We start from the raw sequence: 144,179 nt of genomic DNA on the forward strand, positions 1-144,179 counted from the left end.
ATGCAAACCATCAACAACATTTCCAGGTTCTATTGTCCCAGATGTTATTTCATTGGTACATTATGTTGGTATTTACAAAGCCTTTCAAATTCAACAACACAAAACAAAACAGCTTAATTTTTTAAAAACTACAATGCTTTAAAAAAAATGTAAACAGTTCATTTTTACATTATTGTAAAAAAGAAGACTCACTCCTTAATGTGGCTTATTTTTAAGTGAGCAAAGCCTGGTGCTCATGGATAAAGAAAAGAATTCTTTACATAGAAACATTGTGCTCCAGTGTGGCAAAGGAAAAAAATTATATATATATATATATATATATATATATACACACACACACACATACAAAGTAAAGAATAGGTCGACAATTTAGATCACAAAAAAAATCTTGTCCCCCAAATTGAGAAATTTATAAAAAACCATTTATATATGGTTATTGACCTATTGAAAACCTATATAACATTTTCAAAACAATAATTCAGTCAAAAGATACCACATTTCTTAAAAATGAAATTTTGTGCAAAAAAATTTTAGAGCTAGAAACAAGACTATCACTCAGTAGGAGGCCAAAAGAGCCACCAAAATAATTTAACTTCATTAGATTTAGTGCATGTAACCAAAAGGCACGCACCTGTGATTAATATATTAATATCTTTTCATGCAGAAATCTGTGCATGTTTATAATTATATAACAAAACATAAACATAACAAAACATAAACTCTATGCTTGGCAATGTTAATCTAGCCACATTCTTTTCTAGTCTATCAGTCTAGAGGTTCCTAGATCACTAACACTGCCTCTCAAAAAATATATATTATATTTGAACAACTTTCAATAAAAGTTAAAAAAGGATGTTAGCCTGAAATACTATAATACTTTTCTCATTTCAGATACATATAGAAATTTATCGATATGTTTATTTTAAATATAATCTCAAATTAAGATACAGTTTTCCTTTTGTTAATAAACACTTTGATTGCTCCAGTGAAGTCAGCAGAGAGAAGAACTTCTGTGTTATCTGTCTTCACTATGCCTGAAAAGAACAGGAAAAAGCATATTATTAGTTGATTTTGAAGGACTAGGAAGCCTGTTGCCATAATTACTATGTGCTCATGACCTGTTTCTACATTTGTGGCGAAGATCTTCTCCCAACTGTCTGGTTTTGTTTTTTTGGTTTTTGTTTGTTTCTCTAAAATTCTTCCTCCTCCTCCTTTTTTTTCTGGTTTTGTTTTTTGTTTCTCTAAAATTCTTCCTCTTCTTCCTTCTTCCTCCTCCTTCTCCTCTTCCTCTTCCTTCTTCTTTTTTCCTTTTTGGTTTTTTGAGATAGGGTTTCTCTTGTAGTCCTAGCTGCCCTGGACTCCCTGTGTAGACCAGGCTGGCCTGGAACTCACAGTGATCCACCTACCTCTGCCTCTGGAGTGCTGGGATTAAAGGCATGTGCCACCAAGTCCAGCTTCTTTAGAATTCTTACATCTTATGGTACCTTTCTTCCTGCCTACGGAACACTTCCACTTAACTTCCTCTTAGAAGCTCTTTTCCTGTCTTGGGGATGTTACAGTTCCTTGGACCCTGAATGTTTAAGTTACTCTAGGTAGTTTAGGCCTCTACGTTATACTTCTCAATCTCAGGATTAAAATGTTGGTAGAATATTACCAGTTGGGAGAGTCTGTTGCTAAGGTGACTGATAAGGCTGGCTTTACACAGACACACTGAAACTGCCTTGAAATGAGTACATAGATCTGCTCTGTGAATGTTGATAGTACTCTGTCTTTATGGTCCATATTAAAGATCTATGTAGCTACATCGAATGGCCAAACACATTTTCATTTTCCAGCTTTGTAGAAGCATTTGACAAATTATGGAATTGAATGAACTTGATTACATATAGACTAAAAACAGTAGATAGAAGAAGCACTGACTACTTAGGGATAGCGGAATTTAAATTTCCATTGAAAAGTTGGGTACAAGATGAGTAGGATACAATGTTTTCTCTCTAGGTTTGTTAATAGCATCTTGTGAGCCTTTGAACATTCCTTATAATCCTTTTGGCATATCTTAAAGGCAAGCAGTGCACAAGTAGTAAGGATTTAGAGACACGAGAAAAGCAGAAGAAGATGGAAATTCTTTATGAAGACTCAATCCTGGTGCCTGACACGGTGGCTGAATCTCAGCACCAAGCAGGTGGGGCAAGAGTTTGAGGGGGGCAGCCTACCACATGGTGAGCTCCAGAATGAGACTACTACATTGCATTGCCTTTAATTATGATTACATGGTATAAGCCAGATCACTTCAACCTGGGACAGGAGTAATACAGGAAAGTCCAAACTGCCAATGTCAGGCATAAAGAAAGGGCCATTGTTTTCATTTTATGGTCCCACACCCTGGGTTACCAGTTTAATCTTAGATATACCTAATTACAATTTTGATACAAAATTTGGAAACAAACTGTGCTTCTCTAAAAAGGATCCAGAGAGTTTATGGGACCTTGTTCATGTGGTAGAGTTTTGAGAAAGCTTTTTTAAAATATACAATACATTGTCTCCAAGTAGGTGTTTAGTAAAAGCTTAACAATTATGATTTGGGTTGAAATAAGTGCTAGGCTAGAATTTATCCTTGTTTCTAAGAGTATTCTTCAGACATAATAGCACATTAAGTGGAATGGATAATATAAATGACATTACTGGGACAGTTAATTGAAAGTGCTTAAGAACTTTTCAGCAATTCAAGTACTTTAAGAAGCAACTACAAGAGCTGGGGGTGGGGGGTGGGTATGATAGAGAGAAGGGGCATACAAAAGGCTTCCTTTCCTATCCAATGTTCTTGGCCCAGTAAACTAGAGTAGCAGGTACATATGGGGGCTGATAGCAGCAGCTACTGTCTCTCTGTCGGGCCAAGGAGTGCCAGTTGTGAGCTGGTCTTTGGCCCAGGGGAGGAGAAACTGTGCTAAACTACCTGACTAAGTATGGAGTGCTGGAGGGAGCAGTGTACTCGGGAGGGGCCAGATCTGGTGTACTTCCCATCTTCTGGGGCACTTTACTCTAGGGTTGTTATCTATTCCAATAGGCTCTAGCCAATTGCAATTGGAAATTCCAGAATGGCCAAGTGACTTCTCTGGGTCATTCAGAGAAGAGTGAGTAGGGGTTGACTTCAGGTCTCCTGTCCAGAAAAAGAGAAAGAAATAAAAAAGCCAGATGCAGTGGGTAGAGCATGCCTATAATCCCAGCACTTAGGGAGGCAGAGGCAGAGGCAGAGGCAGAGGCAGAGGCAAGAGGCAGAGGCAAGAGGCAGAGGTGGGCAGATCTTTGTGAGTTTGAGGCCAACATGGTCTACAAAGCAAGTCCAGGACAGTGAAGGCTACAGAGAAACCTTGTCTTGAAAATTAACTAAATAAATAAAAATTGAAGGAAAAAAAAAAGTAGTACCCCCTGAAGCAAAGCATGGTGGTGTGCACTTTCAATCCCAACACTTAGGCAAGCAAGTCTCTGATGTGTGAGGCCAGCCAAGTCCAAGACAGTCAGAGCTAAATACAAAATTCTTTTCTCAAAAAACAAAACAAAACAACAGAGCCATCTTTACATCCTATTTATTGCTGTGATTTCATGGCTCTCTAAAAAGTCTGCACTAGGTACAGAAATATTTAAGAAAGTATTTATGAGTGAAATTCCTAACACAAGCTCATTTTCCCTAACAACTGGTCCACTAGTGCATGTTCTGAACCACAATCTTAAGGACTAGTACAGAACATTTTTTATATAATTGCATGGTACATTCACTCTTACTTTTGACAGTTTCTTTTCACTTTGGGTTCTGGCATTTCAAATACCTGAAATTAATTTCAGCATAGGCACAAGGAAGCACAGGCAGGCAGATCTCTGTGACTCAAGACCAGCCTCGTTTACAAAGCAAGTTCTAGGCTAGCCAGGGCTACCCACTAAGACCCTGTCTCAAAACAAACAAGCAAGCAAATAACTGAAATTAGTATTCATTCTCAAAGCACATACTACAGATCACACAAAACTGCAGGTATGTAACAGCTACCTGATTCAAGAAGAAAAGCATTTGTAGAAAGCAAAAGCACCTTGCTTTCATTTGGCAATCAGTTCAGCCAGCAAATGATTATTGAGTGCTGCCTCAGAGCAGTCAAGCCCTGCACTAGGCACTGACACTACATTGAATAAGCTAAGGTCTTTGCTACTTCTGTCTGGAAGAAGTTGAATTAAGTTGGTTTTGCAGAATCTTATTTTCATTTAAATTTTTATTATGTCACTTATCCATGGGGCACATGTGATGGCATGGGGTGCATGTGATGGCATGTGTGCATTAGGACAGAGCAGTCTTTCCTTCTACCATGTGGATCCTGGGGATCGAACACAGTGTCAGGCTTGGCAGCAGGGGCCTTTACTGGCTAAGAAATCTTGCTGGCCCCCATTTTGATTTCTCTTCAGAGAATGCTGCCTGCAAAACTGATCCAATTTCCCGACATTCCTAGATGAATTTAAAGATGTAAAACTTGCAAGAAACATGTTACTAGAATGTTCAGAAATGATTATCTAACAATTGCTATGTTATACATATGAAATGTTCTTTACATGCATGAAAATGTTCCCATAGGTGGGTAGAAAAAAAACCAGACCAAATAAAACATAGGCACCTACCAGTAGATGTGCTATCCAGAACTTCAGCATCTTCACTTTTATCAGTCCCCTCTAATTTTTCAGATTGCATATCCAAGGATAGCATCAAACTTGGGTTTGGAGCAAAGATGGCTGATGTAACAACTGCATTATGTGCTGGGAAAAGATTTATTTTAGGATAACTGAGAAATTATATACTAAGCATCAAGGCAAAAATGAGAACATGAAAAAGATCCTTTAGAGCATGTAAGACTAATTTAAAGCCCAGAAATATTTTCTAAAAATTGTCTCATATAGGTTCTACGCTTCCATAACTTTTCAAATTTTAGGCCAGGAGCAGTTCTTCCTTGGTATAGAGAAATGAAATAGTCAGCTATGAAACACAACTCATTATAAGTGCTAACATTCCAGTATATATCTGAGGATCAAGCTCTGCCTTGCTCTAAGTTTCTACATGCCTTGCTCTGGGTGGCTCCATATACCTAGCAGCATTTGGCTCCATTTTGAATAGAAGTGCAGAGGCAGGATGACTTTACATCTTATTTTTACACATAGACACTATCACCATACAGCATGAATTACAAGTGCAGACTAAGACCTGATTATTAAAACTACAAAAGCAGCACCTATAAACCTATCAAAGTAGACTGGAAGCATATGACTACAAGGGCTTATTAAAACTCTATCAGAAAGACAGGGCCTCAGAATTTTGTGAACACAGAAAAAGGTAGATACTTTCATCTGAACCCTAAAAAAGATAGACCCTATCATTTTAATGACAATGATTACCCAGTAAACTGCTATATGAGCACCTGGTCTATGTAAAAAAACAGAGAACACACAATTGCCCCCTAAGCTTCAGCTCATCTTAGTGCACTCTGCTTGAAGTGTTCCACTTGAATTGTCTGCCTGCCACCTGTACTTTCATGGTTTGGCTGTGGGTTTGCTCTGCTGAGCCTCCAGAAGGTCTTCCATTGTGTTCCTTAATGCCTTATGTAACTGTCTCAGTCACTCTCTTTGCATCTATCTGCCTCTGCCCTATTAAGGCCTCTTTAACTATTTTGTAGCCACTCTATAAGCTACTAATTACTCTGTCATGTGCAATGTGTGATTTGAAACATACTATTAGGAGTTAAGTTTGGAACAAAAGGGCCAGTGAGATAGCCCAGTTGATAAAGGTTCTTGTTACAGAAGCCTAGCAACCTGAATTTGATCCTTGTAACCCATATGTAAAGGTGGAAGGAGAGCTCCAACTCTACAAAGTTGTCCTCTCTGGCCTCCACACTTGTACAGTATCATGTGTGGAACTGTACCTCCCACACTACCCCCACACAAGGAATACTTTAAAAAATTAGGATAAAAGAACCTTTGTTAGCCAATGGCCATTTATCAAAGGACACTGGGACTTCTTGGGAAATTGCAGCCAACAAATCTGTTGTAACTTATGAGTTTATTGTTACTGTATAAATTCTGACATAGTGGAAAAACATAAAATATGTCCATCTATGTTTCTGGCATAGTGAGGTCATAACAAATCTCTACTCCTTTATAATAAGGCACATATATATGTAAGCTGCATTTGCTTACCTTTAATACCTTCCCAGAAGTCATTACGATCTCTCCTGACTGAAGTAAACTTGCTTAGGTCATGGTAAGTACTCCAGATATAAACATATTTATCTTCTGAACCGCTAACGAGGTAAGTAAAGTCATGGCTATATTTGAGCAGGACAGGTCAAAAAATAAACAGAAAAAAATCAAGGTTTCCTTCTATCAGTGCTTCCTAATTGAAGATATCTATAACAACCGTTGAGCGAGACTGTTGAGAACTAGAGCCATCTTCTTACTCTGAAGAGCCTGAATGTGGTTTGATGCAGAGCCAAGCTTTTTCGATGCTCTTTGCTCATTGCTACTCATTGGTTCCAGCACTGTGGTAATGACTAGACTATTTCTGGGGAGAACCAGGCTAATCTTTTCTGACATGGGGGGAGTGTCAGCTACTGCTCACATTTTTGAACATTAATTATTAGTGTTGGGGACCCAACCCAGGGCCTGTCATCAGGCTAACGAATAGTCTACTAGCATTAGTATTTCCATCAAAGCCCTGGTAACTGGGATGTTTGTCAATCCGTTCCAGGAGAACTAGTCACTTAAAGGGTAATGAAGTAGACTACTTCACCAGTTGAATGGCTGGGGAATTATGGGTAATTCAAGAAGAAAAGAACGAATTTTTGAGAAGAGTTGAAAGGAGGATCAGAAAGAAGAAAAGCTAGGCAACCAATCCTATTTCAGGAGAGCTTACAGATCCCACATTGAGCGTTCAAATAATACAAGTGAAGGTATAATGACAAGGTACTTTGCATTAAGGGTGATAAAATGCTTTCTTAGCTCCTTCATCAAAAGGGATCAAGGCAGTATGTGTGTAGTGGTGGTAGGGGGGTGGGATGTCTCTTAAAAGCTTACATAAAAGTTCAAAAGCAAACACTCTGGAGCTAAGAAACTTCTCTTACAATTATAATTTTAGGTCAATTATTTATGCTCTGGATTTCCATTTCTTTAGTTGCAAAATAGGGATAATTTTCTTATCTACCATCCAGGCAGACAAAGTAAGCAATGTATGATGATGATACTGTGTGATATCAGTTTATAAAAATGTACAGATTTAAAAACCTCAAACAATGGAAAATGAGGAGTGAAGGAATGCCATACTTTTAGGAGTTTCTCAATGCCAATTTACCTGAAACTTGCTTTGATCTGGCTGCTGCTATTGACATAACCCTTATACTTCATGGACAGTGATAGGTCTCTGAGATCATATAGTCTGATTCTGGAGTCATTTGAGGTTACCAGTATCTAAAAGTAAACCAAAAGAAAGGTTAAAATGTCATCTTTTAAAAATATATCATCTTTTAATCTAAATGAGACCATAACACCAAAAGGGTGTTACATACAAAGCAAGTAAACAGCAAAACTACCAACAGCAATATTTCCCTATGTTCTTGCTGAGGTATTAAAACCAACTTTCAAGAATCCATACATAGCTTGGAGAGAGATGGTTTTCAATACTATATAGTACCTTATTTTCTCCAGGTAAAGGTTCAATGCCAGTAATTTTTCTTCCAACCTTGTTGCGCCCTCTAGTAGATCGTACATGTATTTGTGTATGGTATTTCAAATGCTAAAACAAAATAATACATTAAAAATAACAGAATTAGAAGATGCCTCAAAGATCATTTGTTCTAAGTCTCAGATACTACCATTTTCCCACTATTTTACAGATAAAGCAGTTGAAGGCCAGAAGATCTAAATGACTTGTCTAAAACCACAAGGGTCTTACCTCTGTATCATAGAAAATACATCTACCATCATATGTCCCAATTACTGCATATTTGCCATTCTGACAAAAATTGGCAGCTGTGATCAACTTTGTCTGACCATCTACTTCATTCCATAAAGCCACTTTTTTGTCAGGTATGTTCCATAGGCGGAGCTTTCCATCCAATGATCCACTGAGAAAATACCTGTCATCCTAAAAGGGTGGCAAAAGAGAATGTTTTTATTTTCACATTAGGGAAAGCTCAGCTAATTAACACATTAAGTGATTAGAAATAATGTTCCAAAAATCTTATTCAAAAGGTATCTGTTGCTGTTATTTTCTTTTTATTGTGATGGCTGGGCACTAGGCCTCAAGTCAGGGCCTCATGAATGAAAGCAAGTGTTCTAACAGTGAGCTACATTTATACATAGCCACAAAGTATTAGTCTTCAAGATAGCAATGTTTTGTGTATTCAAAATGACAATTAAACATGTCAGCTTTCATGTTGGAAAAATAAAATTTGAATCACTTCATCATATCTTCTAACTGCTATTCCAAGGTATGGATGTTAATATAAATGTTTGAGTAATCATCACATGAAATAATGTCTATATTCAATTAAGTTTAAGAATTTCTGGAGTGGCCAGGCAGGCTGGTACATGCCTTTAACCCTAGCACTCAGGGAAGCAGAGGCAGGTTGTATCTCTGTGAGGTTGATGTCAGCATGGTCTACGAAGCAAGTATAGGACAGCCAAAGCTATATAGAAAAAAGAAGAAAGAAAGAAATAAAGAGAGAGGGAAGGAGGGAAGGAAGGAGGGAAGGAAGGAGGGAGAGAAGGAAGGAAGGAAGGAAGGAAGGAAAGTAACTCTGGAGTAATAAACTTAAACAGGATTCTCAGTTAACCAATATTTTGAATCTCCGAAAGGGAGATAAAGTGAGTAGCAGCTTTTTAATTCACTTCACCCTAGCCTTTTCTCTGGGCATGCTTTTATTTCTGGGTCATGTGTAGCACTGGGACACAAGGCGAATACCAGTTACAACTTATGGAACCTGCTTTTTAGGAACCTGATACTGAGTTGTAGACCAAGAGTTCTATATCTAGAAAAACTGGCCCCATTCTAGGTATACCGCAATGTCAGTGGACATTTTGGATTGGCATAGTCTGGTGTTGGGAGAGATGTTACCATGTAAATAGAGGTCAGAAGTGCTACTAATCACCCTACAATATACAGACTATAACAAAGAATGTCAATAGAGTCAAGGATTAATGTTGCAGGATATTTGATCTCATTGTGAACCCCGAGATTGTGAACTATAAAAAGCCATTTCTAATTGTGGTATGGCTCAGTCTTCAATCCTAGAGCTTTCTGTTTACTGTAAACAAGAACTTGTGGTGTGGTTTAGCCCTAGCACACATCTTTAATCCAAGAGCTTTCTCTAAACAGGATTAAACAAAGTCATCCATAGGTCAAGAGGTAGAGCAAACAACCAGATTGACAGGAAGTACACACAGGTAAAAACCATAGAGAGTGAGAGGAAGTCCAGAGGTTGGATAGAGAGATGGATAGGAAGTAGAAAGGAGGGACTTTAAGTTTTAAGGGTATTTAAGATAGCTTGGAGACAGAAGAAGGGTTTTTTGCTTTTTTCTTCTTCTGGGACCTGAGCTGAGCAGGAAGGTAGCTGGGTGCATTCTCTGCCTTGCTGAGCTAGCAAGTTTTCACCCCAGTGTTTGGCTCCTAAGTCTTTATTGGTAAAATCGAATGACTTGGATTTAGTATTTTAAAAACAACAGTTGAGGAGCTGGGGAGATGGCTCAGCAGTTAAGGGTGCTGGCTGCTCTTCCAGAGGTCCTGAGTTCAGTTCCCAGCAACCACATGGTGGCTCATAACCATCTATAATGTGATCTGGTGCCTTCTTCTAGTGTGCAGGCGTACATGTAATCAGAGTACTGTATACACAGTAAATAAATAAATGTGTAAAAAAAAATCCCAACAGTTGAAAAATCCTGTCAACTAAATTAGTTCTACCACTGAGCTGAGCTACATTTTGATAATGTAATGATTATACTGGTGAAGTGTGAAGACCTGACTTTGGATCTCTAGCACCCACATATATGGTACGGGCACACATTTGTAACTTCAGTGCTGGAGGTCAGAGACAGGCAGATCCCTAGAGCTTCTTGGCCAACCAGTCTAGCTGGTTGGTGAGCTTCAGGTTCAGTGTGAATCTGTCTCAAAAAAATAAGGTGAGAGGGTACACATACACATTATAGCCACCATTCCCCATAAACACAAGAATTATATATTAATAATCAGGACATTTTATTCATATAAGACATGTATTATTAGTTACTGCTGAAGCCTGCCATAAATGATCTGTACATGGTGGATATTCTTTTTTCAAAAAAGATTTATTTTATTTATTGCATATGAGTGCTTTATCTGCAGAAGAGGGTATCAGATTACATTATAGATGGTTGTGAGCCACATGGTGGATATTCTTGAGGCTATGGTTTAGTAAACTGTACTTAGCATCTGCCAGAGAAGTTGAATGACTGAAAAATATTTTATGTTAGACTTCAATTTTTAAATTTTGTTTAAATATTGGCTTGTGTCTTGAATTTTCTATTTTGTTTATAACCTTGTTACTTTCTTTCCAGTTAACATTATAGTAGAATCACATTATCTAAGAAAATGCTGACATGGCTCTATTCTTCCCCAGCCCGTCCAAACCTCTTCATATCAGTAGAGGGTTTTGAACTATAGTTTCTGGGTTTTCAAAGAAAATTATAAAAAATAATTGACTGAACAGAGACCTCAATAATAAATAGTACATAGAAAACTATTCCATCCTAGTATTTCCTTTCTGTGCTGCTATCTTTATAGGTGGAGAGACTTTGCTCAGTTACTGCTAGGTATACATTTCTTTCATTTATTTATTTATTTATTTATGTTTTGTTTTTTGAGACAGGGTTTCTCTGTGTATCCTTGGCTGTCCTGGACTCACTTTATAGACCAGGCTGGCCTCGAGCTCACAGTGATCCGCCTGCCTCTGCCTCCTGAGTGCTGGGATTAAAGGTGTGTGCCACCACCACTCAGCTTTCATCCTTTATTTTTAAGGGAAGAACATTATTTATAAAGCATTCTACTAGCTTGATGGTCAAAACTAATTTCAAGAGTTCTTAAATCTTTTAAGGGCTTAGAATTATTACTGCCTATGCTATAGGCTTGCCTAGGGAGAGCAATTACATTGGGAAAAAGTTAGTCATCTCTCTTAATTTGAAGGAAAAGATGAAGAAATGGTAAAATGACTAAATGTTGCATTAAAAAGTTAATGGGTATTAAATAAGAGTTGAACAACCTGATTGGGAGGGAAAGTCAATTTAGACCCAGTTCAAGTCCTTCACTTTTAAAAATCTGGCAGTAATGGTGGCATCAATGATCAATTTTCCTTGTGCTTACATTTGCAGAAAAACAAAACTAATTCAGATTTAAACATTTATGGCTCTATACCATAAAGGCATATGGCATTTATAATTCCATATCAGTTTTTCCCCTTTGGTTGAAATAAAATTAAATACTGTTTGCTTGTTTTCTTTTTTTCAAGACCGAGTTTCGTTATGTAGCCCACATTACCCTGAAACTTCCAATGTAGCTCAGGCAGGCCTCATGATCATAATAATCCTGCCTCAACCTCTTGATTACTGGAATTCCAGGCAAGTACCATCACATCTGGTGAAGTACTTGGATTCTAGTTGGGGTGGGGATTTTAAAGGAGCTACATTCCCAGCCCCTTTCCCCCCTTTTTTTGAGACAGGGTCTCTTTAGGTAACCCTGGCTGTACTAAAACTAAGTAAATAGATTAGGCTGGCTTCAAACTCAGAGATCCACATGTCTTAGCCTCCAGAGTGCAGGAATTAAATTCTTGTGCAACCACGCTGTTTTCCACTTTTATAGCAAAATAGAACATTAATTTAAGTTGTTCTTAATTATGTGGCTAGTAATGTTTGTTTTTATCCTGTAGTCTCAACTGTTTTCCACAGAAATCAAGTTCCTTCATCTCCCTTTTAACATGATAAAAAATGTATAAATAGTTACTTACTCTTGGATGAAAGGCGATGGCAGTGACAAAGTCTATATGTTGAAAACAGCAAAGGCATTCTCTTCTAGAAATGTGCCATAACCTGACTGTTTTATCCATAGAAGAAGAGAGCAGGAAGTAGTTCTACGGAAAAAAATGGTATCAGTTACTTTATTACTGTATATATGAAAACACTATTTACCCAACAAAATCAAACTAGGATTATAGTTTTATTTCCCAGTTTTTAGTTTTATATACTATGTTATTGCTATACACAGCGTCATAAAGAACACAACCAATTCAATTCACTTGAAAAATTTATTATTGTCTCAAATTATCTAGTGTAGTTCACTGATTTTAAGATGTTTTTAGAATTACTTGTTACATTACTACAAATCTTACAATGTATGAGAGGAAGTATGTCAGGTGCTAGCAGAGGATTAAGGAGTGCCTTAGCTGTTATGACCTGCACATATTTAAACTTAACTATGAATACATGATATCTATTAATTAGATTATTTCAGTTTAGTTATTTTTCACACCAAGAACACTGGTGAATTCTAACTTACATGGATCCTAATTGTCATTTAAAATGTCTTCAAAAAGATTACTCTGTAATGCAGCATAGAAATAAAAAGTTATTGTGCTCCTGTCATACTCTAGGCAAGAAAATGTCAAATTTCTCAGAATACATCACAGAACGTTCTGAGCTGGAAGAGGTAGAGTAACTGATGTTAGGCATTGTATTTGCCCAATTTCCCTGAAACCAAACATGTACCCATCAAAAGCTTCTGGTTGGTCAAGTCCCAATAGCTTCTAAAACTCATCTATTTAAAGGGGAGAACTACGTATTACACTGAATGTTGAAACTCAAAAGGACTCTAGTATTTTTTGACATGTCTAAAGATGACAAACAAGTCAAGGATGTAATAACATTTATGGAGTACATATAATTTACTAAAAGCTTTGTTCTTAGCACTATACAGCAACTCTGTGAAGGAGGCATATTATCATCTTTTTTGACAAATGAAAATAGTGAGGCACAGAAAATTTAAATAACTTGCCTAAGATTACACAGTCTGCCAGTGGTCGAGTTCAAGAGTAAGTGGTCTAACTCCAGGTAGGCTCTAACCATGTTTTGTAGAGTGCAGAAAATATCAAGATGCTTTGTCATTTGCCCAAAGTAATAAGAACCCTTAATCGTTATCCTGTGGTAGCTCATAGCTATAATCTTTGGGATATGGAGGCAGGAGAATCAGAGGAGTTCAAAGTCATCCTTAGCTACATAGTAAGCTCGAAGCCATCCTGGCTACAAGAGACCCTGTTTTCAAAAACAATAAAAAATAACCAAAAAGACTAATTGAAAAAATATTGATTTGGCTATATAAGTGTAGTGAGCTACTCTACAAAACACATTTAAAGTATCTATTTTAAAATAGACATTACACTTTATTATTAAAATACAGAGTTTAGATCCACATGTGGTGTTTCATGATTTTAATTTCATCATTTGTGGATGCCAAGGCTTGCTCCACAGTTGGTGGAACTGTTTGGGAAGGACTAGGAGGTATGGTCTTGTTGGAGAAGGTGTGTTTTGAGGAGTGGGTTTCAGGTTTCAAAAGCCCAAGCCATTCTTGCCTGCTGCCATGCTCATCATGGACTCATTCTCTGAAACTGTAAGTTAGCCACCAATTATTTTATATCTATTATATATTTTATTTATATAATAAATGAAATCATTTATTATATTCCTTGGTTATAGTGTCTCTCCATATCACTAGGAAAGCAATTAAGACAGTGACAGGTCTTTCCCAGAAAAAAGCACCCCAATTTGTTATTCAATATCAAAATGGTCAGCCCTGAAAACATAACGTACAAGTAACATTGTATTAAGCTGATTGTATTTGTATATTTAGGAATACACACATGCACGTACACACACATTAATGTAGATAACTTCCACAAATGTTTTGAAAGTGTTGTATTCTCTTGTTTTCTGTATTTATCTTTTTATGACTAGTATCCATACTATCAAGAATCAGGAAGTCAAAGCTTACAAACTACCACCATTCTTTTTTTTTTAATCAATTTATTCTTGTTACATCTCAATGGTTATCCCATCCCTTGTGTCCTCCCATTCTTCCCTCTCTCCCCTTTTCCCCTTATTCCCCTCCCCTATGACTGTTCTTGAGGGGGATTACCTCCCCCTGTATATGCTCATAGGGTATCAAGTCTCTTCTCAGTAACCTGCTGTCCTTCCTCTGAGTGCCACCAGGCCTCCCCCTCCAGGGGACATGGTCAAATGTGAGGCACCAGAGTACATGTGAAAGTCATACCGCACTCTCCACTCAACTGTGGAGAATGTCCTGTCCATTGGCTAGATCTGGGTAGGGGTTTAAAGTTTACCGCCTGTATTGTCCTTGGCTGGACTACCACCATTCTTAAGGCAAATATGTAGACTGATACTAAATACATTTTTGTGACCTACAAAAGAATTTGTGAAGAATTCAGGAAAGGAGGAATTTATGAATTCTTAAATCTTTGCAATGTACCAATCATTTTTGTGTTTTGTATGCTAGCTTCTGTAGGGTGATGAGGTATTCTGACATCAGGATTGGCTAGAGAGTAATGCTCCGAAGACATGGAGTGTGAATTATACTCTCCACTGCATAGCTACACACTTCTCAGTATGTTCCTTAACTCATATGAATCTTTTTCAAATCCTTGATAAACATCAATAACTTCACCTGTTTTGATTGAATACAAATAGAGAATACTTCAATTTGGTGTCCTCAGTGCCTAAAATCCTCTACTTGGCACATTAATAGATCATTTTTTATTTCTTTATTTTTAATTGTGTGTGTGTCTGTATATGCACACACGTGTACAGGTGCACTTGAACATTAACTGTAGTAGTCTGCAGAGGACAGAAGTATCCTTTTAGTGCTGGAGTTATGGACAGTTTTAAACTTCCCCATGCAGATGTTGGGAACCAATCCCATTCATAGATGTTAACTGAACATTTACTATGTGCCAAGTAGTTTCATTAAAAAAGATTTTATGTGTATGAGTATTTTGCTGGTATGAATGTATGAGTACTGCATGCCTAACTGGTGTTCATGGAGGCAAGAAGAGACTGTTAGATCTCCTGGCACAGGAGAAGCAGATGGTTGTGAGCCATCATGTGGGTGCTGGGAATGAAACCCAGGTCCTGTGCAAAATCAGCAAGTGCTCTTAGCTGCTGAGCTATTTCTCTAGCTCTATGTAAGTGCTTTGTATTTATTCAGTTAATTGTTCCCTATAATTCTACAAAGATGCTACTTTTATTATGCCTATTTTGCAAGTGAGGCATGGTAAAGTTAAAAAAAAGCTGTCAAAAAGTCCACAACTATAAGGGGCAAAGCAGCTAGAATATGAGTCCTAGAGCCTGACTCCAGAGTTATGCTCTTAACTAGGTGGTTAAGTGAACAACAGGTATTTTTTTAAAGATTTGTTTATTATGTGTACAGTGTTCTGCCTGCATGTATACATGTATACTTGCAGGTCAGAAGAGGACATCAGATCACATTATAGATGGTTGTGAGCCACCATGTGGTTGCTGGGAATTGAACTCAGGATCTCTGGAAGAGCATTCAATGCTCTTAACCTCTGAGCCATCTCTCCAGCCCCCAACAGATATGTTTTGAGTGAACATGAAATACAATATACCAAGCAAACAAATGTTTATATGTTCTCAGTTTATCATTTGATTTTAATTAAAATATAATTACATCAATTTCCCCTTTTCCTTTTTTCTCTCTAAACCTTCCCATGTTCTTTTCCTTCAACACTCTCATGCTCTGTCTTACTCCCTCTTGAACTGATGTCTCTTTTTCTTTGACTATTTTCTTACACACACACACACACACACACACACACACACACACACACACCTGCTGAGTCTGTTTAGTTTTGCACCAAAATGCAATTAGGTAAGAGGAGTATGTTCTAGTATTCCATAGTACAGGATACCGTCTGTAAGCTACAAGTATTTATTATAGATTTTCTAAAGAACTAGAAAAGAGGAGTCTATAGGCATCAAATACAAAATGATATATCTTTAAGGAAGTAGATGCCAATTTTCTGATTTTTATCATTATTTATACTTCATTAATATAATTATAATGTGTCAACTAAAATATAAAAAAGTCAGACATAAAACTATTTATACGTAAAAAGGATCTGGGACGTTGAGACAACTCACAGGGCAAAGGTGCTTGCTATTAAGCCTTGATGACCTGAGGACAATCACTGGGACACACATGGTAGGAGAGAACTGAATCTCACTTGTTCTCTGGCCCCCATATGCATACCTTGGCACATGTGTACACACATATACACACAGAAATAAGTGAATAGATGTAATTAAAAAATTTTAAGACTAAAAATTTAGTTTTCCCCCCAAAACACTGGCTCTGTTCCTGTTTGTGTTCGTGTGTGCACATGTACATGTATGCACATGCATGTGGAGGTCAGTGGGTTACCTTAGGTGTTGTTCCTGAGGTAGTACTTATTGTATGAGACTGAGTCTTTTACTAGCTTAGAACTTTCCAGGCAGGCTAGGCTGGCTTGTCAGAGAGTCCATGGGTCTACCTGTCTCTTCTCTTGCTAGCAAGTAAGCAGATCTCAAGTGCCGTTTGATTTAACTTACAATTGATATCTCTGTGCTACATAAGGTTTTTTATGACATAATTAAAATATATGGGTACCGCTTGTATCCCAGATATTATTTTCTCAAGTTGTTTAAAGATTTTCTTTCTGTGTGTGTGTGTGTGTTTTTTTTCCCCAAGACAGGTTTCTCTGTGTAGCCTTGGCTGTTGATCTTAATTTTTAAAAATACTGTTGAGGTATTCAGTGGCAAAATTATCCCTTTACTTCTAATATAATATTGCTTTTTGGGAAAAACTTCACAAAATGAATTGTTAAGGAAAAATGAGAAATTGCATGAAGGTAGCAACTTAGCCTTAAAGCAGGTTTAAAGATTGACCAGACTTGATCTTTGTAGCTGAAGTCAAATTCATTTTTGTTAAGGATCATTTCTCTCCGAAAATCTCTGCATATAAAAAGCAAATGGCAAATAATACGCAGATAGATCTAAATTGTTAAGCAGTATTAACATTTACTTGAACCTCCTCTTTTTTAGAACTTAGATTAGCTTGTAAATAACTTTTACAACGTAGATAGCCGACACTTGCTACTGTGATAATAATCATACAAGTAAGACATTTTACAATATTAAGGTCAAAGTCATACACATTAATATGTAATTCAAATAATAATTTCTTACCTTAGACCAGGAAAGATCAAGGAGATCAGCAGTATGCCCTTTATATTTGCAAAATGGCCGCTGCCGAAACGGTGCATTTTTGTCATCTGGGTCTTCGTCAGTTCCACTACATACCTAGTTAGACATAAAATAAACTTTAAAACTGAGATGTAATGCTATTAAAACAAGAACATCAGACTTTTCACACCCACTTGTTCTCTCATCAATTTGTATGATGCTCAACTGAAATCTCAAGCCACCCAAAACAGACTCCCCTGTTGATGCTGATTTATTACTTACCACCTTTCTTTCTCTCCAGGAATTAATAAATTAGAATCATTCCTGGGGCAATAGACCCTACTATCATATTCTTCCCTCTCTTTAAGCAGCCCCTTCATTTGACTTTTTCTTATCATCTGTTTCTTCAGGAGAAGTGGAACCAGCTCAAGGGGGTGAGTCATGACTGGGCTAAACTAATTTAAGATTAACTCCCTCCATTTCCCAAGGATGGCTAGTTTAGCCACAGGGTGTATTCAACAGAGCCCACTTACGAGACTTTCCCCTTTTCTTGTCTTTGAACATCTCAATGTGACACTGTATCTGCCTTCTTAGGACCAGAAGGTAGGGAAAGGCCCAAGACAAAAGAGTAAAAAGCAGAAAGCTGATGGAACTCTGGTGAAATTGCTGTGCTAATTAGTTCTGAGGAGCCTTACCTCTTGATTCACTTCCTCATTATTTAAGCCATTTATAATTAGGTTTCTTATGGTTTGCAGAGGTGTGTAGAAAATAATGCCATACATGCATGCCAAAATTAGTTATTGCATGCTTTGTATATTTATCATCTGAATGAATCCTAGCAACTCTTTGAAATAGGTATTAACACCATGAATATGAAGACATTAAGAAAAAAATCCCTACAGGCCCAAGAGGTTAAAGTACCATATTAGAAAGTCACACAGCCACCTGTAAACAAGAGATTCAAGACAGAATATGTTATCTAACTAGAAACTCCAGATTTATTTCTCATCTGCTTTAAAGCATGTAGCATGAGAAAAAATATGGAGTTCCTGCTAAGCCTGTATGCTTAGGGAAGAGTGGCTGGATGAGGATAAAGACAAAAATTCATGGAATTATAAAAAAGATATGAGTGTGGAAAAGTACTTTTGAGACTACCTCATGACGGATCTCAAAATTGAGCTCAAAATTCTAGGTGGTAGAAGGCCATGGAGAACCAATATAGAATTCTGAAAAGGAAAGGTAACAAGATCGGACTGGAGCTTTAGAAAGACAACTGTGAAGAATGTCAAATCCTGTTTCCTGCAGGTGGAAGTGGGGAAAAAATGAGTTTAAGAATGCAGGTTTGACTTCAGGTACAGGTCTTGGAAGATCCAAGCGAGGTTTGACTTGAAGGCCTCCTCCTTGAGGACTAACTTTAAAGTTTAGGGAAGTGCTATCAGGGAGACAAGCAATCAGCAGTTGTACCCAGCCTGTGAACTGTGAACTGTGAACTGTGAAGCCTGCGAAGCCTGTGAACCATAACAATAAGCAGCATGTGATATCACTAAGACTGTAGCAGTAGCATTCAAATCTTGGCAGTAACCAGCAAGTGTAATTGGATTTAAGGCCTACTCAACAGGAGGGGATTCACAGCTGGTATTAGAAACTTGGCAAGTGTCTGGGGCTAGTGAGAGTATGCATCTTAAAAGAAAACCTACTACTGCCAACAAGAGAACCTACTACTATTAACCCAGCATAATTTCTAACTGCACTGTAAATACTTATTTTATATTGATGGATAACTATAGCTACCAGCCCTCACCAAAGAATCTTCTATTTGCAACAAGTAGAGGCCGTTACAGAAAAATCACAACTGGTCAAAATGCAGAGAAACACTGGTCATAGGGTGCCTATCCCCAACGGCTATAGCTAATACAACTCCTACACCTGAGACTTAGGGACCTTCTATTTTTTGGTTATGAGCCTAGCCTTGAACAACTGAGCCATCAGCCTGACGTGGTGGTGCATGCCTTTAATCCCAGCACTCAGGGAGGCAGAGGCAGGCAGATCTCCATCAGTTCACGCCAGCCTAGTCTACAAAGTGAGTCCAGGACAGCCAAAGATACACAGAGAAACTCTGTCTCCAAACAACAACAACAACCACAACAACAAACCAAAAAAATAAAATAAAAATCCCCAAACAAACAAAAAACCCCCAAAAAACAAAATACTGAGCCATCTATCCTGAAATGAATGTTAGTTGTCCAAACAAACAAAAATAATCCTTGGGAATTAATGCTTAAAAATAATTTAAGAACCACATTATCATTTAACAAAACTTAGGGAAATGAGCAGAAAGATTTTTAAGAGCCAGAGGACCAGGGTATCTGCTGTGAGATTGTATCTCCTAGAAATGGTAAGAGATGCTTCATCCATGATACTTCTCTCTACTATACGGCTGTCAAAATAAGACCTAAACAAAGACAACACCAAAAGACATGCAATGAGGAAGGAGGAAAATGTCATGGCACCCCACTTAAGGACAAACTAGTATAGTCTTCCCCACAGGGATGAGCCTCTCTAATTGTTTATATGATACCAAGTGCTCAACCCTGAATTCACGTGCACATAAACAACACTACTCATACTAAACAGGTTATATTATTTATGTGTGTTTGTGTGAGAGAGCGGGGAGAGGGAGAGAGATAATAACAATTAAAGAAAAAGAGGGCCAGGAATTTAAGAGGAAAAAAAGTGTGTATGTGTGGGGGGCAGATAGAATAAGGAAAGGGAATGAGGGAAAGGATGTAATTATATTTTAATAATAAAATCATCAAATATTAAAATATAGGAAAAAATGAGGCCTTGAATTAGAAAAGTAACTATGGGACAGAGAAATAAGCTATGACTATTATTTGTTTATAATGGAGGATGATTTTTAGTGCTGAGGATGGACTCCAGGGCCTCATGCATGCTAGACAATGACTCTCAATACCGTACTATACCTCCAGCCCTATATAGAACTTTAAACATTTATAGAAACATCTTCACAGGAACCATGCAGGCAGACCAGAACACAGAGATTTGGACTGTTTACCAATCACTTCTAGAGATCAACTTTTCCCCAAAGTTTACTTCCAGACTAGTTAACCCTGATAAAAGGCATAATGTTAATATTCTTGCCTCATTACATAAAAGCCAACTTAATAATTATTTATTTTTCATTACTGCTTAAGCACATTTCACTTAACAGCACTTCTAGGCCTCTTTAATTTAAAACAATTATTTGTCTTATTTTATGTGTATGAGTACTTTGCCTACATGTATGTATGCATGTATACGTGTTTGTGTGTGTGTGTGTGTGTGTGTGTGTGTGTGTGTGTGTGTGTGTGTGTGTGTGTACTAAGTGTATGCCTGATGTCTTTAAGGTTAGTAGAGGGTGCTGGGTCACATGGCACTGCAGTTAGGGATGCTTGTGAGCCACCATGTCAGAGCCAAAAACTGAATATAGATGCTCTGCAGAGCAACAAGTATTCTGAACCATCAGTCTAGCCCCTGCCCTCTACACACCACCAGGTCTCTTCTCTTTAGACATTCATTTTCTTTTCCGTGCATTTTTGGTATTGGAGATCTAATCCAGAGCCACAGCACTCTACCGCCAGCCCTCCAGTCACTCAATATTTTTAATAATAATTTTTTTTGTTATTTTTAGATAGGGTTTCTCTGTGTAGCGCTGGCTGTCTTAGAAATAACTCAGTAGACCAGGCTGACCTCAAACTCACTCAGATATCTGCCTGCCTTTGGCTCCCAAGTGCAGGACTTAAAGGTGTGAGCCACTACACCAGCTATAGCATTAATTATCTTGTGCATGAGAAAAGTTTTCATGATGATGAACTTTCTATTTGTAGTATTTCAGATTTGGGATGTTTAATTGGTTTCTTGGTTATTTAAAAATGTCTCCTTGCGCTGGAGAGAAGTCTCAGAGGTTAAGAGGCCATTTTTCAAGAAGACCCAGGTCTGATTCCCAGCATCCATATATTCTTGCAGTACCCTATACTCATCTTTGTTACTTAATTCTCCTGCTTGCCCAGTGGCTACCTAGAGTTAGATGCTATTTCTTGAACACAGTAGACCTACCTTGTAGCTATACTCCCTCCTATATATAAAGAGGATCATTTCCTTACTACTTTTACATTTTTGCACAAATGATAAGCTTTGGGTGAAGCTGTCTATTAAGCAAGTTTAATAGTTCTTAATTGTAATGTCTTGTACTCAATTAACATTTTAATTATACCCATCCAGAGGTGGGCACCTGGCAGAAGTAGGTACAAATTTGTAAGCTGCTATACAGTATAGGTTGTTTTTAAAAGTAATAAATACCTAGAAGCTTTTTAGTAAATTAAACTTATAAATAGAACCTTTTCCCCAGAGCAAAGCAGTTACAACTATCACCCTTTATTAGCAAGTGAAGGCTTTAGAGAAAAAGTGGACCATGAAAAATGGGCATAGCGTGAATGGAAAGAAGTGAGACTGGAAGCATCGAGGTAAAGGAAAAACAGAATAAAAGCACAGAGGCAGGAACTCAGTGCTGACTGCACACCTACTACAGCCAGCATGGAGTAAGATGGTCACGGTTAGTCCAAAGCCTAAAGAGGCAAACAAGCTGAAAAGGAAGATATGGTAAACAATATAAATATAAAAGGACATATTATCAAAACACATGCATAATAATTTCAACTGCTAGATTTAGGGAAAGTAATAAGAGAACATAAGATATTTGAGCTGGACCTAGAGGGGGCCTTCTGGACAAAGCAAAAACATGGGGAAAGAATCATTGTGAAGGAATAGTTAGGATGCAGAGCAGCACAGAAAGCAGAAGTCCTGGACAGCAGAGTATTGAAACTGAGTTAGAAAAGCAATGCGAGGCCATACTAAGAAGTGTCTTTTTCCCGGACATACTCAATAGCCACCAGAAGAACTTAACTATGATTAATTAAACTATAAAATGGCACAATTATTATTATTTTAGAAATATTAAACCTGAAATGATGAAAGTGATTATATTTTATTTAGGTATGCATCTGTAGGTTGGTACCTTGAATAATATTATTCACTATTTGGCAGTCTTGAAACTTGAGAATTTCTCACTTGGGAATACTAATAGTCAAAACACTTTTAAAATTACATGTTAATTTTAATTAAATGCCTTGACAGAATGTTTTTATAATTGAAAATTATTTAAGGGCATCAAACAAATCATAGCATTTCACAATAGTAACCATAAAATGTGAACATACCCCTGTGTCTGTGTCAGATTTTGATGAGCTTAGACTTTCCTGAGATGGTGATGGTGACACACGTCCTAAAAACAGCACAATAATTGTGAAAAATATATGTATATATATTTATCTACCAACAAAAATATTGTAAAAAATAATGATAGTCACAGAATATAACAGCCTGGAAAAACCCATTTTCTAAATGTGAACTATAACTACATAAGCACCCACACACTCATCTTTATCATTTAAAATAATTTAAATAAAATGGCTTAGCCAGTTCTCTAAACAAAATATCATTTAATCCTCGTTGTTCATAGTAAATACATCATTACCCACTACAAGAAATAGCAAGGGAAAACAACAAAAGACCAACAAAGGGTCTGAGCTGAGGTTAGTTCTCAAAGGCAATTGAAATTGTCTTTTTGCTTCAGGTAGAACAAGAAAAAAAAAATGACCAGGTAGACCAGGAAGAGCTCCCTCCCTCCCTCTACAACTTTGCCTTGACAAACATATCACCATCTTTGATTATGTGCTACAGCATATGTTACGGAAACTCACAGAGTCCCCAGATACTCATGAGACTGAGGCAAGAAGAGCTTAAGTTTAAGGCCTGCCTGGCAACATAGTGAGACAGGATCACATGATAATTTTTTTTAATGGAAGGCAGATTGAGAATATAACTTAATCACAGAACTTAATGATAAGACACCTGGTATACTTGAGGACCTAGGTTCAATTTCTAGTACCAAGAAATCTCTAGGTGGCTGAATGAATCTCTAGAAACTTCTGTTGCTTAAATTGGTGCTTTGATTGTACTCTATAGTCTCATCAACAGTTGACTCCATTCTCCTTGTTCCCATTTCTTAACTTTATACATTATTGGGAAGGGATAGTTTGTGGATAAAGTGTGTTACAATAAAGTTTATAAGTAATCCCTTAAAATTAGAGTCTCTACTTACTTAAATTCTTCATACTTTCCTAAATCATCACATAAGAATATTTTGTTTAGATATACCATAAATTAATGCTATTATGAGGTTTTTCATTATCAGCTAACAGATTTTTTTTTTATATATCCATTGATATATTGACAAACTTTATTTACTTTTCATGGCTATTTTCTTAATCTTTCTTTACTTAGTGATTATATATAGTATTCTTACTCTTTTTCCAATTTAATTTGATTTTTCATTTTAATGTTGAATAGAACTGATGGTTACTAGAGGAATCAAGTAATTTCTAAATGTAATTGATAACATTATATACTACTCTTAAAAAGGTATGAATCAAAAGCTTTGTGGTATTCTTTTCATTAGGGTTAGAATATTTTTTTCTATTGCTGCTTGCTTTGTTTTTATTTTTTGAAATAGTCTTGATATATAAGCCTGGTCAGCCTTGAAATCTTGACCTTCTTGCCTTAGCCCTGCAGAGGGTCAATATTATAGGCACGCAATGTCATGGCATGCAAATGCTAGCTATTATGATAAGTAGTGGCTACTCCAAATGAGGAACTGGCCAGTTTAGCAGAACAGTACTCCTTATTAGATTTTGGAATTTGTTTGATTTTTAATAATTGCATGGTCTTTTTAAGTTCATCATCTCTAATCTAAAAAAAAAAGAAAAAAAGAAACCTGAAATGCCTCTAAAATTAAAATACTTTGAGCATTTCCCCACTGTTTAATGAGTTTCAGATCACAAAGCATTTAGAATTCAGGAGCTGAGGATGCTCAACCTATAATGCACCTAAAACACAAAAATTCCAGATTTACTTAGGTATTTAAAGAAATGAAAAATACCTTCAGTATTGTATTTCATTCTCATATTGTTGAAATAGTCAAAAGCATTTTTTAAAGCCCATATCCTCACTATATTGTCTTGTCCAGCTGAAGCAAGTAATCGGCCACAGTGAGAAAATTTCATGGTCCAAACAGCTCCCTATGAAAACAGAAAGTTCAAAATGACTTTACAAGCTCAAAAGACATTACTTTAACTCAACCTTTGAAGTTATGACACATTATACAGAATAACATAAAACTTCCCTAACACAACTCATGGCTACAAGTGCAATAATACTACAGTACCACAAAGGGAAGCTTTCAAGAGAAAGGTCTATTAGGATCAATACCATTTCCCATAGTTTAACCTAACAAATTTAAAAATCTTGAACTATATTCATATATTAATAAAAGTGAGGGGTATTTTTGGTTGCATGTATACATGCATATGTATGAACATGTGTATAGCGGTCAGAGGGCAACCTCAGGTGCCATTTGTGAGCATTCACAAGAGGCCAGAAATGTTGTTTAGAAAAGCACAAACCGCTGGGCATGGTGGCACATGCCTTTAATCCCAGCACTTGGGAGGCAGAGGCTAATGGATCTCAGTGAGTTCAAGGCCAGCATGGTCTACAAAGCGAGTCCAGGACAGCCAAGGCTACAGATAAACCCTGTCTTGAAAAAACAAAACAACAACAACAACAAAAAAGCACAAACCACAGCTTGGAAATCTCAGTCCCTTAAGCGAGCATGAAGGGCTAAGAGAAAGCCCTCGCATGTCACTAAGAACTCCTACCAAGACTGAAATGAATAAAGCCCACCCTAGCTGTGGCAGCCATGGCATGAAGCACTTCGAGGTACCTAAGTAATATGATCTTATTCACTTTTCTCTCTATAGTACATGGCTAGACTCTCTGTGGAAACTGACAACAGTGGAGAACTATGTGTTCAGAAAAGTGTTAAAGAATAGGGGTCTTTAGTATGGAAAGGTCAAATCCTATCCCAACAAATACAACTATAACTCACATTTAGGTATAGTAGTAAGATGAACTGTCTATAGATTCTTAAGGAACAAAGATTATCCAAATTAGAAGCAACAGTTAATTTACTTAAATAGCATTCACTTCCATAAAAGTCAAATACAGTAAAAAAATAAAATCGTCATTTTGATCCCAATATATTTTACTTAAGTAGAAAATAAAGGTGGGTTCAATATAGTATAAGAAAATTCAGTAAATTCCAAAATGAAAACATTGTAAATAATTAAAACATTTGATGCATAGTTTATAAGCACAACAACTTAAATTTCAATGTGGCCACTAGCTGATGTTCATAGTTGCTTTGTAGTTAGGGCAACACTTAGGCTTTATTTGATTCCCTGATCAAAGGCTCAGCAGAGTTTACGTAGGTTTGAGTTTGACTGCTATCTTGTGTTCCTAGGTTTGCAGAAGCTAACTGCAATACAATCTGAGTATTTTCATCTACATTGGCAGCCTTGATTTCTTTTCTTTGAAGTGTTAAGGATCAAACGAGAGCCTCATATCTATGAAGAAAGCACTCTAACACCAAGACGCATGCCCAGTCTGGTACTTGTGAGATCTGAAAGAATGTAAACCTTTACCTATCTTTGTGTCTTGGCTGAACATTTTACTGAGAAAACACTCTGGAATTCTGATTTTTTTTTTCATAAAAGTCATAGAGACTGAAAGTAGAGCTTTATGTATGCTCTGCATATTCCTAGCCCTGAAATAGTTCTTTAAATTATGGTTGGGAATATTTATTTGTAAAAACGACAGAATACTCTCTAATTTAAGTGCTTTAAAGTTTGGTCCCTCTGTATAGTTTTCACAGTAATACAGCCTATAATTCATTTATTTTAAACTTTATTTTTATTTTGAGTTTGGGCTGCCCTATGCAGCATAGGCTCACCTTGACCTCGTCATCTTCCTTCCTCAGCCTTCTGAGTGCTGGGATTATAGGACAGAGAGACTTCACTCAGCCTGAAATGTTACTTTTTAAAACAATAATTCAGAGACAACCTCTTCATTTAAATGTAGTGATATAAATGTACTGTTCTTGAGTTTGATAGAAGCCTCAAGAAATACCCTACCAGCCATGAAAATTGAAATGGTTGCTTACCATATGCTCACCACTAAGGTCCTGCACCACTTTGATTTGATCAAAATCATAAGGTCCTTTGAAACCATGTGCTGCCTTGAACTTAACTGGTCTTGTATATGGCATTCCTTCATCATCACTTGATGAAGGGTCATCTTGATCAGTATGAAACACTGAAGACAAAAGCAACAAAAATCATCAATGGTTAATTCATAGCTAGGTAAAATCATATTTTCAAATATATTGATCATCATATTGATTATTTTAGTGAATAAAGAAGCAAAATTTGTCTATTACTATATGACATATTGGTTGAGAAAATGGAGTCTAATGCTAGATTGGTTAGATCTGAATCTAGCTGTTCTTTATAATCTGCATGACTATAGAAAAGTTACTCAACTATCTATATCCAGTTTTCTCACCTATAAAATGAGGATAATGATGATACTCACTTCATTGAGTTCTAATGAGATTAAATTATTTGACTTTTGTTAATTTTTAGAAGAGTGGCTGGCATTCAAAATCAAATGAGTACAATAATGACAAAGGTACAGTGGGCTACAATCTCTGCAAATTAAGAAAATCAATTTTTACATTATTTATTGTGCAAACGTGCATGCCATGAGGTATATATGGAGTCTATTCTGTCCTATAATACAGATTATATACAGATTACAGAAATTCAACTCTGATTGCTGGGCTTAGCAGCAAGCTCCTTTACCCACTGAGCCATCTTGCTATCCCCTAGCTTTGTTTTGTTTTGTGTCATCTCTGTGTGCGTGTGTGTATGAGAGAGGAGAGAGAGAGGCGAGATGAGAAGAGGGAGGAGAGGAGAGAGAGAGGAGAGAGGGAGAGAGAGAGGAGAGAGAGGAGAGGAGGAGAGAGAGAGAGAGAGAGAGAGAGAGAGAGAGAGAGAGAGACAGACAGGCAGAGACAGAGACAGACAGAGACAGAGACAGAGACACGTGGGTGCATGCACATGCAAAGGCACAAGATTAGAGATCAGAGAACAATTTTTTGAGAGTGGTTCTAGTGTTATACCTTCTTTGTAGCAAGTCTCTCTTGTTTTTTGTTTGTTTTTGTTTTTGTGTTTTTTTCTTTTGGCTGCTGTGCTACATACTGCGCACTAATTGGCCTATAAATCTAAGGGTAATTCTCCTTTCTCCACCTCCTATGTAATAAATATGCTGGCATTACAGATGCACATTACAGCATCTAGCTGTAAGCATGAGTTCCAAGGACTCCCATCAGGCTTGCATGGCAAGCATTTTTACCCATGAAATAATTCCCTGTTCCTAAGCTTACTCGATTAAAAAAAAAAAAAACATTTTGAAAAGCCTATGTATTTTTATGGGTATGAGTGTTTTGTTTGCATGAGTGTCTGTGTAATACATGTGTGCCTGGTGCCCATGGAAGCCATAGAGGGTGTGGATCCCCTGGAACTGGAGTTAGAGATAGCTCTAGGCTGCCATGTTGGTGCTGGGAAATTTAACATGAGTTTCCTGAAAGAGCAGCCAGTATTCTTAACCACTAAGCCATTTCTCTAGTCCCTTAAGATTCTTAAAAGCCAAAAAGACTGACAAAACCAATTTTTACATAATCATTGTACAGTAAATCCTTCAAGGTTGTTATAAGCACAAAATACTGAACCAATTCATACTTAAAACTTATACATTATCTTTCTTCAAATTCATAAAATTAAGTGACTCATTTGAGGCCATAAAAGTTTATTATATTCACTGATACAGAGTGCTTCTTATAAATGACAAGCTAAATTTAGAAAATGCACATTAAAGGACTGTTCAATTGAAATGTCCTCATTTTACTGACCTTCATCTCTTACACTTTTAACCTTATTTATAGCACGTTCACCATATTCCTCAGCAAGATGCTTTGCTCTCTTTACTGATTTTCCAAGGAATTTCTTTAGTTGAGTCCTGAAGAAAAATAAACAAAAAATGCATTGACACAACTGTACAAGGTCCACAGACAAACCTGAGAGCTATCTCTTTTTTTGAGATAGGTTTTCTCTGTGTAGCCTTGGCTGTCCTGGACTCACTTTGTAAACCAGGCTGGCCTCGAGCTCACAGCAATCCACCTGTCTTTGCTTCCCCAGCGCTAGGATTAAAGGTGCGCGCCACCACCGCCCAGCCAGAGCTATCTTTTAAAACATTAATAGTAGGTAGTCAAGTTCCAGATTCCTTGTTTTATGGAATGAAAATATTCAAGTCAATATCCTTTGAAGAAAACATGTGAATATGATTTCCCCCAGTTATCACTTATTATATGCTCTAGACCTGCAATTTTCTTTTTTGATGTGACATTACTTTTAATATCAAGATATTTAAAACCGCCTATACATTTAACATTAGAAAAGTGATGAAATGTATAGTGACACACTCATGTACTATTTAGGAGTCTAGATTATGAATAAATGTTAATTTCAATTTTCTCTTTTTTTTTTACAGACTTTCTTAAGTACAAAATAAGGTTAATCATATCCATCAAGGTATTTTCTGATAAAGATAGATTTGCACTGTCTTGAACATATATGAAATAGAAATATTAGTTTAAGAAGTTTTGCCGGGCGTGGTGGCGCACGCCTTTAATCCCAGCACTCGGGAGGCAGAGGCAGGCGGATCGATGTGAGTTCGAGGCCAGCCTGGTCTACAAAGTGAGTCCAGGACGGCCAAGGCTACACAGAGAAACCCTGTCTCAAAAAACCAAAAAAAAAAAAAAAAAAAAAAGAAGTTTTAAAAAGATTTTATTTATTTATTATTTATACAGTATTCTGCCCCCATGTGTGCCTGCATGCCAAATGAGGGCACCAGATCTCATTATAGATGGTTGTGAGCCACCATGTAGTTGCTGGGAATTGAACTCAGGACCTTTGGAAGAGCAGACAGTGCTCTTAATCTCTGAGCCATCTCTCCAGCCTCTAAGAAGTTTTTTTAAATTAAACTTTTTTATTTTTTGCATATACATTTATATTATTACACATATATACAATAAACTACATATAGCAAGAAGAACCATTACATAATCAGGAATTATATAAATGTTACATTCTTAGTGTTTTGGGTATTTATATTTGACAGCCTTGAAGAAAATATCTTCCCTGTCTTGGTGTGTCTAAAATTCTGAATGAAAATCATTATCTATCATGTCATTATCAACTTAAAACATCTATCTAAAGTGCAACATTCAAGTGTGCATAATAATTGATTGACAGTGGTGGGGTGGGGAAAGGCATGTTTATGTAGATCTATGGGCCCCATCCCCAGATGATCTTATTTGAAGAGCTTGTAACAAGGCCAAAAATATGCACTTAAATAATTTTGAGAGGACTACTGTAGAGACTTGTCTCTAAGAACACAATTTACCAACAAAAAGGAAGGATTAAAAAGTCATGTATCGGGCTGCAGAGATGGCTCAGAGGTTAAGAGCACTGCTTGCTCTTCCAAAGGTGCTGAGTTCAATTCCCAGCAACCACATGGTAGCTCACAACCATCTATAATGAGATCTGGTGCCCTCTTCTGGTGTACATAAATAAATAAATCTTTTAAAAAATTAAAAAAAAAGTCATGTATTTACAAAATAGAATACCTGGAAAGTCTAAGATGACCCCTTGTACTTTTCTTTTATTTGGGTATTAGCTGTAATAAACTTCGGTTGAGCTTTCCCAATTGACACCCCCAAACACAAAGTAACACAAGTATCAAAATCTTCCATAAATATGATTTAATTATTCTCTTTTTAATTAAAAGTAGATATAAATATCTATGAACAGCAAAATGGATAAGTAAGTGCTGGTATAAAATATAACAAAACAAAGCCTTGTTCTTTGAATTGTCAGGCTATTATTTACCTCACGACCTTTGCACATGTGCTTGCTTCTGACTCAAACACTCTAATCCTGATTACTCATTTCTATTTACTTACCTCTTAGGTTTCAGACCAAATAATCTTTCAAAATGGGCTTCCTTGAGCCAAACCATGATTTCTTCTTGTAGACTTCCACAGCACCTTACAGTTTTCTTTTACAGCAGTCATAAATACAGCTGCACTTTTATGCATAATTACATATTTAGTATCCGCCTCCTCATTTAACTGGAAGGTCCATGAAGGCATAAGTGTAATTGTCTTAACTACTGCATTTACAGTATCTGATTCTAATGTGGTTCATAGAAAGTCTGCAATGTATTTATCTTTGGGTGCTACTGTGAAGAGATGTTCATGACTTATTTTACTTACAGTAATAAAAATGAAAGCCAATGATCTACAGGCATAATGTAATCCTCTCTTGTGAGAAAAAAAAAGAATTCTAGAGCTGTGGGTATAGCTTAGTGATAGGGTGCTTGCTTAGCATGTGCTGGTTTCTTGTTTTGATTTACAAGCACTGAGAAAAAAATTATGGATAATCTTGATGATTCATACATCATCAGAACAACAGATTTATAGCTGTGAGATTATTAGAAACTTTCATTGTCAATTTTATCCATTTCTGTTATTACTTTCCAAATCATCAGAAAACAGAGATGCTAAACTATTTTTGTAGTGCTGGGGACTGAGCCAAGAGCCTCTGCCACTGAGCTACATCTCATCCCTATAAAACCAGTTTCTAAAACCAAAATAAGGTGTCTACTCTAAAGTTATAGTTTACAGACAACAATAAGTTGCCAGTTTGACACTCTCTAGAATCACCTGAAAAGGAAGGTTCCATAAGGAACTGTCTAGATTGCACTGGGCCGTGAGCATGTCTATGAGGGGAATATCTTGATTAATGGGACAACTGTGTGCAACACCATTCTGTGGGTAGAGAAACTTGGGCTGTTTATGAGTAGAGAAAGTGAGCTGAGTGCTAATGTACAGGTATGAATTCACTGCTCTCTGCTCTTGACAGTGGATGTATTATGACTAGCTGCTCCAAGTTCTGCTGCCTTAATATTCCTGCAATTATGAGCTGTAAGCCAAATACACTCTTAAGCTGCTCTTAAGAGAGCAGAGCATTTTTATCATACAAACAGGAAATGAAACTAAGATGATTGCTGTTTAAAAGCCAAGAAGATGTGACTTTGTCAGATATAGACTTTCATACCTTTTAACATAGCACTTAATATTCAGTAGATTTCTTTTCATTGATGAATAGGGTCAGTTGCCACTCACACTATTCTGAGGGGGCTCTTCAAACAGGATTCACTTAGGCTCAATTATTGGTTGTTTCCTCAGACTTCAAAACTTGTTATGAAAATCAGAATCACAGGCCAGTCTCTCTGGCCACTGGTTTCCCCATCATTCCCCATCATTCAGTGCAAATATTTCTACGTTCTATGTGTAGCATGGTAAGAGAAAAATCAGGAAAGAGCTTGTACATTCACAGATTACTGTGCTATGTATGGGCCCTCTTACCATTTTCTGATTATACTCTTGAAATAAGAATATTTCCCAACAGTGTTACATGTCAATTTATATGTCAGAGTTTGTAGCTGCTCTGTTGCTTGAGAAGCTCAAATACTAGATGAACAGATTTAAGAAATGATGTATGAATCAAGAATGGGACTGAATAAGCCTGAATTTTTTTCTCTTATAAAAATGAGCTTTAACAAGCCTTAATGATGTGCACCTGTAATTCCAACACTCAGGACTAAAAGCAAGATGAAAAAGAGGATGAAACAAAATATACTGGTCATGTCCTTTATGTCAGATGCTTTAAAGGTGACCTATACAAATGTAAGAAACTCATAATCAACCAACAGAGGGTAGGAATAGTGGTGTGTAGTAGACATTTAACACTGATTTAAAACCATTTGGGGGGAAGACAACATTCCATTTCAAAGCAACTCTCTCAAGCTGAAAGAAATTATGAGAAAGAAGTTACTGAAGTTAAGTGGTAGCAGATGTTTCCAAGTAATAGTACAAGAATTTGATCCTCTTATCAATTTTATGAGAGATGAATGTCTGGTGATGACAATTAGTAGGGGCAACAGAACAACAGTGCGATGGTGGTAATACAAGATAATATATTAGAAGCCTTAGAGTGAGGTTAACTGTGGGCTGTATAGGAGATAATCTCTTTAAATGAGCTGCTTTACAATAATGAAAAAAGTGGCCAAGAACATTTTTGTATTACATTTTTTGATTAAAAATATACCTGGCAATTTTCTTACCTTTTTAAAAAAGTACTTAAAAAAAAAAAAAAAAAAAAGGACAAAGAGATGTAATGTAACTCACGTTTTCTGTTTTAGTTTTCCACCATCAGTATCTGTTTGTTGTGACTGTAATTTTTCTTCATCATCTGACTGTGTGGCATCATTGCTACAAGTGGAAGTGATTTAAAAAGAACAATTTCTTATCTCAAAAATGTCTTCTTAGGTTTATTATACAGTGACTAATTAGAATAAGAAAAATTATCTAGATAAGCTTTATATAACTTCAAACTAAGGAAGAAAAGGAGAATTACTAAATGGTTTCCAAGATTAAAGAACGGAGTATGAAAGCAAGATGCAATATGCAAAATTTAAATGAATGCAATTTAATAGTCTGTGAAAATCCTACCATAAGTAACTTGTAGATAGCTTTTTCTTCATCCATCAGGTACAATATGTGTTACATTTAAAAAAGTTCTTGCTTTTCTAGAACTTGTTCCTTAGACCTCATTACATAACAAAAATCAATCACTTCACTCTAAAGCGATTTTTTTGTTCTGTTTTTATTTTTTTGAGACAGGGTTTCTCTGTGTAGCCCTGGCTGTCCTGGACTCACATTGTAGACCAGGCTGGCCTTGAACTCACAGAGATCCACCTGCCTCTGCCTCCCTGAGTGCTGGGATTACAGTCATGCACCACTATGCCCAGCTAAAAGCAATTTTTTTTAACCACAATAAGTAATACAAATACTTAGAAGGTAAAGTTTAGAAGACTAACTGCTCCTCACACTTGGCTTTTTAGTTGTAATCTTTTGATATTATCTCCATTTTAAAAGACAAGAAACTAGGTAGTATGAGATTTAAAATTTAAAATATTCTCCCCAAGTAACTATATGCTATAGCAGATATCAAAGGTAAAGAATACATACTTTTACTTTTAGATTAAAAGTAGAAGACTATGTTTAATTAAATAGGGCCAGTTGTAGTTCACAAACTTAAATTATGACTACCAAACTGAAATGCTGTAAATGTTAAAGAACATTAAGCCATACCTTACATATTCCTTTGTTCTTCTCATGATGTGTAGAGTAAGAGGATTAATACCTGTTGGCAACTTCTCTTCAGCCAGACTTAAAGGTATTTCTTCTCCAGTATCCAGATTCTTAATCATTACACTAGCTAAAATTTCCTGAAGGGAAAAAAATCAAGATGGGCTTACAACTTAATTATCATTTTAAATTATTTTGAATTATGTGCATTATGTAGTTTTGTATGTGTGTGCATGTGTGAGTGTGTGTGCTGCCCGCAGAGGCAAGAGGTGTTAAGATCTACTGGACCTGGAGTTACATGTAATTGTGAGTTACTTGAACTGAATGCTGGGATTTGAACTAGGTCTTCTGGAAGAGCAATATGTGCTTTTAACTGCTGGGCCAGCTTTTCAGCCCTTTTTCCTTCTTTCTTGCTTTTTTTTTTTTTTGGTTTTCTGAGACAGGATTTCTTTGCATAGTCTTAGCTGTCCTGGACTTGTTTTGTAGACCAGGCTGGCCTTGAACTCACAACCATCTGCCTGGCTCTGCTTCCCCGAGTGCTAGGATTACAGGCATGCACCACTTTGCCCAGCTTATTTACAATTCTTAATTTATCATTAGATTATAACATCAAATTACTGATGAATGAAAGCACTTGTATGTTGTCTGTTGTGGAAGTCTTGGTTTATATGTAAACATGTCTTTGTTTTAATCCCAGGTGTGGGCTATAGGGGTTGCTCCAGTTTGTCCACAGTTGCTAACTGCCTCCTGGGAGGGCGCATGATGTTTGTCAGCTGTGAAGTGCCTTATGTGGGGGCGTGGTCTTTATCAATGGGATAAAAGCCAGACTGAGAGAGACTGGGGCTCCAAGAAAGAGGAAGCCTGCTGGAATTTTCCCCCCTGCTGCTCCTGGCTGCTGTTGAGACAGTTTGTATGTCTGTGTACTACATGTGCATAATTCTCGAGTAGGTCAGAAGAGGGCATTAGATTTCCTGGAACTGGAGTTACAGACAGTTCCATGTGAGTTCTAGGAAATCAAACCTAGGTCCTTCAGAAGAGCAACTTTTAACGTCCAGCCATCTTTTAAAGGTAAGAAATAATTATTGAGAAATGGCTCAGCAAATAAAAGGACTTAGAGTCAAAGCTGATTTGATGGCCTGAGTTCAGTCCCCAGGATCAATATAGTCATCCTCTGACCTCCACATGTATGCTGTGACATGTGCATGCCCATAAATACACACACACACACACACACACACACACACACACACACACACAAATCAATAAATGTTAAAAAAAGGTATCTAAAATAGTATGGTTAATTTAAAGTTTGCCTTTTATAAAATACAGATATTGTTTTTGTGCTATGTGTGCATGTGGTACTGGGAATGGAATTTAGGACCTTATGAATGCTATCGAGCATACAACTGAGTTACAGCCTTTTTCTTTGTGATTGAATGTCTTAGAAAGTTACCAGGCTGGCCTTGAACTTACGCTGAAGACCATGTAGGTCTGCAACTTGTGATCCTCATGCCTCATTGTCCTGAGTGCTAGGATCATAGGCCTGTTTTGTCATCAGCCCAACTTGGATTCTATTTAAATGTATGTATTCCAGCGCACATCTTTGTGAAATGGCACGTTTCTATCAGAGATTCAAACTTCAGTATATAAATAAAATTCCAAACCTAAGATAATCCTAATTTTAATGATTTTGGCCTAAAAGTAATTTACTATATATGTTAATATAACTAGAAAAGTTCAATACTGCTAGTACTGAAATAGTGTTTAAGATTAAGAAAGTGGAAATGTTGATTTTCTGGACTTAGTCATTATGTACTGTACTGATCTATCAAACCATCATACTGCAACCCATAAATATGTACAAATATGAAATATCAATTAAAAATAAAGTAAGTGGCCGAGCGGTGGTGGCACACGCCTTTAATCCCAGCACTAGGGAGGCAGAGGCAGGCGGATTACTGTGAGTTCGAGGCCAGCCTGGTCTACAAAGCGAGTCCAGGACAGCCAAGGCTACACAGAGAGACCCTGTCTCGAAAAAAAACAAAACAAAACAAAACAAAACAAAACAAAAACAAAAGAAAAGAAAGAAAGGAAAAAACTACAGTTCAGGGTCATTAGGTACACTTACAGTGCTATGCAACCACCACCACCACGATCAATCCCCTGAATGTTCTCATTTTCCTGCTATGATTGTTACATTTGATGTTTTTACCTCATCAGTAAGCTCTCTTCCAGAGTTGGATCTAGGTCTCTGCGGGCCCATCACTTCACCTGCTACTGTCTGCACATCAGGTGCTTTTCCATTGTCCTAAAATTATAATTGTATAAACAGACAGACTGAATCAATTTCTGTACATTTTAATTATTCATTACCCTGCGCATTTCTACAAAATTCCACAAATCAGATAATAAAACCTATTGAAAATTTAAAGAGAAGATTCCATTTTAGTCCTTTATTACTCTCTGCATGCTAAAAGACACCAAAACTACTGCTGCCCATGAAATCATGCCTTAGTAGTGTTATGAACAAATAAATGTTTTATTTGAACCCATCTAAAACAACAGTTCTCTACTAATATTGTAATTAATTCAGGCCATATGTGGATATTGCTAAAGCAAGTTAGGGCAACGTCTGCTTGTGTAAAGAACTAGACAACGAAGGACAGCAAGTAGCCAAGAAGAGACTTGATACCCTATGAGAATATATAGGGGGACGTAATCCCCCTCAGGAACAGTCATAGGGGAGGGCAATAATGGGAAAATGGGGCGGGGGAGGAATGGGAGGATACAAGGGATGGGATAAACATTGAGATGTAACAAGAATAAATTAATAAAAAAAAGAACTAGACAACGAATATGTTAAAAAATTTTACGTACCATTGTCATTGCATATTCTTCTACATTAAAAAAATACTTTAAAAAGGCAAAATCAAAATCTTATAAAAACAGGCTGGTTTTGACCTTTACTGTATTGTTATAAGAAGAAGATAGTAATGCCACATTTCTAGGTCTGTTAACCCTCCTCATCTCAGCTACTATATAAATTATCCAAGAGTTCCAGAATGTGGCTGTGGTAAATTGCTACACATTTTTTTTTTTTTGTATAGCCCACAGGCTAGTACACGAAGTGTTTTATGCATAGGAAAGGGAACTTATAATATTAAACACAGCTGTTTAAAAAAAATATCTATAACCCACCAAGCACTTGGGATATATTAGCACATTTCTTTCTTGCAAAAAATCTTCAGGTGGGTCATTTTCCCCTATTTTTTCAGTGAGGCATTCAAGACTCAGATGCCAAACAGCTAGCTAACCTCACTAAACTAGTTAGTAGCCAAGCTAGACATGGAGTAAGGTAATCAGGTATTGGGGACAAAGAAATACTTGGCCTAGAGAAGAAAGAGTTTTAATACTATATCATCCAGTTGCAGAAAGTTTGAATTAGTCTATATCAAACATAACAGTAATTTACCAACCTGGGCAGTAACTATTTTATCTCCACTTGTAGCACTTGCCAAATCGAGAGAAGGCTGGGAATCTCTAACTGTACTCTCCGAAGCCATATTTGTAGTTAGGAGAGAATCAGATGTAATATTGTCTTTGGGTACTGCAATAATAATAGACAAATAATAATAATAATAATAATAATAATAATAATAATAATAATAATAATAATAATAATGACAATGATGATATTAATAACAGAATAGTAATACCAACAATTACATACACACACACATGAAGGGCTTTAAACCTTTATTTAATTCTTATAGCAAGCTCTTGAGAAGAGTGGCTTTTATTACTCTTGTTTTCTTTATTGAAAAAACATGGTTCAAATGAATCATTTAACTTCTTCAAGACGACATTCAAAGATGTAGGATTTAAATTTAGACTGCAAGTCTTCCAATCTCATTTTCTTTCCACAACTGTCACACCAATTCTTTGAGGGTAAATGATGTGAAAGTCAGGAGTGTGCCAAAGTATTCAGTAATATTACTGTAACTTAAGACCAATATAATACCTTTTACCTCTGTCAACTTATTCAAGAAATAATTTATATAAACTAGCTTTCAGTGTGTTTTTTTTCTTTAGCAGAAACTGAAACAAAAGCAGAAAAGTTAGCTGAGAATCATAGCAAATGTCTATGCTTTGGAGGTAGCAGCAGCAGGAGCTCCACAAGTTCAAGGCAAGCTGGGTCAACAGCAAATTCCATGCTAGCCCGGATGACATAAATGGATCCTGTCTTACCTCTCCCCAACCCAAAGCAGAAACCATAAAGTTCTAACTCTCATCTCTCCCCACCAAAATACTTACCATCCACATCAGGTGTTTTAAGCACCTCAAACTCCAGTTCACTTTTCTTTTTTCTTGGTGGTGGTGCAGGTCGAGATGGAGGTGGGGGTCTAGGAGGCGGGAAATTAGTTGGTGGGGGTGGGCGTGCAGGAACAGGCTTCTTTGTACTGGCTACTATATCAGGTTCTGGAGTAAGGTGCCTTGGGGGTTTGGCGGGAGCCACTTCTTCCGCAGCAGCAACATCTTTAGCAGATAAAGAATCTGAGGATGCAGGATCCAGAACATCACTCTCTTCGACTTCTATTGCTTCCTTGTTCAATATTTCAGTTTCCAGTTCTGGAACATCAAGCTGCTCAGCTGAACTTACTTCAGTTAAATCAGCGGTTTCGTCTACTGTCTTCTCACAGGTGTCATCAGAAGGCAGACACTTTTGTGGTTCTAATTCAGTTTCTTCAGATACATCCTGACTGTCTGCCTTTTCAGGATCTTGTTGTAGTTCATGCTCTATGCCTAATAGTCCCGGTATGTTACTAAAGTCTGTCCCAGCCACAGAAGGACCAGCAGTAGCCTGATCAGAAAGTTCTTTTCCTTTGGAATCCAAAGAGTCATCTTCCAATTGTAGTACTTTCTGACTTTCCTCAATGATACTTTCAATTATCTAATGAAAGGTTAAAAAGCAGTTTTAAAAATAATGAAACTATTTACAATAACACAATAATAGCTAATTCATTATGTGACAGGCAAGTCTATAATACTTCATTAATTTTAATCTTTACAACAACCTTATGAAGTTTTACTCTTTTCGTTCTCTTTTTTTTTTAATTTTTAAGACTTTATTATTTATTTTATGTATGAGTGATCAACCTGCATGTACGCCTGCAGGCCAGAAGAAGGCACCAAATTCCAATTCCAATATAGATGTTTGTTTGTGAGCCACCATATGGGTGCTTGGGAATTGAACTCAGGACTTCTGGAAGAGCAGACAGTACTCTTAATCGCTGAGCCATCTCTCCAGCCTGAAGTTTCACTCTTATTGTCATCATTTTACAAACAAACTAAAACATATGTGGACCAAGTGATTTGTCCAATGCTTTAGAGTTAGTCTGCATAAAAGTAGGATAAACCCTGGAAGTTTGCTTCAGAATCTATACTGTTAAACAATGCAACAGGGAATCTGTTAATATAGTCACAGAAGTTCAGTCGACCCTGTAAGACAAAGTTATATGTCTTCTCATGAAAACTCTAAATATCAAGAGTCCATTTACATAGTTCTGCCAAACCAGAACTGCACCAATTCCCTGCTGTCTCTAGTTAACAAAATCCACCTAGGGTAAGAATCCGATTTGTTTCAGTATGAACTCAAGACTGTATCAGAAAAGCCAGTAGATGCAAAGAGATGAACATGCTTGAATCAACTATTACCAAGGCTTCATTCCTCAGACTGAGGACAGATCTATGAAAAGAGCTCAAACATCCAGTCCTCATTGTTCCCACTTCCTCTATGTCTCATATCTAAGTGAAAAATACATGTATCCAGTCTCTGTGTTCAACCCAGTGTTGTCATTACTAAGACACTAAATTCTCTGATCTACTCATCCTTCTACTGTGTCAACCCTGGATGATTCCTGCTCTCTCAGTTCAGCAGCTCCCATGAGTTAACAGAGTATGTCCCAGCCTGTCCTGGTCAGCATTTTTAATATTTCCACACCAGTAGAACTGGTTATTTCTGCTGTTCAATAAGATTTACTTTGATTTCCCAGAATATTATAAGTAATGGTTTTTCTTTAGCTTAAAAATTTTAGTGCTAGAAATTGCCACAGTATAATACGAACTAAGGTTCAAAATGTTTATCACATTAGATGATTGATGTGCATTGATGACTTTAGTGATAACAAAAGTCAGATAACAGTGTGTGTGAAATGAATAAATGGAATCATTTTGCAAGAGGGGGTGGAAAAAGTGTAAGAGCCAGAGGTGTAAACAACTACAAGGAAACTGACTTCAAGATACAGCAGGGCAACTGAACTATAAACTCACAGTGCTTATGTCACCATGTGTAAGACCTGCACAAGCTCAAGTTAGGCCAAATCCTAGTATGAAGAGAGGTGGAGGGCATTAAAGCTCCACCTGTAGCACAGAAGCTACTGCAATTGGCAACTGGGTGGAGAGGGAGGGTCAGTTTTCTCTAAAGGTGTTGCCTCTGGTAAGCTGACCTTATTCCAGTGGAAGACCATATACCCAGGAATAGATGAGCAACAAAAATAGGATTTAATGGGTTAAAAAAAAAAAAGATACAAAATTTGATGGGAAGGGAAAGGAGTGCATTTGAAAAGAGTTGGGGGAGGGGCAGTATTTTGAAAGTACATGCAATTCTCAAAGGGCTAATAACTTTTTTTTTCAAAGAATGACTAAAACATGAAGACAGTGTTAGCTGGGTACAATTATTTTTTTAAAAGTCTGGTATTTAGTCTAGGATCTGATCTTTAGTACCATAGGAAGGGGGAGGCTTGGCTATAAATGCGGAAAAATACTTCAAAAAAGTAACCCAGTAGTTGTATAAGCTGAAGTTATGAAGTTAGCCATAGGAGAGAAAGAGAACAGAGTAATGATCTAAATTTCTAGAGAAGGAAGGAAAGAAAGTCTATGGAGCATCACATCTACTAATCACAATCACAGAGGTCTCATTGGGTAGCTGAGTTGTCTTTTTCAGACGTAGGATTCTGAGGTAAAAGCATTAGGAAATTTGCCCAAATGCCCCATAGTTGTTAAAGAAAGCCCAAACTTGAATGGAGGTAATCTTCCATGCAATACTTTGCATAAGGAAAAAAGAATAGTTAAATCTCAGCAATGGATGATATGAAATAGAAGTAAGAAGATTAAAAACAAATTTGCAAATAAAGGAAAGATAATGGAAAAGGGGGAGGGTTCAGGATTCTTAGCCTCCTATGTTTATGTGCAGAAGAAAACAAGAGGCTGGTGAGTGGCCACAATAACAGCAAGGTTATTATAAAGGTTGATCCCTGCGTGTAACAGAAAGACCCATAAGGGGTCAAAATGCAGTTGAAAATCATGTCTGTTCTCCTAGTCTCGTTCTGTGACTTTACAATCATGTCTGTTCTCCTAGTCTCGTTGTTCTGTGACTTTACCTTTCATTATAGTATACACAGACTAAATAGGTTGGCTCTGTATATTCACTTTACTAAGCTCAGAAGATCAGTTCCATCAGACACATTTTTCAGCCGGATGATGATAGACCCCTACCATACCTACTCATTGTGCCCAAGTCTGTCATTTTCTATGGATTTGGAAGCAATGGAAAGGGAAAAAAAGGAAACAGGACTAAAAGCAACAGAGATGTTGATGCCATTGTACCTTTTACATCAAAAGCTCACTGCTTTCTGGGTGGTTATAAAATGAAGCTCATATATTTTAGTATGACATAGGCATTCTCCTAACTTGGACTTACTCAGACTCATCTTCAGTCATTCTGCACATTCCCCATCTCTAAACCACTGGTAATGTCGGTCCTCTTTTATCTCTGCCTGCCTGCCAAAACTGTACTTATCTAGCCATCAACCATCAGCTCACATGCTACTTCCCGATAAAGTTACCTCTGTAGTACCACCAAACAGGAGATAGTTTCTCTTTGGATTCTTATATTCTATAAATTGAGTTCAACATTTATTACATTTCTTTTCATCCAATTTCCTTAGTTTCTCTTTGATATATAGCTGTATGCAAGATGGCCTCAAACTCCTGATATAGCTGGGATGACACTGAAGTTTTCTAATTCTCTTGTCTCCACAGCCCAAGTGCCGCGGTTACAAGCTTGTGCCACCATGTCTGGTTATGTTTATTCAAATTCCTCTACTAAAAATGTAAGCTACTTGTAAGTTAGTATTATAGTCTTATAGTCTTTATTATTAACTATTAATTAAAGCTTAATTCTTAAAAAGGTTAGAAATTTAAAGAAGTATTATTAAGCCTCATTTTATGTCCCACAGAATTTTCTCACTATTTTTTCTGTTTCTATTTAAAATTCTCCTTCAAATTACCTTTTGGATATTAACTATAGACAAGATAAATTGTAAGTTGGAAATTGATTTTTAAAGGGAGAAATTAAAAACTGGGGTCATGAATACCTGAAATTCTTACACTTGAGTGGCTGAAACAGGAAGAGGAGAAATATGGCAAAAATGAAGTTTCAGCAATAAAAGTGTACAAATTCAAGCAGTAAAAATGCGTAAATACAGAGGCAGGCATGGTGGCACACACCTTTAGTCCCAGCACTTGGTAGGCAGAGGCAGGCGGATCGCTGTGAGTTCAAGGCCAGCCTGATCTACAAAGTGAGTCCAGGAAAGCCAAGGCTACACAGAGAAGAAACCCTGTCTTGAAAAAAAAATTCGGTAAATAAATTAAAGACAGAAGCATATTAATGATATATAAATAAGAAGGACATATAAACACAGTAAGAATAAATGTCCTACCGGGTGTTGGTAAACACCTTTAATCCCAGCACTCCAGATACAGAGACGGGAGGATCTCTGTGAGTTTGAAGCCAGTCTGTCCATAGGGTGAGTTCCAGGACAGTGAGGGCTACACAAAGAAACCCTGTCTTGATATACACATAGACACACATACATACACACATGGGTGTAATGTAGAATATAAAATTCTATCTACATTGCAATCAGGAACAAAATAAATATATGCAAATGGTTGAGAACCAGGAATGAATCATGAAAAAATAAAAAATAAAAATAAACTGCTCCATTGTAGAATTGTGAATTTTTACCTATTTTTAAAAACAGCTCCCTTTTAGCCTGGCAGTGGTGGTGCACACCTGTAATCCCAGCACTCAAGGAGGCAAAGACAGGTGGATCTCTGTTGAGTTTGAGGCCAGCCTGGTCTACAGAGTTTTTCCAGGACAGCCAGAGCTACACAAAGAAACCCTGTCTTGAAAAACTGAAACCAAAACCAAAACCAAAAAATACAGTTCCATTTCTATTCTATATGCTAATACACAAGAAAACCGCTTTTCCCTAAAGGGTTTTTCCCCTTTTATAGAAAAATGTAATGATCAATGTTAAAATCCAGCCCGTTATATTTATAGAATTTATAAGGATAAAATAGCAGTTTTCCATTGACAGCAGCTTTGCTCCAAATCCATCCCAGATATGTGTTGGTATCTGGAGACATTTTTGCTTGTTATGACTAAAGGATGGTGAGAATGCTACTGGTGTCCAGGTAGGTAGAATAATTCTAGAATGCACACGATAGTGGCTGCTTCCCTTCACACAATAAATGTGGAGAGTGCTACTGTTTTAGAAACTCAGAGGTAGAGAATGAGCTGTTTTTCTGGACTCTAGAAACTTACTGGCTAGAAGAGTGCCCATGGCCCAGAAAACACTCAAAACTTGTGTAAGTAAATAAACACAAATATCTATTCCTTTGAATTTTAAGCTGCTTCTACAAATAGCTCGTTTTTACAACACTGATTTAAAAACAACATGTGGACATGTGGACTACATGCCGAGGACAGATAAGAATACCCCATATCTTCCTCTATCACTCCCTACCTTATTCCTTTGAGAAAGGGTTTGTCAATGAATCTGAATTTTGACTCCTGGCTTGCAGGTCAGAAAACTCTATTGAGATCAACCTGTGTCTATCCATGCACTCCCAAACATAAGCACACATAGTCATGATCAGCATTTTTTATATACATTCTGGGATTTGAACTCATGTCCTCATGCTTAAACAGAAAGTGTTTTTGCCACTGAGATATCTCCCCAGCCCCAAAATATATATCTTGCATTTAATCTCTCATCTTGTGAACTAATTTCTGGAGCTTACAGCACTGATTATTTAAAAGGTATCAAGGACACTATTTGCATAAGGTCTTCCTGGTACCACTGACTCCTAAAGATATCACAATTTACTACAATGAACCTTTCAGTATCTGTAACTTCTTTATTGTTGTTATTTTGAGATAGAGTTTCACTATGTATCTATCCCTAGCTGTCCTGAAGCTTGCCATGTAGATCAGACAGTCATGTTACCCTGCTTATCAAGAGCGGAGATTAAAGGTCTGTACCAAAGCACTTAACAGCCATATTAAACAAACAAACAACAGTTTCAAGAGTAAATTACCAAACAGATGATGACATGACTGCTAAAAGGGTCAATGTCCCTTGTACCATTAAGCTGACATGCAGAAACTTTTGCTAAAACAATTAGTATGTATACAACGGTATGCTCAAATAGTACAGAAAACACCCAGTTTTCAATATATAAATTTTATGTCCTCTATAAAATAAAGTTGACATTTTCCAACCTTTTTGGATACATCTTGTCTCAATTCTTGTACAGGCGACTCATTTCCAGCTTTCTTTTCTGTATTCTCTGTTTCCTGTTTAAAGAAAGAAACAGACCAAATGATGACATTCTTTTTAATTCTGCTCTAAAAGGATGCAAAAGGGGAAACTATAGCACTGATAAAGCAGACATGTGAACATGCTTCAAAAACTAAAACAGTAAATAATAATACTAAACACAAAGAAACATAAAAGGTACTCACAGATAATATTCCAACTACTACACTGTGATTTGAAAATAAATCAGCAAATTTTTAATTCTTCACTTTTAAATGTGAAAAAATTGAGCCTAACTTTTAGCAAAGAAGATTTATTTATTTATTTGTTGACTGACTGATTGATTGATTGGGTTTTTGAGATAGAGTTTCTCTGTGTAGGCCTGGCTGTCCTAGAACTCACTCTGTAGACCAGGCTGCCCTCAAAGTCACAGAGATCTGCCTGCCTCTGCCTCCCAAGTGCTGGGGATAAAGGTGTACACCAACAATGCCCAGCTGAAGATTTACTTTCATTTTACATGTATGAGTGCTCTGCCTGCATGTATGTATGCAATACTAAATGGATGCCTATAGTGGCCAGAAGGCACTAGATCCCCTGAAGTTTGGAGTTGTAGACAGTTATGAGCTGCCATGTGGATGCTAGGAAGCAAAACTTCTGAAGCAGCAGCAAGTGCTCTTAACTTTGAGCCATCTCTCTTGCCCCCTGAGCTTACTTTTTAACATTAAAAAATAATAGAGGGCTGGTGAGATAGCTCAGAGGGTAAAAGTGCTTGTCCCAAGCAAGACAACCTGAGTTCAAGCCCTGGAACACACATGGTGGATGGAATGAACCAACTCCTGCAAGTTGTCCTCTGATCTTCACAGTTGAGCTCAATAATAATAATAATTTAAAATTTTAATAGAATATGAGAACTTTGGAATATCTTTTTAAAAATTAATTTATTCTTGTTACATCTCAATGGTTATCCCATCCCTTGTATCCTCCCATTCTTCCCTCCCCCCCCATTTTCCCATTCTTCCCCTCCCCTATGACTGTTCCTGAGGGGGATTACCTCCCCCTGTATATGCTCATAGGGTATCAAGTCTCTTCTTGGTAACCTGCTGTTCTTCCTCTGAGTGCCACCAGGTCTCCCCCTCCAGGGGACATGGTCAAATGTGAGGCACCAGAGTACGTGTGAAAGTCAGACCCCACTCTCCATTCAACTGTGGAGAATGTTCTGTCCATTGGCTAGATCTGGGTAGGGGTTTAAAGATTACCACCTGTATTGTCCTTGGCTGGTGCCTTAGTTTGAGCGGGACCCCTGGGCCCTGGAATATCTTAGTAACTGGGAAACATTAAGGATCAAAAACATTTTTCCTGGGGCTAGAGAGATGGCTCAGAGATTAAGTGCACTGGCTGCTCTTCCAGAGGATACTGGTTTAATTCCCAGCACCCACATGGTGGTTCAGAACACAAGTTTGACTTCCCAGTTTCAGGGGACTCTAATGTCCTTTTCTGGCCTCTGCACCAAACATGCATGTGGTTCACAGGCATATATATAAGCAAAACGCCTATATACACTAAATACGTAGATATTAAAAATATTTTCCCAATAAATAGATATTAGAAATATTTCCCCAAAGTACTATTCTATAAATACATAAAAATAAAAATCATATGACATGCAAAAACACAATCTGAGAGTATTTTTATATTCTATATGCTTTAGATAAAAAGATGTAAGATTAAACAAGATGTTAAATGAAGTTTCCTAAAACACTAAAAGATGAGAAACATTAAACCCACCAAAAATACATATATATCTACGTATACATTTATACACACACACACACACACACACACACACACACACACACACACACACACACAGATATATACATTTGGGAGTTTAGAAAGGTAGACATGGATACTGCATTTTTGCTGTAAAAATTAAGGATAATACAGTCATATATTTGCAAATCTCAGAATGATATTCATTTCCATTTTGCTTTTCATATTTATAAAAGTATAGCAATTTGAATGCTACTACCAATATAAATTAAAATTAATTCATAATTCTTATATATCACCAAGCTTGTTAGAAGAAAGTTGCTATAATAATTTTCTCAGACAAGTGATAAAAGGCACAAATGTGTGTGTTTGTGTATGTATGTGTATATGCACACACACACATATATCTCTCCTATGTATATACATATATATGTATGTATGTATATATTAAAATGACACATATACAAGTGTGGGGATTCTTTTTTTTTTTTTTGAGACAAGGTTTCTCTGTGTAGCCCTGGCTGTCCTGGACTCACTTTGTAGACCAGGCTGGCCTCGACTCACAGCGATCTGACTGCCTCTGCCTCCCCAGTGCTAGGATTAAAGGCATGAGCCACCATGTCTGGCTGGGGATTATTTTTATGAGTACTAATTCCATGATGAAATTTTGCCAAAATTTACTACTGATTAATATAATTGAGTCAATATTCTACTGAAATTTATGATAGCCTTGTAACATTTTCTATCTTAATTTTGTTTTTTTTTAAATTTCTCTTCAATATTTGGAGAATACTACAAGTTTTATTATAGAATCTGATAGAAGATCATTCTCTCCCCCCTCCCAAAATCTAAGTATCAGGTAAAATCTAAACTTTCTTATAGCCCATGAGGGCCTCACATGATGTGACCTCTTCCTATACACTTGATATCTCAGGCACTTCTCATCACCAGCCTCAATACATATACTTCAGTGAACCCTTGCTATTAGGGTTCAAGTGACAATTTTATCATAGAAGCCTTGTCTAGGCATTATTTTAAAAACAGTCATTTATTTAATTTTATGTATATGTGTGTGTGTTATGAAGACACAGGTGAGACTGGAGCAATAAGGATTAAACAGGAGTAGGATGTAAGAGACAGGTTAGGGAGAGAATATGGCCATTTGAAGGGTCATATGGAAACCTATTACTGTAGAAGGTTCTTAAACAGTGCCTCAACTAGGTATCTTTCATCACAAAGTAAAACCATCAGTGCCAGGAATGGACTATACCTAGTTAAATCATTGGCCAAAAGGGCCTCAAACATCTCTGGCTATTGTCAAGGCTATTGGTTGCTTTCCACAAACTGATAGTAAGACCCTACTGCTGAAGGCAACACTTAGATACCTCAATGAACACGGAGGTATCAATCTGTTGCCTAACTAGAGCCTTCACCACTACTAACTAGTGTTTATGGTACTGAAGGTACTCTGCACACTACCTGGAGAAAGTTAATCATCTACAAACTGTATTCTACAATGGTGACCTGCCTGCAAGAAATGCTGTACAATAGTGGCACAAATATGGAAGTAACCAACTACTCTCTGAGTGGGTTTACGAACCACTCCACAAGATGGAAATCATGCCTAATGTTGCTTAGGTGGCCATGAATAGACCTAGAGGAAACCCAAATACTACTGTACTGCTAAAGGAACATAGTAAGATGATACCTAATAACATTCCGTTATACCCATATATCAGTACCTCTCTCATCCCTCAGAGAAGCTTCCCCTTGCAGTGATGGTAAGTAACAAAGAGACCCCCAACTGGACAATGTGTAGAGAGTGAAAGATTTTGGAACACACAATTCAAAATGGGATGTCTTCATCAGCTCCTTCCCCTCAGGGCACGTGATGCTCTGTGGGGTCAGAAAGATAGTAAGAGCCAGAGCTGATGGTAGACTCCAAGGAAATAGTGGCTACTAGACACAACGGGACTGATGCGCTTATGAAATCACGAGACTGTGGCAGCATGGAGAAGGCCTATATAGGTTCAATTCAGATGCACTCATTGATCAAGCATCATTAGAGAAGCTTCCTCTCGTAGTAGATGTGAACTAACAGAGACCCATAACTGGACAATGAACAGTACTGAGACATGGAAGTAGACATAAGACCCCATCCCCAGCCAAGAATCTATATCCAATTAACAACCACTCACAAAGAAAAAAATTAGTTCTTTCCAAATGGAGTCTCAACGGGTGTATTAATCACACATAAAGGCATGTTCTATGCCTAGCAGGAGATGGCCAACACAAAAGGAACTCAGCTGTATTTTTGTAGACTTTTAATCTCATATTGTTTTGTTTAGATTTTTTTTGTCTTTCTGTCCTTTTGCTTATATACCATGGTTTCTAATTTTGTGTTTTTATGGATTTTGTGTGTGTGTGCGTGTGTGTGCACATTTCTAATTTGCTTTTTATGGTTTATTTTTTGTTTGTTTGTTTGTATACAGGGCTTCTCTGTGTAGCCTTGGCTGACCTGGACTCTCTTTGTGGACTAGACTGGCCTTGAACTCACAGCAATCCACTTGCCTCTGCCTCCCTGAGTGCTGTGATTACAGATATGCGTCACCACACCTGGCTGTGCCGATTTGTTTTCTAGAGATAGAAAATAATAGATTTGAGCAGTTAGGGAGGTGGGGAAGATCTGAGTGGAGTTGGGGGAAGGTAAACTATGATCTGTATATATTGTGTGAAAATAAATTTTCAAAAAATATAAAATGAAAAATGAAACAAACACATTTATTTATTTAATTTATGTATGTGTGTGCCTGAGTGTACATATGCAGCTCATGCCTGCAGAACCCGTGAAGGAAAGAAGAGATCCTCTAGAATAGGAGATGTAAATGTTTGTGAACTACCATGTGGCTGCTGGCAGCCAGGAACAGTAAGCACTCTAACAACTGAGTTACTCTCCAGCCCTTTTTCCTAACCATCTTAAAGTGACTTTTCTGAATTTGAAATCAGCTCTGTTTATTTAGTCATTTATTTATTAAGCATAGTGTTTTGCCTGCATGTGTGCCTGCAGGCCAGAAAAGAGCACCAGATCTCATTACAGATCTTTGTGAGCCACCGCATGCTTGCTGGGAATTGAACTCAGGACCTTTAGAAGAGCAGGCAGTGCTTTTAACCTCTGAGCCATCTCTCCAGTCCTGAAATGAGCTTTGTTATTTGCTTGCTTTTTTTCTCTTTCTATCCTACTAGAGTATAAAGACCACAAGAACAGTGACACTGCTTGGTGAGTCTACCACTGTTTACCCAGTATCTCAGTGTCCAGCACTAAATAATCACTGTTATATAATGAATGTTGAATAATATATGTTCTGGTTTTCCTTTGGCTAATACATACTTCTTAAGTTTACACACACACACACACACACACACACACACACACACACACACACACACTTTAATTTATTTCTGGTTTAAAATTTTATTTTTTGAAATAGAATCTCACTACACAGTACTGGTTAGCCTGGGATTTACTGTATAGAACAAATTCAAATTGAACTTAGAAACACCTGCCTCTTCCTCCCAAGAGCGGAGATTAAAGGCATGTGCTAACATGCCCAGTGTACTTTGTTTTTTAAAGGAAGTTTCTTTTTCCTTTTATTTTTGAGATTAACATTTTCTAATCCCTTTCCTCCTTCAAATCCTTCCATCTACTCATTCTTGTTCTTTCAAATTCATGGCCTATTTTTTTTTATTAGTTGTTGTTGGATTCCAAAATACAAGCTGCTCAGTCTGGTCCCCGCCCCCTCCTGAAAGAAGGTTTCTCTGTGTATCCTTGGCTGCCCTGGAACTCTGCTCTGTAGACCAGGCTGGCTTTGAACTCAAGAGACCCTCCTGCCTCTGCTTCCCCAATGCTGGGATTAAAGGTGTGTGCCACAACACCTGGCAAGCTGCGTAGTCTGTATGTTACTTGTATGTATATTTTGGGGGCTTTTTGGATAACCAATTGGTACTCTTCCCTGGGGAACACTATTTGTTTCAGCATTTCTTAGTTTACTATAGTTCTTTGTATAGGGCAGAGCCTTGTGGAAACAGAAGTACTTTTTGAAATTATTTATTTATTTACTTGTTTTTAAAGTCCATGTATATAATTATTTTCCTGTATGTATATATGTGCGCTGTAGGCATGCATGATTCCCTGGAACTGCAGGACTAATGGCTGTAAGCTGCCATGTGTGTACTGGAAATCAAACCTGGGTTCTCTATAAGAGCAAGTGCTCTTAACCACTGAGCCATCTTTTACAGCTCTAGGTTAGTGTTAAACTAAAGAAGAAATAATCAAAACTACTTAGGAAGAGAATCTGAACTAAGATGGAGAAAGATAATCTTTAAGAATAGTTACTACATTAGAAAGTACCGTAAATCCTAACAATTTTAAGTACTTAATTCAATTAACCTCCAAATGTTTACTATCTGGAAAATCAAGAGCATTTACAATGCAATTTATGGAGATTCCTCCAGAGGATCTTTTATTGTACAAGATTGTTTTATGTTTATTGAGCAGAATAATAGTTGGTTTTTTCCCTAGTGCTCATAGCCTATCATCTATTATCAGGTTCTTGACCGCCTTAACAATATCTGATATAGGATCCAGCTAATGGAGCGTCCAAATCTAATAAAAAACCAACGACAATACAAGTAGTAAACATCGAATGCCTACTCTGATGTACCCAATGGACAGGACATTCTCCACAGTTAGGTGGAGAGTGGGGACTGACTCTGACATGAAATCTGGTGCCCCACATTTGACCACCTCTTCTTGGTGTGGAGGCCTGATGGCACTCAAAGAAAGAATAAGCAGGCTACCAAGATGACACTTGATTGCCTATGATGATATAGTGGGGGAGGAGGTCCCCCTTGGTCACAGACCTAGGAGAATAGGGTAAAAGCTGGAGGGAGGGAGGAATGGGAGGATACAAGTGATGGGATAACAATTGAGTTGTAATCTGGACATATTAATAAAATAAAATTTAAAAAACAAAAACCAAAAAATAAACCAATGCAATTTAATGGAAAACTTTATCATTTAAGCTAAGTGAAAATATACAATGGAAACTTTCTAGGGCCCAATTTGATTTGTTTTAATTAGTATTTACAAAAATCCTAGTTTAACACTCTTACACTGACAAAAACTGCTATGCACTGATTAGATCTCTGTTTTATACAGCTTAGCAAAGCATTTTTGGACTTTGAACTTGAAAGGCAACATGCTGCTAAGTCACATGTTAAAAGGGATAATATGGTACTAACCAAAAGACTCAATCTCCAGGGAAAGGAGATAATCAGAATGTTTCTTAGTAAAACCTAAATATATGTAACTATATTTTTCACTGGGAGAAAATCACAGCCGTTAACTATGTATAGACAGATTCTTCTGATAACACCTTTATCAGGCTGGGAGGTTAAGGCAATGGAAACAATGCATGTGATAAGACAATATCATCAAGTTAACTATACTTGTGACAGTTTTCAGTATCTTCTTATGGGGTGTTCATTACTGAATCATAAAATTTACTAAGTCCCAGTTTTCCCAATATCATGCCATTCTCTAACCCCTATGTATCTGAATATCAGAAACATGCTTTTGTAAAAGGCACAATTCATGATTCAGTTTTTAGTCATCCAGGTAGAAGTTATGCTCCATTTGCATTAGCTAATAGAGTTACTTGTACTTTCCCCATGGTCCTTAATTATATGGTTAAACACTTTACATACATAATCCACCACAACCAGTTCACTTATGAAATCTATTCTATTTTCCCTTCTCCCCATGCCTTCCTCTATACCTAACCTCTCTGGGTCTATAGACCGTACATAGCTTGGTTATCACTTATTTAATGGCTAATATATACATATGAGTGGATACATATCTGTCTTTTTGGTTCTGAATTACCTCACTCAGGATGATTGAGAAAGAACAGAAGGATAAGGTGGTGAGGAGGAAGAGAGATGTGGTTGAGGGAGGGAATGAGGGAGATTCAGTGTTATAGAAACCTAGTGTAGTAGAAAGTTCCTGAAATATATGAAGATTTTAATCTTAGTGAAGTCTCCAAATAATGAGGGAGACAGAGTCCAACTAGCCATCTCTTGTCAGCAAACAGCTTCCAGTACCAGGACTGGGTTCCAGCCAATTGAATTGTTGGCTATGGAAATCCCCAAGCAGCCCAGGCTGTTGCTAGACAATAGGTTACTCTTCACAAACTGACAGCAAGGCTCTATTGCTGAGAACAACACCCACTCAACAAAGTGAACATGGAGATGTCGATCTGGTGCCTACATAGAATGTTCCCTACTATGTTCTAGTGTCTTTGTATGGGAAGGTACTCTGTAGGCTATCAAAAGAGAAACACAAAAACCAACCCAGCCACAAAATCTTTGATCTACAATGCTTTCCTACCTGCAAAATATGCTAGGACAATAGTGGCACAAAGGTTGTGGGAATAACCAAGCAATGTCTGATTTGACTTACGGCCCACTCTTTGAGAAGGAACCTATACCCAATACTTCTTGGGTGACTAAGAACCAGAGACCTAAGTTAAAACCAAATACTACTGGTTAAAAAGAAGCAGTGATAAAATGACTCCTAATGATATTCTGCTATACTCATAAACCAGTGCCTTATTCAGCCATCATCAGAGACACTTCCTCTTACAGCAGATGGGAACAAATTCATAGATCTACAGCCATTCATTATGTGGAAGGGATGTCTCCATCAAATCCCTCCACTCAAGGCTCAGGGAACCACATAAAAGAGGAGTCATAAAGAGTGTAAGAGCCAGTAGATGGAGGACACCAGGAGAACAAGGTCCTCTAATCAACTGAGCAAAGCTCATATGAATTCACAGAGACTGAAGCAGCAATCACAGGGCCTGCATGGGTCTGTACCATGTCCTCTGTATATACATTATAGATTTCAGTTTAGTATTTTTATGGAACTCCTGAGTGTGTAAATGAATGGGTCTCTATTTCTCATGCCTTCTCTTAGGCTCTTTTCTTCTGTTGGTTTGCCTTGTCAACTTCCATGTGATGATTTTTGTTTTATCTTTTTCTTGTTATCTCATAAAAATCTATCTTTTCTAATGAGAGACAGAAAGGGAGTGAATCAAGATGGAAGGAGATGGGGAGGATCCTGGAGGTGTAGATGAAGGAGAAACTGTGATCAGGATAAATTGCATGAGAAAAGAATCTATTTTCAATGAAAGATTAAAAAAATAAGAATGCCCAACAATTGTTTGTGAACATTCATATTCACAATAAATTTGTACAAAAATGATCCATACTCACAGAAGTATGTTATTATCTATGAAAGAACATTAAACTAGCAGGCAGGTGTGATGTCTCACACCTGCCATCTCAGCACTTCCTGCTCTTCCACAGAGCCTGCATTCAGTTATCTGCCCCCACATTTGGGTAGCTCACAACTGTCTGTAATGCTAACTCCATGAAATCCCATGCCTGCTTCTAGCCCCTGTGTGGTATATACACACAGACACGCAGACACATGTTTTAAAAGGATACCTGTAGACACATCACATATACAAAAAACATACTTAATAACCTCAGTACATATACATATCATACAATACTAAGCAGTGGAATGGAACACAATGCTGATAAATGCAACAACTCTGATGCATCATAATACTTTCAGCTAATTTTATAGGGCATATTCCATATGATTTTATTTATAGACTATCTTTGAAATGACAAAATTACAGTGATGGAAAACAAATTTGTAAATGATGTGGGGTATTGGTAGCATGTTAAATATAAAGTGGTAGCAAAAGGCAGTGATGACACAGTTGTGCATCTTGGTTGTGGTGGTTATATAGGCATACACACAAAGAATACTGACACAAGATTATATATTCACACTGTTAAATTCTGAGTTTTGATATTGTTCTATAGTTAAGTTATAACCATTGTGGAAACTGTGTGAAGGACACACAGGACCTCTTTATACTATATTTGTAGTTTCCTATGACTCCATACTTATTTTGTAATAAAAAAGTAAAAACGGAATAATATCCAATGTCATATTTATTTGCTAAATATGTACATTTGCTATCTAATTTTAGTCAAGTAAGGATAATCTTTAATTAATGGAATGAAATAGATTCTCTAAATGTATTTGTTATAACCTATAAATATCTTAGAGCCAAGTGCCTCTGAAAACCTATAAGCATAAAAGGCTTATAGGATTAACTTAGATATGGAGACTAGGAAGTGGGAGGGGGTGAAAAATAGGTGGAAAGGCTATTCGCACCATGTATCTTCTGCTCTGAGAACATTTAGACCATTTATATGTATTACACTTAAAACATGTTTCATGGAGAAGTGTAGGGATAAAGATGGAGCAGGTTTGAGGGAATGGTAAAACAATGACTGGCCCAACTTGAAACCCACACTCCATGGGAGAGAGCCAACCTCTGACAATATTAATGATACTCTTTTATGCTTGCAGACAGGAGCCTAGAATACCTGTCTTCTGAGAGGCGTTATATAGTAGCTGATGGAAACAGACGCAGACACCCAGAGCCAAACAATAGGCTGAACTTGGGGAGTTTTGTGGAAGAGTGGGAGAAAGGATTAAGAGAGCTGGAGGGGTCAAGGACACCACAAGAAGACCTACAGAGTAAAACTAATCTGGGCCCATAAGGCTCACAGAGACTGAACCACCAACAAAAGAACATGCATAGGTTGGACCTGGAGAGGAGAGAGGGGGCTGGGATCAGGCTGTAAAGAGGTTAAATTAATAAATAAATAAATAGGAGTACAAAATATTTTTATAAAATACAAATAAGAATTATGCATCCAGTTTAAGGAAAACAGCTTTCAAGTCTTTTGTACATTATTATCATTTTCCTATATAATCCCTCCTTCTGAGAAATGATAGCCTAAATTATGTTTATCATTACCTGCTTTCTTTCTAGTTTGACCATGTTTGTTTGTTTTTATTTTTTATTTGATAGAGACAACATCTCATGTAGACCAAGATGGCCTCAAATCCACTTTGTAAACAAAAAAGAGTTTGAACTTTTGATTCTCCTACCTCTACATCTCTAGTACTGTGGTTATAGGCATGGGCCTTCATGCCCCATTTTATGAGGTAAGGCATATCCCATGATTACACTTCTAAACATATTTTTTTTGTGCGTTTTTGAACTTAACATAATGGAATCATAGTGTATATATTTTTCTGTGCCTTGTACCTCTAATCAACATTCTGGTGTTTGACAAGAAAATTTGCTCAACCATGTTCATAGCAGCCTTATTCATAATAGCCAGAACATGGAAACAGCCTAAGTGTCCCTCAGTAGAAGAGTGGATAAAGAAACTGTGGTACATATACACTATGGAATACTACTCAGCTATTAAAAACAAGGAATTCCCGAAATTTGTGGATAAATGGATTGAGCTAGAAATGATCATAATTAGTGAGTTAACCCAGAAGCAGAAAGAATCAAATGGTATATACTCACTTATAACTGCATACTAGCCCAAGGGGCATGTCCCACGAAAGCCTTCACTTACCAGGAAACTGGGACAGAGGGGAGGACATCCTATTGGGACTCTAAATGAGAGACGCATGGGAGAATAGCAAAATAAAAGGATCCAGAGGGCCCTAGAAACCTACAAGTAGAACATTATGATAGGCAGATTTGGGCCCAGGGGTCCCGCTCAAACTAAGGCACCAGCCAAGGACAATACAGGAGGTAAACTTTAAACCCCTTCCCAGATCTAGCCAATGGTCAGAACATTCTCCACAGTTGATTGGAGAGTGTGATATGACTTTCTCACGTACTATGGTGCCTCACATTTGACCATGTCCCCTGGAGGGGGAGACCTGGTGGCACTCAGAGGAAGGACAGCAGGTAGCCAAGAAGAGACTTGATACCCTATGAGAATATATAGGGGGAGGTAATCCCCCTCAGGAACAGTCATAGGGGAGGGCAATAATGGGAACATGGCGGGGGGGGGGGAAGAATGGGAGGATACAAGGGATGGGATAAACATTGAGATGTAACAAGAATAAATTAATAATAATAAAAAAACATTCTGGTGTTTGAAACACATTTGAGTTTTGTGTATAATTAATTAATTTCTACTTCTGTAGAATGTTATATGTAAATAAATATACTATAAAGTATATTCTATACTATATAGTATACTATACTATAAAGTATATATTCAGTGTATACTAAGGAATATATATATATACACACACACACATACACATATAAGGAGCATGTTCAAGAATATATGTGCAAAAGCACATAATATATACTTATACATAATTAATTTAATGGAAGTAAAATTTCTTTTTTAAAAATTTATTTATTATTTCATTCATATTACATCTCAATTGTTATCCCATCCCTTGTATCCTCCCATTCCTCCCTCCCTCCCATTTTCCCCTTACTCCTTCCCTATGACTGTGACTGAGGGGGACTTCTTCCCCCTGTATATGATCCTAGGGTATAAAGTCTCTTCTTGTAACCTGCTATCCATTCTCTGAGTGCCACCAGGCCTCCCTATCAAGGGGACGTGGTCAAATATGGAGCACCAGAGTTCATGTGAAAGTCAGTCCCCACTCTCCACTCAACAGTGAAGAATGTCCTGTCCATTGGCTAGATCTGGGTAGGGGTTTGAAGTTTACTGCACATACTGTCCTTGGCTGGTGCAATAGTTTGTGCAGAACCCCTTGGCCCAGATCTTCCTGTCATAATGTTCTACCTGTAGGTTTTTAGGACCCTCTGGATCCTTCTATTTCCCCATTCTTCCATACTTCTCTCACCTAGAGTCCCAAGAGGAAGTCCTCCCCTCTGTCCCACTTTCCTGGTAGGTGAAGACTTTCATAGGGCATGTCCCTTGGGCTAGTGTCTAGTTATAAGTGAGTATATACCATTTGAGTGGAAGTAAAATTTCTTAACATGGGTATCTCTTAGGGGACCAGACGTAGCTCAGTGGCAGGACACTTACCTAGCATATCCTAGGCTCCAGGTTTGATTCATTACCAGCATCACAAAAATAAACAAAAAGTCTCCCAATGACATACTGCCATAATAGAAAATCTTTTCAATTAGTTATAAGGCTAGGATTAAATTTTATTTATACTAATAGTGTCAAAACATGTGTCCATAAGAAGTATACAAGTATTTTGATTATATTTTAAAACACTAAGGTCTGAAGCTAAGGCTTTGTATATACTAGGCAAGTACTCTTATCTTTAAGTTATATACTTGGGTCATTTGCAGCGTTCTTTTAGTTTTGAAATTATAAGTCAAATAAAAATTAATGAAAATCTAAAAATTATGTATATATCCTTCCTTACAGCACAATATTCACTTAGGTATCTATGAGATATCTAATTAACTAGTAAATCAGAGTATAATGACACTGTTGTTGAAGAAAAAGTTTTTAAAAAGTAGCAAGAAAGTGACAAATACCTAAATCTTTGAGAAAACACAACTCACCTTGAATGATGAAAGTCCAACCTTTCCTGGAGACCTGTTCAGAAACAAAAGAAAGTATTGAATAGAAGAAATAAGAAAGACTTCTACATACTAGTAAAGACAAGCTTGCATTTTAAAAATAGGGATATATTTTGTATGGTGGTTTGAATAGGTTCAGCCACCACAAACTCATGTGTTTGAATGTCTGGCCCATGGGGAGTGGCACAATTAGGACGCGTGGCCTTGTTGAAGGAAGTGTGTTACATTAGGGGTAAGTTTGAGGTCTCCTGTGTTCAAGCTCTACCCAGTGTGAAACAGTTTCCTTTGGCTGAGTTTGGATCAAGATGTAGAACTCTCAGCTCCTTCTCCAACATCATGCCATGTCTGATTGGACTTGCCATGTTCCCACCATGATGATAATGGACTGAACTTCTGAAACTGTAAACTAGCCCCAATGAAATGTTTTCCTTTGTAAGAGTTGTCTTGGTCATGGTGTTTCTTCACAGCAATAAAACCCAAACTAAGACAGAAAGTACCAGGCACTGGGATATTGCTGTGATAGGCCTGACCACGCTTTTGTTTAAAGGAATGTGAATTTGGGGACCTTGGAAAACAGTAGAATGCTTAAAGTGGGGATTAGTAGGCCACACTAGTAGAAGCCTGAAGACAGTGTTCCTGAGGGTGATTTGCAGGTGAAGCTTTGGAGAAGAATTTTCACACGTTGCCTAGAGATCATTTTTCTGGTATTTTGGTGAATAAAGTAGCTGCTTTTTGTCCTTGTCTGAAGAGTCTGCCTGAGGCTAAAGTGAAGAGATTTAGATTAACTATACTGACAAAAGAAATCTCAAACGGCCTAGTACAGATTCTGTCCTGTGGTTCACTCTTATGAAGAGCATTTTGATCAGACATAGAAAGCTAAGAAAGGAAAAATTTAAAAATGTATGGTTCAAGGATTAAAGGAGCACCAGGAAGTGGAATGGGGCTAAAACCTGTGCTTAGGAGAGACATACTTTAAAGATATTAAATGAAATTAAGGGAGTGGTGACCTCAGGGCAAGATCCCACCCAGTATCTTGTGAAAAGGATGTTCCCCAAGAGACATTAACACCTATGCTAAATTTACAATGTGTTTGTGGATATATGAGGGATAGTTATATCATTTTAGGGATTATTATGATCTAGTTATTGTTTATGCTTTTATGGTTACACGAGAAATATTTTTATCATGTTCGGCAAAATATTTTTTATCATGTTAGGCATTAATACTACCTGGTTATTGTTTTCATTTGTACATAAGGAGGTAAGATTGTACGTCAAGTTGACAAGGGGTGGACTTGTAATGGCTATTCTCAGTTGTCAACTTCACTATATCTGGAATGAACTATGATCCAGAAATGGAGGGCACACCTAATCCAGAACTTGAGGCTGGAACACACACACTTTTGATCTGGATCTTGAGGCATAGTGGCCATGCTTAGTAAAGATCTATAATGAAAAGGAATTAAAGCAAAGCTTAGGTCCTGGTGTGGTGGTATACAACTTTGATCCCAGAACTTAGGAGACAAAGGCATGCAGATCTCTGAGTCCTGGTCTTGTTTCAGAACTAGTTCCAGAACAGCCAAACTTAGGAAGTTAAGGAATCCAATGAAAACAGAAAGCTGGTGAAAAAGAGGGCTAATGCTTCAGCCCCAGCAAGCAGCATAATTTGGCAGCTTCAGCCACGTGGTTCTGGCTTTAGAATCAAACATGGAATTTCCTTCTGTGACTGAGGAAAGCAGCTGAAGGCATGAATGTGTCAGGAGTATCCCTGCATGGAGGCCCAGAGAGGCCATTGTGTAAAACTGTGAAGGTGAAGCCTGGATTTCCTTGGAGAACCCCAAGAGGTTAGAGATGCCAGAGCGGTGGGATACATGGCAAGGAAAGCTGCTAACAGGGAACAGAACCCACCCAAGAGAAAAAAGTGTGTTGCAGTCAACCAAGGTGACAGGAATTGAACATCTGAAGATGTAGAGTTTAGAGTTTGCCTACCTGGTTTTTGGTCTTGCTTTGGTCCACTATTTTCTCACTATGCTTTCTTCCCTACGTTTTGGACTGGTAATGTATATCCTGTGATGTTGGTATATGATCTGCTTTTAGATTTAGATTTTATAAGGGATTACAGTTAAGCGATTTCATGAATCTCAAGAGATTTTTTTTCATGAAAAAGTCATTGTTTTTATAAATATTTTTTATTATAATATATTCAGATTACATCCCAATTGTTATCCCTCACTTGTATCTTCCCGTTCCTTCCTTCCCTCCCTCTTTCACCCTATTCCCCTTCCCTAGACTTCTGACAGAAGGGGGCCTCCTCCTCCACCATATGACCACAGCCTATTAGGTCTCATCTGTATAGCCTGCTTCCCCTTCCTCTGTGTGCCCTCCAGGCCTCCCCACTGTCCCCACAACCATGAAGAATGAGCTAGCCACTGGCTAGATCTGATCAAAAGAGACTTTGAACTTTTAAACATTGTTGAGATTGTGAAAGACTATGGGGACTATATGTTGGACTAAATGTATTGTGCATTATGTTATGGCTATAGGCCTATGGGGGCCACGGAGTGAAATGCAGTTTTAATAGGTTTGGCCCCCATAAACTCATGTGTTAGAATGCTTAGACTTAGCCCTTGGGGAGTGGCACAATTAGGAGGTATGGCCATGTTGAAAAAGTATGCCCCTTTGGGGGTGGGTTGTGAGGCTTCCTGTGCTCAAGCTCTGGCCAGTGTGGCACACAGTCTCCCTTGGCTGCCTTAGGATCGAGCTGTTGAATTCTCAGCTTTTTCTCCAGCACCATGTCTGCCTGGATGTTGCCATGCTTCCCACCATGAGGCTAATGGACTAAGCCTCTGAGGCTGTAAGCCAGCCCCAGTTAAATATTTTCTCTTTTATAAGAGTTGCCTTGGTCATGGTGTCTCTTCACAGCAATAAAACCAAACTAAGGTATTTTGTTACTGAAAATACTTTATACAACAAAATATGGAAAACAAAAAGCAGGGAAGAAAGCTAAAGCAATTATTTATTAGCTTACCGTTTGTCTTCATATACATACAGAATATAGTATATGGATCTGTGTGCATAAGAAACTCTGCAACTCAACAATAAACTTCCTCAAAATGATATTTCTAAGTGTGAAATTGGGGGTCAAAGTATAAAAGCTTCAAATTTGGAGAAAACTTTCAGGTTGCCATCCAGAACAACCCCATCAATTTATGCTTTCATTGCTTTAAGCATATGTTTAATACCTTTCCCAAAACTGTGTGCCTTTTACACTCTTTTCCAATTTGATAACCAAATGTATGTAGTATTTTTTTCTTATGTTGCACTTCTTTGATTTCGAAGATGGATGAAGTACAGATTTATTTTTCTTCTGACCTCAGTTTTTCTACTAGAGCAAAACTCTACCCTTACCTAGAGTAAAAACAAATACTACTGATCTAAATAAAGAAAAACATGTAGTGATAAAATGACTCTTAATGATATTTGGCTATACTCATCTTGGAGAAGCTTCCTGATGTAGCAGACAGAAACAAATACAGAAACCCACAGCCAGACATTACAGAGAGTGAGAGTCCTTGGAACACTCAGCCTAAATAGAACGTCTCCATCAAATTCCTCCCCTCAGGGGTCAGGGAACCCCATAAAAAGATAAATCAAAAAATGGTCAGAACATTCTCCACAGTTGAATGGAGAGTGGGGTATGACTTTCACACGTACTCTGGTGCCTCACATTTGACCATGTCCCCTGGAGGGGGAGACCTGGTGGCACTCAGAGGAAGGATAGCAGGTTACCAAGAAGAGACTTGATACCCTATGAGCATATACAGGGGGAGGTAATCCCCCTCAGAAACAGTCATAGGGGAGGGGAATAAGGGGAAAGGGGGGGGGGAGGAATGGGAGGACACAAGGGATGGGATAACCATTGAGATGTAACAAGAATAAATTAATAATTTAAAAAAAGAGGGGAAGTGGTGGCATAAGCCTTAAATCCAGCACATTGGGAGGCAGAGGTAGGTGGATCTCTGTGAGTTTGAGGCCAGCCTGGTCTACAAAGTGAGTCCAGGACAGCCAGGGCTACACAGAGAAACCCTATCTCGAAAAACCAAAACAAATAAACAAACAAGAGTGTAAGTGCAAGAGTGGATAGAGGACACCAGGAAAACTAGGCCTTGCAAATCAACATGAGCAAAGCTCTTATGAACTCACAGAGACTAAAGCAGTATGCACAGGGCCTGTGTGGGTCTATACCAAATCCTAGGCACTTTTTTTTTTTTTTTTTTGTTTTTCGAGACAGGGTTTCTCTGTGTAGCCTTGGCCATCCTGGACTCACTTTGTAGACCAGTCTGGCCTCGAACACACAGCGATCCGCCTGCCTCTGCCTCCCGAGTGCTGGGATTAAAGGCGTGCGCCACCACGCCCGGCTCCTAGGCACTTATATTATGACTTACAGTTTAGTGTTCTATGGGATTCCTGAGTATGCAAATGAGTGGGTATCTGATCCTCTTGGTTTCTTTTCCTTGTGTTTGCTTGTCTTGTCCAACTTTGATGTGATATTTTTTGTTTTATCTTATATTTTATTTTGATATATTTTAATTTTTATCCCTTAGAAGCTGGCTGTTTTTTAATGAGAGACAGAAAGGGAATAGATGGGAGAGTAAGTGGGGAGGGACTGGGAAGAGTAGAGGCAGGGGAAACTATACTCAGGATATATTATGTAAGAAAAGAATCTATTTCAATAAGAGAAAAAATAATAAAAACACTCTACCCTTTAAACATAAGACTACTCTAGATACAGTATTTTAAAAAGTAATTTCTCAAAAATGATTTTCACTGACTCCTTCCTCACCTTTTGTTTAATATTTGCTTCAAAGCATAATCAAAAGAATACATTTGTGGCCACTAATTATACCTCAGGGCTACACAGAAACAGTAAATAAATACTATGTCATTCTTGGATTTTGAAAAATAAAATGCAATGATCACAGATGATACTACTTTGGGTTGAAAGGCAGTTTCAAAACCAAAACCATTTAATCACACATTGTTTCTGTGTAGACAGGAAAACAGATTAAGAGACTAGGTGACTTTTCCTCAAAGTTGTATCTAAAGGCAGAACTAAAATTCCCATATTCTTCATATGCCAAATTTGTATGATGTTGTTACAGAAATCTTTACCATCTAATGAACATTTAGTGAGAAACAAAATTACTTTCAAAGAACATTCAATCCCTCACTGGACAAACAGTTATGGAACACCACTATGTGCCAGGACTAGAGATAAAGATATGAATTTGACAATTGTATTTTGCTTTTCTAAGGTTGCTTTAAAAACACAAAATTAACTGTCATAAGCAGTGCCTGTTTAGCTAACCGTGTTTGTTCAATGTAAATTTGTGTTAACAGAGGACAACTTCCAGAAATGAAAACACGTTTTGTTTTGTTAAGAAGGGATTTGCTACACAGTATAAAGTCAAGATTTTCCTGCCTCAGTCTCCTGAGTTCCAAGATTATATGCCTGGCAAGTTGAGAGTTATTTGTTCTCTAGTAAAATCTGTATTTCTGTATAATAAAATCTTGCATGTAGAAAGCTGGTTAGAACTTGGGGCTATTCTAACTCCAAAGAAAGAAAGATGGTTTCTATATAAACGGATGTTTAAAACAAACAAGTACAATAAAAACCAAAACAAAGGCCTTAAAAAGCTCAAACTGCCATGGACTACAGATCCTGAATGACAATGAAGAGGAGCAAATCTTCAAATACAGTTCTAAAAGCAACAAGTTTTAAGTTGTTTAAAAGCAAAAGCAAAACCAAAAGCCAAAACCCCAAAAAACTAAACCCCATATGAAGTAGAGAAGGGAGGAATTGTATTTATCCCAGAATACTTATGCCTTGGAGAAATTTAGCTAGGTTCTTTAGCTGCCTGCATGCCCTGGAAAGGAAGCTCTACTCTTAGCTTGTGTTCACAATAAGTTTCTGGCTGTTGATTCTCAGCATCTAAGTTATTGGCCAGTTGTTGACATTCATGGAGATATTCCAGATTATGCTGAGTAACTACTTCCTCTTAAGAGACAAGGGACATAGCAAAATAGTATTTTAAGCAGGCTCACTCTGCTAGAATACTGTGCTATGATAGACACTGTGTGTGTGTGTGTGTGTGTGTGTGTGTGTGTGTGTGTGTGTGTGAGAGAGAGAGAGAGAGAGAGAGAGAGAGAGAGAGAGAGAGAGAGAGAACATTTAATGATTCAGTCTCTTAAAGGTATTGTTTAGTCCTCTGCAAAAAGAAGTTAAAAACATCTACTTTGGAATGATGTGAGAATTCAGTCAGAGTGCATAAAGACACACACAGAACATGGTAGTTTCTTTAACAACTTTGAATTGCTCCACATTTTTCCATGGTACTCTGGCAGCTATCAGTAGTGAGGAGCCAAAAACTAATTTCTGGACCAAAAAGGGTACTCTACAGCCTAAAAAGCTCCAGGCCACTTAAAAAGAGTGAAGAAAGCCAGATTACACTCAACTGGGATTAAAACGAAATCTTACCATTAGGTGATATTATTGAACAAAAGCCTGGTAACCCAAAGCACATTTGCTAAGAGTTTGGGGGGGAGCAAAATATTTCAAACTATCATGGTTTCTTCTAATTTGTTATATTTGAAACTGTTTTTGGTCAGGGTAGTATGTAAGGCTAGAATTCTTTTGTTATACAGTTATGATCTATTTTCAGAACTTCAATGCCTAGTTAAAATAAATGTAAAAAAAAACATTTAACTTGTAAATGACCTTTGTCATATGCCAAAAATGAGAAAACAACAATTCACTTCAACACAAAAAGCAGCCAACGGGACTACAGTGATGGCTCAATGGTTAAGGGACTTATTTATTATTCTTGCAGAAAACTGAGTTCATTTCTCAGCATTCACTGGCTCCTAACTGCCTTTAACTCAAGCTCCATGGAACCCAACACACTTTTCTGGCCTCTGCAGGAAGTCACACACATGCAGCATACACTCACACAGACATACATAATAAATAAACAAACACATAAATAAACTAATAAACAGTAGCAAACTTTATGGAATATATCCACTCCACGTTTTTCTAAAGAAGGGCTTCGTAAATAAGAAAACAAAGGCCATCATTTATAACACATTTGCCCAAAACACGCTAACATGCTGGAACTTCTTTAGTCCTCAAAATTCTCCTACTAACTGTATTATTTTCACAGAACAAAAGTCTAATTGGGATCAGACTCAATCATTTAAATTCTACCTTTAAAACACAGGTGCTGGGATGTGACCCTAGGCAGCCTGACTCCAGGCTCTCAACCACTTTGCACATTGCCTCCTTTCTGGGTAAGGTCTTAAAACACTATAAAAGTTGGGGGCTCAAAGGATTCACTTTTCTGGAGATTTTACAAATGCATCTTTCCTTATTTAATTCCCAAGCTATGGAATGTCAATTAGGCACTTATTGTAGCTGCTAAGGGCCAGTCAAAATTTGAAGCTTTAACAGGTTCAGTCTATCTCAAGAAGCAGCAGCTACTTTTTTTTTTTAACTAATTATTGTCTTTTAATGGTTTTTTGAAGATAAAGTCTCAAAAGTACCTTGTATATAAATGGGTAAGCCTTACAGTTTCAGTATCTGTCACTTAGAAATATCTCTTTAAAGAAGATACGATTTCCCTTAATTAGCATACTCAAATATAATATTTTGATATAATTATTCACTCCTGGAGGTGATAAATAGAGGGAATTTATTTGCTTTCATGCCAAAGACTCTAGGCTTGGACTATCTGTGTTTTATAGCTTTGTTTCTTCCTCACTTTGACTGGGGTTACTTTATACAGTTGACCATGCTCTTACACTGAACAGCTTTCTTGCCCTTCTAACTTTGTTTCTTATCTGTGCTGAACAGAGAAATCAAGTTTTTGAAAACTGTAATTGCAAGGTCAAAGAAAAATAGGGATCTGGGGATGCTGCCAAAGAGACTTTATGTATGTGATTTTATTTTGCCCTTTGTAGCACTTTTTCAATTGTTCAAAGGTTTCTAAAATGCTCATTTCTTTTTTTCTTTTTTCTTTTCTTTTTCGTTTGTTTATTTGTTTTTATTTTTTGAGACAGGGTTTCTATGTACAGCCTTGGCTGTCCTGGACTTACTTGGTAGATCAGGCTGGTCTTGAACTTACAATGGTCCACCTACTTCTGCCTCCCAAGTGCTGGGATTAAAGGCATGTGCCCCCAAACCCCACAAAAATGCTCATTTCTTATGTTCAGCTCTATCTGAGAATTGGCATTAGCCAAGAAGTAACTGCCAGATAAATGTTACTAATCTTCAGCATCCTGGGACCACTCAGCCCTTCTATGTAGTTCAGTCTGATTTCAAAGTGAAGATAACATTATATTATTTCAGAGTAGGCATATACCAACAAAAACAGGCTTAGTAATGGAAGGAAAAAAATAAAGTACTAAATGTCAAAAAATGTTATTCTCTTTCCTCCACTATCAACTAGCTGCAAGATCTTAAGCATGGATCTGTAGAATTTCTGTGATTTTAGAAGTTTTTTAATATTACCAAAGCCCAAACTTTATTTTTCTAATTTATTCTCAGAAAGATGTCATAATAAAAATACTGTTGGGGCTGATGAGATGGCTCAGTGGCTAAGATCACTGGCTACTCTTCCAGAGTCTTGATTTCAATTCCCAGCAACTACATGGTGGCTCATGACTCATCTATAAAGGAATTTAATACTTTTATCTGGTATACAGGAGTACATGCAGAGCACTCATAGATTTAAAAAGAGAACACATAAATAATTTTTTAAAGTTTAGAAATTCTGTCAATTACCAAACAAAAATTATCTTTATAATTATTTCACCAGGTTAACCTTAGTTATTTTATTCTAATAACCAAGCCAGATTAGAAGTACAATATTATTCTATGATTATAATAATAAAAGAAAACAATGTCAGTGTAGGCAGGGCACATGCCACTTAAAAAGCAAATGAAGAAAGGCACAAATGTCTGTTACATGTGTAAAACATGTTCTTTATATGACAAACAGTTTTATATTATAATGGTACATAAGCAAAGACTCTATGATACATCTACAACCTTTTCAGAGAGATTTGGGGCAAAACTTAGTCTTATTTGGCCCACTTTCCATAAGACTCTGTCTCCAAAAGAAACAAAGATAGAAAAAGAGACAAATGATGTTCCTACTATTGGAAATAATGAAGTGTGTGTGTGTGTGTGTGTGTGTGTGTGTGTGTGTGTGTGTGTGTGTGTGTGATTAAATAATGATAATTACTCTGTCTGTTTATATATTCACCATTTGTTTCTACATTCATAGCAATTTTTTAGACACAGGTTTCATTTAGTCCAGACTGGCCTTGAAAACACTGTACAGCTAGCTGAAGATGACCTTGAACTTCTTCTGCTCCTCTTGCCTCTGTCTCCATGTGCTGGGATTACAGGCATGTACCATAATACTCAACTTATATGGTGCTGAGGACAGAACCCAAAGCCTTGTGCATGGTATGAAAGCACTCTATCAACTGGGCTACATATCCAACCCAACATAGCAATTTTAAGTATACACTATTTGCTATTGCCATGCGCTTTAACATAGATCCTTAACTTTATTCTTTCTAAACCTTTTGAAGAAACCCTTTTTATACTGCTCCTCCTCGCCAGTACTCGATAACTACCACTTTACTTTCTATTTCTACAGGTACAACTTATTTTAGATTGCATACATAATTAAGATCTTTAGGCTTTTGATTTTTTTGTTTTCCTGGCTTATTTTATTTAATATAATGCCTCCTAGGTTTATCCATGTTGCTATAAATCATAGAATATTCTTCTTTGTGGCAGAATAATATTCTATTGTGTGTATATATATATATATATATATATATATATTGTGTATATATATATATATTGTGTATATATATATATAACATACTTTCTTGATCTACTCGGACTCTGATACATTTATCTTAATTTTGTATCTTGGTTATGAATAATGCTATAGTAAACAAAGGAATTCTGATATTCATGAGACTACAAATTTCATGTTCTTTGGCTATATACCATCAGGCAGAATTACTAATTCATATGGCAGTTCTATTTCTAGTTGAGGAGCTTGTATACTGGTTTCTGTAATGGCTGTACTATGTATATCCATACCAACAATGTACATTGCTCCACATTCTCACTGATTACTATTTTTGACAACAGTCCTAACAGGTATCTCATGATGTTTTGCATTACCTTTATGATTAGTGATGTTCATATTTGCTGACTATTCGTTCCTATATCTCCTTTTCAAAACTGCCTCTTCAGATCTTTGTTCATTTTGGGTACAGCAGGTGAGACAGGATCACAGGTAGTATATAGGCCACCTCAAACTCACTAGTAGCTGAGGATGAACTAGAAACTCTGATCCTCCTGACTTCACCTCCTAAGTACTGGGATTATAGGCATATCTCTTTGTCCATTTAAAACAGATACACACCTATATTATGTGTGTTGCCTGCATGAATGTCTGTATACCAAGTATGTGCCTGGTACCCTTGGATGCCAGAAGAGGGTATCAGATATCCTGGAATTGGAGTTAAAGATGGTTATAAGCCACCATATGGATGCTGGGAATCAAACCAGGGTCCTCTGGAAGAGCAGTCAGTGCTCTTAACCACCAAGCTATCTCTCTAGCCCCTGCCCATTTTAAAACTGGGTTACTGTTTTCTTTTTTTCTGAGTTCTTTAAGTTTCTGATATAATCCATGATAAATTATAAGCTTTGTAGATACTTTATCCCAATCTACATTTTTGACTCTATTAACTATTTCTTTTCCTATAGCTTTTACGTTTAATGTAATCGTATTTGCATACCACTGCTATTGTTATTTGTGCTTTTAGAGTCAAATACAAAAAAATTACTGACTGGTTCAATGCACACAGTAAAAATTTGATTTTGTAGCACATTGAAAGCAGTGTCTACTAATGTGTGTTAGCTATAAACATGAAAAAAATCAAATTTTAAAACAGCTTCAAAATAAAAGTCTGTTTTAAACAAATATTGGAGCTTTGCTTTAAAAAAACATGGCTTTCATGTAAAATATAGCAAAAGTAGTGTGGATTTCAATATAAATGGAATTTCCATATTAATATCTCATCAACTGCCAACATATATAGAATATTTATATTTATTATAACTTGCTTTTATATTTCTGAAATGGATTCTCTGTATTGTTAAGATTAGTCACTAACTCCTGGGCTCAAACAATCCTGTTTCCTCAGCCTCTCCAGTAGCTGGGGCTACAGGAATACACCTCCATGCTGGCTATAAAATTTTCTGAGAAAGTTATTTTTGTACACTACCTATAGTTTATACTGATACAATTATGTTTGAGTAGAAAATTGTGCATTAGTGATGTTTTTTTCTAGTTTACCTGTTTAGCATTTTCATGATGAGTTTTCTTTTGCAGGCAGTGTATTGGTAGCTACAATAAGAATGTATTTTACTACCTGCATTATAGTCATTTAAAAAAAATCACACAACTTTAATGTACAGTGCTAGTGTTTTTGTAGAACACTGTAGAAATTATTTTTCTTTTATAATTTCTGACATAATTTACTGATAACCTTCATGTATATAAAGCAAAATATGCATAGTAAGTTCATTACATCCAAGCATAGATGTCTAATCCTTGGGGTGTAGATTTGATGACAACATCTATAACTTATTTAAAAGATGTTCAGAGACTGTACAGGCTGTAAAACCAAACACAACTGCAGCCAAAGATGCAAATATTTAAAAATACAACATTTCATCAATTTGCTTACAGCTAGATTTTTGGAACTTGCTAAACCTGGCTTTTTAGTGTTATGAGAACAGTATTTACTTCCTTTAATAACAATAATTTATATATGACATGCCCCTAGTGTACACAAAGACCGAGTTAGCTCTCTAGCACCCCTGAAATAATATATGAGAACCAGGTTATGATTTCAGAGATTTAAATGGAACAACTCTAGTTTGTTTGGCTATCATTGTTAGCGGGGAGTGGAAAACACTTACTCATTGCTGGTGGAAGTACAGACTGGTGCAGTGAGTATGGAAATCAATGTGGAAGTTCCTAAAAAACCTAAAAACAGACCTACCACATGATCCAACTATACCACTCCTGGCTATATACCCAGAGGACTCCATAGCCTACTCTAGAGATATCTGGTCTTCACATTCACTGCTCCTCTACTCACAATAGCCAGGAAATGGCAAGAGCCTAGATGTCCATAAGCCAATGAAGTCATATAAATGATGATAATGAAAATGTGGTATATTAGCACAATTAGGTACTTTTCAGCTATAAAGAATGATAAAATTATGGCATTCACAGGTAAATGAATAGAACTAGAAACAATCATTCTGAGATAGGTAACCCAGATCCAGAAAGACGAATGTCAAATATTTTCTCTAATTTTAGATGTTAGATTTGAACTTTCAGATATTTGTGTTTCATTTGGAATGACCATAGAGGTTAGGAAATTATTAAGGAATCATGGCCGGGACTTTCATATTGGCAAGATAATGGAATAGAAAAAGATTAAATTGGAATTGTAGAGCAGAAAGCAGGGGAGGGGAAAGGGAAATAACACAAAAGCCATGGCAGAAAATTACTACTATTTTTTTTATCATTACTACTACTAGAAGCTTCCTGATACTACTTCCGAGACTACTACTAGTATTTTTTTATTACTACTACTACTAGAAGCTTCCTAATACACACATGCACATAACACACAAGAGCTAAAATGGAGCTACACTGTAACAGGGCAACAATGCTCATACGAGACACTAAGGCTAACAGATAAAAAGCCCGGTGCCATGAATGGCTTAATTCTTTTGAACTCTTGGCTAGGGAGGTCCCATAGACCCCCTAAACATTACAGACTATTGACCCTGCTCTTGGTTAGGCTCTAGAATTTGACAGTAAGACTGTACTGCTGAAGATACCACATACTTGAGAACTAGAGTTTCTACTGACTGACCTGAAAGCTTCCACTCTTCCTAATTATTTATATCATACACCCAGATTTATTAGATTGCCTTAATCTCTTTTTAAAATAATGTACTTAGTGGAGCAGTGATGTGTGCGCAAACCATAGTGCATGTGTGGAGATCAGAGGACAATTTGCAGGAGCTGGCTCTCTACTTCCACCCAGAGACTGAACTCAGGTTGATGGGTATTATCTTTTACTCACTGAGCAATCAGTTGAAATGTCTCTTTAAACCTATCAGTAGGCTCTCCTTCGAACTTTTATTTCTTGTGATTTATGTGCAAAAGAAACTATGTTATTTATCTTCTAGCAATCCACATGGTTTGATTGTTGTTGGCTGTATCATGATAATAACATAAGAAATATCATATCCCTAGGGAACTAATTTATTTCACTAAATGCTCAGGAGTGGTGCTTCACAACAGATGAATGCGGGGCACACAAGGAGAGGCTGCAAGTATTAACACAGTGATCTGAGGGCCCTAAGAGGGCTGGTGGTCATGCCAGAAACGTGTCTAGCTCAGGAGCAGGGTATCAGGTCCCATAGAGCGGCCTGACCAACTAGTGGTCTGCAGCCTGGGCTGTGCTCAAAGGCCAGGGTATCTGGGGAGCCACAGGGCCTGATCCTGTTTCCAACACCATGCTCTCTAGCTGGAGCTTACTGTCCCTTTCCCTACAGGGGTAGCCAGAAAGCCAGGCATCTCAGGATGAGGTCACAGTCTGGTGAGGGGCCAGCACCACCACAGTGGTGTGCTTAGGAGGACTTCCCTTCTGTATGTGCAGGAGAGCTGGCAGGAGATACTTAAATGGGTTGCTGTCACATGAGAAACAGTGGGGTTCATTTAGTATCCTTCCCATAATGATAATTCTCTAGTCCACAAATTCTCTTGGAACACAGCTTTCCTATTTTCATTTGTATTTTAATCAAACCATCCAAGGTAGTCTATAGTTCTTCATACAGCATCTAGAATTCCTCATCATATTCTGGATATGCCTTTTCTTCCTTTTTGTTGCAAGCTAGGCTGCTGTTCTCGAATCCAATTTTGTCTTTACTGAACAAGCTGATTTTCAGGTTAACAAGGTTACTTCCAGTAGTAAAATCTGAATCACTGAGGCTTTGCCACTTCAGGATTAAATTATGTCAATCAGCTTTATTGTCCTTGCTCTCTTTCCCTTGTTCTTATACTGACAGATAAAGACAGGCTTTCTGGGTGTTGCAATTCTAGGAGTCTTTGCCTCTGTGAGGTCTGCAGATATCCCTGGAAGAAGACCTGAGTGAAGCCCGCCATGGAGGCTGAAAGCACATCCTAAGAAACAAACACATTCAGGAGAGACTGGGTACAGATCTGAGGAAAAGCTGAAAAGAAAAAAGCTGAAGAAAATGTATCAGAAGTTTGGGGCAGAGTGTACTAAAGTTTCAAAAAAAAATGGGAAGATGGTTTTCTCTGATTTATTCTCACAACAAGAACAGCAAAAAGAGAATGCAGGTTTGCTTACATGTGCAAAGTTTCTTCAATTGACATCATTAACAGTCTGGTCAGAGAAGAAAACCAGACTGCAGAATGTGGAAAACTGGGGCCTAGAGCATTCAGGAATAAAGTCCTGGGCTGTCTAAAGCTCAGCTTCACTGTATCATATACGTTAGCTCTTGCTCTATGTGAGAATTTATACAGCTCCTTCCCTATGAAAACCTCAGAAAAACCAAGGAGAATGGAAGAGGACCTTGTAAAGAAAACACAGGAACAATGGAAAACAATGGAAAGCAGCTAGATACCACAAATTATAGATATATTCATTACATGCCAATCCCAAACAAGTTTCTGGCACACACTAGTAAATTGTTAAGAGTCGTGGGCACTGATTGAGGATCAGCCAGCATTCACTGAAACCAATCATGCAAGACTATCCTATTTTTCCTTTTAGATAGGTTTATTGGCCCAGAATATAAAAGGAATACTGTACACAAGGATCTAGATTAAAGCACTACTCTAATTTGGTTTCTATTGCTAAGATAAACATCACAACCAAGGCAACTTACAGAAAAGAACAATTTGGATTTACAGTTCCAGAAGGATAAGAGTCCATCATGGCATGGAAACATGACAGCAGGAAGTAGGCATCAGAAGGAGCAGGAAGGGGTCACATCTTAAAGCCCAAGCATGAAGCAGACAGAGAGTAAACTGCAAGTACGGCTTTTGATTTCAAAGCCTGTCTCTGGTCATGTGCTTCCTCCAGCAAGGCGGTACCACCTAAACCTCCCCAAAGTATGTTACCAACTGGGGATCAAATGTTTAAATGCTTGAAACTACAGGGAGCATTTCTCATCCAAACGACCACAAATACTCATTTCTTATCTACTTCAATTCCTTAATAAAATTTTAAACAAATAAATTGACCATATATTACTAAATGTAGGTGTGACAACATTGGGCCGATAGGTAGCATACTGGCTAGAAAGATTCAGAGATATTCAGATGTCAGACTGTGATAACAGATCAAATCTTAGAAGAATCAACTGTGGCAGTCATAAATGCAAAGTGCATGATAAAGAATTCATGGATTAACAACATGCCAAGTGAAACCTTATGTGTTCCTGTTGATAGCTTACACCAGATAAAGCTGTGACATGGCTGCCAACCTAGCCTGACTTAACAGACACAGGAAGGGGGTATAATCCATGTACCTTCTCACTGATGAGAACACACTGAAAACCATTGTGTACTATCTGAGAAATAACATTTAGAAAAGAACATTGATGAAGTCAAAGGAGAAGAGACCAGTTTGGTGAATGTTCTGAAGCCCATGTGAAACGATATAAAGAAATAAGGATGACAAGATAAATAAAGACAAAGACAAAGAAAAAAGTCTACCTTCAAATGTTTGAAGCGCTGTATATCAGAACAAAAACTAAGAGCGGGAATTCTAAAGTGGAATTGTCCTTTTTCAATTTAATAAGCCTAATAACAACTGGAGTATAGAACCTCTTTTGTGATTAAGTAAGTATTCAAACAGAAACTTCATGATAACCTTAACAAGGACATTACAGAAAGCTGGGACAGATGACCTCCATGGTCTCCTATTTCTACTTAAAGTCACAATCCCACTACACCTCACTTTTCACATTTGTAAAGTTAAGGAGCTGGATAAGCTGGGCTCTTGGGCTCTTCATTTAATTAACAAACCATTACTGGCTGTTTACCACAGGTCAGGCATTGTTAAGCAACAAGGAGAAAACAAAGATAAAAAAGACCCAGCCTTTGCCTACAGAGCGGTCATAATATAGTAGGTGAGTCATACCTATGAAGAGAGACAATTTAAATATATGAGAACTTCACCCAAAGATACACATGATACAATCAAAGGACAGAATAGGGGCACTCAGGTGTATGTAAGGACATGAAGCATGTTTAAAAGGCTCCCTGGAAGAGTCATCTTAAGCTATTTCTACAAAGGGATTCATAGGAGGCTAAAGAAAATGAAAATGATTTTAAACCACTAAATATAAACCAAAAGCTTCAGCCATATGCACGAAACTAGCACTTGCTTGTATGTGTGTGTGAGCACACATGTGTATTATTATGGTATTGGAAGCTGAAGTCAGAGCCTTCCACACGTTAAACAAGCAATTTACCACTAAGCTGTATCTTTAGCCCATCTGGATAGTTATTATGGACTGCCCAAACACAGGCATGACTCAATTCACAACTAGGACATATGCTAAGAAATGTGTGCTATGCGGTTTTGCTAACTGAACATCATAGAGTAGTACAGTGACACAAAATTAAAATGGCATGATGTCATCAGGGATGATATCTTACAGGGTCACTGTCCTGTGTGTAGACTGTTTTTAACCAGTAATACTATTGTGTATGCTTGTAGTTCTTCTATGGGAATAGTTTGAAATCTAATTTTTAAATATTAATAAACCACAGAAGAGGTCTTTGTGGTTTTATTCTAAGAATCCTAATACTTTTACCTAGGTCACTTGGACTAATCATATCTTTCTACATATTCTAGAACCTTCTTTAACTTGATATATAACACAGTTGAACCTTTAACTTTTCCAAGTGAAAACACAAACTGAATTTTGATGATAGAGGTAATGAAAACAAATAGTAAAGGTTTATAAACAGAGGGGTTAATCTAGGTGTATTGTAACAGTTAAGTACCTAATAGGAACTTAACTACCTTAACTTAAGGAAATTAGTGGAAGCCTCAACTTTTCTTTTTCGATTTAGTTCAGGAAATACATGTAATACCTTATGTGTAGAGTAATTTTCTCATTGAAGTACATGCTTTAACTTTTAATTTATTTAATATGTTACTTATTTAATAAGACTATATTAGAATATGCAGGTTAAACACCTGAATCTGAATATCCAAAATGTTCCAAAACTGAATTTTTTTGAGTGCCAACAATGATGCCACAAATAAAAAACTATGTACCCAATTTCACGTGAAGGATACAAAGTGCAGACACATAAAAAAATTCCCATAAAATTACCTTCAAGGTATGTACATAGGGCAAACATGACGCATAAATGACTTTTATTTAGAGTCAGTTGCTATTCCAAAGATATCTTATTGTATCTATGAAAATATCTTCAATTCTAAAAAGTTCATAAATCTAAAACACTTTTGTTCCCACAAGTTTTAAATAAAAGATATTCAACATACACATGTGATTTTCAAGTATAAGACACAGAATGAACTCCTATGATTAGGCATTTTACCTTGACACTTGAATAGGAGCCATCCCAGGATCATTAATGTATTCTCTGTCTGTCTACCTAATACATGTTAAATTGGATAATATTCTCTAATATTTTTTGTTTTTTAAAAAAATAGTTTCACCAGGTGTTGGTGGCACATTCATTTACTCCCAGCTTTTGGGAGGCAGAAGACGTGGGTGGATCTCTGTGAGATCAAGGCTAGCCTGGTCTACAGAGTGATTCCAGGGCAGCCAAAGCTACACAAAGAAACCCTGTCTAGAAAATACAAAAAGTTTCATCATGCTGGGTGTGGTGGCTCACGCCTTTAATCCCAACTTTTGGGAAGCGGAGGCAGGCAGAACTCTCAGCTTGAGGCCAGCTTGGGTGAGTTCTAGGACACCCAGAGCTACACAGAGAAATCCTGACTTGAATACCAAAAAAATTATTTTTCTTTAGAGCTTTGTTTCTACTAGTGCACTTCCCAAGGAAAAAAGTGATGGACACTAAAAAGATAAAACAAAACAACAAACTAACAATGATAACAAAACTCAGCACTACACTAAAATCTTTAGAATTTTGTCACACTACATGTCACTCTATAGTCATACCTAAATGTCACAACTGTGCCTATATCCAGACATACTTCTTTTTCAACTAGGGCTGTCATATTTAGAAACTGGAAAAAATACAAAATGGATGACACAGCTAACTTCCAGTAACAGATGAACAATTAATAAACCTTAATGTTTTTATCTGTAATTAGAATACAGCTTAATGCATTTATCTGAAAATTAGAATTTAAGTGAGAGTCTATACCTAATTTAATAATTCTACTTCAAGTTAATTATGCAGTTAATTAAGGGATTGAATGGCTAATGTCATATATATATGTGCACACACACACACACACACACACACACACACACATATATTAGCATTCACTCAATGAAGGAAACTGCACAGGTGTATAGTTAAAGTTTATGAGAGTATATGCAGTGCATATACCCAAGTGCAAATAATATCTACTATTTATATACTATGTACAGTTAACAAAAATGCTTAATGAAGAACAGGAAGGAAAATTAACAGTTGCATTATGTTTGTTTAGATTGTTCCTACTTCTGAAAAACTCAAGATGGCTACTATAACAAACTGACACAATGTCTAGATAGGTAAATTGACTATTGCCACTATTACTCAGATATGTATATGAAATTGACTTAATTCAACATATTAAAAAAGGAGTTAATTTAATGTACTCAAAATTGGGTAATAGGGATAGATCAAATAAACATCACCAGCTAAGTATAAATTAATATTATGTTGTCATTAAAAAGAATCAGTTACCACATATAAAAAGTCATTTGGGACAGTTCTTGCTTTATAAAAAGGGTATTAATAACATTTCAGACACATTATTCTATATCAATCACAAGCTGGTGAGAAATCTGTAATACAAAATAAATGTCATATATATATATGTGCGTGCGCACACACACAGACACACACACACACACACACACACTCACTCAATTCTTTCAACTAATAATCCTCCCACAACTTGAAGTATTAAGCTCTGAGATTTGAACAGCAATCAACACAAACATGTGGTGGGGCACGCCTTTAATCCTAGCACTCCGGAGGCAGAGGCGGGTGGATCGCTGTGAGTTCGAGGCCAGCCTGGTCTACAAAGTTAGTTCAGGACAGCCTTGGGGGGAAAAAAAAAAGAACTCATATTAACCCAAAAAGCTATACTGGGAAACTCTCAGCTGCTAACATGATCATAATAGTAATTTAACTCTTTTCCTCCAGTGGGCTTCCTTTAGAGGGCCAAGAGTGTCTAAATTTTGGGGTTCCCTAAGCCACACTGGAAGCAGAACTGTCTTTGGCTACACAACAGGTTTCCAACCTAGTCTCAGTGGACTGTGAGAGGACACATACATTTTTTTGTGTGACATTGTGACAAAGTACTGTCATATATAAAGTACAAGATCAAAAATCACACAATCAAGTTACAAAAAATAGCCATAAAACAATCATAATGTTCTAGTATAGTGTTTGTGTTGAGTTGCATTCATACTATACTGGGCTACATGTGGCCTGTGTGGGTTTGGCACCACTACTTGTAACAATTATTGTTGGATCATCTTTTCCAATCTTAAGCTCAGATCTTCATCGTTCATGCCTTCAGTTATCAGGACTTAAAATCAACGGCAAGTGCTAAAAACTACTTTTTATAAAGAACACTAAATGTTTATAGTTTCTTGCTCATTTAGCCACAGATACTCTGCTGTAGAGGTTGTTACTTCTCTTTACCTTACCTGAAGGTTATCTGAAAACTATCTGTAAATCTTTGGCAAACAAAGAGGGATCAGTAAACAGACTAATCCTACATTTGCCACCTGTTTCATATTCAATTAGAAAACAAGAAACTCAAAAGGCTACCTCCTATAAAAATCCCCCCCCAAATTTGTGCAAAAACAAAATCCAAGAGTAATCTTATTTTTAACATGGCCAATTCTAAATCCTCATGATGCTTATGAAAACATATTAAAACAACTAACCAAAACCTGGGAATGTAGCTTAGTGATAGAACACCTGCCTAGCCCAGGAAAAGTCCTGGACTTAAATCTCAGTATTGTCAATCAACCCACTTACCACCCATCCACCCACCCTCCCAACCACTACCATCACCACCACCAAGAACAACAAACAAACAATCAAGACTCCAAGGAAAAGAAAGGCAACAGCAACTCAAACAAACATATCCTGCCTTTTTCTTTTTGTTTAAGAAACACTGACTATTTTCGTTCTGAGGGGAAAAAAGATGGTTGGGTCTTATGTAGCTAGTCACGTTGCAAAATCTCTGACAGAGTCCTGAGGAGGTAAAAGGGGCACCAACACAGGTTCCTAAAGTGACTCAGCTGGAATAGAGCTGGTTGCTAGGGAAACATTTCCTATATACGATGACTACAAACAGCAGCTTAACAGGATCGGCCTTGTAGCTTCATTTTGCCCTTTATTTGCTCCGGCTTTTGCCATATATACAGGAAATACAAAAGTAAGATGAGGTAAAGCAGTGTAACAAGCAACTGAAGCAAGCAAGCAAAAACTAAGTTGCTTCTGGAAAGAAAGTGCTGTGATCCTAAGTTCCTTGAGGTGAACAGGACATAAGCAGAGAGAGAGAGAGAGAGAGAGAGAGAGAGAGAGAGAGAGAGAGAGAGAGATAAGGCCTTTCTCAGGCATTCTAGTAAGAAGCTAAGGCAAGGGTTTTGATTTCTAAAGTCCAGGAAGGTGAAACAGTAAAATCTGATAGCAAACAAAGGCAAACACTAAAATGTAAAGTCTAAACAGGAACTTATAAGATAATGATTTACTTTTTGCCTAAGAGGCCAGGCAAGAGAAAAGAGGAAGAAGCTAGAAAGAAGTAGAAAAATAAGTACAACTAAAGCAAACAGTCCCATGCTCAATAGGGAAAACAAAACAAAACAAAACAAAAAACAAACAACAAAACAGAAACAAAAAAAATAAGCCCTGGAAACATATATAAAGTAACAATATATCAACTGAGCTGTCATATTTAGGTATGTATACAATATCTATATAGAGAAAACAATATAAAAAGGACATAAATTTGAAAGAGAGCAAGGATGAGTATATAGGAGGGTTTGAAGAGAGAAAAGGTGGAGGAGGACATTATATAATTATATTATAAGCTCAAAAATTAAAAAATTACTTAGAAACATTCAAATTTACAGAACAAGATAATACTGGCTTACCTTCCTCTTTAAATCTTTTTCTAAGTGAAGTTTTAAATTATTATTTGTAACATTGTATGTTGGGGGCATTGGTTTTTAAAGACAGGGTCTCTCTGTGCTGTCCTGGAACTTGCTTTATAGACCAGGCTGGCCTAGAATTCAGAGATTTCCAGCTTCTGCCCCCAGAATGCTGGTATTAACCACCCAGCTATGTTATTCTTGTGGACCATTTTACTTGATTTTAGGTTAATAACATCTTTTATAGAAACTGGGAATTCAAAACGCACCTCCAACTTAGAAATATACTAAAAGTAAAGAAATGTCATCTAAGAAAACATGATTTGCTTTGCCTTTGAAACACAAACCATGACCACACCCACAATCATTTCCTCATGCTCCTAGTTTAACTTTGCTAGTATAAAAAGGCACATTAATAAAACCTTTAAGATCTAGGAATGGTAGGATAAAATAGGTGCTATACACTCATAATTTAGTCTTATTTTCCCAAGAGAAGTCATTTTTAACATGTGTATGGTGTGGTGTGGATGTGCATGTGGTACATGGACTAGAGTGTGCAGTGGCCAGAACAGAACATCCGGTGTCTTCCTTTATCACTTTCCTCCTTATTGCCTTGAGACAGGAACTCTCACTGAACCACTGAACCAGAAACTTACTGTTTCTGCTAAGCTGGCTAACCAGTAATTTCTCTGCCCACCTATCTCTGTCTGCCCTCCAATGCTGAGGCTCAGAAATATCATGTTTTAACTAATTTGTAGACAATAATTATTACTCAATTTCCCTGGATACAGTTAATGCCACATTATTATCAAGATAACAAAAATATGAGAATAAAGCTACAATAATCAAATAACTATTAACTGAATCCTAAAGATGTGATCCACTACATTCATTATTCTTTGGTAATTTAAGTTTCTTGTTTTTATGTTATTTTGATATTATAATTTAATTACATCTCTCTTTAAACTTCATTTAAAGTTTTAAATACTATGAAATCCTTGAACTAGGGTATAAATAAAAACAGCTAATAGAAACTTATTGATATTATTAGTAGAAATAAATGGTGAGACAATTTGACACAATGGCTAAATGGTTTTTGAAAGGAGGTTTTGTGGCAGTATTTTTAAAATAAAGTTTAATGAAATCAAAGGAAGCTTTGAAATCCACATTTGTTCACTATAAGGTATATAAATTACAAAGTGGATCATTAAACAACTGTATCTAGTCTAAAACAGTCTGATTTTTCTTAAAAAATTATGTAATATTGCTATATGTCATATCCCTAAAAGAATAACTTAGCAATATATTTACTGCCAAATAACAGAAGACAAATAAGCAATTATCCTTCACCTACTTAAAAATTCCAAACTAAACTATGCTTTTATATACCTTTACAACCATTCAATAAGCATATACATTAATACTATTAAAGTAATGTGGCATTATCACAATATCAGTTTGTCAAAGTAGGTTAGAATAAAAATGAAATTGATTAATGGTTTAAAGTAATTTCTAATTCATCTGAAATAGAAAATGATAAATAAAAGTATACCTACTTAGAGAAGTTAAGACCTAATAAAAATCTGCTAGGTCCTTTTTTTTTAAAGGCAAAACAAGCAAGACATACTTCAGATGCTGTACCAAGTTAACATGATTTTATACCATATAAAGTAGTCAATGGAGTTCTAGTCTAGATAAGTACCAGTAACTTTTAAGCAAAAATTGGGTCTCTAAAGCACTTGTCACAAGTTCCTATTTTTAAAAACTATTCTGGGGGCCAGTAAGATGGCCCATTGGGTTAAGGCTCTTCCTGCCAAGTTGGATGACCTGAGACTGAGGAGGTAATTGTCTTGCAAAAGTTAGTTGTCCTCTGATCTCCACCCTGTGCTATGGTGCATACCGACATTGACATGCCCCCCAAGCCAAATACATACATGTTTAAAAAATACTTTTGATAGTGATCTTATTATTCAGACTTAAGATTTTTACTTTTTCCTCTGAGTCCACTAGTCATCACCAAAGATGGGAAAAGGAATAAATTCAAACTCATTATTTTCTGAATGTTACTAGCTAGGAGTTGAACCTAGAGTCTCCCACACGTTGGGCAAATACCTCCTGTTAAGACCAGGTATCATGTAGCTTCCCAGTGGCCTTGATCTCTGGCTAGAGCTTTGAAAGTCCTTGAACTTGCAATTCCTCTGACCTCTGAAAAGCGGAGGCTATAAGACAGGCATTATCATACCTAGTTATTTGGTTTATTTAATTAAAGAAAATCTGTTATTATATTCCAGTAAAAGGCTTGACAGGAAAGGACGTTGTAAATTAATCAATGAATTAAGATCTAGGTGTAACTGGTAGCTTTTCATCATTTTCTTTCTCAATAACTATAAGAAAAACTGTATTTCAGTAAGAATTCAACTTTATTTTATGATTTCAATTCATGCTAAGCATATTTGAATTTCTATTCCTATCTTCTGTAATAAAACAGTATCAACAGTTAATATTCTAGAAAAGGCTTTATCTACAATATTTTACTTACATAAGAGATTCCACAGGCCAAGTTTAAGCCCTTTAATAATTATAAAGGTTAGCCAATCTTGCTTGTATCTTAAATAATAATCTTTGTTCATTTACTTTTTCTAGTTCATTGTAAATGTATTTTCCCATATTTTTAACAGCCAACTGAGGATAGATGAGGTGAAAATTGTTAATGACTATCACATAAAATTTGTTCTGACTGGTATAAAGCACATCTGAAAGGGAAAGGAGAAAAAAAGAAGAAATACTGTTTATAGTTAGTGGCTTATGGCCAAAAAATGAATCAGAGTTGCAAAAAAAAAAAAAAATCATAACACAGTACTGTGCATGACTAAACAACGGACAGCAATCTATAAAACAATTAGACAAAAAGTATGCATAGAGACTTTGATGTAGCACTGGCAACTCAAGTTGGTGGCTCATATCTGAGTGAGATCTCTCCTTTCAAAGACTATGTTCACTGAAAGGTAGTGAACAGGGTCTGGAATTCCAGCTTTTCAACAGCAAAGTCATGGCTGCTGGCCAATTACTAATTAGATTAATGCATAAGAAGAAAACAAAAATGCTTTTTATCCTGTTTTTTAACAGCATAAATATGCAAATGGTAGAATTACCTTTGTCATTCTAACAAATCACTTGTAAAACACAGCAAAATGCTTGTTCTTTAGAAAAAGTGGAAAGGAACCTATAGTTGACTTCTTTTACGTGTACTTGTGTATGTGTATATGCACATGTCACAGCACACATATGGATGTCAGAAAAAAACTTGTAGGAGCTGCTTTTCACCTTCTACCCAGGGATCAAACTCAGGGCATCAGCCTTGGCAGCAAGCATCTTGCTGGTGTGAACTTAGACTTTTAAATTTTGCATTACACACTTCTCATCTAATAACCCAAGTTAGTAAAGTTCCATCTCTGGATGACTATGCAACAAGTCCTTTATCACACTGACCTGTCAAGAATCATCTTATTCATCTGACAAAAACTGTCCCAAGATGACCAGAAGTGGTTATGTATATAAAAGGCCTCTGAAAGTAAATAGCCAACATTAGTTGATACCGTGCCATTTGTTGTTCTATTTATGTAACAACATGTAAGGCTGCATAGCACTTCTTTCTTTTTTTGGACACATTCACACTGAAAAGCAAAGCTGATAATGAGGAATTAATGTGTGTAGGATAACTATCGACATCTTCTAAGATTCCACTGTTAACACTTAGTACTTCCTAAGTAAGTATAGGTTACAAAGCTCCCATAAATACAAAACCCTGTCCTCATTTCTGCCCTCTCCCTTACCTGGCTCCTCTTATGAAAAGTTGTGTATGTGGGGGGTGGAGTTAGCAGGGGGTAGGGGGGGCTTGAATGGATGGATATTTGACAGATCTTGGAAATTCAAAAGTAAAAGAAGTAAAGTGGGACATTACAGAACATGCTTATACACCAATTCTATTCACAATTAAACCTTCTACATCAATTGTAGACACCCCTCTATGCTAAAAAATAAAGTGAAGGCTAAAATAAAAGTCAACACTCAAGAGCTATGACTGCGACAGAAAAACTTTCCTAAAGGAAAAAGCAAAAAACTAATCTCGGTCATTTACTTTAACCACTTAAGGCAATCTGATAAAGATCAAATACCTACTATAAAATATTGACAATTCTAACACTTTTTATTTATTTGTTTGAGACAGGGTTTCTCTATGTAGCCCAGCTGTCCTGGATTCTCTGTGTAGACCAGGCTGGTCCCAAAATCAGAGATCTGCCTACCTCTGCCTTCCTGAGTGCTGGGATTACAGGTATGTGCCACCACAACCCGGCTCAAAATTCTAAATCTTAAAATAGTAATGGTGTAGTCTAATCTAGGAAGGAGAACATTCGCAAGGAGGTGTGGATACTACCTGCCATTTTAGTTTGACATGGATAGATAAGTGTAACTTTAAAGTAGAGACTTTTAAAACAGTACTAAAAATGTACATAGTAGTGTTGACATACAAAAAGGTGATTTCCTTAGTCTCCTAATTTTATTAAAGACTTTCAGGGACCAACTTAAAAGACTATGAAATTAACACAATACTCAACTACTCTTACCAACTCAAAAACACTGCCAAAAGGAGTACTCTCAAATCCTCTTCATAAACTTACTTAATGACAAAAATGTCTGCTTTGGACAAAGTGTATTTGAATACAGCACATTTATTGTTTCACTGTAAGGTTCAGAAGAATATTCAGGGTTCAATAAGTTCTGTACTGGAAGATCTTAAGGAATGGGAAAAATGTTAGTTCTCAATCAGAAAACCTCAATGCTGGTACATGCCTACCAAGGTGGAAGTAAGGAAGGTCAGGTGTTCAGAATCATCTTTGGGCCACAAAGTGAGTTCAAGGCTAGCCTGGGTGACATGAGAAAAGAAAACTTCACAAATATAATGCTATACTCTAAAATGTTTAAAAAGAATTCCCCTTTCTTTTAAAAAATATAAGGGTCAGGGGGCTCCTTGGCAAAAGTCAACTCCTGTGCCTAAGCATATTTGTGAAATTAAAGTTTTCTTTTGGAATATTATCAGTTTTGGATAGGATATACTAGTATTTAAATGAACTCTCACAAATGATGATTTAAATTAAAAACTGAAATCAGGAGAACTTAGTAATTTCACAAACATGCTATATTAAAGGTTAAATTCTAATGAACTGTCTGGGTAATGGTACCATATACCTGTATTCCTAGCATATGGGAAGTGGAGGCAGGAGGACCAAAAGTTCGAAATCATCCACATTATATATGAAATTCAAAGCCAGCCTGGCTTATGTGAGACTTTGTCTCAAAACTAATTAATAAATATACAATAATCAGTAGTGTTGCTATATCTTAGGAGTGAACTCTCTGAAAAATAAATAAAACAATTCCATTTGCAATGGCCATGAAAAGCATCTAGGAGTAAATTTAAGTACAGAGTTGAAAGAGCTCTTCAAGTGGAGCATGGTGGCTTGAAAAGTGGCCAGAAGCTAGAAGTTCATCATCATCTTCAGCTATGTACTGCTGCCAACCTGGGTCATATGAGGTACTGTCTCAACAAAGAAACACATAGACACTCACTGACACACACTGACACACACACACACACACACACCAAACTAACAATAAAAATTGTAAAACACTGCTGATTAAAGAAAATTTCTGCACCACATGCTGGCAAGGATGTGGAGATAGAGGAACACTCCTTCATTGCTGGTGGAAATGCAAACTAGTACAGCCACTTTGGAAATCTATCTGGCGCTATCTCAGAAAAATGGGAATAGGGCTTCCACAAGACCCAGCTATTCCACTCCTTGGAATATACCCAGAAGATGCTCTACCACACAACAGGGACATATGCTCAACCATGTTCATAGCAGCCTTATTCATAACAGCCAGAACATGAAAACAGCCTAAGTGTCCCTCAGTAGAAGAATGGATAAAGAAACTGTGGTACGTTTACACTATGGAATACTACTCAGCTATTAAAAACAAGGAATTCCCGAAATTTGTGGACAAATGGATTGAACTTGAAATTATCATGAGTGAGTTCACCCAGAAGCAAAAAGAGTTAAATGGTATATACTCACTTATATTGAGACCAAGGGGTACATCCCATGAAAAATTTTACTTACCAGGAAAGTGGGTCAGAGGGAAGGACATCCTATTGAGACTTTAGGTGAGAGAAGCCTGGGAGAATGAGGAAATAGAAGGATCCAGAGGGTCCTGGAAACCTACAAGAGGAACTTTATGACAGGCAGATCTGGGTCCTGGGGTCCTCCTCAAACTAAGGCACCAGCCAAGGAAAATATAGGCAGTAAACTTCGAACCCCTACCCAGACTAGCCGATGGACAGGACATTCTCCACCATTGAGTGGAGAAGGAGATCTGACTCTCACACGAACTCTGGTGCCCCATCTCTGACCACATCCCCTGGATGGGGAGACCTGGTGGCACTCAGAGGAAGGATAGCAAGTTACCAAGAAGAGACTTGATACCCTAAGAACATATATAGGGGGAGAAGGTCCCCCTCAGTCACAGATATAGGGGAGAGCGGAGTAGGGGGGAAGCAGGAGGGAGGGAGGAATGGGAGGATACAAGGGATGGGCTAACAACTGAGATGTAATATGAATAAATCAATAATTAAAAAAAAGAAAATTTCTGGTGTTCATGCATTATAAGAATGAATACTGCTTCTGGGTTAACTCACTCATTATGATCATTTCTAGCTCAATCCATTTGTCCACAAATTTCAGGAATTCCTTGTTTTTAATAGCTGAGTAGTATTCCATAGTGTAAATGTACCACAGTGAGTTAACCCAGAAGCAGAAAGAGTCAAATGGTATATACTCACTTATATCTGGACACTGTCCCAAAGGGCATGTCCCATGAAAGTCTTCACTTACCAGGAAAGTGGGTCAGAGGGGAGGACATCCTATTGGGACTCTAGGTGAGAGAAGCATTGGAGAATGGGGAAATAGAAGGATCCAGAGGGTCCTAGAAACCTACAAGGAGAACATTATGATAGGCAGATCTGGGCCCAGGGGTTCTGTTCAAACTATGGCTCCAGTCAAGGACAATACAAGCCGTAAACTTCGAACCCCTACCCAGATCTACCCAATGGACAGTTGAGTGGAGAGTTGGGTCTGACTTTCACACGAACTCTGGTGCCCCATATTTGACGACGTCCCCTGGATGGGGAGACCTGGTGACACTCAGAGGAAGGATAGCAGGCTACCAAGAAGAGATTTGATACCCTATGAGCATACACAGGGGGAAGAGGTCTCCCTCAGGAACAGTCATAGGGGAGGGGACTAAGGGGAAAATGGGAGGGAGGGAGGAATGGGAGGATACAAGGGATGGGATAACAACTGAGATGTAATATCAATAAATTAGTAAAATATATTTTTAAAAAAGAATGAATACTGCACTGTCACGGCCACCATTGGAGAGCAGCAGCCATGGCCCTGCGCTACTCCATGGCCGTGGGCCTCACCAAGTGTCACAAGGTGATGAAGGCGCCGTGGGCACCTCACCAAGCACACCAAGTTCTTGCGGGACATGATTAGAGAGGTGTGTGACTATATGTTCTATGAGCTGCACGCCATGGAGCTGCTCAAGCTGTCCAAGGACAAGCGCAAAGGCAAGTTCATCAAGAGGGTGGGCATGCCCATCCTGGCTAAGAGGAAGCGAGAGGAGATTAGCAACGTGCTGGCAGCCATGAGGAAGGCAGCAGTCAAGGACTGATGCCCCCTACCTCAATAAAAGTTTGTGCGCAAAAAAAAGAAAGAAAGAAAGAATGAATGAATACTGCTAAAATGTCCATACTAAAATGATCTACATATTCAAAGTCATCCTAACTAAAATATCAGTAACATTCCCTCAGAACAAGGAAAAATAACAGTCATTATAAAGTTCCTATGGAACCAAGTGTGATGGTTCCTTTCTGTGATCCAAACACTTGGGAGGCTGAGGCAGGATGACTGTACTGAGACTGAGGCCATCTTGGGTGACACTGTAGATTTAACAAGTAAGTACAAAGTAAATTCCTATGTAGCTGTGCCTGTGCATCTATACAAACACACAACCTTGAAACAGCTAAGAGTCTTGAGTATATACAACAAATCATGAAGCATCACATTGCCTAATTTCAAAACTATAAAACTCCTGTAATTAGAAGAGCATGTCCTTAGCATAAAGAGACTTCCGAATGGAACAGAACTGGAGCCTAGAAGAAAACTCACATATCTATTCCTAACTATCATTGACAACAGTGCTAAGAATACAATTGGAGAAAGGACATTAAATAGAGTTGGAGAAATTACATATTCAAATTAGAAGTATGACAATAGACTTATATCTCTTACCAGTTCCAAAAAATCAACTGAAAATAGATTAAAGACCTAAATATAAAGCTGGAAACTGATATTACTAGAACACAGAATAGGGAAAACATTTTTGGGTACAGAGGCACAAGCAATGATTTTTCTGGGTAGTAGTCCAAAGGCTTAGTAGACAAATGAATTTTTTAAAAAATAGGATTTATGGGGCTGGAGAGATGGCTCAGAGGTCAAGGGCATGACTGCTCTTCCAGAGGTCCTGAGTTCAATTCCCAGCAACCACAAGGTGGCTCACAGTCATCTATAATGTGATCTGATGCCCTCTTTTGGCCTGCAGTTGTACATGCAGGCAAAGCAGTGTATACACACTAATAAATAAATAAGTTAAAAAAAAGGAAGCCCTATTCCCATTTTTCTGAGATAGCACCAGATAGATTTTCAAAGTGGCTGTACTAGTTTGCATTCCCACCAGCAATCCCCTGGAGAGGGAGACCTGGTGGCACTCAGAGGAAGGACAGCAGGTTGCCAAGAAGAGACTTGATACCCTATGAGCATATACAGGGGGAGGTAATCCCCCTCAGGAACAGTCATAGGGGAGGGGAATAATGGGAAAATTGGAGGGAGGGAAGAATGGGAGGATACAAGGGATGGGATAAACATTGAGATGTAACAAGAATAAATTAATAAAAAAAAGGATTGATTAGACTAAAAGCTTCCACAAAAAATAAAGGGACAATTTACAGAATAGGAAAAAATAAAAACTATATACCTGACAAAAGCTTAATGGTCAGAATCTATAAACAATTCAAAATAACACCAAAATAAAATTTTTAGTAATTCAATACCGAATGGGCATTAGTCCTAAATAGAAATTTCTCAAGAGAATGTATAAAAATTGCCAACAGGTAAATGAAAATATAGTGTATAGCACTAATCATCAGGGAAATACAAATCAAAACAACAATGAGGCATCTCCTCACGTTAATGAGAATGGCTATTTATAAGAAAGGCAAAGATAACAAATGCTAGGGCAGCTGTGGAGAAAAGAGAATCCTTGCATGCAACTGGTAGGGATGTAAATTAGTATAGCTATCACTGAAAAACAGCATGCAATTTCCTTAAAAGTAAAAAACACAAGTATTATATGACTTAGCAATCTCATTATTGATTATATATCCAAAGGAAATGAAATCAATCTACTAAAAAGATGTGCCTGCACCTCTAAGTTTACTGTAGCACTATTCACAATAGTCAAGAAATGGAAATATAAGTGTCTATTAGCTGATGAAGGGATAAAGAAACATGGTATATATACACAACAGATTACTCTTCGGTTATTGCAAGGGATTAAAGTACTGTTTATGATGACATTAGTGGGAATGGGTGTCATTTCGTTAAGTGAAATAAGCCAGACATTAAATAGAATCCAAGTAAGTAGATCTTATCGATGGAGTCATCGTTACCAGATGTTAGAAAAAAAAGAAGGGAAGAATGTGGCAAGCCTGATAAATGGGTACTATGTTAGTTAGAAGCAAGAAATTCTGGTATATTACTGCACAGATTACTAAAATGATAAGGTATTCTATGCTCTTAAGTTGTTAAGGATTTTTAATGATTTCACCATAATAAAATAATAAAATTGAGATAAACACCACACAATATACACAAACCATAGATATATGGTTTTTTAAACAAAAATTTCCTTTGATTTGAAAAAGAAATGGAACATGTCATTATGTATAAAAATGACATGTATATTGGCCATTGACAGAGCAAACACCTACAATTCATTTAATCCTAAAGAATGGCTGTACATATTCAGAAACTATTATTACACCTTGCAGGATTAACAATTAGTACCAGAACCATTCATTAACAGAAACAACTTGAATATTCTAAATATTCCTCATGTTTCAGTAGGATGAACACATATTTTAAAGCTATTTTAGTTACATAAGTGGTGACTTTTATAAAAGACAAAAATGTATTAAGTGAATAGGAAAAATTTAAATACTCATACAATTATTCAGTTTTTTCTTTTCTTATTCAAAGGTTGCAAAAGAAAGAAAACATTTCCTCAAATTGGAATAAATGAAGTTGAAGGCTAAGCATTCTTCTAGCAGCCTATAAAAATCATTTTTTAAAAAGCCAAATTATTTATTTGGTAGTTGTTGATGAATCCAGGAGATTTCATTCAAGGTGCTTCAGCTATTTAGTGATGATGCTGTATCTAAAACCCTATTTGTAAACATACTTTTTGAATGGTCATCTTTGGGCTTGGAATTCATTCTCATTGGAACTACAAAGAGATACACATGGGTAGTAGTGATGCAATGCATTCAGTCTTAGACAATGGCTAACACTGAAACAGTAAAATAGAATAAAGAACATGGAGTTTTTGTTGCTAATTCAGTATGTTAATTTTTTTACATGTTTGGAGAGAAAAAGGTTTAGTGTACTTAAGAGCAACCAACCCTGATGTAATGACAAATTGTAAACTGCTAGACAGCTGCAGCCAGTAATAAAATGCTGAGACCTGAGCACATACCGGGAGCCTAATAACACAGCAAATCCCAGTATCTGAGAGAAGGCAAAACAGCCAAAAGAATAACTGATAGATTGGTTGCTATAGTAACTAAGACAAATTTGTATACTGACTACTGACTGGGGGAGAGAGGGCACTGCAGTTGCTATAAGATATGAAGTCCATATTATGTCATGATTGCTTTTCCTTCAATTTTGCATCATGAGAACAAACTAATATAAAGATAGTTCAACTGGAAATAAGAGAACAGACAGATTTCCACTTTGAAGATCAAGACAGCAACACATTAAGAATTTAGCTGAAAAATATTTCAAAGTTGGGGGGAGTGGCACAGAACTAATGAAGGGAAGATCATGGAAAATAATGTAGATGTCTGTAAATAGAATAAAGAAACAGGTTATCAATTCAAGTAAAAAGTAGTAGGGTATCATAAAGTGGCTACAAGTTTTATTTAAACTATGCTTAAACTAGGTACTTATCTCTTAGAGAAAGGGTTAATTGATCCACACTGCATATGTATTTCCTATGACAAAAATGGCAAAGGAATTATATATTGTATCTCACTTGTCAGGCCACAGAAGGTAGCTCATAATCTGGTCCCTAATGGTGCTTGGGGTGACATTCTCCTCTTCCATCTCCAGCACCACAATTACCATGATTTCAAACTACTGTCCCTTCTCATATTATTTCCACTATATTCGCAGAAAGTAGCTAGCAAATTTGCAGCAGGAACATGAGGAGGAAAAAGAATCCCCTCCATTGATAAATTTATCAGACGTTAATCAAAGTTATAACAATGAATAGAACAGAATAAAATTGAGTAGGAGACAACTTCCTGAACAGAACACCAACAGTCCAGGCCTTAATGTCAACAATTAATAAATGGGACCTCATGAGGCTGAGAAGCTTCTGTAAGGCAAGAGATACTGTCAAGAGAACAAAGCGACAGCCTACAGACTGGGAAAAGATCTTCACCTACCCTACATCTGACAAAAATCTAATATCCAAAATATATAAAGAACTCAAGAAATTAAACACCTCCAAACTGAATAACCCAATTGAGAAATGGGGCTTGGAACTAAACAGAGAATTCTTAACAGAGGAATATCAAATGGCTGAGAAACCGCTAAAGAAATGCTCAACCTCCTTAGTCATCAGGGAAATGCAAATCAAAACAACAAGATGGAAGAGATTCCATCTTACAGCCATCAGAATGGCTAAGATCAAAAACTCAAGTGACACCACATGCTGGCGAGGATGTGGAGAGAGAGGAACATCCCTTCATTGCTGGTGGGAATGCAAACTAGTACAGCCATTTTGGAAATCTATCTGGTACTATCTCAGAAAACTGCGAATAGGGCTTCCTCAAGACCCAGCTATTCCACTCCTTGGAATATACCCAGAAGATGCTCCAGCACACAAGAACATTTGCTCAACCATGTTCATAGCAGTCTTATTCATAATAGCTAGAGCCTGGAAACAGCCTAAGTGTTCCTCAGTAGAAGAATGGATAAAGAAACTGTGGTACATTTACAGTATGGAATATTACTCCGCTATTAAAAACAAAGAATTCCCAGAATTTGTGGACAAATGGATTTAACTGGATATGTCCATAATGAGTGAGTTAACTCAGAAGCAGAAAGAGTCAAATGGTATATACTCACTTATATCTAGTCACTAGGCCAAGGGGCATGTCCCAGGAAAGTCTTCACTTACCAGGAAAGTGGGGCAGAGGGGAGGACATCCTATTGGGACTCTAGGTGACAGAAGCATAGGAGAATGGGGAAATAGAAGGCTCCAGAGGGTCCTAGAAACCTACAAGAACATTATGATGGGCAGATCTGGGCCCAGGTGTCCTGCTCAAACTATGGCACCAGCCAAGGTCTTCGAACCCCTACCCAGATCTACCCAATGGACAGGACATTCTTCACAGTTGAGTGGAGAGTGGGGACTGACTTTCACACAGACTCTGGTGTCCCATATTTGACCACGTCCCCTGGATGGGGAGAACTTGTGGCACTCAGAGGAAGGATAGCAGGCTACCAAGAAGGGACTTGATACCCTATGAGCATATATAGGGCGAGGAGGTCCCCCTCAGTCACAGTCATAGGGGAGGGGAGTAAGGGGAAAATGGGAGGGAGGGAGGAATGGGAGGATACAAGGGATGGGATAACAATTGAGATGTAATATGAATAAATTAATAAAATATATTAAAAAATAAAATAAAATTTTGTGAAACACACACACACACACACACACACACACAAAATTGAGTAAAAAATATTGGTTGTTGTCATAGAGTTACATGTCCCAAACCAGAAATTATTTTGTTCTATAAGAGTACCAATGAAGGGCCGAGGAAAGGATTCAGTCCATAAAGTGCCTGCCATGCAAGCATGAAGACCTGACTTCAGTTCACCACAACACTTGTAAGGCAAGCATGGGGGCTGGAGAGATGGCTCAGTGGTTAAAAGCACTTGCAGAGGACCCATGTTCGGTACCCAGCACCCACACGGCAGCTTACAATCATTAGAAACTCCAGTTTCAGGAGAATCTGTTACGTTTTTCTGTCTGCCACAAGCATGAGACATACATGCAGTACACATTCAACTATGCGGGGAAAACATCTATACACATAAAATAAATATTTAATTTAAAAAAGACAGGTATGGAAATATGCACCCACTAGGGGCATGAGATCACCTACTAGGGCTTTGTGAGCAGCTAGTCTTGCCTAATAATTGAGCTCCAGCGAACAACCCTGTCTCAAAATATAAGGTAAAGAGTGACTGAGGAAGATGCCTGACACCAACTACTAGCCTCCATAAGCACATGAACCCACAGGAGCATTCTCAGTTTCATACACATGTACAAATATTTTAAAGACTATCAATGAGGCTGGGAATGGTAGGGCACAGTGTTAATCTCAGTGCTCAGGAGGCAGAGGCAAAAGAATTTCTATGAGTTCAAGTTAGCCTGGTCTGCATGGTAAGTTCCAGGCCAGTTGCACCTAGTAAGACCTTGTCTCAGAAACAAAAAAGCAAAACAACAAAACATTAAAAATAAAAAATTTGGAAATTAAAGAAAAAGATCACCTATGACCTTATCCTATAATGATGTGTTTTTAATATTTTACTTTGTTTTCGGTTTGGCTTTTTGAAACAGGCTTTGGGTATACAGACGAAACTGTTTCTGAACTCATGACTCTCCTGTCTCCATTTCCTCAAGCACAAACATTACAGGCACACACTATGTCTGTTTTTTAAAACACTTTTAAAAATCATGTTTTATGCCTTATTTTATGAAATAAGTTATCATAAGATAATAAAGTTTTCAACTTACAGGAATTTGTACAGATTCAAATTGAGTCTCCAAATTGCCATATTGCTACCAACTGTCCTACCTCTGTGAGTCACCAATTGACAGTTGGAGGTCACTAAATTTAGAACCTAAATTTACTAATTAATATGTAGAAGGTTTTTTCTCCCTTCAATATTTTACATGAGTACGTTAAACTGCACTGATAAATACATTTTCATCAATCTACAGAGCCAACAGCAATCGATATAGTCTATGGTTGAATGCCAACCCAGAAACAACCAACTATTGTTTTTTATTTAGTATTTTTAAAATGTTATGTGCACTGATGTTTTGCCTGTATGTATGTATGTCAGATCTTATAGTTACAGATAGTTGTGAGCTGTCATGTGAGTGCTGGGAATTGAACCTGGGTCCTCAGGAAGAGCAGTCTTAACTGCTGAGCCATCTTTCGACCCCTTTTGTTGTTTTAAGATAGGTTTTCATGTAGCCAAGGTTGGCCTGAAACTCACCAGACTACTGAAGATGAACTCCAACTCCTGATCCTCAATGCTTCCATCTCCAAAGTACTGAGATTAGAAGCATGCTACTATGCTAGCTCAAATATCCATTTACAAAGATTTTTCCCCCTAATACTGCAATTCCAACACTAGAGATGCTGATACAGAAGGACCAAGGGTTTGAGGGCAACCAAGAGTATATAAGACACTGTCAACACACACACACACACGCACGCACGCACGCATGCACACACGCACGCACGACCACCACCAGCAACAACAGCAACCAAGCAAAAATAAACAAACTTTCAGTTCAGGGTCAAATGTTTTCGGGGCTGTTTTCAGACCAAACAATTTTGTTTTTTAAAAATTTCTCTATATGTATATATACATAATATACCACAGGTGCACCTGTGTATGAGTTTGTGCGTATAAAAGGCTAGCAAGAGATTTTCCTCTACTGTTAACTTTTTTTTGAGACAAGGTCTGTTACTGAACTCTAAGGTAACCATTTTGGCTAGGCTGGCTGGCCAACAAGCTTCCTGGAATTGACCTGCTTCTGCCCACAACACTAAGGTTATATGGCAGGCACAGCCATGCAGAACTTGAAAGTGGATGATCTGTATTCAAGCTCAGATCCTCTTGTTTGTATAGCAAGTGTTCTTGTGGAAAGCCATCCCTCTTGCTCTTTTTTTTTTTTTTTTTTTGTCTGTTTGCTTTGTTGTTTTGAGACAGGGCCTTGTTATATAGTCCTGGCTGGCCTGGAATTCACTATGCAGACCATGCTGGCCTCAAGCTTGAAGTGATTCTCTTGTCACTTCCTCCTGAGTACTGGGATTACACATGTGAGTTACTATGCTCAGCTAGACCTAACAATTCATCTAGTTACTTGGATCTCTGTTTTCATGATTCAGTCCATATTTTACCATTACTCCAACCTAAATATGGTGGATTGCTGCTAACACTAACAAGACTCCTAAAAGTGAAACAAAACTATATAATCACTGTTCATAGATAAGTTACCTTCTACAATTGTCTCCATTCAAATGTGGTAGCATTGCATAGATAAGGAAGTAAAAGACCTGAATTTTAGTTTGAACTCCGAAGTAATGTATCACTTCCTTCTCTAAGTCTAGGTTTCACTTTCACTTAAATGGGAAGGCTGAGCCAAATTATGTCTAGTTAACTCTTATTCTAAAAATGCATGATTCTATCCCTCTTCTAAGGGCTTGAGGCCTAGGAAGTTGAGGACTTTGGCTATCAATAAAGAAACAATATTGAAAATATTACATTTATTTTTATAACATGCTCTCAGTTGTAGCCTTTAGGATATGTAGGTATAATTCACAGTTGGGAGAGGCATCCAACTCATATGTAATTTATGTAGTAAATGTATCAAAGCTGTCAATGTGTATTAAAATAAAGGGTTATAAAAATATGTAAGCCAGGCCTGGTGGAACAAGCTTATAAGTCTAGCTACTAAGGAAGCTGAGGCAGGTCGGAATGTTTAAGCCTGCCTAGGCTATAAAAAGTCCAGGCTAGCCTGGGCAACTTAGCAGATACATATTAAATTAAAAGAAAACCAAAAAATAGTCTGGGAATACAGCTCAGTGGTAGAGTGTATCTAGCATGCATCAGACCCTAGATTCAGTGGTCAGTACAACAAAAACAACTGAACAGCATTCATTCATATATATATATATATATTTCTCCAAGAATAAACTTTTATCAATAGAAGCACACACTGCTGACAGACATTTAAATTTCAAAGGGTTCTCAAAATGTAATTTCAGTTTAACATTGAGGAACTAGATGACTCAGTGTTGGGCTCTTTTCTACTATACCACAGTTCCTCCTGCCTTTCCTGCTGTATTAAGCATCAGAACAGAAAGAATGCCACGTTATGAAACTGATCTGGGACACAGTTCTGTTAATTCAGTGAGGTGTCAGAGACAAGCTACTTTCTCTCTCTGGGCTTTAGTTTTCTTAACATTTTGTGGGAGTTCAACTAATTGCCATTCTAGATGGCATAAAAGTCCTACATAATAAAACAAAAATATAGATTCTTGAAAGAGAAAATGGGAACCTGTAGCCAAGAGAACTGAAAGGTTTGGGCTGCTGGCTTTAAATAGATGTATCAGTTCAATTTAGAAGGTTGGTACAAAAGCATTTTCCTCTGGGATCTATTGCGGAAAGATCCATTCTTTACAGAGTGTACAACAGCTATGATGTAGTAGAAGAAACAGAGGACTAGTGTTTGATAAGCTCGTTTCAAATGCCAGCTCTGTTACTTGCAAGTTGTTTTTCCTAGAACAATGTATTTAACTTCTCTAAGATCTTATATGTAATAATGGAGAAAGTACCAATCAAAAGAAACCATTATAAATGTGGTACACATTACAATTTGGTTAAGAGATGATCTGCCACTGTGGAAACATAACTGCATTGGACTGAAACTCTAGTAACTGGGCTGCTTATTAAATTTGCTTTCAAAGTACAGATTAGCAAATAAATAAGAAGTGTGAGGAATAAATCAATATTACGGAACAGACTGTGTATTTGGATTCTGCTGATTAACAAAACAGCAGGTGTCTCAAGTGTCTACTCAATTTAGTACAATTTGGTGAAATGCTCTATGTATTCCCAAACACACAAACATCAAGAAGCATTCTTTAAGTGGCCAAAGTCACTCAATTAGCCTCTTAGAGCTTGTATAGAGCCACTTCGATTCATGTCAAGGAACAGAACACAGTTCTTATGATCAACTAGCTAGTGATGCCACCTGTTTTCAGAAATCACGATTTCTCACTGAGTTTTTTTAAGCTGTTAGCTGCCAAGCTAAGTCTGCTCACAGTATCTTACAAATCTGCCACAGAGGATGGAGGAAAATTAAAAACAAAGCCATCCCTTTTCTGCCCTCTGAATATTATTGTTGTCAGGTCCAATTCTCCAAATAAGTCTGTTTTCTTCCAATTCTCTCACTAATACAGTAGGAGAGAGGTCATGTAGTCGAGACAGTTCTTGTCATTTTTATCTCTGGAGCTCTCAACATGCTCAGTTGGGGGGTAAGCTAGAGTTAAATTTAGGAAGCTGGGTCTCAAAGGAATTAAAAAAGAAACAAACTTTTCACCTGCTCTCAAATATAAAGTTCTTGAGAAGCTCTATCATCCCGGAGTGGGAAAGTGACTATCAATTCTATCATAATGACTCACTGGTTTCAGATAAGGAAAACAGTTCTAAGTTCTGTATACTTCCTCCAAAGCAAGCACTGTGGAATGCCAAGAGAGGAAGAGAAGAAAGACTTCATATTTGAATATGTCTTCTGTGTCAGGTATTGAACTTAGCAATTTACAGAGGTTCTGAGATAACTGTCCTTTCTAGATTAAACAACTTTATCCAATGAGAAAGAACAATATCCACATGGCTCTGAATAATAGTGAAAACTGATCATTTCTCCCACCCAATTAAAAAAGAAAAAAAAAAAGCAAAACAAAACAAGATAAAGGCTTAGTAAGTATTTTATCCTCTCATTTAACCTGAAGTGACATTTGATTACTCTGAAGGGAAAGCCACACAGCGTCTTTATTTCAGAAGAATCTAAATGTATTTTCTACCCTGTTCTATCAAGTTACAAACTTGAGTCAGATACTGAACTTCAAGTAGATTCAGTGCTATCTCAAGGCACATCATTATCATCCTCAAATCTCACAATAGTGACAGACAGCTTCCTGGAAACACATACACATTACTAATCTACCAACATACATCTCTCTCTGCTCTTGTTGCTATAATGTTTTGGATATGGAGTATTTATACTATGTAGCAGATTCTTTTTTAAAAGGACTTCTAAGCTGTACTTATAACTTTATTTCTATTAGAGTTTTCTTCCACGGGGTAACTATAAAAACTAAAGAAACTTCAACGCCAAGAATCGTACACTAACATACACATTTTACCAATGATTTTTTTCAAGATCTTATAGTTCATGACTATATTTCACTGCTTCTAGTTACAGACATGTGAGAAGAGTTTGTGAAGTCATTTTAAATGCTATTTTAACTCTGAAAAAAAGTGGAGAAGTAAAATAAGTAAGTCCAAATCCTGGTCAGAGAGAGCTGCTTTCCAATTAGTGAACTTCCTACTCAGAGCTACCCATATTAATCACCAGTAAAACATCTTGCAAAATTAGATAAAGGGCACAAAGCTGGGCTCTCCTTCCAAGGACCAGATTACTCAGCACTTGTTTGGACATCTGTACTCAGCTGTGTGCATTTATGTCCGGCTGCCGTTGCAGACCACATCATTCTCTCTAATGGTAAGGATCTTGTCTACAATTTCCTCTGGCGCACAGTAAAGTGCTATTTCAGTAAAACACAGTTGATCTCGAACACATTGGCTGGCTGCAGGACTTCCTTAAATAAATACCTGCTTTCCTCCCTTCCCCAATCGCCCCCCCCCTCCGCCGCTTCTTTTTTTTTTTTTTTTATGCAAAAGAAAAGGTGAATGGCAAATAGGGTAGCATTACAGCCACTTCCGAAAATGAATAGGTAAACTAGAGGTTTAAAAAGAAAAAAAGAGCCGGGGAAGTTCAATTTCTCCTGCTACCGCTCCTTTCGGTCCCCGAGGGTCAAAACAGATGTAGGAAAGGTAAGCTTCGAAACCCGCAAATACAAGTCCTTGCCTCTCAGGCACGAATGCCATCCACTCAAAGGCTGCCTAAGACAAGAAAGGCGTTCCGAAGGAGTCCCCTGGCTGGCCGCTCACTAGGAAAAAGGGTGGAGGAGGATTCCCTCTCTCTTTTCTCACTCATCCTGCCCTAAGGAGGAGTCCCAGGTCTGGGTTCTGAGGTGTCCAAGTGAGACTAGGACGGTGACGGTCACAGCGGGATTTGGGAGAGGAGTAGAGGGAGGCACTGGAGAAGCAAGAGACTGGGGTGTCCGAGTTCTGGGCCTGGGCTTCTATTACTTACCCTACAGGATAGCCGCCCCCCAGGTGCACATCTTCAGGGGCATCATAGAATTCCTCCGTGTCGCTTTCCGACGCCATTTATAGGACACACCCGCGGGTGAGGGGGCTGGCTCCGCCTGGAGAAAGGGTGATTCTCAGCGTCTCCTCCTCGTCAGTTAGTGTGTGAAGAGGTGGGTCCCGGGCGACGCTGAGGAGGGCACAGATGACGTGGAGTAAGAAGTCGGTTAGGGACAGGGGACCACCCTCAGTTACTGGGCGAAGGGTATGACCTGCAAAGCGACTGCTTGAGGTGGCTGCAGTGGGTCTGAGACTGTTGCCGGCGTCCCAGGCGCTAGGTGTATGAAGAGCGCTAGAGAAGAGGCTGTGGCTCTGCTCAGTCCGGGAGAGGAGACAGCGGGCGTGCCGGCGACAGCAGCTCCAATTTCTCCCGCAGCGGCAATTACAGTTGCTGGGAAAGCTACTAGCCCGCAAAATACCGACACGCACCTACCCTCGCGAGATTTCGGATCGGGCCGGTAAAGCGTGGGCGGGGCGGAGAGGTGGCGGGGGGCGGTCCCAGAGAGGCAGCGTTCTGATTACTAATGCGGGCGAAGCCTGTCAAAATGGCGCAAGCGCATAGAGGGTATTTTGGCAGAGGCCGGAAGTAGCGGGAATAAGGGAGGTGGCCAGCCTTCTGAGGGGCGGAGTCTAGGACCTGCGCAGGAGCCGCTGGGTGCCAAAACTCTGAGCCACGCCCTACTTAGGTGGGATTTTGCTTAGCGTTTTAGTCACTAATTCTACTAACTGCAGTTCTAAAGAGAAGCATTTTTGAGAGGGATTATTTTGAGACTCTTCCGTTTATCGTGAGAGAACAGTGTGGGCATTTGGGGCTTTATTTTACTTAGTCATCTTAGCCAAGTCTGAAATATCCAACCATAGGGTTTTGACATTTTCACCATCTCTAGTCTATTGGAATAGACCTGTTTTATTCACTTACCATGAGATTCCCTGATTGAGATCTCTACATACGATCCAGATGGCCAAAGAACAAAGTTCATAAGAAAGAGATAGCTGGGTGTGTCACATTTCCAAAGAGTAATAGTGGGTTTATTGCAGGACCTGAGCCAGCATAAGACCTCCAATTACTTTTTCTCAATACTTATCTGTCGTCGCTGACCACAGTGTGACAAATTCTATACTGCCCAAGATGTGTATCAGCCAAATTACATATATACGACATATGTATATGCTACATATATATGTGATTGATATACAAACATATATGAGAAAGAAGACGATACCATTGCAAGGCTAAGACACAAACTTAATTCTGATCTGCAACTGCCCAATGTCCAGTGACTAAAATAGAACGATACATTTTGAAAGACTGAGATGTTCTTTCTGAAACAAAGGGTCATTCATTGCCCATTAAAGTGATAATATTGACTTTCAGTGTTTTCACGAGGCACATTTATTTCTTCCACTGACGTAATGATAGGCTTTTGGAATTGTTTGTGCAGCTGTTAATCAAGATGGCAGCAGAAAAGCTTGGATTGAGACCAGGGACATAGCTTCAGAGATTAGAAATAGTGTTCTATAGGTATTGTGAAGCAATCCAACACCAGAGAAGGTCTAGTGTGGTCTGATGGATTTATAAAAATTTAAATACTATAAGCTAGATTCTGAAACATCCCAGAGGGGTTAGGAAAAACAGCATAATCAAGTATGGTAATATTTTGCAGCAGAACATATGATAGTTTATATGGGTAAACAAAAACTAGGGTATAGCTTCATTCTGTTCAGATAACTACTGCCAAATAAAATTAGAATTGGTGATTTGATTGTCAAATAAATCCCTAAAAACAAAAACTGTGTGCCGTATTTACATCATTTTACCCTTTCTCCAACCTCTACCCCCCAAAATGATAGGTCTTCTTTTCTTTATTATTATAACACACACACACACACACACACACACACACACACACACACACACTATGAGACTGGTTTATGTTGCTCATATGTCTTTTTAGGGCTGGTATATATATGAATTTTTTAAATGAAGGCTAGAAATTCAGACTTTTTTCTTTTTTCTTTTCTTTTGTTTCTGAGACAGGGTTTCTTTGTATAACCTTGGCTTTCCTGGACTTAGTTTGTAGACCAGGCTGGCCTTGAACTCCCAGCGATTCACCTGCCTCTGCCTCCTGAGTGTGTGCCATTGCGCCTAGCTTAAATCCAGACTTTTTAATTAACAGGAAAATTCTGGGTTTCAAGAGCTTTATGGATTTCCAAAGTGCAGGAAAAGAAATTGTAGATTATTGTGAAAGTGCAATTTTGTAAAAAATTACTGTTAGACTTTATGTGTTTTCAATGTTTTAATATAAAGAATAGATTTATGATTCTTACTACAAAATAAACTGGTGAGACGATACAGCTTTCTTGACTCTGCAGTATTGACACTGATCAGACATTGTACCACCCAATATGAGCAACTATTTGAACATTTAAAATGAGATAATAATACTGGGTGCAAGTCTGGCATGGTGGCACGCCTTTAATCCCAGCGCTTGGGAGGCAGAGGCAGTAGGATCTCTGTGAGTTTGAGGCCAGCCTAGTCCACAAAGTGAGTCTAGGGCAGCCAGGGATGTTACACAGAGAAATCCTGTCTCGAAAAACCAAAACCAAACAAAACCAAACCCAAACTAGGTGCAATGGTGCATGCAAGCAATACTACCATTTGAGATCAGTATTTCAAAGTCATCTTAAGCTATATAATGAGTTTGAGGCCAGCCTGGGCTGCCTAAGACCCTGCCTCAAACAACAAAAGATGTATTTCAAATTACAGGTTTTTGTTCATTATGGAAGATAGCCTTTGAATCATGGGAAAGTTTTATTAAATATATATGTTATGTGAAAGCATAAAAATGTATAAATTTAATTTCTTCCAACTATGTGCTATGTTTTTAAAATATATTGATTTATTATATATTTTTTAAACTATTTTTAACTATTTTTAACTATTAAGGAAAATATTTTGATGCTATGTTGCTATATGTGGAATATATAGCAATTCAGTGAACTTTCACTATTTGGTGTCATGCAATATTCTAAAGTGCTAAAGACAATTTGAATATGAAGAAGACAACTTAGTTCCTGTCTTCTACAAGCTCACAGTCTAGTGTTGAAATCCAAGTTTGAAGCTTTATTTGAATATTCCATGCCAATTCTCTCAGTTTTTAAGGTAAGTTAAACATTAATTTCTCAGTTGGGTCAAAATGGTTAGTAGGAATGAAAAGCCAATGACATCGTAGAGCTTTTATAATTGTCTATTTGAGTGCTTTTAGAACTGCATGGAAGTTAATTGCTGGGAACAATAAAACATATCTTAACCTTCATTTTTGAAAATGTTAAAGATGTGTTAATTTTTCCAGAATACTTTTTTGAGCTTTAAAGCATTAAGTTTAGTTCAAAGCAGTGGCTTAAAAAGTTTCCATTATGCTGGGTGTGGTGGCATATGACTATAATCCTAGCACTGGGGAGGCAGAGGCAGGCGGATCTCTGTTAGTTTGAGGCTAGCCTGGTCTACAAAGCAAGTCCAGGACAGCAGGACAGCCAAACAGGACAAACCCTGTCTTGAACAAACAAACAAACAATGTATAAATGAGCCTTTTAATCAAACCTATTTTCACAGGACAGTCCATATATTAATTTTTTAAATGTCCTGTTTGAAGCAGAGGTAGTTCAGGTCCCCCTTTTATTGTCTTTCCTGGACCCTTTCATGGACAGCCCTGAGGTTCTATAAAACAAACAGAATCAAACATAAGAAAAAGATAAAACTCTTGTTTTCTTAATTAGGGGTTAACAAACTGTTCCATGCTGCTTTTGACAATAACATTTAATTGATAAATAGATAGGCCTATTTATATGTTATGTGTTGGCTGTTATCCTGGCAGAGTTTTTTTCTGCAATTATTATTTTTATTAAACATTTTTTTTATTTTTTACATATACATTTATATCATTACACATATATACAATAAACTGCCTATAGCAAGAAGAACCATGGCACATTCCTGGCACAGTTTAACAGTTGGAATGTAGATTGCATGGCTTGCAAAGTGTGAAATATTTACTATTAGAGTCCTTCCAAAAGTTTTTTGTGGAATTCTTGTCTATACAATAGTATTTTGCCGACCACCCCATAACTGAAAGTACCTTTGAATTAAATGATTATTTGAATTCATTCCACAAAAATCAATAAGAACTCACAAAATTTTATGCATAGATAGAAATTATGATAAGATCTTCTCCTACTTGGCTTATTCCCAATGGCTGTAAGAACTACACTGATCTAAAACTAAGATCTAAGACTAAGGAAAAATCTTTGAGCTGGGCCTACTGTCCTCTATATAGCGGCAATTCTAATCGAAAAGTGAAGAGGTCACCACTTATGGAACAATTTATCGTGAGTGTTTTCTCTCTCTTCTTTGGAATAATAGAAACTGTCAGTATCCCTAGAGCTAGTATTGTGACAACCCTGGGAATAGTCACTCAGAACATCAGTGATCCAAGGAGCTCATGATCCAGGTAGCCTTTTCATGTAAGCACAGCACGACAGTGATAAATTAGGAAAATTGTATACAGGATTACATTATGGTGGGGGATGCAATATAGATATGAAAGGATTTAATATTGCTCCTTATGCGAGACTTTTATGGAGTTTGAAATATCAGAATCCATTAAAACTGCATTCTGAAATTGTGCACAACTTGCCAGGGACAAGGTAACATTTGCTAACCCTGAGCCCTAAATTATCTGTTTGAAAGGTCACTTGTGTTATAGCTGTAGTACTAAGTATTCAAGATTTTGTTGCTGTTTGGCTATGGAATCTTTCTATTTTTTTTTTCAGCCTACAAGTGTACCTTTTAAAAATGATAGTTTATGTTAACATTAGAATGAGTTTTCAATCCTTAAGCTAACAAGAACAGAGAAAGACTCGAAATGTCTTGACATAAAAAAACCAGATTGCAATTCAAATGTGTTATTTTTATAATAGAATATTATATAGTCATGTGCTTTTGTTTAAAACTCTGAAAGAAAGCAAATCAGAATTACCTTTAAAGGGAATTTGTTAGATGATATTTGTTCTATCATGATAAATATATTAAAAATAGAGCAGAGGGGAATTTCACAGTTGGATATGCATACTCTCATTGGCCCCAAATTAGGTAAAAGCAGAAAAGTACACTGAAATGGAATCAATTTGCATAGGAACACACAAAATGCACACGCTCATACCTCAGAAATCTGCCACCTAACTCAGTTCACTGTGTTTAAAATCCCATGTGTTCATGTCTAATGGTAAAACTTCCGGTTTGCTCTTAGATACTGCTCTTAACACTACTTCAAAATAATTCAAAAACTGCAGCCTTTCTGATACCCACTTCATTTCACAAATTTTATTTACTTAAAACCTTCTCACACAGGTATATATTGGATATTGAATATAGCCCTCCCCATATTATGTTGCCTGTTTTTTCTATATAAGCTTTGATATTTTCAAAATAAAGTGCTAGTGTATTATATTTAATTAGCATGGGTAAAATTGTGCTTCCATTTTTATTACGTTCATATCTTTTTGTGTATAATCCATATAAATGATAACATTTGGTGCATTCAAGGCTCAATACATATCAGTGTCCTCTCCATGTGTCCGTCTTTTGCTACTTATACTTTTTTATGTACTTTGGCTTCAGTTGTCCTATTGCTAATGGTTTCCTTCTTATAGTTAATGAAAATGGTTGCAAGAAACTTCAGTTCATAATATCTTAACTGTAAATATTTTTTATTCATGTGGTAGTAGTGTTTGAACTTAGTGTCTGTGCCTGTGCTAAAAGCCTGTAAGATCATAGGAAAAGTATCATTTTTTTTCAGGCCTGAGTCAACAGATTGGTTCTCTGCCATATGCCCAGTAGAGAGAGACTTGCATGCTTAGCTTATTCAGATTATGTGGACTATGTAATATGACTTTTCCAAGAAAATGATATGAGTAGGAAGAAACAATTGTTTATGGTAAGTTCTTAAGGGACAAATCCCTATATTCATTTGCATGAGGAGAGCTTATGGTATGTTAAATGAAAACAGGTGATACAGAATACTACATGTAATAATCTCATTTATGTGACATCATTTATTTGTGTGTCTATGTGTGTTTAGCCAAATATAGAGAATTATGGTAGAATATTCAGAAAGAACTTATTGTGATATTTTAAATTTTTTTATTTAAATAATAATATTAGGAGACTTGAGCCTTATTTCTCTCTTTGAGTAATGACTGAATATCCAACAATAACTGTATTACTTTGTAAACAAGGGGACGATATTTCTTTGAAAAAGGGACCATGTAACAAACATTAGGTAGACTTACATACAAAATTAAGACTTTACATTCTGCACCTATGAGTCCTGAGCTTATTGTAGATTCCATATTTAGGTCTTGGAATTGTTTAATAAATTCCACTAAGAAGCTAACTTGGAAAAATAGCCACAAAATGGAACAAAATACTTGGAATATAAATATTCTACTGTTGAAAATACCATACTATTTATACTTCAATTGACCCATAAGACAATAAGCAATGGTAATTTTTAAAACAACTATTAAATGGCAGACTAATGTGAAAAGTCAAGGAACAAGGCATAATATTAGAGGTATTCTGATAATAAGGACTGGACATAAGATTGCTTTTAAAAGCAATAAGAAATATACATGGCCTTATATAAAGAGAAGTAAACAAATGCACATAAACTTTATGCTTTAAAAAAATCACTCAAATCCAAATATGGGGGTGTATGTCTATAATCCAAACATTTGGGAGGCTGAAGCAGGAAGATTGCTACAGCCACCTTGGGCTACTTGATGAGTTTGAACAAAACCAACTTGGGACAAATAGAGAAACCTTGTCTCAAGAAAGAAGAGGTTGGATGAGACACACACACACACACACACACACACATACACACACACACACACATATATATATATATATATATATATATATATATATATATATATATATATATATATATAGAGAGAGAGAGAGAGAGAGAGAGAGAGAGAGAGAGAGAGAGAGAGAAAGAGAGAGAGAGAGAGAGAGACTGGAGAGATGGCTTAGTTAAAACACATACTGCTCTTTCGGAGTATCTGAGTTCAGTCTCCAGTACCCATGTCAGACAGCTCTGAACTGCTGGTAACAGGGTCAGATATCCCTTTCTTGGCTCTGTGGGTACCCATACATGTGCTTCCACATGTATGCACATAAGTAAAAAATAAATAAATCTTTAAAAAATATAAAAAGGGCTGAGTGTTTAGCTAGTAGTAGAGTGACTGCCTGGCAAGTTCAAGGCTCTGGCTTAAGTTTTTAGCTCTGGGGAGGACAGGCTAAGCCAACTGCTGTCCAGGCTCTTCGGGACCATCTGGGGCTAGGGAAGTGTGGGCAGCAGTTGATATTTCTTATTATTTTCATTTTTAAAATAAATAAATGTTCCAATTGAGGGTACAGTAAGCACGAGTCTAAGATGGCCCCTACATTCCCAGCTCCTGGTATATGTACCTTCTCTGGGTAATTCAGTCTGACGATATATATTAATGCTGTAAAGGGATTTTGTAGTCATTATTAAGGTCCCAAATCGATTGACTTTACAATTATGGCGATTATATAGATGGATCTGACCTAATGACAGAAATTCTCTAAATGTAGTTTCCCCTGGCTAGTAGAGAAGAGGAAGTCAGCAAGAAGGAAGCAAACATTTTAGTGTGAAGTGTTTATGAGGGCCACAGACTGTGGATTGTGAGCCATCTGTAGGAGTAGACAGAAGCCTCCAGCTGATAACCAGCCTGTAAAAGGAGGCCTTAGTCCTAAGACCACAGGGAGCTGAATTCTGCCAACAGCTTTAATGGACTTGAAAGAGGATCCCAAGCTGCAGATAAGAATGCGGCTTGACTTAACTTTGGCTTTACTTTTGTGTGACTCTGAGCTTAGAACCTACCCAGACTAGACTTCTGATTTTCAGAGCTGTAAGCCAAGATATGGGTGTTTTCAGCCACTAACTATATGGTAAGTTCTTATGAATCAGTATAAAACTAATACAGAAGTAAACATCCCTATCTTCAGGCTTCTGGTTAAGAATCACAGATCCAGATAAGTTATGATAAAAACAAACTGAGGCTATATGTTTTCTGAAGAAGTCCTTGTCCTTGAGTGCACTTGTGATTAAATGTAACATTTGTATGAGTGTTGATTGAGGTGTAATGAAAGAGAAGAAAAAAACACCTAGCAAATTCGGGGAAAAAAAAAAACCCTAACATGCATTTAAAATATGACAGAAATGTCTACTTTCACATATAGTCATAAATTCATAATCTACCTCTTTTTCAAAATATTATCTAGGACCCCAGTAATCCTGTCATCCATTTAGTGCTAGGGAATGGCTACCATCTTGTTTACAGGGCCTTTTCCCATTTAACTGAACCAGCTTGTCTTTTTTTTTTTTTTTTTTTTTAAATTTCAGTGCCAAACTTTTGAATTTCATTCTTAGTATGTTTTTTGAAATCTTTATCTGTGTATAATAAAAAAGTCACATATATTTATTGTATAAATTGTAATGCTTTCATAAAAGTATATATTTAAAAATGATTAAATAAAATACATTAACATAAATCCATCACCTTACATTCTTTTAAATTTTGAAAGAGTCTTTCTATGTTACTCAGACAGGCCTCCTGCCCCAGTCTCCTGAGTGGTGGAATTTCAGGTTTGCACTTTCATGCATAATATGTTAGTCATAACTATAGTTGCTATGCCCAACAGAACATATCCCTGTCATGTAACTGAAATTTTGTTCCCTTTGACTAGTATCGTCTTATTGGATGGCTGGCTCTATACTTCCCGTAAGATCAAACAATCACCATTATATTCTTTGCTTTTATGAGTTTGCTGATTTTACAGGCCACATATAAGTGCTATCTCAAAGAATTTATCTTACTGTGCTTGCCTTATTTCACTCAACAGATTGTTACAAGTAACTGAATTTAAAAAAAGAAGGAAAAATAGAAAGAAAGAGAAAGAAAGGCTCTTGTCATGGAGCCCAGGATGGCCTTGAGTTTCTGGTATACCTGCCTCAGTCTCCAGAGTGCTAGAACTACCTATGTGCACTCTCATGCCTGGCTGATTTCTTTCCTATTAGATTCTAATAGTATGCTTTGTATTAATGTCACTAATGACCTTCCTGCACCATTATCTAGTTTTCTGGTTTCACCCTAGTTGTTTGATGTTCATTATTCATACTTCCCTTTAAAAATCGTTAACACTTGTTTATTATGTGTGTGTGTGTGTGTGTGTGAGAGAGAGAGAGAGAGAGAGAGAGAGAGAGAGAGAGAGAGAGAGAGAGAGAGAGGGAGGGAGAGAGAGAGAAAGGAGAGAGAGAGAGAGAGAGAGAGAGAGAGAGAGAGAGAGAGAGAGAGAGAGAGAGAGGTGGGGGAGCACGCACAACATGTGCGTGAAGGTCATAGAACAATTTACAAAAGTCAGTTCATTCCTTCTACTCTGTGGGTCCCGGAAAATCAAACTCAGGTCATCATGCTGGGTAGTAAGCACCTATATCACCTCAGGCCATCTAACCAGCCCTATTCATTGTTTCTTAAACAGAATTAAGAATAGATTGAAGGTCTCATTATATGTCAGGCATTGTACTATTTAATGGATCAGCACTACTATGCTTAGTTCTTCCCCCACCTCTTTGATACACAGTTAAACTTGCGATGTAGCTGAGGATGACTTTGAATTCCTGATTCTTCTACACGTGCCTTCATTGCTATAGTCCTTCATTGGCATATATTTTTTCGAGACAGGGTCTCTCTGTGTAGCCTTGGCTGTCCTGGACTTGCTTTGTAGACCAGGCTGGCCTGGAACTCACAGCGATCCACCTGCTTCTGCCTCCCAAGTGCTGGGATTAAAGGAATGTGCCACCATGCCTGGCCCCTTCATTGGTATTTTTTAACTTTGTCATCTGAGCATTTGATTTTAAGTTTGACGTGAAGCTCCAGTATCCTGTGCCTGGATGTGACCCAAGTCACCCTGGTATGGTGCTCCGATTAGTAATTTTTCAGTTCCTAAAAACTTAAACCGCCTATTTTTCACTGATAGTCTTTGGCCCATATTCGCAGTTTGCGTGTTTCAAGTCCAGTCTTCTGGAGGCTTTCTCCAGCCTCCCCTGATCAGTCTTCCTTAGTCTTCACTAAAAGCCTGCCTTGCTCTTTTGCATGCTTCATTCGTCCTGTCTGTGTTTTCCACCCTGCACAGCCAAATCACACTTGGTGGTTGAGAACAGCTATTCCTCTTCAAGCAGTGCTTCATGAAGAGCTGGAGAACTACCGGAAGTGGGTCAAACACTGGGTAGAAGGTCACTGACCAGTTCTAGCAGAGTGAGCATATTTAGTCTGGGTAGTAGGTGTACAGCTTTTTGGTTGAAAATTGGTTTCAAACTGAACTACCTTATACCCAAAGAGCTATGACTTTATGCAAGAAGGGCTCTGTGATAGTTCCTCTCAATTTTCAACTTGATGGGATCTACAATCACCTGGTGGATGGGTTTCTGGGGTATCATGATTGGGTTAGTGAAGGTAGGAAGTTCCACCCACTGTGTATCTGTAGGGCCATGGGTTAGGATCATGGTGAAAGTGAACAGAACTCAAGCATGCATATTCTCTTTTCCTGACTGAAGATGTAATGTGGCCATCTGTTTCAAGCTGCTGCCTGGGCTCCCTACCATCATAGACTATAACTTGAACTTTAAGCCAAAATAAACCCTTCCTGCCTTAAATTTGTTTTGCCAGGTATTTTATCACAGTGGCGAAAGCCTAACAGCTACAAGGTTATTCGCTTATTTGATTGGAATCTTAAATATGGTTCTTCTGGTATTTGTTAGTGAGCAGCTATTCAACATCCACCGTTTGGGTTGTGGAATAGAAATCAATGAGGCTAGTAATAGAAATAGATTTACTGTCTCCATGTACTATAGGTGAGAAATTTGAGATGTGAGCTATGATTCCCAAGAGCACTGGAAAAGCCTCTGAACCTTTAGACTCCAAACTTATTTTTATTCCTAAGCAATGCATATTTAAATGTGCTTCCCATAATTTTTTCCCTTAAGATTGATGATTTTAAAAGTAATGACAAAATACAAATATTACAGTTAGCACAGCTATAGAATATGTTAGACCTGTTTCAGGTGTCCTAGATGTCACTTGGAAAGCATCCTTGGATCATATATTAGTCAGGAAATATATATTTGTACTAGTCATGTATTAGTCATGGTCAGCATGAAAGAATGACTTGCAGGCTATGGTTCAACTAATTCAGCAATGGCTGCCTATGAATGGAAAGTCCAAGAATCCAGGAGTTGTTCATGAAGATTGATGTCTCAATTAGTCTTCAGTATATGCTAGGAATTCCAAAGATGTGGACACTAATGGACTTAATAGCAAGGCAAAGGCAATCAGGAGAAGAACAAAAGTTTTCCACTTCCATGTTCTCATACAGGCTTCCAGCAGAAGGTGTGGTCCAGATTAAAGATGTGTCTTCCCAACTTGAGAAAGGGGCAGTTTGGTTTTCCAAGACAGAGTTTCTCTGTAGCCGGGGCTGTCCTGGACTCACTTTGTAGACCATGGTAGCCTGGAACTCACAGAGATCTGGTTGCCCCTGCCTCTCAATTCACCCACTTCAAACCAAGCAAAAAGTACCTCTCACAGGACTACTCTCCATTTCTGGACTGTGGTTTATTCCAGATGTAATCAAGTTGACAACCAAAAATAGCCATCCCACCTTTAAAGGGATGTTTATCACATTGCTTTACATAGTATGCATAGATAATTTAACAATGGCCATCTGCTTGCTAGACTGGCTGAGAATCTGGCTGCTTCTTAGGCTATAAACCTGGATGACTACTCAACATTCTTGGTTGGGATTCTTGGGTGCTAGTCTGTATTCCACATCTAAAGGTTAAAGAAGCAGGCTCCAATGGCAGAGGTGGCAGCAGCAATAGCAGCAAAACCAACAGCAGGATAGATTCCCCAACTGACAAGGAGCAAACACTAGTATTTCCTTTTTCTTTGAGCTTTTTAGAACTGGACTGGCAGGAGGGAATTGCCTACTCCATGGGAGGATCTGTCTCCAACTAATCCTTCCTGGGAATGCTTTCACAGACTCTTAGTTGTCTCCTTAGTTGGTTCCATGTCTAACCATATCAAGAATCATGATCAGTGATCATATCCCCCTTTCTCTTTTCCAGCAGCACTTTTGGAACCTTCAGGCTACACATTAACTGAAACAATTGTTCATACTTGTTAACTAGTTTGTAGGTATCTAGTGGTTTGCAGTGTATATTAGAAGCAAAGATTAACGTTGAAATGAATTAATTCTTAATAATTAATTAGAGCAAGTACTCAGAGTTCCTGTTCCTCATAAGCATTATAGAGTGAGCAGGAATTAAATATTACAAGAAAAATGAGAGCAAATTAGGAAGGACAGGCAGTGAGGCCCAGAAAATGCATAAGGGCCACTTCCTTAGGGTCATCTGGAGGTTAATATAAAAGTATACCATAGACAATTATATTTTGCTTTATTGAAACAAAAGTAATATATAAGGCAGAATTTATGTTGTGCACATATGTATAAATGTGTACATGTGCCCAAAAAGATAAATAGTTTTTGCTTTGTTTTCTCCCTTCTCCCCTCCTCTCCTTTCTTATTCTCTTCTTGTTTTTCTTTTTCTATCGTCCTTCTTTTCAAGTCAGGCTAGCCAATATCTCACTGTAAAGCCCAGGATGGCCTTGAACTTATCCTCCTCCCTCAGTGAGCTGAGTGCTGGATTTTCAGGCATGCTCCACGGTGCATGGTAATATGCAGTTCTTATTAATAAAGTTCAGATTCAGTTGTTTTCAATGGATAGTTTTGCTTTCTTCTTAAACCTCCAAGGTAAAGAACTTAGTATGTACTGTTCTGGGTACATGGCCTAACTATTATCATCAAGATCCTAATGTCTAAACTGAATAAAGCTATTTAAAATGGCATCGTTCACTGTAATAGTATAGAAACTATATATTCACTTGGAAAGGGTATTAAAAGAAAGGGGTTCTAAGATTTCATTCTAGCATAGATCTATTGAATTCTGTTTGCTTGAGAAAGTACTGACATCGGCATTCTAAAATCCCCTGAAAGAGAATGTCACACAAAAGTCATTAAGTAATACTTTAAACATTGTTTATTTGAGGTAAACACACACACACACACACACACACACACACACAGAGAGAGAGAGAGAGAGAGAGAGAGAGAGAGAGAGAGAGAGAGAGAGAGAGAGAGAGAGAGAGAGAGAGAGAGAGAGAGAGAGAGAGAGAGAGAGAGAGAGAGCTAGAATAGGTTTGCTATATTTCCCAGATTGACCCTGACCAACTAGGCCCAAGCAATCCCTCTTCTTCATCCTCTCTAGTTTAGGTTATAGCCTCCTGTTGTCAGGCCAGGATCCACGTCATATTTTTACAACTTAAGGATCTGCCATTTCCCCATGAGTTGTAGCTTCTCGCCACAGGCACTCAGAGCATCTGGACACTAATGTTGTCATTCCTCTGGTTGACTGAAATTGAGGAGGGGAAGTTTGAGTGAAAAATATTAAAATATAAGAATCTCTCTCTTTTACACACACACACACACACACACACACACACACACACACACACACACACACACACACCTTGATCTCAATTAGTGGTTGTGATAGTTCCTCTGAAAATTTGTACTGCTAACTCCTGAATAGGAAAAAAAATGAAATTGGAGGGTGGTGAGAAAATGGCAGTGTGACATGACAGCTGGATGATATCTAAAGCTAGATGCACAGAAAACAAATCCTAAAGTCAAGACTGCTTTTGGAAGAAATATAAGACACAAAGCATTTGGGATTGCCAGTGTCAAGGATTGGAAGAAGCTTGTAGGGGTGCTGAACATACAATGGTGGGTGCAAAGTTCAGGGGCCAGGAAGGGAGCCTGAAAAGAGGCAGTAGAGGGAAGCTGGAGCCTATTCTGGGAGTTATAATAATCTTGGGAGCAAGGACCAGGAACAGTGTGGGTGAGGGGGTTATATATCAGAAGCAGGGTAGAGATGGGGGGGGGGAAACAGGACATCCTACAAGCAGTCAGAGGGAAAGTAGACAAATAAGTGATGAAAGGTAGTCAGGAAGCCGGTGCTGTTTCAACCCGAAGCCAAAATCCATGTTTGTTGAAGGCAGATAATAAAGAACCTCGTGCTTTGAGTACAAAGGGGGAACTTAAAGCTTGTATTATAACCTAAGCTGAGAAATGGTAGGTAGGACATGGAGGAAATTAACTGGAAAAGTTAAAGTATTTTTGCTTGGTGTGGTGGCACACGCCTTTAATCCCAGCACTCTGAGAGGAAGAGGCAAGCGGATCTCTGTGTGTTCAAGACCAGCCTGGTCTACAAAGTGAGTCTAGGACAACTAAGACTACATAGAGAAACCCTGTCTCAAACAAACAGCTAAGAGTTTAAGTTTCAGGTCGAGGGAATATTGCCACCACCACCACCATCACTGCCCGCCTATATTCACAGTAAGTGCTGGTAGGAACTTCTTTGTAAATTCGCCTGTTCAGAGTCTATCACTAGCTGCCATCATTGTAAATATACCTAATTTTCCCAAACTTTCTTTTCAGTGTTTTCTGCATGTGTTTTGGAATTGGCTGAGGAAAATTGTTGCTAGAGATAGAAATCAAGCTGCAGGCAGAAAAGTCCATTTCATTCCATTTTTAACCACAATAAAGCCTTCCACTAAAGAGCAAGGGCTTGACTACATGCCATTTCAGTCCTGAAAGAAGGAAGCATTTTTTTTCTATTTAAATACACATCCTCAAACGGTCCTTCTTAGACTAAGGCTGCAGCAACCATTAACTTCCTCGTGTTTGTAGCTTGAAGCTAGGTTTTATGAGTAATGTTGGTAGGAAAACCAATTACTTTTGAATCCTATTTTTTTTTTTTGAATTAACTATACACTGAATCAAGACACTTGCTGCCAGCTCATGGATCTATAAAATATTCAGGCTCCTGTTCTTTGGCAAACATGTAATGATCTCAGACTATAAATTTGCTATATGTGGCTAGGTCTTCGAGGTGAAGTTGTTGAGAAGGTCCTTTCACAGGATATCCTGCCAGAGTATGGGATACAGGTTAAAGAACACATGTGTTCTAGGGTCAGCTTGGGTTTTCTTAGGGCTCTATGTCCAGGGACTTCCAAAGGCCTTGCCTAAGACGAAGGCTTAAGTTTTCTGGTATCTTCTTTGTTGTGGAATGACAGTAACAGGTGTCCTCTATTTCCAGGGTCTCTGAACTCTTTAGTAATTCCATAAATATCCTCAAGATTTCTGAGCTTGGCTTGCTGAGCCATCTTCAAGACCTTTTAGCTAGGCAGCTGTTGGTAAGAATGTGATGGTGTAATGAAACCATCTAGAGAGATTGCTCTGGGGATAAAATGACCATGGTCCCAGTATCGAGTTATATCTAAAAAAGAAAACTTTAGGTGGGTTCATTGCACTTGGTGTCTGCAGGCAGGCCCTGGAATGTTGTTGCTGCACGCCACTAGTAAATATGTCCTTGGGAAATATGACTAACCAGAGTTATAAATATCTTCTGGAAAGATTTATTAATTCACCTATGGTGGTCCTACAATAAATTATTAAAGAAAAATTTTGTTTTGTGGCATATCTCTGAGCAGGTTGAGTTTGATGTCAGTAAGGACACATGATTTTTACACCATTGGTAAAAATATTTAGTCTAAATTAGTAAGACAAATCTTATACTGTCATAAGGTAATATATCATATTTTGATAAAAATAAAACTATATGTTCTTATAGTATGACAAAAGTAATAATAGAAATTTATTTTTTAGATACATTAATTTTTGGCAGGTACTAGGATTACAGAATTGAGTATGAGGAGAGAAAGCAAATGATGATGAGACCTGGTTGAAATACAGTGTAGCTCTATGGTATGTGATAACAATGATACTTAACTTTGGCTGTAAAAGCTTCCTGGAGAGCTTTTACAAGTCCTTAAGCCTATTCATGTGTTATATATTAATATACCTTAAATATACATTATATATTAATATGCATTAAAATTAATTAAAAATTACATGCTAAAAAAATTCTTACTCCTGTAAGGCACCAGAGAAAATTCTTTCGTTTTTGTTGTTGTTTTGTTTTCTGAGACAGGGTCTATTATGTAGCTCTGGCTGTCCTGGAACTATGTAGACCAGGCTGGCCTCTCAGGGATTCACCTGCCTCTGCTTCTCAAGTATTGGGATTAAAGGCGTGTGTGCTACCACATCCAGCCTACAATTCTTTTGGGTGGGGTGAAAAAAGCTTCTTCTGCCTAGAAAGAGAAGGAATCTCGCTAGCTGAATCTTAGACTGCTGAGTAGCTTACTAGATTTAAGAAGAAGGAAGGTATTATAGGCAGAGGAAATAGCACTTGCGAGGACACAGATGGGGAAGTGAAAACTTGAAAGTGTTAGATCTTAGTATGCAAGAGAAGGAGGAACTAAATCTTTCTCCCCCATCTTTCCGGTTTCTTTTCGAGACACTCTGTAGTCTAGGCTGGCCTCAAGGTTGCCAATGGACAAGCTTGCCTGAAACGTTTATTCCTCCTTCCAAGGAACCAGATCTTAAATGAGCCTAAGAAAATATTTGTATGAAAAGGCAATATTTGTGCTTTGTGTGTTCATTATGGTGCTTCGCAAGGATTTTAAGTGAGGAACTACTACAGACAAGGCCTCCTGGAGCTCAGACTGCCTTAAAGGTCACTTATAGCCAAGGATGACTTTGAACTAATCTCTTGCCTCCATTGCCCATGTACTCAGATTACAAGAGTATATCACGGTGCCTGGCTGATTGGGTCTAAAAGGAAGTACTGGGAAAGTAAACGCAGTTGGAAGTATAGAGGGAGTACACACATAGAGATAAAGAGGCATAGGGCTGTATGCTTTTGAGTAACTGGTAGAGTGAAAAATGTCATGAATGGAAGCAGCACTAAAAAGGGTGGGTCGGGTTTAGAGAGGCGTGTGTTTGATTTTACTGTTTGCTTAAATGTCAGGTAATGGAAGAATTGGGAGTCTCTTGAATAGAAAATACACAGGGCTAGAGATTTGAAAAGAGGGCAAGACATAAGATGGAAAATGTAGATTTATACTCATCAATGTAATGTGAATTGTGCAGGTACATGACACGAAGGTCTGACAAATTCATTCCTTCTTCTTTTGCTTACCTTACCTAAAAACCTAGTGACAACAAACATACATGGCATTAAAAAAAAAAAGAAAATAATTGTTACTACTTCATGTGTATGCCTTTTCTGCTGGCATGTGTATCTGTATATCACATGTGTACTTGGTGTTCACAGAAGGCCTCAGATCTCATGGAACTGGAGTTACAGACAGTTGTGAGTTGCCATATGGGTGCTGTAAACTGAACTTGGGTCCTCTGAGAGAACAGCTTGTGCTCCTAATTGCTGAGCCAGCTCTTCAGACTCACAGCATTTCTTAAACGTGCCTTAACTCAGGTAAAATGCTCAAGAGGTATGTATTTAAGATTCCTAGTTTTATCAAAATACAATTGCATTAACATTTCAGTATTGGAATATAGAAGTGAATCCATGTACCAAGGATCCCAGCTTAAATCTAAATTTATTACTGATGATAAAAGTGGGAGGACTTGAAATTGACATACCAGGACTTTGCTTATAAGGAACCATGGGTTACCACGTGGAAAAAAGTTTCTTCTAAAGCAGTAGTTGTCAACTTTGAAGTTTTAAAGGATCTCAATGCTCAAAATGTATTTGCATCCGATTAATTAGAACATCTGCAGGTTGGGACCTGGACAGATATTAGTATTCATTAAATATCCACAGGTAATTCTCTGTATAGTCAAGTTGAGAATTGCTTCTCTAGAAGATGAGAGCCTAGAGATTTATAGATATGGCTCAGAATACTGAGCAGTGTGACAGGGAAAAGAATGCTCGAGGAAGCATATTCCTAGCAACAAAAACTGAGCTCGGTTTCTGAGACCCAAACATGAGGCCACAGCTCAGTTGCCATATCTGAGATCTAGGTATAAAAAGCCACAAGATGAGAGTCAAAGCTGAACTGTCATGGTAAACTCATTCAGATTGCAAAAGCACAAGCAGCCAACTCTGTTTGGCACTGGCAACAGCACGGCTGTGTTGGTATTAGAGATCCCTTCATTCATCAACATTTTACAGAGAATCAGTGCTATGCACAAGGCATTAGCATACTTGCTGAGCATAGAGCTGCAAACAGGGTAGACAAAGATTGAGGAGTCTCCTGGCAGGAGATGAGCAAAAAACAATACAAGGCATTGCTTAGTGTTATGCAGAGTTTTAAATAGAGTGATACAATGGAGAATGAGTGGGCGCTGTTCTGGCTTTTTTTTTTTTTTCTATCTGCTGAGATGTTTTCTATCTACTGAGGTAGCATTTAAGGTAAGCAATGACTGACAAGAAAGAGTGAACTATATGAAGAACAGGAGAATAACATTACTCTGAAAGGATCAGAAACTGCAATAAGCTTCAAGGAAGAAGCAAAGCTGGCATTGCCTGAGAAACAGAAAAGAAACCAGTATGACTAGAATGGGCAGATTGGAGAAAGTATTACACAAGGCAAAGTTCTAGAGGTAGCTACAGGATAGGTCAGAAACAACCTATAAAATCATGACAAGGAGCCTGAACTTAATTATGATGAAGAATCATTAACTGGTTTTGAGTAGATAAGTGATAAGATCCCATTTCTATTTTAATGACCGTTCATATTGTAGAAAATTGAATACTTGAATATTCATGTTTATTGTTGAACTATTTACAATAAGCAGGAAATGAAAACAGCCTAGATGTACATCAAGAGATGAATGAATAAAGAGAATATGATATATATATGCACACAATGGGATTTTGTACACTCATTAAGAAAAACTAAAATATATTTACAGGAAAATGGATGCAGCTGCAGATATCATTATGCTAGGTGAAACAAGCCAAACTCTAACATACAAATATAAATTCTTCATTATAGTCAGAATATAGACTTACAATTATTTATGTGTGCGTGGTTTTATATATGATTGTAGTTGTGTGTATGTGTGTGACAAAACTAGAAAGGAATCAGGGGAGAGCTCTCAAGGGATGTAGGAAATTGAGAACATAATTGAATACATATGATAAGAAAGGAGAAGATGGGACTAACTGGGGGAAGGGAAAGCAATAACCAGACAGAAGGTAGCATACAGGAGAGAGCAATAGGGAAAATAAGAGATGAGAACACGGTGGCACACTGTGGTGAAGATGCTATGATGAAACCAAACTTTGTATGCTAAACTAAAAGTTAAGTTTAAAACTGCATTATGGACAGGATTGTTGCAGGAATGGAAGATGAAGACCAATTAGTAGGATGTTTGTAACAACACAAATGAGATAACTGTAGTGACTTGGACCAAGATATCTATGACCTTGAAAAGAAGTTGGTATATTTGAGGTATATTTAGATGTTGAAAGCCTATATATTTTAGCATATCTATTTATATACATAAATATGTATGTATTATCCATCTGTTTATCATCTATCTAGGTTTTGTGTGTGTGTGACTGTCTTCCCTTATGTATGAAGTCAACATGACTTCAAACTGGATATGTAGCTAAGGATGAACTTGACCTTGAACTCTTTTGGGGGGCTGCTCTTTTGAGACAAGTTTTCTCTGTGTAGTCCTGGCTGTTCTGGAACTCACTCTGTAGACAAGGCTGGCCTAAAACTCATAGAGATCCACCTGCTAAGAAATATGCAGGTGCATAATGATAAAGGTTCAAATAACTTAGAAGTTGAATGCTATAGTTATTTGTTTTTAAGTAATCTCCTAAAGAGATAATCATCATGGACAGTTAAGTGAGTGTCCTTGAAATTATTTTATACATATAATAACATATATGTGTGTATTTTAAATGTAAAAATATAAGTATTTTATTAAACTTATTTTATTAAAACATATTTTATTAAAATGTAAGAAATGGCCAAAAGCATCTTCCCATCCTCATCTATCTTTTTTTAAGCAAATGTACAAATTCAATTGTATAAATATAAGATACAATTGGTCCTGTTTTGACATCCACTTAGTTTTACTTGGTGCATCTGTGCCAGTGTGTCTGAAAACTAGTATTCTAGCAAAGGTATTTCATGATTTTTAAAAAATCCACTTAAGGCTGTGTTTGATATAAACCCACCTTGTTCTTTAAGAAGAGTGTTCTTACCCTGCTCAGAGCTACCCAATGGACAGGACATTCTCCACAGTTATGTGGAAAGCGGGGACTAACTCTGACATGAACTCTGGTGGCCCATATTTGACCACTTCCCCCTTGGTGTGGAGGCCTGGTGGCACTCAGAGAAATAAGCAGCATACCAAGATGAGACTTGATAGCCTGTGACCATATGGTAGGGGAGGAGGGCCCTTCTGTCACAGATCTAGGAGAGGGGAATAGGGTGAAAGTGGGAAGGAGGGAGGAATGGAAGGATACAAGTGAGGGGAAAACAATTAAAATGTAATCTTAATAAATTAATTAAATAAAAGTAAAAAATAAGAGTGATCCTAATTATGCTCTTACCAAAAGTAAGAGAAACCCATTTCTTTACATTCTCACTCACAGAATTTCATTAGTAATTTTCTACTCTTTCCAGCAAGATGGGTCAAAAATAATTTCTTGTTATTACTTAATTTGGATTACTGACTAATGCTTAGTGAGACTAAATATTTTTATATACTTTCTGATTACAATTTGACTTTAACTCCTCACCACCAGACTGGGTCTTTCATATTGTCCAGGCTTACCTCAAACTTACAATCCTGCCTCAACCATCCTAGTAGTTAGTATTGTAGGTTTGTACACACACACACATACACACACACACACACACACACACACACAGCCCTGAATACTGATATTCTGTTTTTGAAAATGCAACACACACACACACACACACACACACACACACACACACACACACAATGTGTATATATACTCACATATATATAATATATACACATATATGTTAGTTTTTGGAGTTTTTAATAAGTTTTTATTGTTTGAGAATTTCACAATGAATATAATGTGTTCTGATAAAATCTACCTCTATTCCTTCCCCTCTAGCTCCTCCCTTATTCTCCCACCACTCTTTCCTCCCAATTTCATGTGCTATGTTTTGAAACGCACTGAGTCCACTTAGTGCTGCCTGTGTATACATTGATGAACAATCATCTACTTACTAAAGCACAGGTAATGATTCAGGTACTATGTCCCTGAAGAAAATTGATACTTCCTCCTCTAGCAGCCATCAGCTGTCAAGAGTTCCTCAAGTAGGGGTGAGGTTTCATGAGCCTTTCCTCTTCCAGGTTGGGATTTTGGCTAGTTTGATCTTGTGCATGTTTTATGCATGCAGTCATTGCTGTTGTGAGTTCATGTATATAACAGCCTTCTCATGTCCACCAAATACTATTTCACTGTAGATTATACCTAATCTCTGGGAGGAAGGTGTGTAATATAGATATTGTATTTAGAACTGAGCTATCCATAGACCAGTTGTGGGCCTTTGCATTAAGCACCATCTACTGCAAAATGAAGCTTCTCTGATGATGTTGAGAGGTGGACTGATCTATGCATAGGATGATAATTTTTTTTGGAATAAGTTGATTACTATATCCATTTCATAGAATAATAGTATTGGGTTCTCCCTTGAGGCCTATGACCTACCTATTCAGTATGGTTTTTAAGGATTTGTTGTTGTTGGTTGGTTGGTTTGGAGCCAATTAACGGTACCAGGTATGAGTTCCATTTTATGGAATGTGTCTTATAGCCAATCAGACAGCAGTTAGGAATTATGTAAGTCTGTACAGAGGATCTTCAAAAATCTAGAAACAGTTCTACCGTATGATCTGGCTATACCACTTGTTTTAGTACTGTTCTATTGCTGCGAAGAGACGCCACCAGCAAGACAATTCTCATAAAAGAAATCACTTAATTGGAGGCCTTTTTACAGTTTTAGAAACTTAGTTCATTATAATCATGTCAGGGAGCATGGGACACACAGATATTGTGCTCTAGAAATGGCTGAGAACAAGCTACATGCTGATCTTCAAACAGAGGGGCTGGGGAGGGGCTAGCATGGTCTTTTGAAATGTCAAAGCCCATCCAAGTGACACAGTTCCTTCAACAAGGCAACACCTACTCTAACAAGGGCATACTGTCTAATCCTTTTCAAATAGTACCACTCCCTGATGACTAAACATTCAAATATATGAGTGTTTTGGGGACATTAGTTTTAAAAGCACCACACCACTCTTGGGCATATTCTCAAAGGAATCTATGTTCTACTACAGAGGTACTTTCTCTTTGTTCATTGCCCATTGCTGCTCTCTTCACAATGGAATGGAAATGGAAACATTCTAAATGTGTAGGGACTGTTGAATAGATAATGAAAATGTGCTATATATAGACAATGGAACTCTACTCATCTGTAAAGAAAATGAAATTATGAAATTCATAGTTGAAGGAAGTTGGAAATAATTATTCCAAGGGAGGCAACCTGGACCCAAAGACAAATGTCATATGTTCTCTCTCATATGTGTATGATAGATTTGAATCTTTAGATATGTGTATTTATTTTGGAGTACCCATGGAAGTCAGGAAATTAGTGAGAGGCCATGGAAGGGGATTTCAAGGGACAGGGTATAGAATATAGATAGTATGAAAGGGAAAAGGTACAGGAAGGGTTAACTAAGATCCTGGGTGTGAAAGCAGAGTACAACAGGGAGGATGAGGAGGCACCTTTGAAGAAGCCATGTGGAAACCTACTAATATAGAAGCTTTCTAAAACATATAGAAATATAAGAGGTTAAATGGTGTTACCATATAAATGTGACACAGTGCCTCTTCCAAATACTGTAAGTATCAAATAAAGAGCCCAGTGCCCAGGTATGAGCTTTTTCTCTAGTTTTTGGTCAGTGGGTTCCCATAGGTCCTCTTAACATTAAAAGGCATTACTGTGCTCTTGGTTACCCTCCAGAACTTGATATTCTTAACTGACTTTTTCTGATGGGTTATCTTTTCCTCATTGATTTACAGGAAGAGGAGTTCTTCAGGTATTTAAATTATTAATCCTTTTCTTGTGTAATACAAATCTTCGTTGTCCTGTACTCTTTTAATTTTGTTTATACAAATATTCAAAAACACTATTTTGAAACAGGTTCTCATTGTGTATCTCAAGATATACTAGAAGTTGAGTTCCTCCTCTGCCTTGTAATTGCCAGGATTGTAGGTATGTACTAACTGTCAGGTATTTTAAATGTTGATTTTTATCTCATCTGTCCATTTAGGGTAGGGACTTGCGGTTCATAGTCTTTGAATAGAAGATTATATAAAACATTTTATTGTATTTCATTTAATACATAGGTTTGCATTTAACTATTTTCTGTCTTTCTGCTTTATTTGTGAAACTATTAACCAAATGACATAAATGCATAGGCAAGAGTACTCATCATACAGCTTAAGAAATCTGGGTATCTTTCTTTGTGTGTCTCTCTTAGTATGTCTGTTTGTCTCTGTCTCTCTGTCTATGTCTGTCTCTGTCTGTCTCTCTGTCTCTGTCTCTGTCCCTGTCCCTGTCTCTGTCTCTCTCTCTGTCTCTCTGTCTCTGTCTCTGTCTCTCTCTGTCTCTCTGTCTCTGTCTCTGTCTCTGTCTCTGTCTCTGTCTCTCTCTCTCTCTCTCTCATGTTTTGCGGTAAGAGATAGGCTCTACAGATGACCTCAAACCTGCAATGTTACCCCTGCCTCAGCTTCCTGACTGAGTGCTGAGATTGTGTGTGTGAGCCACTGTACCAGCTTGGAGCATTTTCAGTACTTCCAAAGGCCTCGGCATTTCCTCCTCACTGCCCATGCCTTCACATCCAGAGATCTTGCTCTTTATTTAAAGCATTGTTTCTTATCAGGTGTGGTGAGACATGCCTTTAAATCCCAGCATCTGGGCACCAGAGGCAGGCAGATGGCTGTGAGTTGGAGGCCAGCCTGGCTTAGGATAGCCATAGTTACATAATAGACTTTCTCAAAAACGCAAAACTAAAACCACCATATTTTAATATTTTCCTTAGCACATTAAGCACATTAACTAGCAAGCACTCATCTTTTTACATTTTAATATTATTTTTGTTATTTTTAAAAATAATGTGTGTGAGGGTGCATGCTAGGAGGGGGTGATGCAGGTGTCTTCAGAGTGCAGAAGAGGATGTCAGATCTCCTGGAGCTGTAATTACAGGCATTTGTGAGACATCATTGTGGGTACTAGCATCTGAGGTAGGCCCTTTGCAAGAGCATTAGGCACTCTTAACTGCTGAGCCACATCTCTAGTCCTGCATCTTACTATAGCAAGAAAGGGCAAAATTGGCACTATTTTAACAAAGGCTCCAAGAGAAAGAATCTTTAAGCATAGTCTGCCTTCACCTTCTATGAGCTTTTATAAGAATCCCTTCTAAGGAAGTAAGTGGGCAGAGCTGTGAGTACGCCCGTGTCAGACAGCAGCATATTGGTGCTGGCTGATGGTTTCAGGAAACTGACTTATGTTAACATCTTGAAATCACCCATACACTGTAAGTCATTAGTTGAAGGATGCAAATTTTCAGCTAAATGGGAGGAGTAAACCTTAGATATCGCTAAGGTAAAATCAGGCCTGGTGTCATATACTCATAATCCAAGCATTTGGTAACCAGAGGCAGGACTTCATGACCCGTTTCTGCTGTATCATGAGCCATTGGTCCTCATAAGACTATCCTGTACTTCTTGAATCATAGTAGTGTGAGCCAGTTAACTGTAATTATGTACTTAATATGTCTACCTCAACGATGTTTTAAATTGTAACAGGACCTCATTGATTTATCATTGCTTCTATACCCTTTTAATGGTATGTGGCACATAAACACTATAGAGTATTTGTTGAATTTATGCTACTTTGGTCTAATTGTATATTTTACAAGTGTGAGTATGTGAATGGGCATTTGCAAGATTATCTTTCCAGATGACTCTGGGAGTTGCCTGTTGCAACTTGACCTTGTTATGCATATTTTACTTAGTACTTTTCTGATTTTGCAACTGGGTTACTCTAATCCTATCTGATGCTAGATGGATACAGTATTTCAGTTGTTGAGGTCTCTTGGGGCGAAACAGTATCTGAGATTCCCTAGCGTTTTGTGGTATATGATAGGGCATCTGCTTGTTGATTTAACTTATGTTATATGTAGAACCTAAAAACTCTACAAAGAATACTCTTCTTATTTGCTAAAAATAGTTTTCTGATTTGCCTAGTATCTTTAGCCAGTGATGTCTGATGTATCAAAGAAACTTAGAAGGACTTTAAAGTAACACGTCTTTACCTCGTTCCTCCCAGCACTATGTACTTTAGTCAAAAACAAACTCAAGAGTAAGGCAATGCATTTTAGAAGAAATAAAATTGGAAGTGGTTCCTTCTGTGGGATTGGAGTTTGGTTTCAATAACTTAGAAACACATTAGGGTGAGGTAGGCCGGAAGAAAAGCAGATGTAAATGGAGATTTCATTTATTGGCATGGTGTGGCTGCAGCTCGAGAAAGGGTACAAGCTTTATTTTTCTTCCTCCTTTTGCTTTAAGCATTTATGATAATTTAGTGAACCTTCTATGTTGTTTCAAGCCACTAGGACATAATTCCCATCTGAAAACACAAGAGTCTTCTTCTCTGTACTTCAACACTGAATCTGACTTTTATGATGACAGACTACTTTGGAAGTTTTCTATTCTCCAGAACTTCAGAGTAGCCCAGTCACACAGTATCAGTGTAAAATAGTTTTGCTTTTTGGCTACCTGTTCACTAAGTAACTTTTATGATTTATTAAGGCTGACAGTTAGGCAGAAACTATGTTTCTTTCTTTCTTTTCTTTTCTTTTTTTTTGAGTGGTCATGACTCCTGTTGACTTTCTAAAAGTAACCTGGAGGATATTTATTGAAGTTGAACTTGTGATGGTGATGTGTGCCATCAGCTTGCAAGGGCCACCATAGCTGTACTTCTTGTGCCTTGAAGGTTCTTGGTTTTCCATAGTCTATGTGACATGTGAGTCTCTGAAATAAAAAGGCAAGCCTTCCTTCTTTATAAAGGCTATTAGAGTGGAAAACTAGGGGCTCTCCAGTAATTGGTTAACTTGCTTAACAGTGGAGGGGGATTTCCACTCTAAAATAATTGATTCTTTATTCAGTAACTTGAAGATATTTCTCCCAAAGTGATCATATCATTTGTATTACTAGGCTTTCTAAAATTAACATCTATGCCTCTGCCTCCTTCAGCAAATCCTACCGGCCTGCACTACCAGTGGGAGGGAGGGAGGAATGGGAGGATGCATGGGATGGGATAGCAAATGAGATGTAATATGAATGATTTCATTTTTTCAATTAAAATATGAAAAAAATGACATCTCTGGGTTTATTTGGGAATGATACTCTAACACTCAAGGCGTAGGAAGCTATTCAATAATACTTTGGCCAGAAAATTATAAGAAATCCCATCCATTGGCCTTTGAGATATAGTCAGAGCATATGATACACAATAGAGGGCATTCTAGACCTCTAAGACACATCTGGAAGTACTTTTTCTGCTTAGCAGTATTTAAATAAGATTATAGGCCAAGGAAGTTGAATTTAATAGATCTAGATTTCTTAAAGTTGGTATAATGTCAGAGATAGAAATGTATAATAATCACATATTATTACTACACTGAAGCCACAATGTTTGAGAAAGTTATGAGCACCGTTTTTCTTCTTTTCAACGGATACCAGAATATTAGGGTGACTTCTTTATTGAAATAACATGTAGATATACATTCATAGGAGAAGCATATGGATTGCTCTTTTAACAAAAACAGAATAGGAAAATTATAGATTGGACTTCATAAAAATTTAAAATTAGTAAAGCAAACACTAATAAATAAGAAAATGGCAAATTTGTGTTGATATGCTTACTATATAAACAGCTCTCACCAATCAATAAGAAGAACACAAAATAGTAGTGGAATAATGGGAAAGATCATGAATAGAAACTTCATGAAATAAAAAAATTATATTTCAATTTTATGAGCACTCTGAAAGATAAAGTAAAAGGTTGAAATAATAAGATTTTATATGAAATAGATTTCCCAAGTTTTGTGCATGCTGTTGAAATCCTGTAAACAACGACAATCATTGTTACTGACAATGGTTATATTGGTACTATATTTTATAGGGTTATTTGATAATATGCATTAAGACATTAAGTTGTATGTGACATTAATTTCTTTGATGTACTTTTTAATATATTTTCTTTTTTGAGAAGTAAAGGGTTTATCTTTAAAAAAAATTTTTACATATACATTTATATTATTACACATATGTACAATAAACTACCTACAGCAAGAAGAATCACAAAGCAATCAGGATTTATATAAATGTTGTATTCATGGTGTATTTGTTAATCTGAAAATTTTATACCCTTAAGTACATTCAGGAGTCAGATCCAAGATGGCAGCACCATTGGCCCACTGTGTCTGATTAGCAGGAAAATCAGGACTGCACAGCTACCTAAAGACCAAACTGAGAGCTACAAAACACCAGTGCTGCTGATTTCCAGGTGAGAGGGACCCACATTGTGTGATGCATGGGTGGGTACCCAGTTAACCCACAGAAAAGTCCCAGGAGACAGTCCACATTAGCTGCCATCTTGGGAAGAACTTTGGCATTTCCCTGCAGCTTTGGGCTCTAACCACCCATCTACTGCTTCCAAGATCTGGGACAGAAGGACTGTGAGATATAATCTGCTGCTTGCCAGATCCGGGACGGGGAATGAACAAGCAGAGCAAAGCTGAGTCCCAGCACCAGACACAATACACATTAGCTGCCTCCTGAGAAAGAGTGTGAGACACTAAAGCTCCTTTGAGCTCTTAATCTGTCTCAGCTCCCCAAGCTGCTTGCTTGCCTAGTCTGGCTAGTTCATGGAGCAGATAAGTATACCCCCGCCATTCCAAGAGGGCCAGTGGAACTTCTGAGCAGCTTGGAGATCTGATCCTTCACAGCCTCCCCCCGCTCCACCCCAACTGCTTACCAGCTGGGAACATATCTTGTGGCCCACAGAGCTGAATCGGGCGCCGGCCATGGTCACATTAGCCACCATCTTGCGAACAACTTCAGGCCTTGGTCTCTCTCTGCCCACCCACCTGAAGCGTACCGCTCAGACACAGCTAAAACACAAGGCAAGCAGGTCTTGGCTCAGGTCACAATCCTCATTATCTGCTCTCCTGCTAGCAGCTTCTGACCCTGATCTCACCCTACCCACCTACAGCCTATTGGTCAGATCCACCTAGGTCATAGAGCAGAGACCTGTGCAGGCCACACCCCACATTAGCTGCTGTTTTGTGGGCAGCTTGGGGCTCTAATCTAATACAGAGAACTATCTGGAACACAGCGGATAGACAGAGCCCTGCTATCTCGAAAAAGACTGCAGGCTACCTAAGCAACTGTGGGCTTAGAAATCTATCAGCAAATAGATCCATACCTATCACCCTGCACAAAACTAAAGTCCAAATGGATTAAAGACTTTAACATAAAACCAGACACACTAAATCTGTTAGAAGAAAAAGTGGGGAAGAGCCTTGAGCTCAATGGCACAGGAGATAACTTATTGAACAGAACACCAACAGCTCAGGCCATAAGATAAACCATTAATAAATGGGATCTTATGAAACTGAAAAGCTTCTGTAAGGCAAAGGACACTGTCAACAGAACAAAATGACAGCCTACAGACTGGGAAAAGATCTTCACCAACCCTACATCTGACAAAGCGCTAATATCCAGAATATATATATATATATATAAAAACTCAAGAAATCAAACACCACCAAAACCAAATAATCCAATTAAAAAATTGGGTACAGAACTAAACAGATTTCTCAACAGAGGAATATTGAATGGCTGAGCAACACTTAAAGAAATGTGCAACATCCCCAGTTATCAGGGAAATGCAAATCAAAATGGCTCTGAGATCCCATCTTACACCTATCAGAATGGCTAAGATCAAAAATTCAGGTGACAGCACATGCTGGCAAGGATGTGGAGAAAGGGGAACACTCCTCTGTTGCTGGTGGGAGTGAAAACTTTTACAACCACTTTGGAAATCAGTCTGGTGCTTTCTCAGGAAATTGGGAGTAACTCTATCCCAGAACCAGCCATACCACTCCTGGGAATGTACCTGAAAGACACTCCACCATACAACAAGGACATATGCTCAACTATGTTCATAGCAGCTTTATTCCTAATAGCTAGAATCTGGAAACAACTTAGATGTCCCTCAACCAAAGCATGGATAAAGAAACTGTGGTACATTTACACAATGGAATACTACTCAGCTATTAAAAACAAGGAAATCTTGAAATTTGCAGGCAAATGGATGGAACTAGAAACGATCATCCTAAATGAGATAACCCAGACCCCAAAAGACACATGTGGTATATACTTGCTTATATGTGAATTTTAGCCCAACTTAGATGTCCTCTGAGAGACTCCACCCAGCAGGGGATAGGGACAGTTACTGAGACTCTAAGCTGGATTTTGAGCAGAGTGCTGAGAGTATAGGGTGGCCTGGCCAGGCCACAGAGGAAGAGGCTATATGTAGTACAAGGGACATTAGATAAGCTGAGGGCAGACATTAGGGGAGGAGGGCTGCCATTTCTAAGGACTAGGGGAGGAAAGGAAAGAAGATGAGGGAGGGGAGGGGACTGGGGGATGATGAGGGAAGGGGTGGGATCGGGAGGTGTTGAGTGAGGGGTGGCAATTGGGATGTAAATAATTCAAACTGCAAAACAAGCAGGTAACTTATATTACTAATCCCACTGCATGGGAATAGCTCTGAGACTGGCAGAGATATGAATGTAAATGCACAGAGAGGCTTCACATCAGCCAAAGACTCTCTGTGACTTATTACTAGAGGCTATTCTTAATATGGCATGAAGGAAGATTTGCAGATGTCTTACTTCTGCTCATACAATGAGCAGAGAATCGGTCTTAATTTGCTCCGTACATCCTGCACACCTCATACAATTATAATGTTAGAGCTGTAAAATGCTTGTGAGAAATTATGTTTTCAGAACAAAAGAACCAGACACTGACGCTGGATCAGACCTGACAGGATTCATTCTTCTCAGCATGTTGTACACTGACATCCTGCATCCTCCTTGCTCTAGTCCCAGATGCCCCTGTTGGTGTTATCCATCAGAAATGGACAGCTTCCCAGACTCTGTTGTAGAAAGATTCTGATCCCAATTGGTCCAGCATTTCAATCTGTCCCACACAGGACTCCTATTAAGCCTAGAATCTCTTAACATTTAGAAACTGGACCACAAATGCAATCATTGACTTGCTTAACCATTTTCCCATTTTTTTGGGCCCCTTCTAAGATACTATATGCCCCAATCCAGCCTGAAGAAACCTTAAGAGAACAACATCCCATTCCCTCTAAGGGGAGTTGGGTAGGTTTCTGTTTGCTCTCTTGGTCTACAAATTCTTATTTTCATCTGGAGGTAGTTATAAGTTGTTATTGGCCTTTTCCTTTATCTTTCATCCATAGGCAAGGATGTAGGAGTTGAAAAAAAAAAAGAAAGGGGGACATAGAAATATAGAGGAAGGATAGACCAAAAGGTAGATAATTGAACCTACTCCTTAACTCAATGCCTTAATGTTACTCAAAAAGAAGATTATCTCTAAGTCATTGGTATAGAACTTTGTATATTGATGCAAATCATGGTCATGTCAAATACTAGTCTGATTTAGCACAAGAGTATATATCCTAGGTCTAACAGATAGATATGATTCTATAGATATATAAGGTAAAATAGGTAAATAAGGTCTTCAAAGGCCTCAGAGATCCAGAGAACATGGCATTTGAAGATATTTTTATTATTCTAAAGGTTCTTTGACAACAAGACAAGTTAACTCCTGTCAAAACCCAGCCGACCTCAAAGAAGATGATGAACAACAAAGAATCTCCTCGTGGAGTTGGCTTCCAATGTGGCAAACAAGCCACTGGGAAAAATGTCCTCGGTTCTGCCACAGACAGAATTCTGCCTAAAAATGGACAAGCTGAGATGCAAGCAGAGTTGATGGTCAAACTCTGCCAAGACAGGGTAAACAAGTCTTCAATAGTTCCTGCCCAGAAAAGGTTTTTAACAAAAAAAAAATTCAAAGAAGAAGAAGAAGAGGAGGAGGAGGAGGAAGAGGAGGAGGAGGAGGAAAAAGAAGAGAAGGAAAAGGAGGAAGAGGATTTTCCTTTAAAAAGGAGATGCCAATTGAGGTAAAAGAAGCATACAGAAAATCAAATAGACTCAACCAGTAAAGCAGGTCCCTTTGCCACATAATAATCAAAACACTAAACATACAGAATAAAGAAAGAGTATTAAAATCTGCAAGGGAAAAAGACGAAGAAACATATAGAAGCAGACCTACTGTTATGTTATACCTGACTTCTCAATGGAGACTCTAAAAGCCAGGTTTTAGATAGATGTGCTGCAAACTCTAAGAGACCACAGATAACAGCCCAGATTACTATATGCAGCAAAACTTTCCATCACTGTAGATGGAGAAAACAAGATATTGCACAATAAAGTCAAATTTAAACAATATCTATCTAGAAATATGAGCCTACAGAAGGTGCTAGAAGAAATAAATAATCTCACACCAGCAAAACCACATATGAGTCTCTCTCTCTCTCTCTCTCTCTCTCTCTCTCTCTCTCTCTCTCTCTCTCTCTCTCTCTCTCCCTCTCCCCCTCCCTCCCTCCCTCTCTCTTTCTCTCTCTCTGTCTCACACACACACACACACACACACACACACACACACACACACACGCACACAGCACTACCACCACCACCACCACTAACAACAACATCAATACCCACCAAAACCAACAAAATAACAGGAATTAACAAATATTGGTCACTGATATCTCTCAATTTCAGTAGTCTCAATTCCCCAATGAAAAGACACAGTAACACAGCTGATGGGAAAACAGGACCTAACTTTCTGCTGTATACAAAAATCATACATCAGCATCAAGGATAGACATTACCTCAGGATAAAGGGTTGGGAAAACATATTCCAAGAAAATGGACTTAAGAAGCAAGCTAGTGTAACCATTTCAATATCTAACAAAATAGAGTTCAAATCAAAATTAAGTAAAAGAGATTGGGAAAGACACTCCATTCTCATCAAAGGAAGGAGCCAGCAAGATGACATTTTGATATTTAACATTTATGCCACAAACATAAAGATACCCTACTTTTGTAAAAGAAATACAACCACACCTTAAATCACATATTAATCCTCACACACTGATAGTGTGGAACTTCAATACCTAACTCTCACAGAGAGACAAGTCATCCAGACAAAAACTAAACTGAATACTGGAACTAATGGATATTGTAAACCAAATTGTTCTGATATTTACAGAACATTTCACCCAAATACAAAACAATATACCATTTTCTCCACACCTCACAGAAATTTCTCCAAAATTTGCCACTTACTAAGACACAAAGCATGTCTTAATAGATACAAGAAAATTGAAATAATTCCCTACATCCTATCAGATCACTATGTTTTAAAGCTGGATATTGACAACAATGGAAACAATAAAAAGCCTACAAACTCATGGAAACTGAACAACTCCCTACTAAAGGACCACTTGGTAAGGGATAAAATAAAGAGGAAAAAAAACTTTCCAGAACTCAATGAAAACGAAGTCACAACATATTTAAACTTATGGGACACAATGAAAGGAATGCTAAGAGGACTAAGCATTAAGTGTCTTCATAAATAAATTGGAGAGGTCTCATACTAGCAACTTAACAGCACACCTGAAAGCTCTAGAACAAAAGGAAGCAAATGCACCTCAGAGGAGTACATAGCAAGAAATAATCAAACTCAGGGTTGAAATCAATAAAATAGAAACAGAGAATAATACAAAGATTCAGTGAAACAAAGAGTTGTTTCCTTGAGAAAATCACCAAGATAGACAAACCCTTATCTAAACTAACAGACGGGGAGAGACCATCCACATTAACAAAGACAGAAACAAAACAGGGGACAGGACAATAGACACGGAGGAAATCCGGAGAATCACAAGGACATACCTTAAAAACCTGTACTCAACCAAATTATAGAATCTAAGAGAAATGGATAATTTTCTTTATAGGTATAACTTTCCGAAATTAAATCAAGAGATGATGAACAATTTAACTAGACCTATAACTTCTAGTGAAATACAAGAAGTCATTTAAAGTCTCCCAACCAAAATATTCCCAGGGTTAGATGGTTTTAGTGCAGAATTGTATCAAGCTTTCAAAGAAGACTTAATACCAATACTCCTTAAATTATTCTACATAAATGGAAACTATGTATTTTTCCAAATTCATTTTATGAGGTCACAGTTACCATGATACCCAAACTACATAAAGATTCAACAAAGAGAATTACAGATCAATTTCCCTTATGAACATAGATGCAAAATTACACAATAAAATACTTACAAACCAAATCCAAGAATACACAAAAAAAGATCATCCACCATGATAAGTAGGCGTCATCATAGAGATTTAGGTGTGGTAGAACATATGAAGATGAGTAAACGTAATTCACCATAGGAATAAACTGAATAATGCTGAGTGCAGTGGTGCATGCCTATATTCCCAGTACTTTGGGATACAGAGGCAGGTGGATTTCTTTGAGTTCGAAGACAGCCTGGTTTAAAGTGCGAGTCCAGGACAGCCAAGGCTACACAGAGAAATACTGTCAAAAGAGAGAGCTGAAAGAAAAAAACCCACATGCTCATCTTGTTGGATGCCAAAAAACAATCCTTTGACAAAATCCAACACCACTTTATGATAAAAGTCTTGGAGAGATTAGGGACACAAGGGACATACCTAAACACAACAAAGACAACTTACAACAAGCCTATAACCAACATCAAATTAAATGGAAAGAAACTCAAAGCAATTCCACTAGAATCAGGAACAAGATAAGGCTGTCCACTGTCTCCATATCTATTTAATGTGGTACTTGAAGTTCTAGCTAGATCAGTGAGACAGCTGAAGGATATCAAGTGGATACAAATTTGAAAGGAAGAAGAAAAACATCACTATTTGTACAAGATATGATAGCATAAATAAACCACCCCCAAAATTACACTAGGAAACTCCTACAGCTGAGGAACACCTTCAGCAAAGTGGCTGTATATAAGCTGCATTTTCCAGCATATAAGGCGACTGGGCATATGAGATGACCCCCAACTTTTCCAGTTAAAATATAGAATTTGGAATATACTTGCTGTATAAGATTACTCCTCTTCCAGTGCACACCCTCTGCAGCAGATTCGGGCATGTGTCTATTTGCAGGCAGGGCACAGATAGCCAGACACCTTATTAAATGCAGGGAGACAGTCAGTGCCAGCCCCTTTAAGGTGCACTCCACACTCAACCCAAAGATGCACAGCTCTCCAAGCCCAATGGGTGGGTTCTGGTGGAGAGCCAATCCATGCTCATGTTCTCCTCCTAGAGGTACAGGAAGATGTATGCAGCTTACTCCTCCCTGCTTCATACTCCCAGCACAGAGAGGGGATCAAGTAGGGAAGTGGCTGCAGCACCATATGTGCCAGGACATATGAAGCAAGGGAAAGCAAGCTGCTGGTAAGGACCAGGTGTATAAGGCAACCCCTGAATTTGGTATGGATTTTTTGGGGTTAAAAAGTCATCTTATACACTGGAAAATATGGTAACTCAAAAAATAAATACAAATATATACAAATGACAAACGGGTTGAGAAAGAAATCAGGGAAATCACATCTTTCACAAGAGCCATAAATAATACAAAATATCTTGGTGTAACTCTAACCAAGCAAGTGAAATATTTATGTGATAAAAACTTCAAGTCTTTGAAGAAAGAAATTGAAGAAGATATCAGAAGGTGGAAAGATATCCCATGCTCATGGATCAGTGGAATTAATATAGTAAAAATGGCCACCCTACCTAAAGCAATCTACAGATTTAGTGAATTCTCACAAAAATTTCAACACAATTCTTTTTTTCATATATTTTATTAATGTATTCATATTACATCTAAATTGTTATTTCATCCCTTGTATCCTCCCATTCCTCCCTCCCTCCCATTTTCCCCTTACTCCCTTCCCCTATGACTGTGACTGAGGGAGACCTCTTCCCCTTGTGTATGCTCATAGGGTATCAAGTCTCTTCTTGGTAGCCTACTATCCTTCCTCTGAGTGCCACCAGGCCTCCCCATTCAGGGGACGTCTTCAAATATGGGGCACCAGAGTTCATGTGAAAGTCAGACCCCACTCTCCAGTCAACTGTGGAGAATGTCCTGTCCATTGCGTAGATCTGGGTAGGGGTTCGAAGTTTACTGCATGTATTGCCTTTGGCTGGTGCCATAGTTTGAGCAGAACCCCTAGGCCCAGATCCGCCGTCATAATGTTCTTCTTGTAGATTTCTAGGACCCTCTGGATCCTTCTATTTCCCCATTCTCCCATGCTTCTCTCACCTAGAGTCCCAATAGGATGTCCTCCCCTCTGTCCCACTTTCCTGGTAAGTGAAGACATTCATGGGACATGCTCCTTGGGCTAGTGTCCAGATATGAGTGAGTATATACCATTTGACTCTTTCTGCTTCTGGGTGAACTCACTCATTATGATTATTTCTAGTTCAATCCATTTGTCCATAACTTTCAGGAATTCCTTGTTTTTAATAGCTGAGTAGTATTCCATAGTGTAAATGTACCACAGTTTCTTTATCCATTCTTCTACTGAGGGACACTTAGGCTGTTTCCAGTTTCTGGCTATTATGAATAAGGCTGCTATGAACATGGTTGAGCAAATTTTCTTGTTGTGTGCTGGAGCATCTTCTGGGTATATTCCAAGGAGTGGAATAGCTGGGTCTTGAGGAAGCCTTCTTCCCAGTTTTCTGAGATAGCGCCGGATAGATTTCCAAAGTGGCTGTACTAGTTTGAATTCCCACCAGCAATGAAGGAGTGTTCCTCTCTCTCCACATCCTCACCAGCATGTGGTGTTACTTGAATTGTTGATCTTTGCCATCCTGATAGGTCCAAACACAATTCTTTATTGACCTTGAAAAAAAGAATACTCAAATTCTTATGGCAAAACAAAAAAAAACAGGATAGCTAAAACAATCATGTACAATAAAAGAGGAAGTATCACTATGCCTGATTTCAAGTTGTACTATGGAGTTATAATAATAATAATAATAATAACAACAACAACAACACTGTATAGTACTGACATCGAAACAAACAGGTCAATCATTGGAATCAAATAAAAAATCCAGATGTAAATTAACACACTGAATACCCAATTTTTGATAAGAAGCCAGAAATACACAATTGAAAAAATAAATCATCTTCAACAAATGGTGCTGGGTAACTGCATATAGAAGCATGCAAATAGATCCATATCTATTACCATATACAAAACTTAAGTCCACACAAATTAAAGACCTTAGCATAAAATGAGACACGGTGAACCTGATAGAAGAGAAAGTGGTGTATGCATAAGGTTATTGTATAATTTAAGTGTTGATTTCTGTACCCCTTGTATCTGGTTGCAATCCATGTTCTAAGTATCTCCTGTCTCAATGTTGTGTAAACACTGCTTACCAATTGTCCCTTGATACACCAATAAAGCAAATTACAGCTAGTCGCTGAACAAAAGAGAGAATAAGGCTGAACTTCCTGACAGCCAGGGAGAGCTCAGCAGGGAAGGTCACAAAGTGCAAGTATCTTTCAGCTGTACGCCGGAAGGAAACCACATTAATTCAGAGGGCTAAGGATAGAATAATAACTGCTCAGTTATTATGTTGTGAAGCTTATTATTAAACACATATAAAAGAGTCTCAATTATTTGTGTGATATCCGGGTTAAGCGAGAAATCAAGAAACAAACACAGTTTTATAAAAATAACTTTAACAAAGTGGGGGTAACTTTGAACTGTGTCACAGGAGACAACTTCCTGAAGAGAATACTGAGCTCAGGCACTAAGATCAACAGATAATAAATAGGACCTCATGGAACTGAAAAGCTTCTGTAAGGCAAGGGACACTGTCAATCGCACAAAGCAACAGCCTACAGAATGGAAGCTGATTTTTTTTTTTTTTTTTTACCAACTCATCATCAGCTAGGGCACTAATACATAAATTTTATAAAAAACTCAAGAAATCAAATTGACCAAATTAAAAATGGTGTTGTAGAGAATTTTAAAACTCTAAACAGAGGGTTCTCAGTAGAAGAATCTCAAATATTGAGAAACAGAGAACATTTCAACACACTTAGTCATCAAGGAAGTGAATAGCAAAACTACTTTGACCAGCTGCCTAGAAGGGCTTTAGACAAACTGACATACTTGGAAAGAACACACTCCAACCTCTTGAGCTGCCTGCAGGCTATGCAGTTGCTGCAGGTTCCCAGCTTTGTGAGCTGTCACCATGCTGGGATGGGCTCTGGTGATGCAGCTGCCTTTGAGTCATTTCTGCTCCTGTAAATAACCCTTCACCCATACTCCTGCAAGTAAACCTAATAAAACTCATTGGTTCACCATGCTGGACTTTATTTTGTGATGTCCATACCTTGGTCAGTTATGGGCTTCCTAGTCTGGGTACGGACATGTGTGTTGCATTCCCCTAGAAAATTTTTGCCACCCAACATGAACAAATACTATTTTTTATATTTGAGAAAAATCAACAAACTAATTTGTTTATTAAAATGAAGAGTGTATACATTTAGTAATATGAAGAGCTATCTGAAATATATTGAACAGCTAGACTACTTAATTTTACAGAAATTTGCATACGTACATATAAATGGTATATATGATAACATTTAAAAACTATTTTATGTGTATGAATGTTTTGCCTGCATGTGTTTCTGTGTACCACATGCATGCCTGGTGCTCACAGAGGCCAGAAGATGTCAGGTCCTCTTGTACTGGAGATAAAGACTGTTGTGAGCCATCTTGTGTGTACTGGGAATCTAACCCAGGCCCTTGGAAAAAAATACAGCAAGTGCTCTCAACCACTGAGTCATCTTTTCAGCCCCTATATGCCAGAATTTTATATATGTATTTCTGTTTTTGAAACAGGACATCATGTATGCCAGGCTGTCTTGATATGTCTTTGGTGGCTGAAGGATAGCCTTAAAATTCTGATCATCTTGCCTGCACTTCCTTGGTTTTGAGATTATAGGCATATGCCACTATGTATGTCTTGTTTAATTTCATGCAGGGATTAAAATCAGGGCTTCTGCATGCTAAGTGAATGTTCTATCAACTGAGCTCACCGTAGCTCCCAAATGCTTTTCTTTTTTTGAAACAAAAAAAAGTTTTCTTTCTTACACACCTCTGTTCTGTTTGTGTGTAGCTTACTGGTCCATCGAAGTCATTTACAAAACAGATGCTTAAAAATAAAATTATTGAGAGTTTAAAATAGTGACATAGTTTTAAGTCACATTGGGACCTTGGAAATGGCAGGTCCATGTGATTGTATGGGTTTGCTTCTTGAAAGCTGGTTTGTAGATCGAAAGGAGGTGCGTGTGTGTGTGTGTGTGTGTGTGTGTGTGTGTGTGTGTGTGTGTGTGAGAGAGAGAGAGAGAGAGAGAGAGAGAGAGAGAGAGACAGAGACAGAGACAGAGACAGAGACAGAGACAGAGACAGAGACAGAGAGACAGAGAGACAGAGAGAGAGAGCTGCTTCTTACCAGCTGCAGGACAGTTTAGCACAGCACACTTAACTGGGACAGACTGGGTTTCTTGCTCCTGGCTTTTCTCTGCAAAGCTGATAGCTTATCTAAGTATACGTCTGGGATTACCTTCTGACTAATCTGACTTCCACTACTTCCGAGGACAAGCATTTGTTAGAGGCCCAGCACTGATGCAATTAATTGTCTTATCTATTTGTGGACTTTGTGATCACTTATTAGTGACTACAGTAGTGCTTTGGACAAAGGGAACTGACTCAAGAATGTTTAGTAAGCACCTTTGCCAATTCTGATGAACTTTCTCTTCCTTACTTTGGAGGTAGTTTTTAAAACTTTGATTTCAATTGGGTTATTTGGTTTGGTGATGTTTAGCTTCTTGAGTTCTTTATATATTTTGGATATTAGACCTTTGTCAGATGTAGGGTTGGTGAAGATCTTTTCCCAGTCTGTAGGCTGTCGCTTTGTTCTCTTGACAGTGTCTCCAGCCTTACAGAAGCTTCACGTACTCTGGTGCCTCACATTTGACCATGTCCCCTGGAAGGGAAGACCTGGTGGCACTCAGAGGAAGGACAGCAGGTTACCGAGAAGAGATTTGATACCCTATGAGCATATACAGGGGGAGGTAATCCCCCTCAGTCACAGTCATAGGGGAGGGGAATAAGGGGAAAAGAGGAGGGAGGAAAGAATGGGAGGACACAAGGGATGGGATAACCATTGAGATGTAACAAGAATAAATTAATAATAAAAAATTAAAAAAAAAACTTTGATTTCAGTATTTTGTAAAAATCTGGCCTAGAAAGTTTTGTTACCTTTGTAGTGTTTGGGTAGAATTCAGCATCTTTATATAATATGGTCAAGCCTCTCTACTCTTGAGCTAATTCCACAAATTTTGTCATTTTTTGCTTTGCTGTATTTGTTTAGGTTTTAGAAAGGGACACTATGTAACTGCAATATGTTTGTAATTACCTATATAGCACAACTTGACTCTGAATTAGCTATCTTTCCACCTCTCCTTCATGGGTGCTTAACCACAGCGTTCTCTCTCTCTCTCTCTCTCTCTCTCTCTCTCTCTCTCTCTCTCTCTCTCTCTCTGTCTCTCTGTCTCTCTCTGTCTGTCTCAGACTAAGTTTTACTGTGTAACTCAAGCAATCTTGGCATCTGTGATCATCTTGCCTGGGCCTTGGCCTCTGCCTCTAAGACTGCTAGGATTTTAGGCATCCACCATTACTTCCCAATAAGATTGCTACTTTCTACCATAGTGCTCCATATACCAGTTCTAGAATATGCCATTCTAGTTCCTAGCATGAAGGGATAGAATTTCTCCAATTCTACACAGTTAATAACAGTTTTCCTGCTCTGCAATTCTGTCCCAGGAAGTTAAGTGCAGGCTTGAGTAGGCGTGGGAGGCAGAAACGATAGAAGTTCCTGACTTGAGAATTGCCAGGGTGAAGCCTCTGAGGAAAGATACCTAGTGAGAGTGCTAGAAGACTGAGTAATTTGAAAGATGTTTAAGAAAAGAGAAAGGTGATTGAAAAGAGTTGAATAGAATCAGATCCTCTTAAAAGTCTAAAAAAAGTATTCTCCTGGACATATTGAAGATAAAATGCCAAGCGGAAGTAAAAATTTGTGGCATATTTTAAAGGGACACACAGATAATTCAATGTTTTTTTTTAAGCATGGATAACACTATGCATTATAGTTCTTCAGAATAGCTGCTGTGTTTATACAATAGAAATTTATAGTACAGTATGAATTATTTGTGTTATTATTAATTGTACTAAAATAAACATAACATCATATTTACCACCTTAGCAACTTTACTGTGTGCAGTTGGAGAGTGTTAAGTACATGCACATTATTGTACGATCAATCTCCAGAATTGTTTTGTCTTGAGAAAGTAAATTGTAGTCATTAAATAACTCACCATTCACTCCAGTTCCTAGTAACAATTATCCAACTCTGTAGCTATGAATGCGACTGCTTTTAGATACTTCACATCAGGAACCATACAATATGTTTATTTAGGGGACTGTCTTATTTCACTTGGAGTGGTGTCCTTAAGATTTACCCATGTGGTAGCATAGGACAGTATTTTTTCCTTAAATAGGGAATAATATTCCATTCATGTATATGCCACATTTTGTTTAGCTGTGTATCTATGGATAAACATATGAGCTGCTTCTGTTTCTTGGCTATTGTGAATAGTACTACTATGAACATCGGTGTGTAAATATTTCTCCAAGACACATTTTTTTTTCTTTTGCATGGATATAGTCTCAGAATGGCTACTGGAAGCATTTTATGGTTTTTTAAAAATGTACTACTAATATCTTTCCTCCGTAACTGTGGCATCATTTTGCAATCTCACAAACAGGTTCTTAGAGTCCTAAAGCCTTTATATCCTCACTAACATTTTATTTTCTCTTTGTATGTTTTGGGTGGTGGTCATCTTCAGAGGAGGGAGGTAGTATTCATTTCTTAAGATTTATTTATTATTATGTATACCGTGCTCTGCCTGCATGTACAACTGCAGGCCAGAAGAGGGCATCAGATCCCATTATAGATGGTTGTGAGCCACCATGCAGTTGCTGGGAATTGAACTCAGGACCTTTGGAAGAGCAGTCTGTGCTCTTAACCTCTGAGCCATCTCTCCAGCCCCTCATTTTTTTCTATGGCTAAGTAGTATTGTAATCTGTTGCAGGATATTTGATCATACTGTGAACCCTGAGATTGTGTTGTTTACTGGAAAAACCTGTTTCTAGTAGTGGTGTTTCTTAGCCCTAGAACACATCTTTAATCCAAGAGCTTTCTGTTTGAATTAAATAAAATCAACCATAGGTCAAGAAACAGAGTAAGCAACTGGTTGACAGAGAGTGAATATAGGAAAAAACAGAGAGCATAAGAGGAAGTCAGGGGGATGGATAGAGAGACACACAGGAAGTAGAAGGGGGCATTAAATTTGAGGGTTTTCTGAGAGGGTGTGGAGAAGGAGAATTTTTTCTTTTGGGACATCAGCGGAGTAGGAAGGTCAGCTGGGTGCTTTCTCTGCCTCTCTGAGCTAGTGGTCATTTACCCCAGCATCTGATTCAAGAGCCTTTATTGGTAAATCAAACGACAGAGATTTTGTTAGAAACAACAATAATCCAATGTGTGAATGTACCACAGTTTGCCTAACAATTTCTCCACTGAAGGGTTTTCTAGCTTTTACTATTATGCTATTCACATTTATGTACAGGTATTTGTGAGGAGGCACATCTTCATTTCTTGGGATAGATACAATTTCTGGTTCATATGATAGTTATATGTTCAATTTAGAAAAGAAATTAACACAGTTTTTCAGAGTTACAAAACCATTTTAAAAGCCCACCAGTAATGCATGAGTTATAGTTTCTTTGCATCCTTGCTAATATTTAAGGAGTTGTCATTATTTTTCTTTTAGCCATTCTGACAGGTTATAATCATACCTCACTATGATTTTGATTTACACACGCCAGTATATGATCTCTGGTGAAATGTTACTTCTTTCCCACACTTTCTACTGTTTTGTGTTTGTTGCTGTTTAGTGTGTGTGTCAGTCAGGGTTGCTATTGTGTTGATGAAACACAATGATCAAAAAGAAAATTGGGGAGGAAAGGGTTTGTTTGGCTTATACCTTCACAACACTGTTTGTCTTAGTTAGGTTTACTATTACTATGATGAAACACCTTGGCTAAAGCAGTCTCTCTCATAACTATAGTTGTGTTGAGTTGACATAGAATTACCCAGCTCAGTGTCAGGGTGAGAATGGAGGCTTTTACATGAATGCATGCATGTGGAGACCTCCTAAAGAGTGTCATCTGCCTCCTTCAAGACAGGGCCTCTCTTTGGCCTAGAACTCACCAGTTAGGCTATAGATTAGTTGACTAGTGAACCGCAGAGATCTTCCTAGCCTTGGAATTGCAGATATGTGTCACTGTGCTTGCTTATTTTTATTTATACTTGTTGTGAACCAATGAATTTTTTTATTGGGGTTACTAACAGCTAAGTGAGTGGGAGTCATTTTCACAGAGAATGGATGACTCAGAAGCAGCCACATCACTCGAAAGCCCATCCTAACATGACAAAGAGTGATGAGAACAACAATCATGGAGCCCTCTGCACAAGTTGCAGGCAGCTCAGTAGTCAGAGTATCCCCTCTCTGCAGTTCTGCATGCCAGAGTCTTCCTAGAAGTTCTTCATTCCTTTCTATATTACTGGGCAGGGCTTGTGAGACTCTCAAGTTTCTGTTCTTCCAAATAGGAAACGTTTTATTGACCTCCCTAGGCTCATGAGTGCTTCCGGATTGTGAACTCAGGGCCTTGTGTTTACAAGGCAAAAGCTCTTTACAATGTGAACCGCTCTCCAAGCCCTGTGTGATTTTGCTTGTTGCTTGATTTTTGCAAGTGAGTTCTGAAGGTTCTCTGAAAATTCTAATTTGTCAGGGGTGACACACGGTGCTAATCTCGGCACTTCAAGGCAGATGGCTCTCTGTGAGTTGAAGGCCAGCCTGGTCTATAACAAGAGTTCCAGGAGAGATTGAATTCAACTCCTCATGCTTGTGTGACACACTTAACCTACTGAACCACCCCTGCCCCCCAGACCCAAGTGTCAAGTCTAAGAACTCTTTACCCAACCCTGGCCATGATTTTTTAAATTATATGGTTTACGTTTTATGTCTAAACATAAAATGTAATTTTATGAGGTCCAGTTTCAATTTTATCAAGATCCATTTTCAATTAATATTTATAGAGCATGAAACATAGTTCCAGTTTCACTTTTTTTTTTTTTTGAGACACGGTCTCTCTGTGTAGCCCTGGCTATCCTGGACCCGCATTGTAGACCAGGCTGGCCTCAAACTCACAGTGATCGCCTGCCTCTGCCTTCCGAGTGCTGGGATTAAAGGTGTGTGCCACCACGCCTTGCCCAGTTTCACTTTTTACTGGTGGTGATTAATTGCTCCAACACTACATATTGAGAAGGCTATCTTTTCTATTTTAAATAAATTCTTTACAATTTTCAAAAATCAGCATAGGAAGCCAGAGGCTATGATGTGTGATTGTTATCTCAGGTACCAGAAAGGTTGAGAGAGGATTGTGAGTCTGAGGACAGCCCTGGATATAGCCCAAAATCCCACCTCAAAAAACATAGTAAGTTGGGCATACTTGGATGTATTTAATTTTAGATTTTTTTTTTTTTTGTTTCATTGATCCACAATCATTCCACATATATGTAGTGGAAAGTTTTGGCATCTTTAAAAACTCAGTTATGTTATGTAAACACGTTTTAATTTTAATCCCAAGTGTGGAATATGGGGCTCATTCAGATTGTCCACAGCAGCAAACTATTTGTCTTATGTGGGCACTGAGATGGACTCTTAGCCAGCTGCAGATAGCTTAATTCTGAGGACCATGGAGAGGGAAATAAATTTCAGAGGAGAGAGAGAGTGAGTGAGTGAGTGAGGGAGGGAGGGAGAGAGAGAGGGGGGGGAGTTGGGGGCTCCAAGAAAGAAGAAGGTGGCTCTCCTCTGCTGCTCCTGTTTGCTGTTGGTGCGGTTTGATGAGAATTTGGAGATATCCTGAAATGAAGATTAGACTTGACCTAAGCAACCCAATGACCCTAACCAGCAAGAGGTAGCTAAATAGAGCTATGCCCATTCTCCCTGATAGCCTTCTTTCTTTCTTCCCTAGGGATGGGTGTTTGGAAGGGAGGTAAAGGCATAAGGAACCCCAATACACTAAAATAAAGCTAAAAAGTAGTGCAACAATTAGAAAAGGAAAATACCTTGAACACTAATTTCTCCAATTGAATTCTTTTAAAAACTGTTCTTGCTGTTTTAGTTTGTCTTTCTATTTAAAATTATGGGATACTCTCATTTATATTCATAAGTTTTGCTCAATTTTCATATGGATTACATTGGATTTACATATAAATTTTGGGAGAAACTGCTTTTTGATTGTGTCTTCCGAGTCTCTGAATACAGTGTCTTTACATTTACTAACTGATTTTATTATATCTATTTTTTGTGGCAGGTCTCACTATATGTCTCTGGGTAGACAGAACTCACTGTGTAGCCCAACCTGGCCATGAGCTTAAAGCTTCCCTCCAGTTTCTGGCTCTCTGGTGCTGATATTCCAGGCATGAGCCATCATAGTATTTGTATCCTGAAAATTTGCAGGATTCATTTATTAAGTTTAAGAAATT

At 37.7% G+C, this 144,179-nt stretch overlaps 1 protein-coding gene across 2 annotated transcripts; it reads right to left on the bottom strand.

The window, feature by feature from the left end:
• Positions 1–319: 319 nt before the first annotated feature.
• Wdr44 (WD repeat domain 44) lies at positions 320–99,556 on the bottom strand. 2 transcript variants are annotated; one of them, XM_051142385.1, is made up of 21 exons: positions 99,441–99,556; positions 98,952–99,137; positions 57,669–57,702; positions 44,334–44,408; positions 38,018–38,654; positions 37,180–37,310; positions 35,916–36,011; positions 33,707–33,843; positions 32,741–32,824; positions 28,340–28,446; positions 26,531–26,682; positions 24,413–24,551; positions 22,632–22,696; positions 17,359–17,472; positions 12,054–12,176; positions 7,973–8,164; positions 7,712–7,813; positions 7,373–7,488; positions 6,223–6,350; positions 4,657–4,791; positions 320–1,034 (listed from the first exon to the last, which is right to left on the bottom strand). In XM_051142385.1, the coding sequence occupies exons 2-21, from the start codon at positions 99,026–99,028 to the stop codon at positions 940–942; spliced, it is 2,739 nt and encodes a 912-aa protein (XP_050998342.1). In that variant the 5' UTR covers positions 99,029–99,137; positions 99,441–99,556; the 3' UTR covers positions 320–939. The 2 variants fall into 2 exon arrangements, with proteins under 2 accessions (XP_050998342.1, XP_050998341.1); XM_051142384.1 differs by lacking the exon at positions 99,441–99,556 and adding an exon at positions 99,220–99,403.
• Positions 99,557–144,179: the final 44,623 nt, after the last annotated feature.

Source organism: Acomys russatus, chromosome X (assembly GCF_903995435.1).
Source record: "Acomys russatus chromosome X, mAcoRus1.1, whole genome shotgun sequence".
NCBI classification, from domain to species: domain Eukaryota; kingdom Metazoa; phylum Chordata; class Mammalia; order Rodentia; family Muridae; genus Acomys; species Acomys russatus.

Coding starts and splice junctions, on each gene's coding strand:
- Wdr44 (XM_051142385.1), bottom strand. CDS start 99,028: ATGGCGTCGGAAAGCGACACGGAGGAATTCTATGATGCCCCTGAAGAT. Junction 7,814..7,972: donor GTATTTTCTATGATACAGAG/GTAAGACCCTTG, acceptor ATTTTGTTTTAG/CATTTGAAATACCATACACA. Junction 1,035..4,656: donor TCTGGATAGCACATCTACTG/GTAGGTGCCTAT, acceptor TGTTCTTTTCAG/GCATAGTGAAGACAGATAAC.